Source organism: Indicator indicator, chromosome 4 (genome assembly GCF_027791375.1).
Source record: "Indicator indicator isolate 239-I01 chromosome 4, UM_Iind_1.1, whole genome shotgun sequence".
NCBI classification, from domain to species: domain Eukaryota; kingdom Metazoa; phylum Chordata; class Aves; order Piciformes; family Indicatoridae; genus Indicator; species Indicator indicator.
Window position 1 is genome coordinate 46,696,463 of NC_072013.1, and position 141,282 is coordinate 46,837,744.

The 141,282-nt window shown below is 50.5% G+C and overlaps 4 protein-coding genes across 5 annotated transcripts in view; 1 reads left to right on the top strand and 3 right to left on the bottom strand.

Moving 5' to 3' along the window:
- Window positions 1-17,309: 17,309 nt before the first annotated feature.
- On the bottom strand, window positions 17,310-18,654 carry ISCA2 (iron-sulfur cluster assembly 2). Its single transcript, XM_054400616.1, is given in 6 exon segments — window positions 17,310-17,583; window positions 17,585-17,610; window positions 17,706-17,814; window positions 18,004-18,119; window positions 18,253-18,418; window positions 18,605-18,654. Coding segments are annotated over 6 exon segments (594 nt in total). The 3' UTR covers window positions 17,310-17,456.
- Window positions 18,655-25,575: 6,921 nt separating this feature from the next.
- NPC2 (NPC intracellular cholesterol transporter 2) lies at window positions 25,576-27,632 on the top strand. Its single transcript, XM_054400265.1, has 4 exons — window positions 25,576-25,688; window positions 25,773-25,880; window positions 26,123-26,295; window positions 26,909-27,632. Exons 1-4 carry the CDS (start codon window positions 25,604-25,606, stop codon window positions 26,993-26,995), a joined length of 453 nt encoding a protein of 150 aa, XP_054256240.1. The 5' UTR covers window positions 25,576-25,603; the 3' UTR covers window positions 26,996-27,632.
- A 1,429-nt stretch (window positions 27,633-29,061) lies between these two features.
- LTBP2 (latent transforming growth factor beta binding protein 2) lies at window positions 29,062-107,178 on the bottom strand. The gene is made up of 35 exons (XM_054400709.1): window positions 106,936-107,178; window positions 106,561-106,728; window positions 105,960-106,498; window positions 97,078-97,148; window positions 90,955-91,198; window positions 70,015-70,196; window positions 67,808-67,978; window positions 66,061-66,261; window positions 65,456-65,724; window positions 63,773-63,875; window positions 54,850-54,924; window positions 49,788-49,910; window positions 49,140-49,304; window positions 48,077-48,307; window positions 45,775-45,867; window positions 44,651-44,776; window positions 44,353-44,481; window positions 43,881-44,000; window positions 42,821-42,940; window positions 42,493-42,615; window positions 41,860-41,985; window positions 39,379-39,501; window positions 38,939-39,064; window positions 38,719-38,841; window positions 38,358-38,489; window positions 37,040-37,165; window positions 36,121-36,264; window positions 35,717-35,908; window positions 35,489-35,569; window positions 34,769-34,897; window positions 34,380-34,520; window positions 34,026-34,193; window positions 33,246-33,521; window positions 32,887-33,036; window positions 29,062-29,228 (listed from the first exon to the last, which is right to left on the bottom strand). The coding sequence occupies exons 1-35, from the start codon at window positions 107,176-107,178 to the stop codon at window positions 29,062-29,064; spliced, it is 5,700 nt and encodes a 1,899-aa protein (XP_054256684.1).
- A 26,628-nt stretch (window positions 107,179-133,806) lies between these two features.
- AREL1 (apoptosis resistant E3 ubiquitin protein ligase 1) overlaps window positions 133,807-141,282 on the bottom strand; it is a 17,466-nt gene continuing 9,990 nt past the window's right edge. For both annotated transcript variants that reach the window (XM_054400064.1, XM_054400063.1), the window contains 10 exons: window positions 140,789-140,910; window positions 139,003-139,078; window positions 138,514-138,623; window positions 137,008-137,187; window positions 136,699-136,824; window positions 136,370-136,499; window positions 136,224-136,282; window positions 135,944-136,033; window positions 134,772-134,947; window positions 133,807-134,592 (listed from right to left, as the gene is read on the bottom strand). In XM_054400064.1, the coding sequence (XP_054256039.1) occupies window positions 134,490-134,592; window positions 134,772-134,947; window positions 135,944-136,033; window positions 136,224-136,282; window positions 136,370-136,499; window positions 136,699-136,824; window positions 137,008-137,187; window positions 138,514-138,623; window positions 139,003-139,078; window positions 140,789-140,910 (1,172 nt within the window). In that variant the 3' untranslated portion in view covers window positions 133,807-134,489. The remainder of the gene's footprint in view (window positions 134,593-134,771; window positions 134,948-135,943; window positions 136,034-136,223; window positions 136,283-136,369; window positions 136,500-136,698; window positions 136,825-137,007; window positions 137,188-138,513; window positions 138,624-139,002; window positions 139,079-140,788; window positions 140,911-141,282) is intronic.

Consider the following 141,282-nt stretch of genomic DNA (forward strand, 5'->3'; position numbering starts at 1 on the left):
TGGTGTGGAGCTGAGTTGTCACAGAATTACAGAATCAGCCAGGTTGGAAGAGACCTCCAAGATTATCAAGTCCAACTGATCACTCAACCCTAACTAATCAACTAGACCATGGCACTAAGTGCCTCATGCAGGCTTTTCTTAAACACCTCCAAGGATGCTGACCCCACCACCTCCCTGGGAAGCCCATTCCAATGGGCAATCTCTCTTTCTGTGAGGAACTTCTTTCTAAGATCAAGCCTAAACTTCCCCCTGCACAGCTTGAGACTGTGTCCTCTTGTTCTGCTGCTGGTTGCCTGGGAGAAGACACCAACCCCCACCTGGCAACAAGCACCCTTTAGGTAGTTGCAGACAGCAATAAGGTTTCCCCTGAGCCTCCTCTTCTCCAGGCTAAACACCCCCAGCTCCCTCAGCCTCTCCTCATAGGGCTGTGCTCCAGACCTCTCCTGCCTTATTTCAGAGAGCAAAGACACTGGGTTTCCCCCAAAACCTTTCACACAAACTCAGCTGGAAAGGAAAGACTCCATGCCTCACTCAAAATCAGGAATTCAGAAGATTAGAGGACAAAAACACCCCAGTCAGCTGCTATTTCTATCAATTAGATAGAGATCAACTTTTCTGCCCTAAGTGAGCAGGCTTTGCTTTTCTTCCTCTGCTAATGCAGAAGCCTGCAAATTCCTGCCAGTAAGGAGCTTCCTAATTAACTGGTGACTGTATGCATGTTAACTGCTGCAATGCATTCAATTATTTCACACTTTTTATTGTCATGATTAAAAGGCTGAAGAAGAATTTATCTGTCATCTCATAAATCCAAGATGCAATGTGACACACACCAGAGCTGTCTGTGACCAGGCCAGCTTTTCTGATCCTCCCTCACACTTAAACCACACCATTTCTGACCTGCAAGGGATAAGGAAGGGGAAAAGTGGGATGGTTGCCTTGCAGGGAATGGAGAAATGCTGGAGCTGGGTGATCCAGGTATCAGATGATGTTGGATGGGGCTCAGTTCTGACCCAGGATGAGAAAGTCTTCATTGCCATCGTCTTTTGCTGTCTCTGTTGGGTTGGCTCTCACGATCTCAGCTCAGTACTCATTAGAGGTGCTCCCCAGGCTGAGCATAGGCCATCCCACTGGAGGTGGATGGGTCTCCTCTGGACAGGCCTTCAAGGACAGCTCTGCTAGCTGACCAGCATTTGACGGAGAACTTGTTATCTCCACTTTGTGAGTGCGGAGCACCCGCAGACTGCTGTGCCCCTGCTCTGGGTCAAAGGGAGAGGACACTCTGCAGCCATGGTGGAGATTCCTGGACATGACCTTGGTGAGCAGAAGTCCTGCCTGCCAGTCTGACCCCCCCCAGCACCCCTATGTGGGCAATGAGAACATGTGCTTTGGCGTGTTTTTATCTGGTTCTGTGCAAGGTGCTGGGCTGAGGTGCCTGCCAGGGCAGGGGGCCCCTCTACTATGACACTGCTGACTGTAGGAGTTCCTTCAGCTGGCTCCACCAGCCCCCTCACTCACTGGAAAAAAAATTATATGGATTGAAGTGCAGCACTCTTTTAGTTAATAGATAAGAAATTTCCTATCTGCCCTGATTTCAGGGCCAAGAGATATGAGCTCACTCCAGAGCCAGCAGTGGAGGCAATTTCATTTCACTTCTGCTGACTGAGGAAGAAGTTTGAGGGGCTGAGCACTGCTGCAATTTGCTGCATTAATGTCATGGCAGCAGGAACCTCCCTGCTCCAGCAGGCACAAGCTCATCCAGGAAGGCATCATGCCCCAGAGAGCCTTATGCAGTGCACAAGCACAGCTGGCTGGCATCTGGCACAGTATGGGGGCTCGGGGTAGTGTAAGAAGTTCATCCTCCCACTCAGCACCTGGAGGGCAAGGCCATCCTGAGCCCTCACTGCCTGTGCTGGTGGTACCTGTCACCTCCTCACCTCTGTTCCATCATCACGAGTACAAAACACCCAGATTGTTAAAGAAAACCAGTCCAGTTGAAGTCATCATGGCACTCGGGTCTGCTTGGCTGTCACCCTGCGTGGGTGTAGCACCACTGTGGCATCCCAGCGTGACAAAGGGTTGTCACTACAGGTATTGCCTTAATCCTTCAGGACCGAGGTCCCCACTGGTCCTCCTGCTTTCTGTCTGTCTTGCTGCCACGGGACCATGCAAAAGGGGCTGTGTCACAGCATAGCCAGCTCTTGCAGCTGGGGTGGGGCACAAACCCATGCTACAGCAGGGACATGTGTGCATGAGCATCTGTCCTCAGCAGTGGTGGGGGGTACCCAGTAAGTCCAGGTACTCACCAAGGCAGGCTGAACGTTCCTCCTCTGCCAAAGAGGCTGGCTGGGGAAGAAAGAAGAGGTACCAGCAGTCCCAGAAGCTGCTCAAACAGGGAAAATGTGGGCAGCTCTCCAACTCAGCAACCAGAGCTGGAGCAGGTGAGTGTGCAGGTATGAAGAAGTGGCATAAAAAGGAGGACCCTTGGCTGTGCTTCGACTGAAATCAGTAAAGTTATTAATTGCCACCAGCATAATGAGCCAGAGCAGGATGCTATGCTGTGCTGAGGGAAATGGCATCTGAGGTTGAGGCAGAAAAGTCTGGAGAAGATAAAAATGACAGCAGGCATCAAGTTGCTCCTTGAACACAAGGTCCTCAGTGTGCAAAAAGCCAGGAGGCAGGGGAGGAAGAGACATGTGGGGCACTGAGGACTGGGCCACTGGTTTCCTGATGTCACAGACACTTGGCACACAGACAGTGCTGTCAGCACTCATAAATTCATTCCTGAGCTTGTGGCATTTGACAGCCCTCCTTGGGGTGCAGCATCCACAGGTGTGTTTCCTTTGAGCTGCACATAGAAATTGTTTTCCTGTATCTTCATCTTTCCCAAGTAAGAAACATTTCCAGCCTCTCAAAGTGTAAGCTGGGACTGTGCCACTAGGGGACATTGGCAGTGCTGCATGCTGCCATAGTGGGCAATCCTCATGAAGGAAATGGCAGCAGTTTGGCTGAAGTGCCACATCCTGGGGATCCAGGAGCATCTGCAATGTGGCCAGCAACACGCAGCAAAGAGCAGCTGGTTCACAGGGTGTTGTTTCCAGCAGGTGAAATGGCTAAAAACATCACCAGTCCCTAATGGATCCACAAAATGGAAGAGGCTGAGCATCCTCTGCACACTTAGAGGCTTTTGGGGAGTTGCATGTCCCCTCAGACAACTGTGTGCAAGGCGTAAGGCAGAGATGAAGAGAGTGCAATGTAGTGACAAACGTCCTCCTGCCATCAGCCAGGACCAGATGCCAGTACTCATGGGCGGAAGCTGGGGAGATTTCACCTCTCGTACAAAACTGACGTTGAGTTTTTAAATCAATAGCCTCACCTTCTAAAACGTTCCAGAAGAGCCTGTAACGATTTTTAATCTATTCCAAATGTCAGAACAAACAGCACTTTCTTCTGAAAGGCTTTGCAAGGCAGCAACATTACAAGCCAGGTGGGCAGCGAGTGCAGCTGCTTTGCCTCTCCATGCCTCTGCTCCAGCTTACACAGCTGCCGTGGCACCTCATACTCATCCATAGTTCTTGGCTGCTGCAAGAAGCCTTAGTCCAAGCTGCAGGCAGAAGCCAGCTTTATTTCTTGGGCTATTTTCTATTAAAACAGGAATAACTACAGAGAGAAGAGCTCTGTGACCCGGGGTGAAGCTTTATCACTATCTCTTGCTGCTGTGTGTGGCTTAGGTTGGATCAGCCAGGCCCTGCAGGATGTTTTGCACCCCTCAGAATGGAAGGAAGTTAACCCTGAAGCCTGCTTTGACTTAAGAAAAACATCCCCAGCAGCTGTCAGGGCTGAGAGTTCCTCAAGGCACGCATCATGCTCCCACTGCCTTCCCACAGCCACTGGATTGGGAGTGCTGGTGTCAAGTCTGTTGCAGTGAGCTGAGGCATTCCCTGGAGCAAGCTGCTTCAGAGGAGATGCTTTCAGCAGTCCTCCATTCCCTCTGGGGATTTGCAGACAGCTTGAGCCACATCTGCTGCTTGCTTTTTTCTCTCTTACCTTTGCAGATGCATTTTCCTCATACTTCCTACACCAAGCTCCTCCTTCCCTCCTTCAGGCTGACAGGAGCAGAAGTGGTGAAGATGGGAAAATGCTGAATTCATGGAAATAGGTCAGAGACTGTTGGGTGTCCAAGTGTGCCAGAACAGGTTTTTGGGATGAGCAAATGTTAAGCTAGTTCAGCCATGAAATGGTGCAAAGGGTCCTGACCAGCACTGCCTTTGGTCACCTTCTGCCTTCAAGGACATACCTTGCAAGGGTCTGCTTTATTCAACTCAAACCAAGCCCAGACAGCCCAGCACTGCCTGGCAAGGGCAGTTGTGAAATCCACCCCCCCAGCACGTGCCATTAGCCTCTCTAAACTGCCAGGGCTTGGAGTGGGAATCTGGGAGAGAGGTGTAGGCAGATGAAGCCATACTGCAGCTGGTGCCCAGCACAGAGGTGCTGCATGAGACCAGAGGCTGCACTGTAAGTGGCAATTTCCTCTTGCCATCTAATCTCTGAATTAGAGATGAAAAGCATGTATGCTTCTCAGCAGGCCAGGCACTGATACAGGATCCTGTGACTGTGCCTGCTCCTCTCTCTGATCAGCAAATCATGCATTCAGGCTCTCCAAGAATCCCCTTTCAGGAACATGATTATGCTGGCAGCCTCCATGTTCCTCTTCCCTGTGCTGCACAAGCCATTGAAGGATGACTCTGCCTTATTTATAGTTCCTTTCCTCACCACCATGAGATAGAAATGTTCAGGGCCCTAGTTTTCATCCCTGCAGCAGCTCTTGCAGCTTGAGTCAAAGGCAGGAGCAGGAACACGGATCCCTTGGGTTGGTGTCACCCTTCCCACCGCGTACAGAGAGCTGCTGGCAGGAGCCTGGTCAGGGTGAACTCCTAAAGCAGTCATGGGGAGCTGCCCTGGGTGTGGCCAGGACCTTCCCAGCCTGCACAGAACATCCCTGGGCAGCTTCACTCTCCAGGTAGCTCTCTGGGCTCTGCCCAGCACTGCCACACTTCAAACACCTGGGTTGTGCCCAGGAGCATACGAAACATTTTTGGCACATGCCAAGCTTGCCTCAAAATGCAGTTTTCAGGATGCCAAAATTTTCAGTCACATTTGTTAGCAAGTTTTGTCTGAAAATGTAGGGGATAATTTTTTCCTGAAAATGTCAAAACATTTTGTTTAGATATTTTCTAAATGAAGTAGCTTGGCTTGCTTTCAATGTGGCAGCTCCATCTCAAAGCTACACCTAGCTTTTGAAAGTATTAAGAAAAAAAAGCTAAATAACTACGAAATAAAATTTGACATTTTTATTTTCTGAAAGTGGCCCCTGAGTTTTCCATTTGGTTAGAATGGAGTAGGTCTCCTCCTCCTTCCTGTGTGGGAAGGGATGGGGATGGTTATCAGCTGATGAAATCCGCTCTCTCCATGATACTGAGGGTACAGGGAGCACTCCTGGAGCTCTCCTTCTCTTCTCACTGGGGCAGTGCCTTGGATACCTGTACTCCATCATCTAAGCCCTCCCTCCCTGGGGTTTAACTCCAGTGTCCCATTCCCCCATCTTGGGAATAAAAATGCTGCTTTCAAGGCTGCCTGTGCCTCTCCAGCCTCTCCAACATGTTTTCCATTAAAGCCAGAGATTAATTTCTGACTTAACTGACTGACAATGTGCCAAGAGGGAAAATGGAGCAGGCTGTGGGAGAAAGAGATGAAGTCTGCAGGAGGAGAAGACACAGAACAAGGGTAGCAGTGAGTCAGTATTGGTAGCCTCCCACGCAGGGCAGGGTGTGTGTGAGGCTGGCTCTGGGATGCACACAAGTTCCAAAACCTGCCCTGCAGAGGCCCTGGGGCTACACATTCCCATCACCTGCTTGTGCCTGGGGGTGAACTGGGTCACTCTGAGTGCTGCTACCTTCATGAGGAGCATAAGAAGCAACAGGATGCTCCTTTTCTCCTCCCACTCCACCACTGGCCCAGGATAGGGAGAGACCTTAGTTTTCCTCTATTGGCTTCCCATGCAGCTGGCACCAGTTATTGCTATGGAAACCTGGGGATGTGGAGCAGGGGGATGATGCCTGGTCAGAAGGCCTCCACAGCTGGAAGGGGTCCTGCAGGAGGAGGTGTGATAAGGCAAAGCTGGGCACCTCTGCCTGGGTAAGCCTAGGGCCAAGCCCCTGCATGGAGGCTGAGGATGAGCGCTGACTTGCCCTCCCCATCCCACTGACACTCCAGGGTGTCAGGGAATGAGGTGATAGTTATTGCCTAGAGAGGATCCTGTGCTTTTCCCCTCTCTCTCTCTCTCCCTCTGTGTGCATCATTTGTGACAGGAGCTTGCAACAGCAAAGCACCTCCTTTGCCAGCTGGGGACTTTTGCCAGATCTCAGCTCTGTCAGACTTTCTTCCCCCAGTGATGTACAGAGGTTTTTCTTATATTTGCAGCTCAAAGGCTCTTCTGTTTCACTTTCTTCTGAGGACTATCAAAGTGTTTGCAGACTTTTTTTCTTTCTCTGTCTCCTTTTTTTTTTTTTTTTAATATTTAATAGCCTTGAAGAAGGGTCCCAGCACAAGCCAGAGGCTCTCATCAGGCATGGGCTCTGTCTCCATCTATGAGCTGCAAAAAGGCAGCAGAGAAAGTCTCTCAATTAGTGAGCTGGCTGCCCAAGCCCCAGCAAAAGGGCATGAACATCCATCTGGGATACCAAAATGAGCTTCTCACGGCAGTACCTCCCTTGGCTAGGCACACAGGTCTCCTGGAAGCCCCATGAAACTCTGAGGAAACGTAACATCTTTATTCTGCAAAAAGACCAAATCAGCTTTATCTACCCTAGGTATATTTGCAGCCCTCTTTCCTCTCTCTTAGTTGTTAATGCAGGCAGACTCCTGCTGCTGATAGTGCTCTTATCTTGATATTACAGATCATGAGCTGACATGAGCAAAGGCTGGGAGCAAGCCAGCAATGTTAAAGTGAGGTTATCTGTACAGGCAGTCTCTGAAGCAGGGCAACAACACAACCTGTACTGGAATCTTCAGCCAGAAACGTATCAGAGAGGCACATGCACAGGGAGTATTAGGCTTTTAAGTATGTCCAGGTTATGTTTCCTCCCTCTCTTCCCTACCTCTCTTTTCCCTGGGGTAAGTTCATAAAGAGAAAATCTTTTCCAGTGCTGCTGGTTCTGCCTGTGAGGCACATGGGAAGCTGCTTGGGACCAAAATCCCCAGCTCTGCTGTAAAATGGACCCCTTGAGAGCCTGCCATCCCAAGGTACCACTTCAGCTGCACAGACCTAAGCTGGGGAGAGGAGGCTGGTGCTCAGATCAGACCTAAGAGGCTTTAGTAAGGCAGCAGCTGACTCATCAGGCGGCCTGAGGCAGGGAAGAAGCCGGAGCAAACCCAAGGGACAGATAAGTGCTGCCTGGAATCCCTCACCAGGGAGAGGTGCAGTGCCCCTCACACCAGTTTGGGAAAGGAGGGAAGCAGAAAGGGAGCTGCACCTGCACTTGGCATCACATTCTTGTTCAGAGAGGTGGGTGTAGTTTTGACTTGTCCCCACGTCCTGATTTTCATGTGACAACCTGTACAGGGAGGTTCAAAAGAAAGGAGGGAGATGTAGAAAATGCTTCTCGCCTGAGCTGGGTTTAGTTGAACTATAATTAACGACTGCAGCTCTCCTAAGAAAGATCCCAGCTGCCTTGCTCTGCAGCCTGCTCTATCAATTTTGCTCTCACGCAACTGACACGCACCAAAACCCATTCCTGTGAGGCAGGGGATGAGCAGGTATAAATCACATGCATCTGGAAAACAGGAGCAGGAGGGGAGGGGGCAACAGCAGCACAGATTCCAAAGGAAGCGACACAAAGCACACCCCTGGAGGATGTGATCGGGTTCCCCAGGGCCAGAAGCTTGCAGCATCATGTGTAGTGAGCCTTTCACACCTGAGCATGAGGTGAGGAGTTCAGGCAGTCAGTGAGACCTCTCTGTGCACAGCATAGCACATGCTGTGCAAGGTACACCCTCATCTTGTCTGGAGATAAATAACTCTCTCAATAAGCTGTCCTCTCAAGGCTGAGAGCCCTGGGGCTGCTTAGTCTGAGAAGAGAAGACTGAGGGGGAATTGACAAATATCTGAGGGCTGGGTGTCAAGAGGGAGGGGACAGGCTCTGCTCAGTTGCACCCTGTGATAGGACAAGGGGGAATGGATAGAAACTACAGCACAGGAGGTTCCACCTCAACATGAGGAGGAACTTCTGCTCTCTGAGGGTCACAGAGCACTGGAACAGGCTGCCCAGAGAGGTTGTGGAGTTTCCTTCTCTGGAGACTTTCAAGACCCATCTGGATATGTTCCTGAGTGATCTGTGTTCCTGTGTGATCTATGGTCCTGCTCTGGCAGGGGGGATGGACTTGATCTTCAACCCCTCCCAACCCCTAACATCCTGTGATCCTGTGAACTACTTTGTATTTGGCCCAACTGCCCTTTTCCACCCTGAGCCCATCTTGAGGAAGCCCTCCCAACCTAGCATGGACTGAGAGGACATCAACTAGCCATGCCAAGTATATTGAAGAGCACCCTTCAAGCAGTAGAATTCTCTTCCTTGACTCTTTACAACATGAGGCATCACCAATCTGCAGAACTAGCTCCTGCTCCTAAGCATGGTACACACAGCTCGAGTCTCTGTGTGCACCCTTGCTTTTCAGACCTGCTGACTTCTCTCCAGGACAGCAGGGCCCTTGAAAAGCAGGTCATTTTCCAGTCCTTTGGCAGTCCTCTGGTTTTCATCCCTGAAACTCTGGCACTATCTGGCTTCTGAAGGGACCCCTCCCCAGGCTGTGACCATCCAAAGTGCAGCCAGCACAAGGCAGAGTGAGTCAGTGGCACCCCTCATGACCATATCTCAGCAGGCACAGGGACACACTCTGCTCAGCCCAGGCATCCCCTTGGCCTAACTGCCTCCTCTCTGTTCCTCCATCCTGCTCACTCCCTTCACCAATTCTTATCTTCTCAGAGGCTCCCAGCTCTCATCAGGTCACTTCTTAGGATACCTGGACAGCTGTGAGTGACCTTCTGACAGCCACATCTGTACACAAAACTCTGCTTCTGTGGAACAGCTGGGGGAGGCTCAACAAGTACCTCCTGTTGCCTCCCACCTCTGCGCATCCCTCTGGGCTAATTTCCCTTTCTCCCATACCAGCCTGTTTTTCACTCTCTCACAGTGCCAGAGCTCCATTTGATTTGCAGACACAATTTTCTCCCATGTAGTTCAGCTCTACCCTGTGAATTGGCTCTTCACTGATACGTTTTTGCTTAGCTACAAGAGGATTAAGTAACTTCTTTCACCACGGCAGTCCTATTTCTGTTCTGTGTCTGTTATCTGGGAACATAGGACAGTGGCAGCAGGGGGAAGCATTTTAAGAGGCTGAGGGAATCTGCCATGCAGCCTCACTGCTTCCCTGCTCTCCACTCAGCTTTTGCAGGTGCTGGGAGATGAAGTTCTGCTAACAATAGCCTCACCCCACTATTTCTGCCTTTGTCACCAAAGGCAGCTGCTGAATTCTCTTTTTCCAAATGCTATTAGCTCTTCCCTGAAAAGTTTCTATATTTAACACAAATCTTCTAGGTCTGAAGTTTGTGGCAGGGCTGTGTGTGTAGACAGGGAGATGAAGGGAAGCCTGCAATGTAGCCTGCCAGATACACTGGCCAAAGCATGGCCACTCCTGCCTGGACACAGTGCAGGATGCTGGCAAGGAGATTTGACTCTGTATGCCAAAGAGAAGTTGAACAAGGGGCTGTACTGCTTCCTCAGTCAATGCTTGCTCAGCTGCTCTGCAACGAGGGGAAGAGCCTAAAGCCATTGGGGCTGTGCAGCTCTGTGAGACACAGCAGCAAGACTATGACTAAGCCTTCAGGCAAACCTCCACTTTCTAGCCCATGGCAGAAGACAGTCAACCTGCACAACAGGAAGAGTCCAGGTTATCCCTGCTCTCAGACTGCCATGCAACAGGTCAGCTCCCCACGGCAGCCAGAGGGCAGCCACTGCTTTGTTCATGGGGAACATGCAGCAAACTTTCCTCTGTACCCACTACTGTGGCACCCTATGGAGCCAAGCCAGCCTGTTCCACCAGCAGCACATCCTCCAGCAAGCTTCCACCCATGCAAATCATGCAGAGTTTGTCCCAGTGCCCAGCACCTTAGCTCAGGGTGAAGGTCCCCACACCTCAGAGACCACTCTCAGTGTCTTCTAAGCAATAGCTCACAACCAAACCCTGGCAATGCATCCAGGCAGTAATTCTTACAGGAAAAAATCTTGCAAGGTCAGCAATGTACAGGACCCTCTGGTCTCTGTTCTCCCTTTGATGAGACAAAGCCAGCCCAGGCTGTGACAGCTCTTTGTCACATGAAGAGTTGTGCTCTTCTGCCTCCATGCTAACTCATGAGCTTCATCATCCTCTGCTTCAGCACCTGCAAAAGGTTAGTGGGGCAGATGTGGAAAGAGAGGTCTACCACATCCTCTCCACAGATGACTATTGCATCAGGCTAGAACAGTGCAAGACACAAGCTTTTCCCCTCAGTAACCAAGATTAGATCATGAATAAGAGGAATTAGCTAAAGGTCAAGCCAGCTAGAACAAGAATAATGAATGCTAGCTCAAGGAACAGCTGTGTGCAATTGTTCAAAGTACAGCAGATTCTGTCCTTTTTTTGACTCAGTGGTTAGAGGAGGCAGAGATGTTTAGAAGTGGCCATGAGCACTTCTGGCCAGGGAGCTGCAAGACCCATCATAGAGCAAACACCTGGGTTTTCTGCCCTGCATCCCCTGAGGCACACACAAAACATTAAAACATCGGCTTTGATCCCTAACTCTGATGGGTATGACCTCCTGGAGCAGCCTGTGCTGCTCCCCCTTGCAAGAAGGTCCCTCAGTCCTGAGGTTAATGTGATGTGCCCTGGTGCTTCTAGTCCCAGCACACAAAGGCTTGATCTCAGAATCTTAGACCTCCTAATTAACCCCTGGCCCTTTAGACCAAAAGGAGCTGGGACATGCTGACCTTTGGAACCCAGTGGAAAGTTCAATTAACTTCAAGGGCCTTTTCTGGGAGCCTTAGTTGAGGAAACAAAGAGCTGAGAGAAGTGCTGGAACATTGTCATCAAATTGTTCTGAATGCCTCTATTTTTAGAAGGGTGAAGGAGAGAAGGAGATGAAGACAATGCCTCAGAGCCCCAGTGCACAGGCTGGCAGCAGTAGTCGCAGGCCCCTCTCGGCCTCATGCCGGAGCCAGAGGAGGAGAGGGAATGGGTGATGATGGCACTGGGTAGCATCTTTCCCTTTTTTTTTAATTTTAGGAGATGAAGTCCCATTTTCACCACCCAACCCCCATGGTCAGAAAATGAGACCCACAGATAGAGCTGAAGATAATGGCAGGTTGCCATGGAAATGTGCATTTAGTCTCACCGTTTCCATGGCAACTGAAAGTCATACTATTCTGCTCCTCTGAAGGATGCCAAAGGTAAATGAGCACTGATTAAAACAGGGGCACAAACTTGGGCTCTAATCAACCACAAAGACTAGGGCCATAAACTCTTATTGCTCAAGCAGGAAATATTAAAAGCTGTACAAGTGCTGGGAAGGCCAGAGGCAGGAAGCACTACACATAAACCGCTCCCCACAGGGCAAGGAATCACAGCCTTGGAGTAATGGCCCATCTCACTGGCATTCAGCTGCCTCACCACACAGTTTCTGTCCAGAGCTGGAGGTTAAACCCAGCCCACATCCATGATCTACTGAGTTTGCAGGTACCTGCACAGATTCAAGCCAGCTGCAGCCTAAACCTGGAAGCCACAGAGCAAACATATCCCTCTGTGGTAGTTTTAGGCTCCACCTAGAAAATTTTCCACAGATCTTGAACAGAAAATGGTAGAATGTAAATGAATCACTATTGGATGTGAAAGAGAAAATGAAGATAAGGTCTTAATAATCCATTTGGCCTGGTTACCAACATGAAGTTAGATTTGTAAACTAACTTGCTCTCTTTTCACTTCCTTCGCTCTGGCAGAGTCAAGCTAGCTTTTAGCTTTTATTTAGCTGTTGCTCACCTTGGCTATGTTGCTTTGTTTTGGCTAAGTAGTAACAAACCACTCTCTGCTCTTTCTCTTGTCCCATGTACAAGAGGGGGGGGAGAGGGAGGAGAGAAGCTGTTGGTAGCCCCCTGGTTTTGTCTGGGCGGTTCTTGTGTTTATAAATTGTATGCATAGGTAAATATTGTACATTTTCTATATATTCATTGCATTCCATATGCCTGGGTTGTAGTTTTGCTTGTAAATACAGCTTCATTTGCTTTCAGCTGAGCTGGTCTGGCAATTTCATGTTGGGGGGAAATTTCAACCCACCACATCCTCAAAACCCAGCAAGATGCAAACTGCACTATTAATTCTACACCTAGCTCCTAACGGTATCCAAGGATCCATCCTCTTTAAGAAAAAATTAAACAAAAGGCAATAAAAATATTATCCCAGTGGAAGAGTTTGATCAGGTACAGGTGGCTACAGTTTATTCTCAGCAGTGCTCAGACTCCTTGAGTCGAGGTTCTTTCTCCAGGTTGGCTAAGTCATAACACACCATCAAGCCAGGTCTTGCCAGTCTTTCTGGCAGCTATGGCCCCTTCCAGAGGAGCGTGGTGAACACTGGGTGAGAGCTTTGGCTGGTGTGCAGGAAAACAGGGCAAAGAGAACAAAGAATCAAAATGGTGCACAGTCCTACCACAGCCTTTGCTAATGAGCCTGACTGCTGCGTTTGCTAGCAGAGACAGCGTGCAGCTCAGTCCCTCAAGCATGTGCTGTAGCTGTTCATCCTGGAAATGAGGCACACTTGCTCTCAATTCCATAAACTCCCCTTGCCAGACCTAGATAATGGTGTGAAGAGTGGGGTTTATGCCACTCTATTTTTTCCCTTCCAGCTGTCAGCAGACGTTCAAAACCCTGACAAGTCTGAAGACAGGCCTTGAAACAAAAGCATTTGCCTTCACAATGTGGGACACAGACAACAGAAAGCTTCTTTCACGCACTCCTGCCTTCCTGTTATTGCCTCCTCCACTGTCAGTGATTCCTTTCCCCTAGGTACTGGATTCAGGCAAGCCCTATGTCAGTGAGGAATTACACTACTGTGTGTGGGAAGCAGAAGCCCCAGTGGGTGTCATCCAGGGAGGTACTGGCTCCTCATCCCTAGATGCCTTCCTGGCTCATCTAACAGCTCTGTACAGACATACAATTTCACAAGGGAGGGGACTGAGCTTAGTGAAACTTTGCAGGTGAAAATTTGGGGAGTGACAGGGCTGGCTCTTGGTCTTATCAGAGTCACTCACCCTTAAATGTTTTGTAACACCACAGAGAAGCCCAACAAGGTGAGCAAAACATTCTCATGTATATCCCTGAACCATGAGAAAAGGGACATGACAAAAAAAAAAAAAAAAAGCCATTTCTCTACCACTGCCTGGCTGCAAACCTGGAAGAGGGACTCACAGTTAATAGGCAAGGGTAGCTATCTACTTTGAAGAACAAGAGACAAGAGTCATAGGCTGAAGATATGCTGGCCATCTATTAAGGAGCCTCTGCAGAGCTCCAACAAGCCCTCCAAGTGAGGATTTTGCTTCCATCCTTTCCTACCCACCTGTCAGTGACACTGATGATTGTGCCCTTTTCCCTTGAAGTTTCATCTTAACATGGGTTTCCATAAATATCTTTCTTGATTCCTTGTCAGGTGGGTGAACTGAGAGAAACCTCCTTCTCCATGTGGGAGCAGAGAACGATTTTCCACTGCAGTTTCTCATTTGCCATGAAGTGAAGGCGGCATCTCCCGCTCTGCACTGCTGATTTTTCACAGTGGTTCAGTACAAGGGCTCCCACTAATGCCCACATCACAGACCACTCACAGGCATGCCTTGGCAGGCCCTCACAGCCCAGGCAGAACTGAATTCTCTGTATAATCCTCTGCACCCTTCTCTTGGCACCAGTGCCTTGCCCCACAGCATACAACGTGGTGCCATCTTTGCCCCTTAAGGCTATTCAGTGTACAAACATTGACAAGTGTAGCTGATTTTTTTTCCCTTCTGTAAGAGCCTGGATCCAAACTCTTCTGCCTACATAGCCAAAATTCAGCAAGGTTACCTTCAATCCATGCTGCTAACAAAACCCATGCTGCTGCTGACTTCCTAACTGGGACAGAAGTTTTCCATTTCTGATGTACTGACAGACTTGAAGATTCAAGTGGACTCTGGAAGTGACAGACAGCTCTTTGCATCCATTCCCAACTGGGAAATAGTGGAAGACTAGTAGCTGTGGCCAGTAAGTTAGATTGGCTCCCAAGAAGTGGGGCAGGAAGGCCAAGAGCCAAGTACACAGCTGGCACTTTTCCAGCTCCTAGCAGTTTCTCTGATCTAGGGACCTGCTGCAATACCAGATGAACTCCAGCCAGTCTCCAAAACAGACAGCTGCAAATAAGCTTTTGCTCTTTGCCTAGGTCCTGCATTGAGCAGATCCAACCTCATCCCACACAGAGGTGTAAATGCCTGTGTTATGTCCAGTGCAATTCCCAAGGAGTAAGGGGTCCACCTAGTGCAGTCAGAGCAGTACTGCCAAAACAGCAGACAGGGCAAGCCACACATGCAAGCTTCCCTTGTCAGACCAGCAACACTGCTGGTGGGGACCCAAAACCTCACAGAATCATAGAATGGTCCAGGCTGGAAGGGACCTCCAAAGGTCATCCAGTCCAACCTCCCCTCAGTCAGCAGGGACATCCCCAACTAGATCAGGCTGCCCAGGGCCTCATCAAGTCTCACCTTGAGTATCTCCAGGGAAGGAGCCTCAACCACCTTCCTACACAACCTGTTCCAGTGTTCCAGCACCCTCATAGTGAAGAACTTCTTCCTGATATCCAATCTAAATCTGCCCTTCTCTAGTTTGAAGCCATTGCCCCTTGTCCTGTCACCACAGGCTCTTGCAGTCTCTCTCCATCCTTCCTGTAGGCTCCCTTCATGTACTGTAAGGCTGCTATCAGGTCTCCCCAGAGCCTCCTCTTCCCCTGGCTGAACACCCCCAGCTCCCTCAGCCTTTCCTTGCAGCCGAGGTGCTCCAACCCCCTGATCATTTTCGTGGCCCTCCTCCAGACCTTCTCGATCAAGTCCATGTCCTTCCTGTATTCATCCCCTGTATAGTCCCTGTGAGGGGGCAGCAGATTCTCAGGAAGGGGTGGCACTCCGCACTGAGAGCACCCAGTTGATTTACTTCAGAGTAAGAGTAGAGTGAGTAGACTGAGTTCCTCAATGTGAGGAAGAACTTTGCTGTAAGGGTCACAGAGCACTGGAACAGGCTCCCCAGAGAGGCTGTAGAGTCTCCTTCTCTGGAGACTTTCAAGACCCATCTGGATGTGTTCCTGTGCAACCTACACTAGATTCTATGGTCCTGCTCTGACAGGAGGGTTGGACTCAAAGATCTCCAGAGGTCCCTTCCAACCCCTAACACCCTGTGGTCCTGTAAGCGAAGGCAGGTGGAATTTGGTCAGGTCGAACAGCCACGTCTAGGAAGCACAGAAATCTGAGATGAAGGCTGCATGGTTCCAGGGGCTGAAGGCAGGCTGTTAGCTTAGTGGGGAAAGCCTTGGTAGCTGCTGGTTTGCTACCTCCCCAGCATTACTGCTGCACTTTTATTTCCCATGTAAATCCCAGAAGATACCTGACCAAGGTCAGACTGTGAAATGGATCGAGAACAGACCCGCACTTCTCAGTTCTGTAAGCAATTCCTCCCACCAATTTTCATTGTTCAGTTATCCCAGCTGAAAGAAACTGAGTTTATCTAATCTCTTCCATCTACACCAGCTTTTAGGTCTATACGCTTTTTCAAAAGCAGCTCTGGCTGGCATTACATTCAAGACCTGGGAGCATAAGGGTAGGGCCAAAACATCCTGCAGGGGTTTAAACAAGTCTTTTAATCACATCCTTTTACATCCCTTTACAAAATGGGAGAGCACTACATCTAGCTCCATCTGATAGCAACATAACTAGGTAGGATTTGTTCACTGCAGGGAACTGGAATGGACATGGGCTAAACCAAAAGGGCTGCTGCTCCAAATCCTGTCCATTTTCCCCATGTGACAAAGTCCAAGCAGACCACATTTGAACTCCTGTGCCAACTAAAGATGAAACTAGAAGTAGCTGGCTATCAACTCTCTAAGCACTAGAGACCAACAGGCAAATCAGTGCTGTACACATGCACTGCTGATTTAGAAAGGCATCTGAGAGGCTTAAAATCAAAAATGCCTGTGGCAGGGAGTGTTACAAAGCTCATGGTTTACCATAAGCAGTTTCCTTGAGACCAAAGCCTTGTAGTGTTCCCACACTCACATGAAAGACTGGAGTCATAGGCAGTTTGGTTATGATCAGAGAAAATACAAGAGGGAGCAAAAATAGCTTCCCCGTCTCTTTGACCTAGAAGCAGGTGAATCATTGACTTAAAAGACACTAAGTGGCAGACAAAAAACCTGCAGAAAATAACTAGTCAAAATGATGTTTTTCTGGAAATTTCTAGATTTTCCCATTCTATGGATGCTTCAGAAATGAAAGGAACTATTTCACTCTTTCATCAAACCAGGCACAAAATACAGACTAAATAGCAAAGCAACTTAGGGAAAAGATTCTCAGACAACTAAGTCCAAAGGACTTGGGCACCGTTAAGTAGTACTCCAGATCCTCCTCTTCTTGCATCACCTGCTGGCAAGGGAAGACAGCAGACACACTATGAAACCCGAGAGTTTGTACGACCTAAAATTCCAAGACAGGTTTAAAACAGCCAAAAATAGCACTGGGGGATGGAGGGATGTGTATTTTGGTTTTGTATACATACACATAGATACACGAGACTTTTAAAATAAAAAAAATAAGTTATTCATTCTTCCTACCTCAATTTTTAAGCTTCACTTACCTTGAAAAAGTTAAAAACTTTTACCCCAGGTACTGACACAAAACCACTGTACCTTCCTGGGACCAAAAGAAGCCTGCTGTGTAAGAAAACAGTGAAGTATCTGGAAAAGCCACTGTAAGTTTGGGGAGTAGAGACGCAGCAACACTATAAGGTATATGGGAGAGGGGCTCTGAGGCCATTTAGCTAAAAGACGAGAGACAGGCAACAGTAGCTATAAAGAACCCAGATCCTGCCCACATGGGAATGCAAAAGCAGTAACCAGTCAGCTTCAGAGAGCTTTTTAGTATGATCTTTTAACAAACACACTCACACACATACACATATGTACAGTCATCTCTTGCAGAGACAAGCAGTGAAGTGGTTCCACATTCAGAACTGGGCAGGCAACTCAGCAGCACCTGGCTGATGGTTCACAGGGTGCTAAAGATGCTCCTATGTGCAAAGGCCCATGTGTTTGCTCAAGGCTGCTTCATGTTTCTGAAGGAGATAGGCTCAGTGCAGGCACACACAGAGCTGGAGTCATGTAACAGCTGTGTTACAGGGTAAGGGTGATGACAGGGAGCAGATGGGGAAAGAAATAAAAGCCCTCTGAAGACTGTCAGGAAACATCGTCTGGCAGCATCCATCCATAGGAAGTCCAGTCAGACCTTGACAGAGAAGGAAGTCCCACATGAGCAGCCCTTCTCTGCCTGGGGGTTGCTCACCACCTGGAAGGAGCTGCGGATCAGCTCCTGGCTGAAGTCCACCATGGAACCTTTCACAAAGGCCAGGCTGTCCACATCCACAACCACACGGGCACCACCTTGTTCAAATACCCTGCAGAAAAGGAGCATATTTAGCCATTAACTGTGCTGCAGACCCAACAGAGAAGCACACCTTAAGCACTTTCTTTATCTCACAGGCTTCTTCCCCTCAGTGCGAGACGCCACCATGTAACGCACAACCTCCTGGTCACTTTTGTAAAGAAAGTCACACTTGACCATTACTATGCCCCTTTGCCCTTACCTATCATCAGGATTGATAACTGTGTCCAAGGAAAACTTGTACTGGAATCCAGAGCAGCCACCTCCTTCCACCTGCAGCCTGAGAAACTCTGAGCCTTCTGTGATCTCCAGAAGCCTCTGCAAAGAATAAAGATTTGCTAAACAAACGGACAAACACTCAAACGTCTCCCCTACGTGCCCAAGGCAGGCCAGGCAGCCGGGGAATGCCTCCCAGAGCAATTCCCCCAGAGCTGCCTCCTGGGGCTCCTACCTTCACACAGCTCTCGCTAAGGAAGACCTGTCCCTCACCAGGGTCGCTCTCCGTCGGGCCCGGCTGGGAGGACGACGTCCACCTCTGCGGTCCGCCAACTCCGCAGGCAAGACCCGGCGGAGGCCTCGGCAGTGCTCGGCCTCGGCACAGCGGAGCTGGACACCAACTGCCTCAGCGCGAAAAGGAAAGACAGAGGGGGCTCAGAAGAGTCCCCACCATGTCTCCGCGGGCAGGCAGCCCGAACCGACCCAGCCTTAGGTCCGCCACACCCCACCTCACACCGGAGACACCCGACACACACACACCCCCCGCAAGGGGCCAGTATGACCCAGGAGGCCCCGCAGACCGCTACCTGCTCTGACCGCCCAGCGCCAACCTCCACCAGCCCCTCAGCGCCGCCATACTGCGCTCAGCGCCGCGCCCCGCCCCCGCCCGCTCATTGGCTGCCTGCCGCTGCCGCTTCCGGCCAGAGCCGCTATGGTGGAAGTGCTGAGCCCGCCGTGGCTGCCGGGCTCTGCGTCCTCCTTTGTGTGTCCTCGGGCTGGCGAGCCCCCGCGCCGGAGCTCGGCCGCTGGCCCGGTAACGCTGACAAAGCCGCCGGAGTACGAAGCGGCCGTTCGTCCTCGGGGGTGTTTGCTTTCATAAGCCGCGATGCTCACGGAGAGAGATAAACAACAATAAGGAGTAATAAATAGTGCGGCGGTCTCCAGCAGCGCGTTTGTCCTGGAATTAGCCGTGAGGGTTGTTTATCAGAGCCCAGACACCCTGAGAGGGATCAAGATACTGTTGATGAGAATCCTGATTTGGGACTACACTGTCACAGGGCTGTTAAGCAAGCAGAGGAGCAAACGGGGCCCAGCTGAAGAGGTTTTAGAGCCTTTTGCCTCATCCTGGCTTTTCTGGTTTGCTCTCCTGATGGCACTGAGGTGGAAGGTATCTGTACAAATGAAGATGCTGCTAGACAAATTGAGATAACAAAGAAAAGGACCAGACTAGGAATCTCAACAATTCAACCTTATCTCTATTACATGCAAATAGCGAAAAGCCTCTGCTAGTGACTCACCAGGAGTCTTACATAAATCAGCAGGGTGTCCTCCAAAGATAGCAGAAATTGGATGTGGCCTGAACTTAGGAACTTTCAGAACAGAGCACAGGCTTAATGGGCTACTGAATATTAACTTTCACCTAGAGAAGTGAAGAACCTAATTTTAATGAACGTGGGATGTATGATCATAGAATCATAGAACTGTTGAGGTTGAAAGAGACCTTTGAGATCATCAAATCCAACTGCTCACCCAGAGTTTGCAATCCCACCAATACCACTAAACAATGTCTCTCAGAACCACATACACATCTTTTAAATACCTCCAGGGATGGTGACTCCACCACCTCTCTGGATGGCCTGTTCCAGTGTTTGATAACCCTTTTTTTTCTTAACAGCCAACTTGAACCTCCCATGGCACAACTTGAGGCCATTTCCTCTGCCCTGTCACTTGCTGCACTTGAGAAGAGACCATCCCCTACCTTGCTCCAACCTCCTCTGAGGCAGTTGTAGAAGGCGATGAGGTCTCCCCTCAGCCTCCTCTTCTGAAGACTAAAGAAACCAAGTTCCTCAAGTCATTCCTCATAAGACTTGCATTCAAAGCCCTTCACCAGTTTATTTGCTCTTCTTTGGACACACTCCAGCACCTTGATGTACTTCCTGCAGTGAGGTGCCCAAACCTCGAGATGTGGCCTCACCAGTGCCGAGTGCTGGCGCACAATCACTTCCCTACTCCTGCTATCTACACTATTCCTGATACAAGCCAGGATGCCTTGGCCGCCTTGGCCACCTGAGCACACTGCTGGCTCACATTCAGCCGGCTGTCAATCAACATCCGCCGCCAGCAGCTCCGCAGCCGCTCTTCTCCAAGCCTTGTGCTCCGCAGGGGTGTATACATGTAAGGAAGAAACATACAGTAGGCGGAGCGGGAAGTCTGTACATTCCGAGTACCTCAGCCAATGAGGAAAGGAAGAGGGATATTTGCGTCTGGGAATTTAGAATAAAAAGAGACTTCATCCTCCAGCAATTTGAGAGACACCCGCACCCCCCCCCCCACCCCTCCCGAGGGATTCTGCCCGGGGGATTTTTCCTTTATTTGAATTAAAGTTTCACAGGACTCCTCTGTCTCCATTGTGAACATCAACCTGCAGCGATGGGGTAGTCTCCTTACGTCTGCTTAATCAGGCCAGGGCTCAGCTCAGAAATCGCTGCAGAGCCAAGGGCTTGCCTTTGCCTTACGGCCCTTGCACCGTGGTCGCACACTCAGCCGCCCGCACCCCGCACATCCCTCCGGTCCTCGCTCCCCGCCTTCCGCGGCAGGGCCCCACGGAACCGGGCACGCCCGGCGGCCCCCCCGGTAGCCGTCTGGGTCACACTTCCTTGGTGGTTTCACCTCCTCCTGATCATCTGACCTCCAACAGTGGTCTGGCCTGTCCACAATTAAAATGCACCCACAATTAAATAATTCTTTATCACTTTCTTTCTCATGTGATGCTGGGGGAGGAAACCTGTTCATCACCTTGAGTCATGCCTGTGGAGAGTCACCCAGTGAGAGGGTGGAGGAAAACCAGTCATCCCAGCACGAGTGGGTGCTTTAAAGTCAGGGCACCTCGGAACCCTGAGGAACAGCTGAGGGAACTGCAGTTGTTTAGTCGGGAGAAGAGGAAGCTGAGGGGAAACCTTATTGCTCTCTACAACTCCCTGAAAGAAGGCTGGAATGAGGTGGGGATCTCTCCAGTATCAAGTGATGAGTGGAAATGGCCTGAAATTGCACCAAGGGAGGTTTAGATTGGGTATGAGGAAAAATTTCTTTCCTGCAAGAGTGGTCAGGCATTGGAAGAGTCTGGTCAGGGAGGTGGAGTCACCATCCCCTGAAGTGGTCCAGAAATGTATGGACATAGCACTTCGGGACATAGTTTAGTGGCTGTGGTGGTGTTAGGATGATAGTTGGACTAGATGATCTTAGAGGTCTTTTCCAACCAAAGCAATTGTATGACACTTTGCTTTCTCACCTTCCCACTCCAAGTAATGTGATGCTCTTGCAGCCATGTGCTTTTGCTTTTTTTTTCCTTTTTCCTGCTCTGATGTTAAAAAAAGACTGCTTTGAGTTGTTTGCTTTTGCTTGCTTTTGGTTTAACTCTTAACAATGTTAGGATAAAGCCAGCAAAGTTATCACAGGCAAAGACTCAGAGGGGATGATGTTAATGCAGGTACCTGCAATGGTTGATGAATGCTCATCAGGCATGTTGGAACATTTCATACTTTAAAAAAAAAAATAATAATCATTTAGGGGTGTTTCTCCAGTTATTATCAATGTAGCATCCCAAAAGCAGACAACCACACAGCTGATGACACCAAGCTGTGTGGTGCAGCAGACAGGCTGGAGGGAAGGGATGCCATCCAGAGGGACCTTGACAGGCTGGAGAGGTGAGCACAAGCCAACCTCATGAGGTTCCACAAGACCAAGTGCAAGGTCCTGCATCTGGGTGGAGGCAATCCCAAGCACAAATCCAGGCTGGGCAGGGACTGGCTGGAAAGCAGCCCTGAGGAGAGGGACTAGGGGGTGCTGGTGGATGAGAAGCTCAACATGAGCTGTCAATGTGCACTTGCAGCCCAGAAAGCCAACCAGAGCCTGGGCTGCATCAGGAGAAGTGTGGCCAGCAGGGCCAGGGAGGTGATTCTGCCCCTCTACTCAGCTCTGGTGAGACCCCACCTGGAGTACTGTGTCCAGTTCTGGAGCCCCTATTACAAGAGGGATATGGACATGCTGGAAGGTGTCCAGAGAAGGGCCACCAGGATGATCAGAGGGCTGGAGCACCTCTCCTGTGAGGAGAGACTGAAAGAGTTGGGGCTGTTCAGTCTGGAGAAGAGAAGGCTCTGAGGTGACCTTATTGTGGCCTTCCAGTATCTGAAGGGGGCCTACAAGAAAGCTGGGGAGGGACTTTTTAGGCTATCAGGTAGTGATAGGACTAGGGGGGATGGAATAAAACTGGAAGTGGGAAGATTCAGACTGGACGTGAGGAAGAAATTCTTCCCCATGAGAGTGGTGAGAGCCTGGAATGGGTTGTCCAGGGAGGTGGTTGGGGCCCCATCCTTGGAGGTGTTTAAGGCCAGGCTGGATGAGGCTCTGAGCAGCCTGATGTAGTGTGAGGTGTCCCTGCCCATGGCAGGGGGGTTGGAACTAGATGATCCTTGTGGTCCCTTCCAACCCTGACTGATTCTATGATTCTATGATTCTAACTTTGGAGGAGCAAGTCAAGAACTAAGACAAAAGGCAAGGGATCATGCCTGCTTTCCATATGGCAGTGGCTTTCCTTCTCCTGCAGGGTGTGTTAGACCAATTCTTGTGAACACTTTTTGTGGAATGGATATAGGCCCTAAAACCAGACACTCTTACTTTCTAATTGCCTTAATTTTTACCAGTGTTAAGTGTCATAAGAGTGACAAGTACCTCCAAAGTAGTTCGGAATGTTGCTCAGATGTTTTCTGTAGAGTGGAAGAAGGAGAAAGAGGCTAGCTGGCCTTACTCAGAGTTAATGTACTTTAATTAATAATCCACTAAGCTGAGGAGTGACTCAGGTGCTGGAGACAAAATTTTCAAGTTACTAGGAGCAGTGGATGTAACTAAGGAGAACAGCAACATCTTCACAGCTCTTTCTTATCACTGTTTTTTTTCTCCTTCTGCCAGCTATGTGGCATGGTGGTGGTTTTCTCACCCAGAGTTATGGTCTAGGTTTTCTTTCTTCCTTCCTGGGCTGTGATTTTGTTGGTGATCTCGTTCCTGATAGCTTGATGCAATCTGTTTTTAGGTTTGGTTGTGTTTTGTTTTCCATTTCTTATTCTGGTCTGTGTTGTCTGGGTTTGGGGAGTTCCTTTAGCTCTCTTCAAGCACACTGTATTGAAGAGATTTATCTGGGAGCTGAATTCTCTGGATATTTTGCTCTCTTCTCTTCTGCAGTGTGTATGCTCAAACTGTCTTGTATCTGTTCTGGTGGAAAACTGAGCTTGTTTCTGTGCTTCAGAATAATAAAACCTCTGGTGTGGCATTGAACGCAGGAGTAGACAGTGATGCATTTTGATGTGAATTCTGATGATCTGTAGCAAAAGGAGCATGTTCTGGCTGAAAGAACAGCAAAATTGATTAGTCTCTGTATTTGAATTTTCTTCTGTGTTCATTGCCTCTGTAGTGCCTGCAGGCACAGTTGTTTACCAAGATGCAAGTGCAGTGCTATTAGAGGAATTTAGATTCATCAGGTGTAGCTAGCTCAGAAAGTGGAACCTTAGAATTTGTTTTTTTCTCATGTAATAGAGTTGGTTGGACGACAGAAATAAAGAACTTGAATATCATCCTTGCCAGAAAGAATTTATCTGCACCTCAGCACAAGCTCCCTGTGATGCTGATAATCTGGGAGAAGCCCTGTCTGCAAAATTATGAGACCAGCCTAACGCTGAATTGAGTGTTTCTGAAGTATTTTGGTGAAGTATTGAGCTCCAAGGTGACCTGGAGGTCCACATCTTGTATCAGATGCTGAAATGGACAAGTGTCTAAAAGCAAGGTCTGCTTGGCCTCTGATGTTTGTGCTGCCCTGGAGAGTCTAAACTTCAGTGCTGTTACTGCAAAACCAGCATGATGGTAATATGTGATACCAGCTAAAAACCTTGGGCAGAAGGTTTCTGCTTCTTTCTTGTGTAAAAGCCTTACAAACTTATACTTAATAGGCTTTTCATTAATCCAGTTCCTGGGAAGAACAGATGTGTTCATTCTCTTTCTAGATTCAGTGAGTTTTAGTTCAAAGCCTACGTGCAGAGTTGTGTGTCTGTAGTCACTGCCACTGCAAAAGCATCTGCAAAGCAAATACATCTCGTGAGCTGTCTCACAGGGAGACATCTTGATTTAATGTATTGTGGAATTTGCTCCCAAGCATGACACTGCTCATCCTGTGACTGCATGATGGTAGTTTATGGTGTTGCTTTGACCCCACAGCACTCCTGCTTCCCTCTCTCAGACAGGAGGCCTTGTTTATCATCTGTAAGACTCAAAGGATGAGGGGAAGCCTTTCCAATGGCACAAGTTCCCATATGCAAGAAAGAAGCTTTATCTGGGGCAGTTATGAAATGTGCTAGCTGGGCTTAAATATACAGCTTAGTCTCAGCAGGGTCTTTTGTTTTGGTTTGGTTTTATCTGGCTGCTGTAAGCACCCTGTTCTGCTTGCTTGAGGTCTCTGAAAACCAAATGCTTATAAAGACTCTTTAAAAAAAAAAAAAGCCCCACTCCCTTTTGTGAAGGAAGGAATCTGGCTGCTTCTAAAGAGCTAAGAACTGCTCAGCAGTCCTGCTGCCCTGCTAACATGCCTGAGGTTCTGGTGTGACAGCCTTTGTGGAGAGCTAGTGCAACGCATGGGGGGGTTCACCTCCAAGTCACTTGGCAGTGCAGCTGAGGCTGAGTAGGCAGACACCTTACTGGGACAGAGGTCTGAAGGGGGGAAGCTGCATCAGCTCTGCTGCCTTCCCACTGAGTCAGCATTCCCGTGCCTTTCTCTGGTGTGTTTCTGACTGGCCCCAGTATGGGTAACAATTGCTACTATGTAAGGTTGGTGAAAAGCTGCAAACTTTAGCTTGGGCTTTTTTTTTTTTCACCATTCTGTGGTTTGTCTCAGCATCCACAGCACAAAGCTGGGAGTCTGATGTTTCCCACGTGTGAGAAGCGGGACTAACTGGTATGTGCTCTGTGAAAGGCAGCAACCACACCAGTTAATTAGTAGCTGGAACTCAAGTTACACAGACAATTTTCGACATGTAGAGCACGAGTTATGCAATAAGAAAGGAGTAAGGCCACAGGCTGGTCTACGACGCCAGCTTCTCGATTTTTATGTTTTCCCCCTCAGCACATGTAGTGAAAGCCCTCCCCAGGCGACCCCGCTGGCTGTGCGTTGGCACGTCCTCCAGCTGCTTCCCTTCGGCACCCAATGTGCCAGCATAGCCCAGGAGCAGGGATTTAGGCTGCCTGTCCCAGCACTGTATGCCTGCTTCTGCACCGGAGGGCTCACGGCAGTGTGCGCGCTGCCCTGCTCCAGGCTGCTGCCTTGCCCTCGGCCACCGCGGCGGGGGCGGCAGAGCACCGGGAGCCTCAGGAAGCTCCCAGCTGTCCGCTGTGCCCGCCCGGGCAGCCGGCACCGCCCCTGGCCGAGCCCCCGCCCCCGGCCCGCCCCCGAGGCGGGGCGTACCCCGGCTGAGCGGCGGGCGGGGTTGCTTGGCTCATGTGACGCCGCGGGAGCCGCTGCTGTTGCTGTTTTCGGTTCTGCTGCCGTCATGGTGCCGTCTCTGCTCACCCTGTTCCTGGTGCTGGGCGCCGCCGCTACTGCCCTGGCCGAACCCCTCCGCTTCGTCGACTGCGGTGAGTAGCGCTGGCCCCGGTGCGGCGGGAGGCGGAAGGGTCGGCAGGCGGAGAAGGCCCGGTAAGCTCGGCTCTTCCTTGCAGGTTCCATAGACGGCAGCATTCAAGAGGTGAACGTGACCCCCTGCCCCACGCAGCCGTGTCTGCTTCACAAGGGGACCACCTACAGCATCAACGTCACCTTTGCCAGCAGTAAGCATCGCTTCCCGGCTAGGGTGCCAGGGGGGTGCGTTGGGGAAAATGATCCCCTCTGTGACTCGCTGTTCGGACAGGAGCGGGGAAGGGTGGCTGGAGCGGGGTCTGGGTGGGAAGAGGTGGCAGGGGAGGAAGAGTGGCCTTCAGTAGTGTTGTTGCAACCTCCGGGATTGGTAGAGGGGAGGTTGGAAGGCTGAAACGTGTTCTGCATGCTGCACTCACTTATCTATGTCCTGCAGAGATCGAGAGCCAGGGAAGCAAAGCAAAGGTGTATGGTGAGATGCTGCACGTGGATGTACCCTTTCCCATTCCTGAACCTGATGGATGCAAGTCCGGGATCCAGTGCCCCATTCAGAAGGGCCATTCCTACAGCTACCTGAATAAACTTCCTGTGAAGAGCGAGTATCCCAGTGTAAGTAAGCAGGCAGCTGGTCTGCTCCTCAGAGCTACTGCCCTACCTGGGAAAGTTCCACCACCTGCTTTTAAGGAAGGTCACTTTGTCCTGTAGTGGTGGGAAAGATCTTAGAAGAATCCTCAGACTATCTGGTTGTACTTCTGCTATGAGCATTATTGTATTTCAAGTTCCCACTTTGGGACAGACCCCGCAGAGGAAGCAAGCTGGCTACAGCTGGTTAGAAGTAGTTTCAGCTGTCAAGTATTCTCCTGTACTATGCCTCCTTGAAGAGCCTGCTGCATTCACCCATATGCTCCCAAACGGGGGGTGCTTAGGTCCAGGGTGCAGTTCCGCTGGGAGGCTGCAGGATGTTACCTCTCTCTGCTTATTTGGAGAGTGAGTATCTGAGTGCAGTCACCTATCTTGAACCATCCACCCATGGAAGACACTCTAGGATCCATGGATCTCTGTGGTCCTCCTACTGCAGTGGTGGCAGTGCCCAGCTCTCTTCTGTTTGCACAGAGCTCCCAGGACCTCCTCACTCCACCCAAGTGATAACTGCCCTTCCTGTGTCCTTGCCTTAAAGTTTCCTGAACACTCTCATTTCACTCTGCTCTTTTGTCTCTTTCAGATTAAACTGATTGTGAAGTGGGAGCTTGTGGATGACCAAGACCAGATGCTATTCTGCTGGAAAATACCAGTGCAGATCACCAGCTGAGGAGCCCTGCTGTTAGCAGGGCTTAGGGAGGGGAAAAAACAAAACGACACAGGCCAAATTTTTTTATCTAATAAGTATTTCTGTTTCCTTCAGAGCTCTTCAGCCTCTGAGCAGCCAGTACTGTGTTCCTAAAAGGTCGACCAGGGGCAGAGGGGCTCTCACCCTCTTTTAGAACCCCATGGGCTATTCTCCCAGCAGCTGAATGTGGAGCAGTGTCTGCCACAGGACTGACTGACTATCATCCTCTAGCCACTCTGCAGAGGTGCTTTAGCTATTTGAAATGGAGTTGTCTATCCTCATAAAGGAATTTCTGTGATGCACCTTGCTGGTGTCTGAACTGCTACCTTGTAATCCTTCAGTGCCTTTTAGATTGCTGACTGTGTCCACCCTCCTGCATTTCCACTCTGTCGCAACTGGAATGTCCCTTGGCACCTGTGTTCACCATTTGGGCAGCTGAAGTAGAGGAGACTTTCCCTGAGTTGGCAGCCTGCTCTGTCCTGGGCCCCTGTTTGAGCCAGCAGGACTGCAGCTGGGAAAATGTCTTTTTGTGGATGCAAAGCCAAAGGGCGTTTGACATTTCTGCAGGGATGATTCTTTCTCTAACCAATGGTTTGCACTACTACTAAATGGGAGCTGCTGGGAGCTCCTAAACCTCTTTTTATAACTTTCCTTTTAATAAAGGCTAGAAAAATATTCTGCTTGTCTTGTCTTCTGTGAGTGGATAGAAGAAGGAGGAAAAGCAGAGTGGCTAGGCATCTTCCAGTTGGTGTTGGGCTGGTCTTGCTTCTCAGATGGAGGGCATGGATGGAGGTGGTATTCTGGCTTGAGCCTGGGTGACCTGCAAGCAGCCAAGAGTGTCCAGCTGGCAATGTCTGACTCTGCTCCTGTTCTGCTGCTCCTGTGCTGGCCTGAAATTATGCGAAGGCTACCTAAGGAGGTGGTGGTGTAGGGCATTGTCTTGCTTGCTGCAGCCTTTTTTGTAAGGCCTTTTTAGTGAGGGCTTTGGGGGTGGAAAAGCAGCTCCTGGGCCTGCCCCAGGGCTCTTGCCAATTGCAGAAAACTACACCCACTCACGCTGAAAGTGCAGCCCCCTTGTGTGTCAGCAAGGCAACTGCTGTAGTGGGTAAGGGGTTAGAGGTGAGTTCCTGCAGCTAGTACTGGGCTGGGGAGATAAGCAAGTATTTGGCCCAAAAGATCTCTGCTCAGAAGCCAGGAGGTTGGGTGCCAGCATGAGAGGAGTAAGAATTGGCTTATGAGAGTGGAGGTTTGACCCACAGGGAGTGTGGGGCTCTGGTACTCCTTGGCAGAGGCAACAAGCACAGTTCTGAGCAGCCCCAGTGTCTTGAGCCACATGGGCCCAAAATAAATGTTTTATTTAACAACATGAGAGAAGTCTCCAGTAGACTTGGTTTGAAACAACAAAAAACCCACCACATCTCCATCAACTTTACAGAAAGGAAGCTGGACTTGCTCCCCCTTCCCCCTGCTCAGCCAGCATGGGACACAAAGGCTAAGGGATGCACCTGGGCTGGCAGCAGGGAGAGCTGGCCCTGGGGCCTCTCCCCCATGCCCCAAGGTTAGGCAGCAGCTTTAGAAAGCTGGGGCTGACCCCCCTCCTCAAAGTCCTGGCCTGAGGGCTGGATGCTTCATGAGGAGTGGGGCCAGCACCCGCAGTGTGGGTGAGGCTTGTCACTAGGTCAGTGCAGCAGTGGTGGGGAGATGAAGCCCCTTCCTTGGCAGAGCGAAGGGGGAGTCTGGGGCTGCGTGGCAAGGGAAGGCATCCCGTGAGCCTCTACAGCATGGGGCAATGTGACGGATGCTGGAGGCCAGAGTGGGCTCTGCTGTGGTAGGAGCAGGGGCTGGCAGGGCAGAAGGGGATGCAGAGGCTGGGAGCTCAGCCCTGGACTGTAGGAAGGGGTGGCGGGGATGTTGTGCGCTTCGGAGGGGAAGGAGCAAAGAGCCTCGAAGCACCCGCAGCCCCGAGGGGCCTCCTCTGTGCTCCCAGGTCCCGGGTGCCAGAGCCATGTGGCTGGAGGGGAGCATCCCTCACCCTTGCTTCCGTAGAGCTATGCTGCCGCTGGGCTCTGGGCTGTCTGGGGCACACACTGGTGGGCCTGGGCCAGGGCCACATAGCCTGGCAAGCAGCGGCAGCGGTAGGAGCCCTCTGTGTTCTCACAGGTGCCACCCCGGCACAGGGGTTCAGGGCTGCCCACCTCCTCACACTCGTTGATGTCTGCAAGGAGAAGGACAGAGGTGAGCTGACAGCACAGCGAGCAGTCACAACCCACAGCCAACATCTCCTGCCATCTCCCCAGCTCTCTTCTATAGGTTCCCCATGCACTCCCCCCACACCTCCAGCATGCCCACCATCACCCCACCAGCCTCCCAGACCCTTCAGCACACCCACAGAGGCTCCTTAGTCCCAGGGGAGACATCCCCAGCATCCAGCATCCCCCAGCACAGGAGGGAGCCCCTCCACCCCAGCATGTACACCAGATAAGGTGCTCCTCCATGCTTTGCAGCTGGTGATGCCCCTGAGTTAGCAGTTTCTTGCTAATAAGCTGTGGTAGCATAAGATCTGGGAGAAAGGCTGTCTCCAGCCTTGGAAAAGCCCTTTCCTGATCTGACAAGGCCGAGGAGGCAGATGATGGTGGCCCTGAGAGGACAGTTATCACCTCCAGGACCAGAACACAGAGGGACCTCGCATTGTGCAAACAAGGGCTTGTTTTATTAACCTGCAAACTGTGCCAAAGGGCTCACTTGGCTGGCTTGCTGCTGGGCTAGAGCTTATGTGCAAGCCCCACAGCAGCTGCCTCACTGCAACAAGTCTGCTCTGCTAAATGCACTTCCCTGCACAACCTGCTGGAGCTGCTCAAACTTGTGGTAGGGCCCCCAGCTGGGCAGAGCATTCCTGTGCACCCCAGAGCCCTTGTTTGCACCCACAGTAACTCCACAGTCCAAATCCTCACCTGACAAGGCAGGTCCAAGCCTTATGACCACAAACTCCTGCCTCACTCCTCACTGCAGATCAGCAGGGAGTGGGAAGCAGCTGATGTGTTGAGTTGGCCACCCAAGAGAATGAAGTTCCCCACAGTGACTGACAGACCCCAGGAGTCAGGAGCTCCCCCACCTGAGGGATCTGGAGTTATGCTTAGCACAGAAGTAGGCCATCTGGCAAAGAAAGGGAAGTGCAACCCCAGGGAAGGAAGCTGAAAGGAAAATCTCCAAGTGCAGCGGAGCAATGCACAGCAGCCACGGAAGGAAGAAGGAACAAGATGATAGAACCTGAGGAACAACAGCCTTCATCATAGACAGCCAAAGCAAACGCTGAGTGGGCACTGCAGACTTGGGCCAAACCTCAGGACCAGAACATTGCCATGAACAGGATAGGCTTGTTCAGAAACCCAAGGAGGAGACATTAGGCAGTACATCAAGGGAGATGTACTCTGCAACGTGGAAAGTGCAGGGAGGCAGCTTTGCTGGAGGTTTCAAGGAAAGGTAGAAGCATAAACAATAGGCAGGCTGATCTGACTGTGGACCACCAAATCAAGGAAAGTAAACCAAGGCTGCTTTAGTCCAGAGGTACCCAGAAGCAGTACAGTGGTGCTAGCCATATGCATCTAGCCCTGGAGCCTGCCTGCTCAGGCAGGGGTGCTGGAGTGAGTGCAGAGGAGGCAACGAAGCTGGTGAAGGACCTGGAGAATAAATCTTATGAGGAGCGACTGAGGGAGCTGGGGCTGTTCAGTTTGGAAAAGAGGAGGCTGAGGGGAGACCTTGTTGCTCTCTACAACTACCTGAAAGGATGTTGTAGAGAGGCTGGTGCTGGTCTTTTCTCACACGTAATTAGTGATAGAACGAGAGGGAATGGCCTCAAGCTGTGACTGGGTAGGTTTAGACTGGGCATTAGGAAAAAATTCTTCACATCAAGAATGGTCAAGGAATTGGAATGTGCTGCCCAGGGAGGTGGTTAAGTCACCAACCCTGGGTGTGTTTAAAGGTGGTTTGGATGTGGGGTTTGAGGATACGGTTTAGGGGTGAACCTTATAGAGTAGGGTTATTGGTTGGACTTGGTGATCTTGAGGGTCTTCTCCAACCTGAATGTTTCTATGATTCTGGGTGTGTGACAGTGAGCCTGACCTCTGGGGCAAAGGCAAGATATCCTCAACTATCCTCAACTGGGGAGTCCTCTAAAGGTCTAGTCAGCAAGGCAAAAACACAGGGGTGACTATGGAACTGCAGAGAAAAAAAATCAAGACCAGCTCCAGTGTAAAATGAGTGCTAGGACAGGCAACAAGCCTTGTTGGTAGGAAAGACAACAAGCAAAGGCTCCATAAATATGTTAGCAGGAAACAATGGGGAACGTCAGCCTGGTCCTTATCTGCGGGGGAAACAAAAGCCAGCCAAGCTGGCTGCAGCAGCTAATGCAGGCTTTGTTCCAGCCATCACAAAAATGCTTGTGGTGACCAGACAGGGTACAGACCATATTTGAAATGTTTAAACGAGGGTGCAGGAGAACACAGAGGGAAGGGCTGTGATGGAGAGGTTCAGCAATCAGATAGATAAAGTATTTACATCCACATTGCTAGAGGCCTGCTGCAACTCATCTTCACATGTTAATGCTTCTGCAGTTCCTGGAAGGTTGGCAATTCTGAGATGGAGGATAAAGGAGGTCTCAGAGACCCAATGAAAGGTAAATCTGCTATCTTCAAAACCAGAGACTGGAGGGTCCAGAATTACAAACTGCTCACTCCCATTCCCTTAAACAGATTAGGTTTGTGACTGATTAGGTCATAAACCCTCCAAAGGATATCAGGGTCATTACGTTGCTGGTGCAGATCTGTTAAGGCCTGATTATGTTAAGCCAATCTGGTTCCCTTTGCTGACCTGATAACTGGTCTGTCAGATAACAGAGAAGCAGTGGATATGATGTGCCTTGACCATGGTGAGGATTTCAACATGTTCTCACATGACATAATCAAACAAACTGAGAAAATATGGTCTAGATGAAACTGTGGCGATTGCACAATGAGCTAGCTACAAAGCTGCACTCCAAAGACAATTAGCAATACCTGCCTGTTACAATAAAAGCCATTTAAAACATAGCCTGCAGGGGCTGTCCTGACCCATTCTCCACTCAAATATTGTCATTAAGGTGGATGAAGGAAGAATCTCCATGCTTATAAAATGTGTGTGATGCCAGCACTTTTCAGGGTTCAGACTTGTTCTGATCAAACAGAGAAGCTGTCCAAAATCAACCAGATAAATTCACCGAAGGCAAATGCAAATGCACTGTGTACAAGGAAAGGGAAACAGTGCACAAATACAGAAGGAGAAGTAACAGCTCAGGCAGCATCTGGGGAGGCAGAGACTATGAAGAATCTGCATGATTCTGTCATGCAGTAAGGAATCTATGAGCTGGCGTAAGTGCTGTGCCTAAGGAAAAAGAGGGTCTTCATCTGCCCTGTTGAGTGCCCAGGGGAGCTGCACTGTGAAAACGAAGGAGACGTGGCACAGGGATGTAGAGGAAATGCAGAGAGGGTGGAAAATGAGGAATTTCACCTGGGCAGTGGTGAGTGCAGAGGAATTTTATCAGGGATAGAGTAACACTGGCCGGTGATGCCCAAGAACGTTATGCAAATATGGGAGCAATCTGCTGCTCCCTGTGATGCACTGAGGTGCCCTGATCTAGCTGTAAGCAGAAACCTCCAGGAAGGCCCTCCCAGCCCTAAGGGAAGGAAGCACCAGGAAGAGCGGGGACCACTCCGGCAGCTGTCCCGGCCAGCACCGCCAGAGAGCGGCAGCCGCCAAGGGACAGACGCGGAGCCCAGGCTTCCCGCACACCCCAGTCACAGCCCCGAGGCTGACCCCGGCCAGTGCCGTCCGCCACTCACCCACGCAGGCCATGCGGGTCATGTCCAGCTGGAAGCCGTCAAAGCAGTCGCAGGTGTAGCCCTCCCGGACGCGGACACACCTCCCGTTCTCACAGCCGTTGAGGATCCCACACTCCTCAGCCTGCAGCCCCTCAAAGCCCTCGTAGAGGCCTGGAGGGTGGCAAGGTGGTGTCAGTGCAGGGCGAGGCTCCACCCAGCTGCGGGGGATCACCGCGGGGTGATCGTGCTGGTGAGCCCACGACTGACTCAGAGCAGCCAGGAGCAGAGCTTGCTCCAAGCCTGGGGCACTCTGTCTGGGATGGGCGTTCCCATGGCCACAGGCAGGGTGGGAAAGCAACTCTGTGTTTCCCAGGACTCACCAGTTTGGCTGGGCAGGTAGCGGGGCACAGACCGCCCTGGGCCATGATGGACAGGGCTGCCACGAAACTCGCTGTTGTATTCCCTCCGAGGGAAACCAGCATCGGGGTTTCCATACTCAGACTCCAAGTAGTTGTAGTAGGGGCCCATATCAGGGCTGGGAAAGCCATAGTGCGGGTCTTCCAGGCCCGGTGCATACTCATATCTAGGTCTTTCTTGGAGCTCAGCCCCTCTCTCACTGTCTTCACTGGCCCCATTACAGAGGAAAGCAAAATCAGCTGCAAGTGGTAAGAGAAAAGGATGGCTCAGCAGCTTGGCTGGAGAGGTAGATCTGCAATGGCTGGAGAGGGTGTATCCACACCAGGCTAGTAGAGACAGGTCTGTGTTCATTGAGCTCCAAAGACATGGCTCTGTAATTTGCTGATGGGACCCTGTCTTCAAGAAGACTTGCTCCTATCTGGGGCCAGCAAGTCCTTAAGGAGCAAGAATCACAATTCCCAGTGTGCTCCCATCCCAGGCTGCAACCACCTCAACTCTCATAAGCTAAGCAGGAGAAGCAGGATGGACAGAGCAATAATCCCCTCAAACAGCTGGGATTCATTGCAAGCCAGTTTCAGGTACATTCCATCCACTGGTATAGCTCATCCCTGGAGAAGTGGGAAGTTCACCCAGTCCTTGGGCTGGCTTTGGAAATGCAGACTTCAAGAGAAACCCTCACGGCAGTCATATGCAGCTGACCCTGCACAACATCACCAGCAGCAGCCCAGCCCATTCCCACTCACCAGAGGACCTGTGAGGGCAGAGTGCACAGCTCTGGCCCCAGGCTTCACCGAGCCGGCAGCAACACTCGGTGTATGTGGTCTGCTCGCCATGCAGCAGGTCCTGGCAGATGTAGTCAGCAACAGTCTGCCAGCAGACGTCCAGATGGATTTCATACTCTTCCAAGGCATCTGTGAGTGACACAAGCAATGCATGCTGTGAAAATCATCCAGGAGAATGTCACCCCACCGTGCTCTGAAAGGGACAACCATGTGCCCCAGCTCCTGATCCCCAACCCACTGTTCTGTCCCAGGGGACCCAGATACGGGGTGGGTTGTGTGGGGTGAAGGTGCGCTGCAGTTGGGGCTTGGGCTCACCTGCCCTGCTGGAGAGATTAACACACCGGTTGCCGGTGGCATCCAGCACGAGAGGGAGGCTGCAGAAGCAGTGGTAGGAGCCGTCCGTGTTCAGACACTCACCGTTGATGCAGTACACTTCATTCTGACACTCATCCTGGTCTGTGCATGCACAAGGACACAGCAACATTTCAGTTTGGCAGATATGGGCGATATGACCCTTTTGCTGCCCAGATGGGGACCTCAGGGGCTCCTGCCACCTCTGCTTTCATTCCCCAGGAGGGTCCCAGGAAGCCTGTTTCCCAGACCTGGCCCTGTAGCATGGACAGCAAGGACAACTTTGGGTGCAGCAGCACAGCTGTCCCTCTATGAGCCTGCTGGGTGCCTGCTGCTCTTTGAAGCCATCTTACCAACACACTCAAGCCTGCTGGAGTCATAGTAGTAGCCTGTACGACAGAAGCATTTGTAGCCTGGCACTGTGTTCACACACTGTCCGTTGCGGCAGAACTCGGAGCCAAATATCTCACACTCGTCCATGTCTGAGAGAGGGATGGAGGAAAGGAGAGAGTACCTCAGGGAGCATAGCCATGAAAACAACATGAGCTGGGCGCTGTACCCTGCAGAGAGCTGGCACGGCACCTTGGTCTGGACCACTGGCATGTACCTGAGCCCCTTCTATTTCCCACCACCCCACACCTGGAAGCAGTGGGAAGCACACAGAGGCAGGGCAGGAGAAGGGATGACAGGGATGACACTTTCACAAATAGGAAATTCATGTGTGTTTCTGGAAGATCAAGAACACAACCCCCTGTGTCAAAGACTGAGTCAACTGGCCACTGGGAGATCTGATCAGTGACTGGAAGGGTTGTGTCTTACTGGAACCCACCCCTGGTTCGAAATGTGCATCGGAGATTTGCACCAAGAAAGAACCACTGCCAGCATTAAGAAAGGAGTGGAGGAAGGAGCACTTCCAGTTAGGTGATACTGGCAATCTGGGATTCCTTTGGATGGAGGAAAGCAGCCCCACCACAGTTCCAGGGAGATAGTTATGTGGATCCATTTGCATGCAGGACTTTGCACAGCGCCCTCCTTCTTCCCCTGAGAGAAATAAGGGAAAATGCTGCTAGTACCTGTGAAAGAGACTTTTCCTGAGAGCAGATCTTCCTGGGGAATGTAGCCCTTCCCAAGAGGGCAGATCTCTTGGTACTCCACTGGCCAGGAGGAAGATGCCAATGTGAAGAATGCCAGGAGGAAGATGCCAGTGTGTGATGGGAAGAAAAGGAATAGCTCGTTAGTGGAACGAAGGTGGAGCTGGCAGGCAGAGCACACTTGCCTGGTGTGGTAGGCCAGAGTCCTACCTGTGCCTGGGACAGGGCAAGGGTAAGTCTCACAGTTGTCACCCCAGGCTGCCCCCACAGTACAGCAGCACTCCTCCCTGGTGATGTTCTTGGCCAGGACGCTGTCACACAGGCGAACGTCGCTGATGTGGTAGTAGCATTGCTTGCGCTCTGCGCTGTCAGAGAGGTGAGCTGTGTGTGTCTCAGGGCCCTCTAGAAGACAGCAGAGCAGGGACGGGATGGGGTCCTCAGCACCCCACACCTAGGAGGGCACCCCATCACCAGCAGCACGGCCTTCCCAGGTCCCTGCTGTCAGGCTCCTCAGCTCTCCCTAGACAAAAGCTCGCCCATGCCTGTGTGGGTTTGTGGAGCCTTGGCAGCCCCTCTAGCTGCTCTCCATGCTCCTGTTCTAGCTGCCTACTCACCCATAGCTGCTCGGGGCTGGCACCGCCCTGCCTCTGTGTCATACTCCTCTTGGTCACTGGGGCAGAGGCACAGGAAGGATCCCTCCACGTTCTCGCAAAGTGCAGTCCCACACACGGCAACCATCATTTCGCACTCATTCACATCTGCAAAGCAAGGGGCAGCAGTGGGCAGTGGGTGTCCTGCCTCTGCATAGGCAGCCTGTGCATGGTCTGCTGCATGGAGTCACCCTTCAGCAGGGATATGGAAGGTGCTAGGGACAAGCTGAGAGCTGTTCACACCTTCAACAGAAGTCTGGCAAGAATTTCCTGCCCTGCTCTAGGTGGATTCAAGGAACCTGAATTCTAGCTTGCAGTGTCATGGAGCCACAGGATGATCCAGGTTTGAATGGACCACTGGAAGTCTCTTGTCCAACCCTGTCCTTCGAGCAGGGTGAGTTACGAAATCACACTAGGCTGCTCAGGGCTTTGTCTATTTGGGTCTTTAAAACCTCCAAGGATGGTGACTGCACAACCATCTCGGGCATCTGTTCCACTCTCTGCCTGTCTTCATGGTGAAAACATTCTTCCTTATATTACACCTTACCTGTTCTCTCCAGGCACCCATTAAGGTACCTCTCTAGCACCTTCAGTGCCTCTAACCCCCAAGCACCTCCTTTCCACCTGCACAGAGGAGGACTTCATGTTCACTGGAAACTGCTCACTTTTTCATAAAGCCTTGCTCCCTTGCAGTCCCAAGGATGTGCTGTGCTAAGGGAAGGCGGTTTGTCTCCATGAGCTGCCCTGTCCATATCTGGTATTCTCCATGCAGGGATACAGTCCCTGTCCATGTTCTGGAAGCCATCACACAGCAGGGACAGCAGCCTGACATCCATCAATGGCTGTCCCTCACTGACTGGCAGAGTGACCACGGGAGACTCACCAACGCAGAGGTGCCCGGAGGGGGAGCTCTCATAGCCACGGTCACAGAGGCAGCGGAAGGAGCCCTCTGAGTTCTCACAGAAGCCATGGCTCCCACACAGCGTCTCATTGGCACACTCATCTATGTCTGCAGCAGAGAGTAGAGCAGGAATTGCCCTAGACCCCACCTCTTCCAGTGGACTCCCCCTGCCCAGGCCGTTGTGCTCTGACCTGGGAATGCGGCAGGCATTCACTTAATGTGAGAGACTGGGTCTGGCTGCCCCCCCCCACTCCCCTGCTATGAGTAGGCCTATTAAGAGAAGTTTCTTGCAACATGCAAAGCTGCAAAGAGACCGTGTGGATAGAGCAACAGGAGCAGAGTGGGAATGGGAAATGGACAGGAAGCATGGGGGCTGGCAGGGGCTGGCAGGGCGAGGAGGGTAGCACAGATCCCTGCAGAGTGCAAAGGAACACAGAAACTTATAGGCTCACACTGGCAGGAAATACAAGGGTGCAACTGAATTGTGTGGTGCAAGTGCAGGCACACTTAGGATGGTACTCTCCTGACCCCTTTTTTCTTGATTTAGTCCTTCTGCAACTGCTATAGCGACAGGGAATAATCTCTGCCTTGCCCAAGCCCATTGAGGTTGGACAGTCACATCTGAGTTCTCTCTCTGTAGAAGGCAGGTTTACAGCCCTGTTGTCTACATCCTGCTCCTCTCCTACTGCTACACTCAAGTGATTTCCCTGAAACAGCCAGAGTAGCTGCATGCCCACAGCTCACTTCTCCTAAGGACAGCAACAGCTCCACATTTGAGTCCTAGCACAGGCCTGAGCTCAGCACCTGGTAGCAGCCCCTCCTTGCTGAAGCCTACCCTGAGCTGAGGGGAGCCCCCAGAATTGCAGAAATCCCTTTGCTCTTTCCTCTTTGCTAGATCCTGAACTACAAGCCCAGACTCCATAGCCTAGCATACAGTGGTACCAGCAGCCTTTCACCTCACCCAGCCCTGCCAGGCAGGCAACAGGCATAGGCAGCAGCCCCAGCAAGCACAGCTTACAAGGGAGCTGTGGTCCAGCCCCAAACCTGGAATGGCTGTAACCTGCCCAGGACTCTCCCCAAGCGGAAAGCAGCACAATGCATGTCTGTTCCAGATGCCAGGAAGAGAGAAGTCTAGACACAAGCAGGCAGCTCAGCCAAGAAAACAAACTCTCAGCATTATCTGCCTCTCCACCAGCTACACATTTCCTCCTCCTTCTCCCCCACAGTCCTGGCAGAGATATCCCACAGCTACCCTGTCCCTGCCAGAAGGAGGGACAGGAACACCCGGGGCTGTACTCACCAATGCAGTCCCCCAGCGGGGTCCAGTGGAAGCCGGGCTGGCAGCCCATGATACAGCGGTAGGAGCCCAGGCTGTTCTGGCACCGCCATGTGCCACAGATGGCATCCCCATATTCTCTACACTCATCCACATCTGCAGGGAGGAGGGCAAGGGGATGAGGATGGGGAGACAGGGATCCTGCTTGCTCACTGCAGCACACCTGAGGCAAGTTCAGCTGGCCACAGGCCCTGAGCCATTGCTAGTCTTTCTTACAAGTCATCAGCAATTTTGGGTGTTGGGAGCAGAACTGCCCTCCCTCCTGCACTGGTTGTATCCATCCCCCCAGATCAGGGTGCTGATCTCCCCAGAGATGAGCTCTCACCCACGCAGTCATCAGTCTCCTGGGAGTGTTTGAACCCATTTTCGCACAGACACCTGTAGGAGCCCTCTGTGTTCAGGCACTGCCCTTGCAAGCACCGGGACTTGTCTGCACATTCATCCACATCTGCGAAATCAGGCCACAGCTGTCAGCTTGGGTCTCACAGCAGTGAAGGAAGCAGAGGGCAGGACCTGAGGTATGGCCCTGCCTTCCTCCGTCTCACCTTGGCAGCTGACTCCGCCGGCTGTGTTTGAGAAGCCAGGAGCACAGATGCAGAAGTAGGATCCATGGCTGTTAAGGCACTCGCCATTGGGGCTGCAGGTCTCACTGTTCAGGCATTCATTCACATCTGCAGAGGGAGCAGAGTCACGGCCAAGCACCCAGCCCTGGGCAACATCCTCTCACCAAAGCCACATGGATTTCCTCTCCCCACTCTCCTACAGGCAGTCCTTGCAGGACTCCTGGCTCCTGTTTTTCTCACCATGGAGACAGAGATCTTCCCTGTCAGTGGTGACCCTGCATTTGGCTACAACCTTATGGATATGCCATGCATGATGGCATTATCTGCTTTGGCACTGGCACCCTCCCTGCTGAGAAAGAAGGGGGATCCCTACGAAGGCTGTAAGTCCTGGACCCAGAGGGCTGCAGGGATGGGGTTCATACCTTCACACACGGTACCATTGATGAGCTTGAAGCCAGCCTGGCAGTGGCACTCATAGGAGCCCAGGGTGTTCCTGCACTCTCCTCCCAGGCACTGAACAGCAGGGTCCTCACATTCATCTATATCTGCCAAGCAGAAGGGCACAGCACAGAGTGAGGCTCTAGCTCTTGCCGCTGCTGGAGAAGATCCCCATCCAGAGAAGCTATCACCAAGATGCTGGCCTGCAGGGTGGGTTTGAATTGCCCTCCCAGATTATCCTGTCACAGATAAATGAGGACAGAGACTCCCCGTTACTGGGGTGTGATGAGTCAGCCCAAATGCTTCACTCCCCTCCAGCACAGGGACCAGGTTAAACTGGATCTTAGCAGTCCAGTAACAGGACCAGAGGCAATGGGCACAAACTGGAACACAGGAGGTCCTGTCTGAACATCAGGAAACATTTTTTTTACTGTGAGGGTTACTGACCACTGGCTCAGGCTGCCCAGAGAGGTTGTGGAGTCTACCTCTTTGGAGATACTCAAACTGCATTTGGACATGGTCCTGGGTAACCAACTCTAGGTGGCCCTGCTTGAGCACAGGGTTGGACAACATGACCTCCAGAGGCCCCTTCCAACCTCAGCCATTCTGTGAGCACAGGGATATGCCTAACCCCAGAGTCCAGCCCCAGCAGAGCTCTGCACTGGCTACTACAGCTACGAAGAGGCCAGTGCAGAGCCACAGCTGGTGAGAAAACCTCAGGAGCAAACCTCAGGAAAGCAACCCAGCACCAGCCATACCTTCTGTAGCTCTGCCTTCCTGCCCACCAGTCCTGCCTACAGGCAAAGATGGCCAGGGACCTATATCAGCTCTTACCCAGCTGTAGAGCTTCCCACAAACCCTCTCTCACCCAGCTCCCCCAGGCACTCACCAGAGGTTGCTAGCACACTGAGAAATTGCAGAGGAGAGAGGGGTACCTTCCTCTTAATGGGGCCAGCAGACTGCTGTTGCCTGCAGGCCCATGGGGTAGGAGGATGCTGCTAGCCAGAAGGATGGGCCAGGATTCCCAGCTGTTTAAGTCTCAAAGGGTTACAAAGCAGCAATATTCTTGAATCCTTCTGCAGATGAACCATAACCTATTTAATTATCACAGAACTATCATGAAGCCCTTCTCATTTTTCAAATGTGAAATCCAGATCCAGAGACAAGGCCACCAGCCAAGGCAGGGAAGAACATGCCATCCTGCCATTGGGTCAGTGTGACCCAAACACTATCAAGCCCTGATAAGGCACCCTTGTGACACAGCTGGGCTGAGGTAGCTATAAGGGACTCTTGGGAAAAGGGGAGGGCAGATGGAAGGGATGGAACCCAAAAGCCAAGTGGAAAATCAGCTTATTTCACAATGGCTTTCTTAGAGCAGAACAGAGGGAGGAAAAGTCTCCCTTTCCTCTCCTATTGGAGGCCTCCATGCAGGGAGTTCTTCTGAGAGTCATTCAAAGGCTAAGGTCTTCTGTTTGCCAGCTATGTGCAGGTTACAGAGCTCTGCAGTGCTCCACAGAGAAATGCATAGCACACAGGCAATCTTTAAACAGATATCTTTGCCAGCTCCACTCTCTCCCTTCCCTTGCCACAAACAGGGAAGTTGTATCAAGCCATTTCAAGTCCAGGAAGTCCTCTGGGGGTAGCCAGCAGGGAGGGAGTTTGCCTGCACTGTGGCAGATGGCTGTAAGGCAGGGACAGAGCACTGCCACATCTCAGCAATATAACCAACACAGATTGCTGCTGGTGTTAACTCTCTGGAACACATAACTGGCACAGCACAGCCCTTGAACTAACCTTTACTTTTTAAACACATCCAAGTTACATTAGGGTCTGGGGAAAGATGATGAAATCTGGGTGCACATAGTCCTCACAGGGCTGTGGACCCAAGGTTCTTCCCTCTGTTGAGTACCTGCATTTGGGACAACGCAGGTACTCATTGCTTTCAGGCACAAAGTTCTGAACTGAACCACACATAACCCCTCTCAGCCAAAGTTTCCAGGCCTCCTGTGCTCCTCTGGCCTTTGTCAGCATCCCCCAAGTCATCATTAGTCTATGAGTCTTGGAGCACTGGAAAAGGCTGCCCAGAGAGGTTGTGGAGTCTCCTTCTCTGGAGACTTTCAAAACTCACCTGGATGCATTCCTGTGCAGACTACCCTAGGTGATCCTGCTTTGGCAGGGGGTTGGACATGATGATCTCTGGAGGTCTCTTCCAACCTCTAATGTTCTGTGATACTGTGAGTCTGTGAGTCTCAGCAATGAGTCTGTCTCCCCCCATCCCTTCATAAGATTGCCTTCCTACTGCCCTAGGTGACATCCGCTTGCAGCCCTGCCAAGGTCATCAAGCTAAAAACCTGGAGAAGGATACCGAGGCTAAAGGATTCCCCAGGCCCCACCAATAGCCCAGTGGCAGTGTCTCTTCCCTCATTCCCCCAGCACTCGGTTCTCTGTCCCCGGGAAGGCCATACCTTCACATGTGCTGCCCGCTCTGGAGACGGCGTAGCCGGTGTCACAAGCCATGCAGGAGTAGGAGCCCTCGGTGTTAAGGCAGAGTCCAGAGGGACAGGCAGCCTGGGCTGCACACTCATTGATGTCTGCATAAGCACAGGAGGGAGAGTGGGATGAATGGAAAGGATGTGGAATCACCATGACCACAGGCAAATGTGTAGATAGAACCATCAGGGGAGGGACTTTTTACAATATGAGGTAGTGACAGGACTAGGGGGAATGGAATAAAGCTGGAAGTGGGGAGATTCAGACTGGACGTGAGGAAGAAGTTCTGCATCATGAGAGTGGTGAGAGCCTGGAATGGGTTATCCAGGGAGGTGGTCAAGGCCCCATCCCTGGAGGTGTTTAAGGCCAGGCTGGATGAGGCTCTGGCCAGCCTGATGTAGTGTGAGGTGTCCCTGCCCATGGCAGGGGGGTTGGAACTAGATGATCCTTGTGGTCCCTTCCAACCCTGACTGATTCTATAATTCTACAATTCTATGAACATGGTGGCCAAGACTCAGACAGAGCCAAGCACTCAGGAAAAGGCTAGAGAAACTTCTGGACTGAGTGCATTACACTTAAGAGTGTATGGATCTACAGCTCCCCAGTACCTTGGCAACTCTTCCCATCAGGTGCCACCTCGTAGCCCCGGTAGCAGGAACAGCGGAAGGAGCCGTCCAGGTTGATGCACCGTCCGTGAGCACAAGTCCCCTCTGCAAGGCACTCATCCACGTCTGTGTGACACAGCAGAGGGCAACATGGCATGGGAGGGTGCTCAGGGCCCGCTACCCAAGCCACAAGAGTGCTGTGCCCTGGCCACTCAGGCCACCTGCCCATGGGAGGTGGGTGGTGTTAAGCCCCTGTTCCATTTGAGGCTTGAAGGGAGCAGTGCTGCAGGGGGGGCAAGGGTGCTGCCCAGAGGCAGCCTGAGCTCCTCACCAATACATCTCCCGTTCCTGGGCTGGTAGCCATCGCCACAGCTGACACACTTGTAGGATCCCAGTGTATTGACACAATTCCCGCTGCGGCAAGGGCTGGAAACCACACACTCATTGACATCTGCCAAGAAATACACTCCTGTTAGGCTCCCAAAGATGAATGCTGCAGCCTTCTCTTCTACAGGATGTCCCCTTGGGCTGGATCCTCAGAATCCCCCTCTGGGGGACAGCAATGCCCGAGATGAGGTAAGACAAGCTTGCCAGGGCTTGGAAAAGACTTCTTATAGTCTCACTTAGCCCTCAGGATCCTACACCCACACCCAAGGGCTGACATAATCCAGCAGTGAAAATCACTACTGCAGGATGTTGCCAAGGCCAGGAATGTGCACAGGCGAAGAAAGGGATCAGAGAACATCTGTGCAGGGCTGTTTCATCAAGGACTTTCATAACGAATATTAGGATGCAGCCTCCAGCTCAGGAAGTCCTTAAGAAAGCGCTTTCTGGAGGCTCTGTGGGGGCAGCACCATTCTGTGCATGCCCTCTTTCCCATAATGCCTCCTAAAATAGCCTCCCACTCTCTGTTGGAGATGAGCTACTGAGAAAGGGGGATCTTTGATCAGGCACACCTTATGTTCACAAGGTCAAATGCTCTGAAGGGCCCAGGTCATGCCATGTGACTGGGAATGTTGTGGGGACAGGTGGCCTGAGTCTCTGCAGCCTGCTCTCCCTGCAGGCCACTTGCTAGCACAAGGGTCTGGTTACAGTAAAGGTGGCATGAAAATGGACAGGCATCTCCTGCTATAATGGGAAGCTGGTTGCAGAGGACATCCCTGGGGAGGTGGCAGAGTACCTTGGGAGAACTCCTCTCTCTACCCAGGAAAGCCTGTCCTTCCTGCAGGCAGAGGAGAGGACAAGCAGCCCTCAGGGTGGGCACAGGGCAGACAAACATGGGGGTCCTTCCTCACTTCCAGGAGGAGACATATAGTAGTGAGGAAAAAAGGTGTTCAGCCTGGTACAAAGTGGGTTGGAGGGGCAGGGCAAGAGCAAGTAGCAAGCTTCACCTTCGCACTGTCCTCTGGGACCCATGACAAAGCCCTCCTTGCATTCACAGTGGTAGGAACCCGGGCTGTTGATGCATCGTTGTCCTCGGCAGGCAGAGGGCTGCTCACATTCGTCTCGATCTGGCAGCAGACAGGGAGACAGTCCTGAAGTCTTCCCTCTCTAGTGTGGGCAAGGCTGGGTGCGAAGAGAGGAGCAGGCTCCCAGAAGACCCATGCTGGGGGGTCTCCTCCATCCCCAATCTGTCCTAGCACCCCCTTGCCATGAAGCAGTGACCAGGGTTGGCACCATATGCTCCTGCCCAGATGATTACAAGCTAGGTCCTGTCCCTGAGCAAGTGGGAGAGGGTGATGCCCATGGATCAGGGAGGGAGGGTATGCAGGTGTGTGTGCACATACATCAGAGTACGCGAGGGCAGGAGACTGGGGAGACTCTGGGGAGGTAGCAGCCCCATGCAAGGCAAACACCACTTACCCTCACAGCTCTGCTTGCCCTCTGAGACAGCCAGGGTGTACCCAGAGTAGCAGAGGCATGAATAGGAACCCACACTGTTGATGCAGTGACCTTTGCCAGCACAAGGATCTTTCAAGCACTCATCTTCATCTGTGCCCAGGCAAGGAAAGAAGACAGGCATTCACCACCTGCAGGTGCCTGCTAGCCCCCTGCCAGCCCCACAGTGCAGCAGGTGGGCAGGGGCCTAGCAAAGATGCCAGAAAACCTTCTCCCAGGAGCCTGTAAGACCAAATAGTCGACAGAGCAGGTGCTAACCTACCGATGCAGCGGTGGCGGTTACTGTCCAATGTGTAGCCAGGGTGGCACACACAGCTGTATCCCTCTGGGGTGAGCACACAAGCACCAGCTCCACAGGAGAGGGGTGAAGAAGCACAGCTGCTGACCCCTGGCAGGGCAGAACACAGGGTTAGGGGCACCACTGAAAGGGTGCACAGTGTAGTATCTGCCTTGTGTCTCCAGCACCATGCTGAAGAGGCTGGAGACACAGCCTTCTCAGAGAGCGATGCTGAGCCTGCTCCTCTGCATCTTCAGGCAGGGTGAACTCACAAGGCTACAGGGAGACATGGCAGACTGCCACCTCCTCTGACCTGAGCTCAGCTGGGATGCTGCCCCAAGCCCCTGCACTGCTCATTTGTGCTCCAGCCCCATAAAAGTGTGGTGATGAAGCCTGCTAACTCGGAGAAGGGCTGGCAGCAGAACCTGGCACCTGTGAGGGGGCTCCTTTTGGGGTGACAGCAGTTACCCCCCCCAACACCGCCCTCCTAAGTGGGGTGTAGGCAGCAATGGGAGGGCAAGAGGGCACCACACCCCCCTCGGCACTGGGCCGGCCGAGGGAGGCCAGCCCAACCCCAAACAAAAGGCTATTGAGGAAGATGCATTCCTCAGCAAGGTGCCCCCGCCAGGCCTGCTCCCCAAGGTGCTCCAGCCCCGCGGCGGAGGGCAGGGGCTGCGCTCCCAGACACTTAAGCAACCCTGGAACAAGAGGGCCCTTGTTTCCGGCGCAGTAAACAAGCCGCCCCGGGAGCCACATGCCTCCCCTTGTGCTGCCCTTCCCCATGAGTCAGCTCCTGCTGCGGGGGGCACAGGGCCAAAGCCACTGCCGTGGCCGCCTCATCCCCCGCGTCCGCAGCCGCCGCCTCGCCGGGCGGGTGAGCGGCAGGCAGGGAGGGAGGGAGCCGGGATGCCGAGCGCGATTCGGGATTGCTCTCACACAGCCCCAGCGCCGGTTGGCTTTGCCTGGCTGGCAGCAGATGGGCACCTGGGTGGGACAATGCCTCAGAGTGGCAGGTAAGGGACTTGAAGGGAGAGAGCCTCTGGGCGGAGCTTAGGGCATATTTTCTCCATAGTGCCAGGCAAGAGGGAAATCCCCAAGAGCAGCCACACCTGAGCCCTGTGCCGGCATCTGTGTTGGAGCAGCAGCATCCCAGGTGATGATGGGACCAGGACGGGGGGGACCATGCCGAGACTCCTCTTCCTCTGATAAGGAAGAAGAGGAGAGGTGAGATCCAGCCCCCAGCCCCAGGCAGAGGTGCCTGCCCAAGGCTTACCTGTGCTGGGTGTACCTGTATCCACAGCCCCGAGAGAGAATATGGAAAGGGGCTGCAGGGTGGAACATACTCCTCCACCTCGTTGGAAACCCATCACCTCCTCACATCCTTACAGCCCCATATCAGCCACCCTAGGGTGGCAGGAGTCCCAAGTCAACCTGCAGCCAGCCCAGCCAGAAGCCCATCCTTTCCAGTGCTGGGGGCTACTGTGCAGAGGAGGCAGCTCCTCCCTCTCCCCCCTCCTTGCTTCCCTGTCCTCTTCCCCACGACTGCCCTGCCCTCCTGCCAGCCAGGTGCTTACCTCTGTGTATGGCATGTTCTGCAGTGGCATCAGCACCCTGAAGGACAGAAACATAGGATTGCCTCTATGCATGTTCATGTAGCTGGGATGCAGCACCCCTGAGGTATTTTCCCACCCACCTCCTGGCTCCTCTTGTTTCCCAGGGCACCATCCTGGTTGGAGAAGCTGCCATGACTGGGTGCAGTTAGCAGGGCCACTCTGTCCTGAGCACATAGTCCTGAGCAAAACACAGCTTCTGGCCATGTCTGGGGGTCTGCCCACAGAGAGACCACAGCAGTACACTATGGAGGTGACACCCAAAGGCACTGCTACAGGGCAGACATCTCTGCAAGGTGTCTGGGAAGGGCATGTGGGCACAGTAAATACTTCCACTGACAACAGCAGTTCTGGAGTGCTGAGGACAGCCACTGCTTCCACCTGTCTCAAGACTGCTATTCCTGCCCCACCTGCTTCAGTGGAGCTTCTTCTGCACTCATGCCAGTATGAGGAGCCCTGCTGGGCTTGACCATGACACTGGGCTCTGTGAGAAGAGCACTCTCCAAGCTGACTGCAGCAGTTCCTCTTCCCCTGCTGCCCATCAGCCTAGATCCAGGCCAGGCTGCCAGCAGGGAGCGAGAGCCCACACTTCAGCCAGCTCCAGCCTCCACCTGGGTTGCTACCTCAGCCCCAGCAAACACCAGTTGAAGGTGACACTGCCCATGAACTAGTGCAGCAGAATCACAGAATCAGCCAGGTTGGAAGAGACCTCCAAGATCATCAAGTCCAACTGATCACTCAACCCTAACTAATCAACTAGACCATGGCACTAAGTGCTTCATCCAGGCTTTTCTTAAACACCTCCAGGGATGGTGACCCCACCACCTCCTTGGACAGCCCAGGGAGAAGACACCAACCCCCACCAGGCTACAACCACCTTTCAAGTAGTTGTAGACAGCAATAAGGTCTCCCCTGAGCCTCCTCTTCTTCAGGGTCCTTCTCCAGAGTCCTTAGCTCCTGTTGGTTTGAGCTAATGGCCTCTCAGCAAGGGCTGAGCAGGCACATGACACATGACCTCCAGGCAGGGCAATTTGGTCAGGGTGATGGGGTTTGCAGTTTGTACACTGTTCCCTCCAGCAGCAGCTATTTGCTTTCTTTAATGCTCGCTCTGACCACATTTCTCTCACCTCCCTGTCACCTTTTTTTATGACAACCCCCTTCCAGCCCATCAAGCTACTACGGATACACCCAGCTGTAGCAAGACAAACCTTACCCACCTGTGCAGCAGGAGAAACTGCACCTGGAAAGTGAAACAGTGCATGGTGAGTAAAGACAAGGCAGGCAGGCAATCTCCTTAAACCCTTGCTGCCCTAGCTTCACCCCACCTCTAAGACACTGCCACTCAGTCCCTCACAATCCTTCTCAAGAGCTTGTTCCCAAACCCAACACATCTGGACTCCTCTCCTGGCACTGTGCAGGCCTCAGGAGCTTTGGCTCCAGCAGGTGCTGGTATGAGGAGTTGGTCCCACTTGCCTCCAGATGGGCTGGAGGGAATAAAGTACCAGGGCTGCTATGCAGACCTTAGGTCCTAGTGGAGGCAGCCTGGCCAGCCAGTACCACCTGTAAAGATGCAGTGACAGGAGCCTGAAACATTCAACCTCCTCTCCAAAGCCTTGAAGATGTGATGTCTCATGCTCCAGGAACATTAGTAGGGCTGAAGAACACCTTGCATGTTCATACAGATGTAGAGAACTCTTATGAGATAGAAGTCCATCCACGGGGGCATGGCAGGACCCGGGAATTTGCCCACCCATGCTAGGGGCCCAGGTGGAGCAGCTTTAAACAGTAAATCCCACACTACCCTCTGCAGTCGAGGTGCCAGGATGTGGGAATGCCTCCAGGACGCTCCCATGCAAGCTGTCCTGCAGTTGCTGTCTCCTTGCTGCCCAGTGCAGTGTCCAGTTGCTGCTCGACCCTTGCTCTTCCAATCTGAAGGGCAGCTCTTCTGCCTCTGCCTTCCTCATAGACAAGCGGATATCAGCACTGGAGTAGGTGTAGCCATGTCCTGCTGGGCAAATCTCCTTGAAGGCTTCTGCGAGGGAAAATCAATCCAAGCTTTAGAGGGCAGAGGTGGGAAGGAAGGGGTTGGTGTAGGTATCACCTGACTTAGCACACCCAGGCATGAGGGTGGGACAAGTGGAAGAAAGGAATGAAGATGCAGAGGCGTGTACGTGAATGCAGGTACCAGTTTCTCCCATCCTATCACTTTCTGGAGATTTTTAAGGGTTAAATCCTTACAGAAACACATCTAGGCTGCAGTGGGTGGATGCTTTGAGCAGAAGAAATCTGCTGACAGGGCAGGCTTGGGTTTCTAGCAGGCACTGGATGGTACTCCAAGACACCAAAAATGAAATCCCTCCCCTGGATCAGTATTGCTAGGAAGGGCTCATGCCACAGGAAGGTCCAAGCTGAGCAAGAGAGCAGATAAAAGTGGACACCTGGTATCTTGGTACTGAACACTTTGTATGTCACTCAAGATGCTCTGCACAAACCACCTGCTATTTTTTCCTAGTCCTGAGGATTTCAGTGCTTTCCCCTCCAGTCTAACTCATGATGAGATATGCTGAACATCCTCATCTGGCTTTCATCCCAGACGATGTGTGAGAGACAAAAGGGCTGTCGACCAAAGCCAGGCATAGACAGGGTTGTACTCTCCCTCTGGTACAAAGTGGTTTCCCATCAGGAATTTCTCTATCTTCCCAGTATTACCCAGGCCTGCTTCCTGGGCTGCTGTACCCATCTCACAGGCTGGCAATTGCACCACTCAGCTCTGGGTGCTGCAGCCTTCTGTACGGCAGCAAGTTCAGGCAAGCCTAAAGCCCACTCTAATGAGAGCAGGCAAGGCTGAAGTGTGCACATCTCACCTGAGCCAGGCATGGGGCACTCCTCGCAGTTCTTCCCCCAGCCCTTGCCAACACGGCTGCAGCAGCAGATCTGCTGGGTGATGTGGTGGGAGAGGGGGAAGGAGCACACCCCCCCGGCTGCAGAGCGGTAGCACAGGCCCTGCTCCATCGACACCGCTTTGTCCGCTGAAACACAACGGCAGGGTCAGTGCTAGAGCTCAGCCTCTACACTCTCCAAAAAGAGAACGAGGGACACTCAGCTCCTCCCTCCCCCTCGAGCCTGTCTCTGCCCGTGCCTCCCAGCCTGGCCCAAGGGTTGCCCCATCCTCTCCCCAGAATACCACCAGCCTTGAGCCACTGGGCCATCCATCCCCCACAGGCAAATCCGGTTGCTGTGGGAGCTCTCCCAACCCAGGAGGTAGTGTCCTCTGCTGTTGCACTGCAGGCATATCCCCTCCCGGCTCCATGGGGGCCATGAGATGTTCATGAAGAAGAACAATGCATGTAGGGGTATGAGGCATGAGGACCTGTTCTACACACAAGTGTAGGACAGTGTTACCCAACTGCACTTGCAAGAGGTGCAAAGCACACTGCAGCCTCCGCTCAGCTGTGGGCTGAGGATCAGGCTCAGGCCCTTTCCCAGACTGAGGAGTTCCCTGGAACACTTACAGATGCAATGGCTGCGGGATGGGTCCATCATGGTGCCAGGCTTGCAGGTGCAGCGGAAGCTGCCACGGGTGTTCACACACTCAGCATCTTTGCACAAGCCCTGCATTAAGCACTCATTGATATCTGTGGACGAGAGAGAGCCTGGTGAGATGTGCAGGAGCTGAGGGTGAACTGAACCACATACCCAGGGCCTCCCATTCTGGTGCTGCAGACTGAGGAGTCTCAGCCGGGCAGATTCTGCACCAAGCAGCACAGTGGGGACCTCTGCATTGACAGCAGTCACACATCTGTGGCACAGAGCTTGTTTGCTGCAGCTGCAGGGATGGCTCATGAATGACTGCTCTGCTTCACAGTCCTGACGGAAAACAGATGTGGCCCTTACAGTAAAGCCACTCTGGTAGGGTCATGCTTAAAGCCATCGTGGTTGTGGTCTGCAAGCCTAGACTAGTGAGTCCTGTCCTTTCACTTGATCCCTGGTCCTGCTTTTACAGAACTATTGTCCACAGAGAATGCTGAGAAACTCAGCGCCAGCACACAGGGAGCGCTGATCCCCTGTAGAGGCAGAGGGATGGTGGGCCAGGCTGTGGCTCACTGCTGTAGTGTCTTCTTCTAGGAACAGGCTGAACAAGCATTAAGTTGCCAAGTTCAAGCCCTGCCTCAAGCTTTGCCTTTGTCCAGTCTTCAGGAAGGAAGCTGGGCTTATCCCAGGGAAACAGTCAGGCTCACCCATTTGGCCTGCAGTAAAGCTTTTCCTACAGCACCATGTGGGACCATATGAGCTAAGCTGAAGAAAACAGGGATTTGTAAAAGGTACATTGGGGGGGGGGCTGAGGGCAGCTTTCATAGTGGAGAGTGAAGAGGAAGCCCTCCTCACAGATTTATGTAGCTTTATATCTTCACTAAAGAGCTTTGCCCAGAAAAGTCAGCATGCTGCTGAAATGTGCTGTGTCAGGAGGCACAAGTAATGCAGGAAGAGCTGGATGGGAGCACGGAGTGGCAGGAGTGTGATGAACCTCAGCACCACCCCTGGACAAATCACAGGAATATATACCACAGCTAAGAGGTAGGAGCAGGCAGACAGAGGGACCTGGGCACACTCACTGCTCATAGGACAGCTGTGAGCTACCAAGACCAAGAAATGTAAACATGATGACATGATGCTCGGTAGCATTATGCCAAACACTTTCCAAAGACACAGGGCAGTCCCAATGCCAGTGCACAAGGCTCTGGTGAGACCTCAGGTGTCCTAAAGAGCACCCAGTGGTGCCCTAAAGACTGTCTCAAGATGAAAGGGGTACAGAGATGGGCTGCTGGGACACTCAGAAGAATGGAGATCCTGACAGAGCCTGACTGAGAGCAGTAGGCTCAGGAAGAGCTTTCCCAGCATCCTCTTATTCCTCAGCATGTGCAGTTTGTTGGAAGCAGGAGCAGGAGTGTCAGACAGCCAGCTATGACAGCTGGAGTTCAGACTTAATGACCTGAGATGTCATCCCCAGTCCTGTGCTGTTTAACTCCCCCATTCACCCCATGAGCTGCCCCATAGATAGTTGAGACCAGGCCACGACGTTCAGTCAGTTGGATACTTACACTTCAGGCATATGCAGCAGGCCTGGGGGGAGCAGGGTTTGTCTGTCTAATGCAATGGTTTCCTGCTCTGTACTGAGCACAGGGCAGAGTTCATGAGAACAGCCAGTGGCCAGCTTCCAAATATGCTGGGAACCCCACTCCGAGAAGAGGCCTGGGCTCTCTGGAGGAGCCCCGAGGCTCATTCCTGTCACTACCCGGCACGGCTGGAGCGCTGTCATTCCGACACAGCAACTGGACAAAGTGCTTGGCCTCCACGAGAGATCGAAAGGATTAGAATAATGAGAGCACAAAACAAACAAGCACCAGGGGCTGGGCTTTAGGAGCTTAATTTAAACCAGGGCCATGATCCTCTGTTAGTCCAGCCACCTCCGTTCCACTTGCACCCACAGTGGAAATTCCCATGGGGGACAGAAACTGGCAGGCACGCTCAGGGCCACGCAACCCTACCCCCCGCAGCATGCCAGGGACAAGAGGCTAGCCCACGAGAAGGGGCCCCAGGGACCACAAACTGAGATCCATATGCTCTCTCAGCTGCTTCCTCCTACCCCACACAAGCCTGCTGGTGCTCCTCAGAAATCACAGAATCACAGAATGTTAGGGGCTGGAAGGGACCTCGAAAGATCATCCAAGTCCAACCCCCCTGCCTGAGCAGGATCACCTAGAGCAGGTCACACAGAAACTCATCCAGGCAGGTCTTGAATATCTCCAGAGAGGGAGACTCCACAACTTCCTTGGGCAGCCTGTTCCAGAGTTCTGTCACCCTCACAGTGAAATAACTCTTCCTCCTGTTTCCATGGAATTTCCTATACCTCACCAATGCCCCTTGTCCTGTCATTGGGCATCACCGAGCAAGGCTTGGCTCCATCCTCTTGGCACTCACCCTTTATGTATTTATAAACATGAATGAGGTCACCCCTTAGTGTCCTCTTCTCCAAGCTGAAGAGTCCCAGCTCCTTCAGCCTCTCCTCATAAGGAAGATGTTCCACTCCCTTAATCATTTTCATGGCTCTGTGCTAGACGTTCTCAAGCAGTTCCCTGTCCTTCAACTGAGGGGCCCAGAACTGGACACAATATTCCAGATGTGGCCTCACCAGGGCAGAGTAGAGAGGGAAGAGAACCTAGCTTTGCTGGGTCAGGCAGACTGTGGTGGAAAGGTGCAGGTCCTGGTGCTTGGTGAGCTGAAAGGACCTGAGTCAGCACCAGACATCATGTATGGACTCCAAGGATAGATGGTGCTGGTGTTTGTCCTTGTAGCCTTGTTCCTGCTCAACGGATGCAGCAAGAAAAGGAAAGGAGCTCTTGCAGAGATGATGCATTTGTTCCTCTGCTGAAAGGCACCAAAGGCAGGCTCACAGGACTTAAAGTGATATCCGTCACTGCCTATGCAGCAACTTCACAGTCCTGGCACCGAAATCTTTCTGTACATACTGAACAGAGGAAAGTAGGCTTCTGCCAGGGCCCTACTCCAGTCACTCTACAAACCCAGAACTCAGCTCCTCTCCTACAGCTAATGGCTTCAGGAACCATCAGCCCTCATCAAGCCCTTTGATTCCTCTCCTACTTGGACTGGTAAGAGAAGGCCCCATGTAGCCTCTCTCATAGTCTATTGGCCAAATTGCTTACTGTGGACCCTGAAGTGAGGTGCTGGGCTTCCTGACACATCCCACTGCAACAGCAGAGATAGAAGGAGTGTCTACAGAGCAGTACTTCTCCAGCACATCTTACAAAGGAACATGCAAAGACACAAATCTCTGTTTTATGCTTTTTCTTGTGCAAAAAGATCTTCCTAGCTGACTCCACATTGCCACCTCCCTCTGCTCCTCTGAGCTTCTCCCTGCTGCAGGGGGGATGCAGCAGAGGTCTCTCCTTGCTGACATGAGTCCCTCCAGCTGTTCTGTTCCTCTGACTCCTATTTGATGTCTCTGGTTAGCTCCTCATACTCATAGTCATCTGTGGCTGCATAAGGGATGAGATCTGAGCACCAAGGAGGATAGATGCCATTGCGTTGTTAAAGCTCTCCCCCAGGACAACATGGGGGAGGTTGAATCATTAATTAAGTAAGGATGGTGGAAAGTCCCAGCTAAAAGAGATGAGTCATTGGATTGCCAGCCTTGGGTTTGAATTGCTGGGGCCCAGGCTCCCTGCTGCATCTTCAAGATGACACCTCTCAGCTTATCATGAATCATGAGAAGGGAACCACAAAATTCCACTTCAGTCACATCACAAAAAAACCACAAGTGCTGTGGATCCAAGAGATGCCAAATAAGCATGGACTGGAGGGAAAAGCAGAGATGACACCTTCCTCATATAGAACTGAGGGACTGAGAAGCTGGACATGAGCAGGCAGTGTGCGCTTGCAGCCCAGAAGGCCAATCACATCCTGGACTGCATCAAAAGAGGCATTGACAAGCAGATCCAGAGAGGTAATTCTGCCACTTTACTCTGGTGAGACCTCACGTGGAGTACTGTGTGCAGGTCTGGAGACCTCAACACAGGAAGGACATGGACCTGATGGAGAGGGTCCAGAGGAGGGCCACGAAAATGATCAGGGGGTTGGAACACCTCTGCTACGAGGACAGACTTGAGGGAGCTGGGGGTGTTCAGCGTGGAGAAGAGGAGGCTCTGGGGAGACCTGATAGCAGCCTTGCAGTACCTGAGGGGGGTCTATAGGAAGGATGGAGAGAGACTGTTTACAAGGGCCTGTGGTGACAGGACAAGGGGCAATGGCTTCAAACTAGAGAAGGGCAGATTTAGACTGGATATCAGGAAGAAGTTCTTCACTATGAGGGTGCTGGAACACTGGAACAGGTTGTATAGGAAGGTGATTGAGGATCCTTCCCTGGAGATACTCAAGGTGAGACTTGATGAGGCCCTGGGCAGCCTGATCTAGTTGGGGATGTCCCTGCTGACTGAGGGGAGGTCGGACTGCATGACTTTTGGAGGTCCCTTCCGGCCTGGACCATTCTATGATTCTGCGACTGCAGGAATGAGAAAGGGCTAGACCCCAGCAGCTCGGGGCAGGCAGGGCAGCCTGGCAGCATGCACAAGTGACATGCTCAGAGGAATCACTTCCTGGCACTCTTCCACCTGTAAATAAACAACTGAACAAGCCGACGACCTTCCCAAATGTTTTCAAGCAACAGAATTTCTGTTGCTTTAGACTACAGGAGAAGTGGTTTTGCACTCCCTTAGCAGAGCTGCAACACAGGTCCTTTTAGTGGGTTAGCAGGACTTTAGAGAGGACTTCTCCAGTGCTAGCCCAGCTGTGTGCTGGCTGTGTTTAGCAGCTGAGTCATGCAGAGCAGTGTCACCTGGTTTTCTTTCACTCTTAATTCAAGCACAGAGATTCTTAGAAGTTGTGCTCTTTGCAGATCCGTGTTAGGGAGTCAGACAATTGTATTTCACTTGTATAGATAATTACCTCTCTGACAGTGGATGTGGGAAGGAGAGAGAGGTATGAAAGCAGCATCCTTACCTTGGCAGTGGCTCCGGTTCAGCCTCTTGTATCCCTGGGGACACTCCACCTGTCCATTCTCAATCACAGGGTGTGCTGGGAAGAAAGTAAACTATGTGGGACATCGGCAGTAGAGAAAGCCACCAGTGTCCCACCGTCTCTCTGCCCTCCTTGCAGAGGGGAAAGGGTCCCTAGGTCTGCCTCTGATGGCAGGGGGAAAGGTGGGAACAGCCACATTTCCCAAACAGTGTCTTCTGCTGCTTGGCAAGTGCCAACCCGGTGACTCAGAGGTGCCACATGTGCTTCATACCTGACATGGTGTCACCATGGCTCCTTCCAGGCCAGCTTGGACCGCCAGGTGGCACGGGACAAGGGGGATTAGAGTGAAAGTTAAAACAGAGGTCCTTGACAAGATGCTGAAAAGTCAGCTCAGGGCTTGTTTATTACATTTCCCCCCTGTCCCAATCACTCTCATCACAGAAAATTTCAATAAAAGAGTTTGGTGGGGTTTAAAGGCAACTAAATGGTGGCCCATAAATTCCAAGGAGGTCAAATTCAGGCACCCAAGGAACAAGGGGAAAGGAATCCAGGAGGTGACAAGTTGGGATGTGAGCAAGCATGGGGTGAGGTAGGAAGAAGGGTGCTCTGTCTAAGGATGGGATTTTCCCAGGGTGGGGTTTCTCTTTAATTTTCTGGACCATACACTTGGAAACATAATGTGCATGTAAGAGCTAAATGACTATCTTGTCGTATTCCCACCACTCAAATTCCTCCTGCCTGGCATCAGTAGCTCACACCTGGGTGTCATATGTGGAAAGCCCTCCATATCAGCAGCCAGATCAAGGATCTGGCAGATTCCTAATGTGTGTGGCAGCTTTGGAGAACACTGAGACCATCCTTGCAGTAGGAAAAGAGACTGCAAAGGTCAAGAACACAAAAAACACTGCATGTAGAGAACAGGCTCATCCATAACTCTTTCACCTGGACACTTTGACCTGATAATGCAGTTTAAAGCCATTCTAAAAAACTTCTTGAAAGGCAAAAGTTAGGGTCCAGCCTCCTAGGATAAAGGTGCTTGGGAAATAAAAGCTGGGAGAACAAATCCTTCACCAACCTGTACCAGGAAGGACAATATAAAGTTTCTCCAGGTATATTACAGAATCACAGAATCAACCAGGTTGGAAGAGACCTCCAAGATCGTCAAGTCCAACCAATCACCCGACCCTAACTAATCAATTAGACCATAGCACTAAGTGCCTCATCCAGTCTTTTCTTAAACACCTCCAGGGACACTGACCCCACCACCTCCCTGGGCAGGCCATTCCAATGGGCAATCACTCCTTCTGTGAGGAACTTCTTTCTTAGATCAAGCCTAAGCTGAATGAAGCTACAAGGGTTTCTGAGCACAGAGAGATCCTCAGTGGCTGGATGAATGACTAAGACAAAAAAAAATCTATTTGCCTCCTTCAGTCATGAACTGTAAGCAAGATTTTTTTACAAACACCTGGGTGGTAGAGGTGAGGGGTTGCTGGTGATGCTGGGAATTGCCCAGATTGCCCAGATGCTGGGAATTTCCAACCTCCTGGGATGGGAAAAAACCTCTGGCTCATGGACTCCAGGCTCAGCACCTTGGTGGAATCCCAGGTCCTGCCAGACTGCAGCCTGTGATCTTGGGGCTGCTGACAGGCATTAGCTGTGCTTGGAAGCATCTGTCAGCCTCAGCACAACGTGATAACAGAGGCTTGAAGGCAGCAGTACGGTCATGTGCAAGCCCTGCAATGGGGAAGCAAGCATGCTGGAGATCAAACGGCGATGATGTGTCACAGCGCTGCTGCTGCCTCTCTGAAAAGCCTTTGCAGAGAAACAGACCCTGCAGCATCCCTTCACCAGATGTTGCTGGGGAAAGGGCATGGCAGAAAATACCAGTGGTGGGGGTAAATATGCAGGTCTCATGCCACTTCAGCATCTGCAGCTCATTACTGCAGCAAATCACTCATGAGGCTGTGGAGAAATGTCTTATTTTTGCAAAGGAACATGAATTCCCTTCAAGGAATAGTAAAGTAACATGAGTGGATCTTGCTATACCAAGGGGAACAAAGTTTCCAAAGTACTTGATGGAGGCTGCTTTCCTTCTGCCAGGACCTGGCCACAGGTGAAGACAACATGTGCCTGCAGGATGTAAGCTATTAACTCTCAGTATTGTACTTGGTTACTTGAGCAGGGGACCATTTTCTCCCGAGTTCTACTGTTGCCAAACTACAGCAGAGATGGACAAATGCCCCTGAAAGACCAGTTTAGGACACCCAAGTTTCCTGCAAAGGGGATCAGGATCCACTCCTCTCCCATGTAGCTGGAAGGAGTGGGAGACTGGCTTTGGAGACTTTTCCTCTAGAACCCACCAAAGGGAAAAAGATGGTCTGATAATCAGAGCATATATATCTGTCAGCATCCAAAACTGGAAGGGTACTTCATGGAGAAGAAGCTTTATCCAAGGGCCCTGGCTCCCCAAACACTGTCTGAAGATGGGACGAAGAAGCTCAGGTGGTAGCCACAAGTGCCTGAGTGAGGCAAGGTTTGTAGGGTGAGATAATGCATTGCATCGGGCCAGCCAATATCACTCTGTTAAAAGAGGAAGAGGCAAGCCTGCAGTTAGATGAGAAGTGATCAAATGCTTGGCTGCTCAAAGCTAGCCCATTTATTTAACTCTTTCCATTTATCACATAGAAGGCATTATCTCTCTGAGAAACCTTGCCTTGCTGAACTCACTATCAGGACTCACAGACATTTCTGGAGACCCTGAATCAGCTCCACAGAAGAATCTCCACTCCAGCTGAATGCTGGGCATCTTCCCATGCCTGCAGTAGGCACAGAATATGGAGTCAGGAAGGTGGCTGTGGTGCCCTTGCTTGCACTTTGGAGACGAAATGATCCAGAGTCCAGAGTCTTGTGGCATCTGGAGTGGTGGACTCAGTCAAACTTCAGTCTGGTTTAGTGTGAAGCAGAAAAGATTGCAGAGATGACCTCAGTTGCAGAACTTGTTGGCAGAAGTGCCGAGCAGCTCGAACCCCACAGCAGCCTCCAGAGACCAAACGTAGCGGAGGTGTCAGACCAAGAAGTAGGCAAGGCTGTGGCTGTGGCCATAAGCTGTGCGCCCAGGCAAAATGGACAAGAGGGAAGGGACACAAATCCTTCAGTCCACATCTGTCATGACTGCTCTCCTCTCCTCTGGGTGGTCTGTGACAGGCAGCAAGACTTTCTGCAGTGCCCCAACAAAGGCTACAGTAGCAGGGGCGGGGAAGGCATCCACCTGTGCTGATGTGCAATACAAAACTAAGCTTTTCTGCTTTACCCATGGCCAATAATGAGCTTCAAGGAGAGAAAGATGCTTCAAGGAAAAAAACCCTTTGGTAATTACTGTTGGCCTTTGGGGTCATTTTAACAGGGAGAACCTCATTTCACTCCCACACTGGCTCCCAGATACCTCTGTAACTAAAAACCACTTTTGCAACACTGTGCTGCTAAGTGCTGAATCACAGAATCACAGAAACATCCAGGTTGGAAAAGACCCTCAGGATCACCAAGTCCAACTGATTACTCTACAAGGTTCACCCCTAAACCATATCCCCAAACACCACATCCAAACCACCTTTAAACACATCCAGGGTTGATGACTCAACCACCTCCCTGGGCAGCACATTCCCATGCCTGACCACTCTTGATGTGAAAAACTTCTTCCTAATGCCCAGTCTAAACCTACACAGTTGTAGCTTGAGTCCATTGCCTCTTATTCTAAGAGACTAAAAGGTTGACATTAATGATGGGTAAAACAAATACTCTGCAGAACAAGGCAGTTCTGCAAACACTGCACTTCCACAGCTTAGGCTTTCTGCTGTACTGCTACAGCCTTGCAGAGGTTTCAACTTCTTTCACCACCTCGAGCCCTTCTTTGCTGTCCTGGACAGAATCCCTGTGGCACATGGTGTTACGGTAGCAGAAGCAGCCCCCTCTGTAGCCTCCTTCCCGTATTTCCAGTTTTTTTTTTTTATTTCCTGTATCTTCCCCGGTCTGATCGCAGCAAGAGCAGAGCAGGGGGTTGATTTTCCAAGGGGCGTTTTAGTGCCTGCAGGCTCAGCACAGGCAGGGGAGAGCGCAGCTTACAGGGCTCTCTGCTGGGCGTTCCTGATGACGCCGCCTCCCTGGGTGAGCTGCCACCCCGCTCGCAGTGGGAGGTCTGTTTGGGGAATGCTGCGGACGCCAAGCCAGACATTACAAGATCCAACTTTCCAGTGAAATTCAAACTTTTCTCTAGGACAAAAAAAAAAAAAACAACAAAAAAACCCCACACCACCAAAAACCCCTTGAAAAAACACAGGGAGTGGGAATAAAATCAAAACAATAGCCTTCAAAGACTAGTTTCTTAATGCACCCAGGCACATAGCTGGAGGACAGAAAGCACCCTCTGACTGCAGCCTGAGATAAGGGACAAGGGGCACTGAAAAACACCAGGATTTGGAAAACAGAGGTTTACTGCTGCACCTACCCACACAGAAAGGTGAGACTTCTAGCTTTCAAGCAGTACCAGAAATGATTTCCATCACTGGTATGGGCTTCCGGAAGCTGCTCCTGTGGGTTGCAGAGGTGTGAAGTCTCTGGGACAGGGAGGAGATAGAAGAGGAAGAACTCTTCTGCTACAAGTTTCCTTTATCCCCATGTGCCTAAAGAGAACCAAGGCTTCAAGGAAACCAGTGTCCACGTCCACACCCACCCTGGGGTCTCTGTCCACCTACAGCTTGAGCCTTGTTGGTTTTAGTTTCCATAGACCATCTCTTGACCTTGTTCCAGCATGTTCTTCTCCACAGACCACTGCATGCCCCAAAACAGTACATGGTCTGGCAGGTAATCAGGAGTAGTTCTGGCTGGCAGTGGGCCTGCTGCTAGCCCCACATCCTGAGTTTGCCACAGTACATTACTTCAGCACAGCTTTCTCACCAGAACTGCTCAAATACCCTGCCAGTCCTTGCACTTCCTCCCAGGCACATCCAAGTGTCTCTACTTCAGCTACTTCCTCAGCCTCTAATTCCCTTTTCCTACTATCATCTTTCTCCAAGTTTAACTTCTAGCTCCCATATGTTCCTACTTCTCTGTTCTGGCCTTTCAGTGTGTGCTCCACTGCTTCCTCCAAGTAAAGAACCAGGATTTCCTTGGACATTCCCTTCTGATTTATCCTATCTTGCAGTGCAGAGCATTTCATCCAGCCATCTCCAGCTGGAGCTGAAGGACTGTGGTCACACAACAGCATGCAGGTGTCCTACCACTTTCCAGAATACTGCCTCTGGCTCCTGTCTTTCACACAGAATTAACCAGGTTGGAAAACACCTTCGAGATCATCAAGTCTAACCTATCACCCAAACCAAATCAACTAAACCATGGCACTAAGTTCCTCATCCAGTCTTATTTTAAACACTTCCAGAGATGGTGACTCCACCACCTCCCTGGGCAGCCCATTCCAATGACCGATCACTCTTTCTGTGAAGAATTTCTAACATCCAACCTAAACCTCCCCTGGTGCAGCTTGAGACTGTGTCCTCTCGTTCTGTCACTGGTTGCCTAGGAGAAGAGACCAACCAACACCTGGCTATGGCCTCCCTTCAGGTAGTTGTAGAGAGCAATAAGGTCTTTTTCATGGGTTGGGTGACAGTCTTTATTCCAGCAACTCATGGAGCAAGCTCTCAACTCTCCCCTTTTTCCCAGGGCTGTCTCTGATATATCCTGGGCACCCCATCTTCAGTTCTCACTTGCTTGAGCAACAGTGAACTCACAGCAACTTCTGCTATAGCCTGCTTGAATACCCATTTCTGTCCCCACTTCTCTGAAGGGGCCTAACAATACACACCCTCCCAGCAGCAAACCAGACAGCCAAAAGAGCCTAAGAAAACCTCTGAGACTAATGTAACAGCCACTGTAGAAAGTCCTGTCCAGGTCAACCCCACCCTTACCTTAATTCCGAATTCATCTTTTAGCATGGTCTCCTTAGCATGCAGACAAAGCATTCAAGTGCCTTGGCTTTCCTGATGCTGGGCAAGACACTTGAAATAGCAGGGACTGGTCATGGCAGGTTCACTCAGACAGATGCCTGCCTCCAATTCTTCTTCTCTGATGTCTTTCCGCACACAAACACGTCCCAAACATGAAAGCTGCAGTCGATGGAGACATCCGGACATATCCAGACTCTACTAACAATCAGTGTCTCGGGCAGACAGTCAATCCAAACAAGTTCTCCATTTGTCTAGCTCTTGCCTGGCTGCACTTCTGTACATTTGTAACTGTTTACACTGAACTAGCTTCTGCCATTTCTGTCTCTGGTTGCTGGAATTGCATTCCTAATGCTGTCAAGTCTGCTCTGGTGCACGCCTCCCTGGGACGCACGAGCGGCAAGGAGTTTTCTTTGAGGACCAGGCTGCCAAGAAGAATGCTGGAAACGTCCCCTGGACATGTTATCTCTGTGCACGAGACACCAGGTCACTGAACCACAGCCCAGGGACTTGGAGTGAGCACAACACTGGCCAGCAAGACAAGGAGACAGAAAGAATGTGCGTGGTAGGCATGAATGACGCAGAGCGATGCCTTCACACTGGACAGGCATGGACCCAGGAGCCCTGGCAGAGGAGGCATGGAGTGATGAGAGGTCATAGAGCTTGATGACTCTGTTGGGCATTAAGATTATGGAGAAAGGACTGTTTCCCTGACTTTACTCTGGCCTGAGATTTCTTGTGTGTGAAGGCAGCATGCCAGAGAAAAGCATGCCAGCCACCTGGGCTTCCCACTCCACAATAACCAAGCCTCCATCAAATGTCTGCCTTTTGGCTTCCTTCACTTGCACTGTGTGGTCTCCTGCACGTGGGGCTGGCTATGGGGCAGTCAGTCAGAGGTAGCCAAAGGAGGAAGATGCTTGCACACAATTAAAGAGGCTGAAAACGGCCCCTTTGACTGGTCTGAGCTCCTGCCAAAAGCAACAAGAGCTGTTTGGTCTCCAAAGGGGATCTTTATCACCAAAGCCAGAGGGGCTGAGAATGGCTTTTTCTTGTGGCACAGGAAGATAGGAGGCCCACGGGGATACATTTTTTCATATCCCCATGGAATTAATGTGGGAAAAAAGCCAGAGGAGCGTCTGTCCACTCAATGAACACCAGCAGTGACAACCTCCCTCAAGTTTCAGAGGCTGCTAGGACACAGGGCATGTGCTGAGCTATGGAAGTGGGACCTGCTGGCAGCAAGGAGGCATTTATGAAGTGCATTTGCTCCACTGGCTGGCTGACTGCAAGGAGCACATGGGATTATTTCCTGCCTGTTTTCATGTCTTGGAAGCCTGTGATTAGAGATACATTTTGAAACCTGAAGACCTAAGTACAGCAGATCAAATCACTGCTGCAGCTCTGGCCACTGAGTGATACCTAGCATCCTGGCTAGAAAAAGGAGGTGCAGAGATTTTGCAGCCATCCACATCTTAACTGAAGTGGTAAGCAGCCACTTCCTAATGAGTGGACTGCAGAGAGACAGGGTGAGAAACAGGGAGACTGCTGTGGGATGGAGAGGAGAAAGCTGTAACAGGGGATGCAAAGGTCAGGGAGAAAGAGGAGGGGGCAGAGGCCTGTGTGGAGCATTTCCTTGTTTGTGCTGAACCTGAAAACCCTGTGGTGGTCACCTCTATATCTCATGTGCCCAAGGCTTCCATGGGACTGGCACATGGACTAGGGTAGACAAGCAGCATCATGGCCTGGGGCCACAGCAGAGCCATGCAGAAAGGGAAGAGGACAACAGTCAGAGCTCCCCATTTCTGTGCTGGATTCCAGGATGCTGATAGCCTCGTCTGTGATTGTGAGGAATTTGGCTCCAGCTGTCCCTACCCCTGGCTAAGGAGGAACCAAATCAAGGGAGGGAGTATGCAAGTGCAAGTGAGTGGGACAGCCTCTGGGCAGAGCTAGAAAGCACCAACACCACACATGCTTGCATGAAACCTGCCACCTTGGACACCTCTGCCCTGCTCATGGGTCAAAGTCTCCCGGACCATGTGGTCTGATTACTTCAGTCCTTAGAGCCAATGAAGGCATGTGAATGAGCACTGAGGCAGTGATGACAGGGGGCAGGTAGAGGAGAAGTGAACAGCTCCCCACCAGCACTGCACTGGACATGTGTGCTTTGCCCTGCACCAGACCCACTCAGCACCAGCTGCCAGAGCCACTGTGCTTGTGGGGCTGCCTCCCCCAGCCAGGAGTCCTTCAGCATGGCTTCTCCACCACAAGATGGGATGGGGATACAGTACATAGGTCCATGCCAGTCATGAAGCACCCCGATAAAACAGCCAAGGGATCCCCATCTCCTACTAGATCAGTCCATTCAGCTCCCATGTGCAGCAGAAAGAGAGCTGGATGCCTGTGCCTCTGGAAAGGACCCTGGGTGTGCTCCTGCCAATTGTTTGATGTAGTGTTATTTCCAGAACCCCTGCCAAGCTCGTGTTGGACCCAGAGCAAGCCTGTAACTTTATAGGTCTCAGGCTGCAGCCTCCTCCATTGACCTAGGACTGCACCTCCTAAAACAACGGTCACTCTTTTCCTGTTTTGCCCTCCAAGCATGGTGGGAACCACCAGTCACACCAGGGTTTTGCAGGGGCAGTTTAGGGAGAAAGTGCTGAACCTGGAACCAGCACTCAAACTCAAACCCATGCTGCTCCCTGCTGCATGGGCTGAGGTGGTGGTCATCACGGCCCTGTGCACCATTCTCAGGCACACTGTGCATTCCTGAGGGCCTTGGGCAAAGGAGAGCCATATAACAGGGGACCTGTTGCTCTGCTTCATGCCTCCTTGGCCATGTGGGGCAGCCCAACCATTTTTGCATGCCAAGGGTGCAGGACATTTCGTGCACAGTCCCAGGAGGCAACAGTACTCACTTGGCCGGGGTGGGCAGGCCAGGCACCGGTCCGCACCCCAGAAGAGCCCCACGCTGCCACAGCAGTCCTCCAGCTTGGTCAGCCCTGGCAGGGGATTGGTACACTGCAGAGAGAGAACCAGAGGATCAGGCTTCCATTGGAATGGGTGAGGATGAACTCCTGTCCACTGTGGCCATTTGGCACAATAGAGGCAGAGCCAGCATGGGGGATAACAGTTGGGGTCACAGGCTGGCACAGCCCTCTCAGCACAGCTCCCCACTGGGCTGTGATTTAAGATGGTAAACAGTCGTGCAGAGAGAAAACCAAGCGATTCCCTTGACTGGACCCCTCAGAGGGGAAAGGGACGTCAAACAGAACAGGAGATGAACTAGAGATGGTATCACCCAGCAAAGCCCTGGGATCAGCCCCATGCCTTGCTGATTAGCCAGCAAAATGGGTGCACCACTCCAGCCCTGCAGGGAGCTTGCGATCAGGACTTTTCTCTGCTCAATGAGTCCCTCTCTCCTGCATCCCTCGCCCCCCTGGCAAGGCCCTCTGGATTACAGGCTTCCCTGATCGAGTGGAGCTGCTGGGCCCACAGGCCAGAGCTGGCCCCCATCCAGGCACATGTGGCCGCCTGCCCAGTGCTCACATACCAATGGGCTTGGCTGCGGCTGAGTAGGAAGAGGTAATTCTGCCCAGGGGGCTCCTCACCCTCTTCTGGGCATGGCATTGCCCTGGCTGGGAGAGGTGCAAGCACAGCAAGGCTACCTTTGATGGCACCCTCACCCCCACAGAGTATCTTCCACACACAGCCTCTCTGGGCATCTGTGAGCATCTCTGCGCATCATCATCTGCTGCCAGCACCAGAGAGCTGCTGCTTCCCCACGGAGCAGCTGGGGTTTTCCAGCCCCAGGCTCTGATCTGATTTATTTTTACACTAGGGAATGGCTGAGAATGTATCCCACTAGAAACAGCTTGGATGTGAGCTACTAAAGGGTGGGATGGGAACTGGGAGCAGCCCCTCAGAAGGGCTGGGGAGTAGTGGAGAGAGGGAGTAGGGAAGAGGGTGCTGAGTCCCAGCTGCCCAGACAGAGGGTCTCACTGAGTGCAGGCTGCTCTGGGGCAGCTCACAGGTGTTCCTGTGGGTGCCAAAAGCCTCCGATGCTTTTCCAGTGAGACAAGAGAAACATATGGGGAAAGACAAAATAAGAAAATGATGATGGCTGTGGGACAGTGGTGAGAAAGCCTCGCGTGTGCGTTTGCTTCCCAAGCCCCGACCAAGCTGCCCAGGACAGCATAGTTCCATGGAAATCCGACTTTCATTTATCGTCTGAGAGGGAAAGGAATTTTCCTATGTTTTATACGTTTCCTACAATAATCTCAGAGCATGCCTGTAAATGTTGCTATAAATAGGGCACCCTTCTTAAACGAGGCTGTGTGTGAAAGCCATTAAGTCTGGGCTGTGCTGCCCCAGGGCACATCTTGGTCAGGGCAAGGCAGCAAGGTCACCACCCTGTCAGGCCAAAATAAGGAGCTGTTTTCCCAAGTACTGACACACTGCTGCTTGTGCCCATGGCACCTGGGTGATGCCCACACTGATGGTGAACAGCTTCACACAACGACAGTCTCCTGTTGCCCCATATGCCAATGCAACCGAAATGAATCTAAACAGACTCCAGTGCTTGACGGGTGACCCCTTACCTGCCCATGGAGAGCCTCCCGAAAGCACCTCCCCAGCAGCCCAGGGGCTCTCTGCTGCTGCTGGCCGCTCTCTGTGGCAATGCTGTTGCCATTCCCATGGGCATAGGCGTACCAGGGTGAGGTGGCCAGCTGAGGCACCAGGGCAGCCTCCACACTGTTCTCCTCTGACACCTCTACATCACCTCGTACTCTGGCCACCTGGTGAATCTGTACGGTGGCTTCTGGAGGATGGTTGATGTGGACATTCACCAAGGAAGGGTTTAGGGAAGCTGGAAGATGAGTTTATATCACAGTTGTGACAATCTGGCAACAATATGGGACCCAGAGAGCATCTTGTCACAAGGGAGAAAAGGTGGACTGATCCCACCAGGAAATTTAGAGGAAGATTGCATCTAAGAGTAAATACTTCTCTGGCCCAGCAACAGGACAAAAAAAATCCCCAACAAGCCAAGCCCTTCATAAACTAGGGGAAGCACTTCTCTAACAGCTTGGCCTGAAAAGGCAAGCATAAGGAGGTAGTAGCCTCCTTGGGCCTATTAGTGAAGATCTGAAGAGCATCCCATTAGGACAACAATGTAGGGTCTCGAGCCACTGGTGACACTCACCCAGCTGGTTGGACAAGGGCAGGGTATAGGTGGAGTGCCTCACGGAGCCACCAGCTGGGGTCTTTGGGGCTCTCCTTCCTTGCTTCTTTTCCAGAGAAGGAGCTGGCAAGTGGCAAAACTTCCCCGTGGAGTTGGAGGGGCACCAGCACTCGTCCCGGCCCACACAGCGCCCTCCGTTCAAGCAGGGGATCTGGCAGAAGTCTGCAAGGCAAAGTAAGGTCTGCTTAGCAAAGAAGCAGACACTGCCTCTTGCCAAGGGCAGCTGGGGAAGGACAGGCAGCTGGATCTGGGCCAGTACTACCCCCACAGCACCGAAGGACCAGGCCCAGCACCAGGATGGAGTCACTATTTGCAGCCTGGAGGCAGCCTGCAGTTCTTTCTGTATGCCACCATCTTCCCCAAGCTCTGCTCAGAACTGGAGTCACGGGTTGAAAATGATCAGCTCTCCCTTGAGATCTGGGATCAGAGCCCACCTGGGGCACCCATGTGGGGCAGTCCCCCCAGGGCCAAGATGGTGATGCTGGCACAGCAAAATCCCTCTGAGGAGGGCAAGAGCTATGGCAGCTGCATGTCACTGAGCCAGCACAGTTCCTTCTCTTCTGCTTTGCCCTCTCTCAACTTGGCAGGGTTTTTGCTCCCAGCCAAGAGAACTAAGTGGAGAGGCAGAAGGAGAGAACGGGCAGAGAGCCACATCCTCAGAGCCTGTCTCCCAGCCAGCCCTGGCTCTGCTAGCAGCTCAAGTGGAAGAAGTGCAGAGTGGGACTAAAGAACCAGGAGCAATTCATTTGCTCAGGCTTGGAAAAAGCATTCACAGATGAAACCACAGTCACATCTTTTCTGGCCTCATCAGGTACTTGGAGCAACCTAGAGCATTTCTCAGCATGAGTGACACTCAGGCAAAGCATGGGATTTCCTAAGAGATCATCGTGACTCATCTCAGTGTGAGATGAGATGCTGCTGCTGCACATTCTTGGATGGCTTGTCAAGTTCATCCCAAAGCATGAGCTCCAAGTTCATTTGCTCAAGCCCAGCAACCAGTTTTGCAGGGAGGAGACCCACCTTTGGGCAGGGATCTAGACAGGAATTCCTGTGAACCCCGTTATCAGTTGGTGTCCACTACAGCCAGACTTTGAACCCTCTTAGTGTTAGAAGAATTTGAGAGTTATAGAGGCTTGCAGAGGACAAGTCTCTCTAGGCCCTGAGGACTCCCACCAATGGCCTCCAAGGTGGTATGCCCACCTCACAGCCGAGTGTCCCAGTGACTTGATAAGCAAACCCAGCAGCTCTGAAAGGCAAGCAGAGGTTTCTGCAGCCTTGTTTATAAGAACAGCTTGCAACCTGCAGCCAGCTCTCCTGGCTGCCACGTGAGCGAAAGGAGAGAACAGGAGGAAATAAGATGATGGAAGTCAGCCCCAAGACAGGATGCCAATGAAAGCAGTGAGCTGGCTCCAAGAAGGAGGGGGTGGCGAGGCTTGGCTGCAGGCCTGACTCCAACACACGCATCCCCTCTACCTGGGGTGGGATGGAAACAGAAGCTGCTCGCCCAGGACAGAGAACAATGAGGCAAGGTCTGTCCTCCTCCCCCAGAGACAGAGGTGGAGTAAGCCCCAAAGACCTGAGGAGACATCTTCCAAAGCACTGAGAGAGGCCTGTAGCAGTGCAAGTCCTCAGTCTGGAGAAGCAGGAAGGGGAGGAGGAAGAGTGTAGGGGAGCAGGCAAGATGAGCTGAGAGCCCTGGGATGCTCACAGATGCGGAAGCCAGACTTGGGATCATGGTCATGCCCTCCTTGGCTGTAGAGCGTGGTGGTGTCTCCTTTCTCGCAGCTGTTGTAGCAGCGTCCACTTCGGCAGGTCTGTTTGCAGATGGTGGGTGTGAAGACAATTTTTATCTTCCTAATCTTCTCTGTCAGGTTGGCCCCTATGAAAGAAAAAGAAGGTGCTAAGTGGGAACAACATCTCCAAGCCAGGGGGGCAGTAATTCTCAGCTCAAGCTCCAAGTATTCCCAGAGCAAGGAGCAGTCTGTTTACCTCCCCAGGGTAGAGTCCAATGGCGTGAGATTTAGCACGTCCAAGTGCTGGGTGCTGCACTTTGGCCACAGCATCCCCATGCAGCACTACAGGCTGGGGTCAGAGTGGCTGGAGAGCAGCCAGGCAGAAAGGGACCTGGGGGTACTGGTTGACAGCAGCTGAACATGAGCCAGCAGTGTGCCCAAGTGGCCAAGAAGGCCAATGGCATCCTGGCCTGCATCAGGAATAGTGTGGCCAGCAGGAGCAGGGAGGTCATTGTACCCCTGTACACAGCACTGGTTAGGCCACACCTTGAGTACTGTGTCCAGTTCTGGGCCCCTCAATTCAAGAAAGATGTTGAGATGCTTGAATGTGTCCAGAGAATGGCAACAAAGCTGGTGATGGGTCTGGAGCACAGCCCTGTAAGGAGAGGCTGAGGGAGCTGGGGGTGTTTAGCCTGGAGGAGAGTCAGGGGAGACCTTATTGCTGTCTGCAACTACCTGAAGGGAGGTTGTAATCAGGTGGGGCTTGGTCTCTTCTCCCAGGCCACCAGCAACAGAACAAGAGGATACATTCTCAGGCTGCTCAGGGGGAAGTTTAGGCTTGATCTTAGAAAGAAGTTGATCACAGAAAGAGAGATTGCCCATTGGAATGGACTGCCCAGGGAGGTGGTGGGGTCAGCATCCCCGGAAGTGCTTAAGAAAAGACTGGATTAGGCACTTAGTGCCATGGGCTAGTTGATTAGTTAGGGTTGGGTGATCAGTTGGACTTGATGATCTTGGAGGTCTCTTCCAACCTGGTCAATTTCTGTGATTCTGTGACTCTTCTTGCCCCTTGCTCACTCCAGCCTGTCCTCTGCTCCACCATCAGTAACAGTTTGTCAGCATATGAAAAATGGTAAGCAGCATGCTCTGCCTGCCCAGCTGGAGCACCTAAATCCCTCTGAAGTGACACACACACACACTAATTCCAGTATAAAGGGTGTTTTCCTGCTTTAGACAATATTCTTTATGCAGCCATGGCAGTAGCTGGTAAGACTGGCTGCCCTTAAACCAGTTGAAGGCCTTCCACATGAATATTCATGCTGGTATCCATCAAAGAGTGCATCAGGGCTTGAAAATCCAGTGTCTTCCTACGAGTGTTCAATGGCCTCCTGCAGTTACCTGTGGTCCCCTCCTAGTTCCTCCCTATCCTCACATTAGATATGGGGAGAAATTGCACTCAGAGCTCTTGGAGGCTTGTAGAAAATGCACAACAGACAGAACTATTGTGTAACCATGAACCAGTTGTCTTGACACCAGAGCCCTCCATCCCTGCCCACCAAGACAGCTGCTTCTGTGGGTGCTCCTCTTTCTGTGCCAGGAGCAGCAGTTGCATCTCAGGCCACTTTCAGATTACAGCTTCAATCAGGCTCACTGCTGACATGTCAAGCAGTGATTCTTTGGGGAATCATGGCTTCAGAGGGAGGAAAGCTGCAGGAGACATCTTGCATCTGCCCTAGCTGGGGAGGCACTGAGGCTCAGCAACTGCACATCCCATCAGCCTGGTCTGATCACTGCTTGTGTCAGAAGCACCAAGGGGACAGCCAAAGGCAAGAACTAGATTCTGGTTGCACAATCTGATCTCAAGGGCTGCTCAGACCAAGGACGAAGCTGGGAGACATCATTTCTACAGACTAAGACAACCCCCTTTCAGGGCAGCATGCTGGGGTGATGTTCAACTCCTCTGGGAGGCATTTGTCACATCACCCCTGCTGTCAGCATTTTGCTCCCTCAACCTGTCCTCCTTCAGCAGGGTCTTTTTCTTTCTCAAGTCCAGCAATGCCCATGCTGACCTTCCCTTTACATCCTACCCAGGATGCAGTGCCAAGAGTTCAGGTTTCCTTAGACCTTTCCCAAAACACCCCAGCAAGAAGCCCCAAAAGAGCGAAAGCCCTGGAGACCTTACCCCTTGTAGCTAAAGTGTGCTCCTGGGAAACCACACGTGGCCCAGGGCTGCTCTGCTCATGTCCATTCCCATTGGGGAGTGCATTAGAGATGAGTTGGCCATTGGTGGCTGGGTAGCGCCGGACAGTTCGTGATGGCCCTGTGTTCTGGGGGGAAACAGGAGAGCCAATTCTGCTCTGAGTGCTGTGGAAGAAAAAAAAAAAAAGAAGTCACACTCCTCACAATTAACTGCTGACCCAGAGTGCCTGTCCACCAGGATGCCCTGCAGCAACCCTCACTGCTGAGCTGCCTGAGCCTCCACCTAGGCACAGAGTTCTGCCTACCTGAGCAGGGTCCAACTCCTCACCTGCTTTCAGTCATCACAAGGGCACTATTTCACTCTAGGGACCATACCCCATGCCCTGAGTCTTGCAGGGCATAGTACTCACCCAGATACCCTCCCCATACCATCTCATCAGAGACGCCCCACTGCCTTGAAGAACCTCTACCTGTCCATCAGGCTCAAGGGCTGCTCCTTTTCCCATCACACCCTTACCCCAGCAAATATAAGCAGCTCCACATACACTTGTTCTTATGGTGGGAACTTTCTTAGGAGCTGCCTTCCCAGGCCCCAGACAAGCACCATGAAAGCAGCAAAGCAGTCAAAAGAGAAGCCAGGGCAAGCAAATAAGCAAAATTTGGTCCATGAATCACAAATAAGAGAAAATGACCAAGAACTCAACCCTGTAAGTGCAGTTACAGCTTTCTGCAGTAACTTCATTTATGGCTTTTGGTGTTTTCTGGGAATTAAACATGGAGAAGCCATCCAGCTCACAAGGTCACACTTCTTATGCTTTTTTATAAAGCCATGCAGACTGCTAAGCAGAGCACTTTGCATTAACCCAGCAAAACAGCACATCTTCCTCCACTACACTTGCTCCCATTCCTTTTTACTGACCGGCAGCACCAAGCTTCCAATAGGATGCTCTGTGCTTACCAGCAAATGTCTCTCTCACTCTTGCCTGCACCGCCTGCAAGAAAAAAGGTACACCAGGGGCCAAAATATTTTGGCTTCCCATATGCCCCTTGAGTGTCTTTGAAACTCCCAGCCTTGAATTCCTTTGCAACCTCACTGAAACACTGGCAGGTCTTCTGCATACCCTATCCAACACCTCCAGGCTAGCTCTGTCCCACCAAAGTGTCCAGAGAGGTCTGTCCCATTTTATGTTTTTATTTTTTTTCCATTTTCCCTGTCATAACCAGCACCGCGGAGGTGTTACAGCGTCTACAAGAAACTCAGATATCTAAATCAAACAGGCCTGGATGATCCAATGAGAGTTGGCTGACAGCAGCTCTGGCTCACTGACATTTCTGGCTTGGATTAGCTTGGAATAAGGGTAAGATATGGGGAGATGGAAAGCGAGGTAATGCCGTGCTGGTATTTGAACAGTGCAATACACAAGGTAACTGTCAGCCCTGAACAAAAGAATGGAAAAGATGATGCACAGGTCAATTAATTGGGAACTGACAGCAAGAAATAGAGAAGTGGAGTCACAAAATCAATCACCGAATCACAGAATGTTAGGGGCTGGAAGGGACCTCAAGAGATCATCCAGTCCACCCCCCTGCCAGAGCAGGATCACCTGTACCAGACTGGAACTCATCCAGGTGGGTCCTGAATATCTCCAGAGAGGGAGACTCCACGACCCCCTGGGCAGCCTGTTCCAGTGTTCTGTCACTCTCACAGTGAAATATTTCTTCCTCCTGTTTTCATGGAACTTCCTATGCCTCAACTTCCACCCATTTGCCCCGTGTCCTGTCAAATCAATGGGGTCTGTGGAGAAGCACTCTTGTCAAAGGAGTCCTTTCTCTTAATTGAATGTAATTACATACGTGCACAGTGACAGGCTGAGAGCCCACGCTATTCTGATACAAAAATAAACACAGCAGTACAAACGTCAATCAGGCACATGTGAAATGAATAACAAACTGGCTGGGTGACAGAACACAAGAAGCAGTTGTCACTGGGGAGGGAATCAGATGGGTTCCAGGGTGATCGGTACAAGAGCTGGCACGGTTCAAGGATTTCATCTGGAAATAAATGTTATTATTATTTCAAAATAAACACAAGATCAACATTGATAAGGTCTGCTGCTGACACAAACATTTGCAGTGTGGTGTATCGTGATGAGAACAGAGCAATCACTCAGAGCCTTTTGGAGCACTGTGGTGGGCAAATCCATCCAAGCAAGAGGGGACTTTTAACAGAGCCAAATGCAGAACTACACTCCTAGGAAGAAGGAACGCAGGCAGCAGTTGCAGATAGGAGACAATCCAGGAAAACAGCCATTCTGTAAAGATTTTGAGGGTAATGGCAATCAATTAAATATCAGCTGTCATACATTGCCCTCAATGACATCACAGCAGTGAAACTCTGCAAGAACAGGAGGTATTTTTGCCTCCCTACACATCTAGTCTAGTTGAGAGGCATCCCTGCCCATGGCAGGGAGGTTGCAGTAGATGATCTCTAAAGTCCCTTCCAGCCTAAGCCATTCTGTGATTCTATGTGTGTCCAGCAGGTCTAGGGAGGTTCTTCTCCCCCTCTACACTGCCCTGGTGAGACCACACCTGGAATACTGTGTCCAATTTTGGGCTCCCCAGTTCAAGAGAGACAGAGACCTGCTGGAGAGAATCCAACGGAGAGCCACGAGGATGATTAGGGGACTTGAGCACCTCCCCTATGAGGAGAGACTGAGATCCCTGGGACTATTTAGTCTTGGGAAGACAGAGAGGGGATCAGATCAATGTCTATAAATATCTGAAGGGTGGGTTTCAAGTGGAGGGGGCCAAGCTCTTTTCAGTGGTGCACAGTAATAAGACAAGGAACAATGGAAACAAACTTGAACATAGAAGATTTCACCTCAACATGAGGAGAAACTTCTTTCCAGTGAGGGTGACAGAGCACTGGAGCAGTCTGCCCAGGGGGGTTGTGGAGTCTCCTTCTCTGGAGACTTTCAAACCCCACCTGGATGCATTCCTTCACAGACTACATTAAGTGATCCTGCTCTGGCAGGGGGGTTGGATCTGATGATCTATGGAGGTCCCTTCCAACCTCTAATGTTCTATGACTCTATCATCATCATTATAGCAGGGTGTATATATACATATATATATATATATATACACGTTATATATGTGATATGTTAAAATATCACATCTAGCTCTCATGTGAAATATGCCACATCTACTGAGGACCATTTAAAAAAAGGAGAGGATACAGGGAAAAAAAAATTACAAAAACAATCTGAGGCCTGGTGAAAATGCCTTTCTGAAAGAAACCTGAAGTACTCAATCTTGTCAGTTTAGCAAAACAAAAAGAGAAGATGAAGAGGTGCTCTGATTACAAGGCACAGATTTCTCCACCAAAACAAAAGAGCAGGTGTAAAGAGCCTTGTAATCTAAGCAAGAAAGGCAAACCATGAAACAACATCTGCAAAGCCAAGCAAAGGGTTCCCTGCTAGCAATCACGCCCACACACAGCAGCGTAGCTGTTTTCCTTCTGCACAAAAACACCTCTGTAGTGGATACAGCTCCTGAGAACAGCGCTTCAGGAGAGCAAAAGTGTGCTGCTGGGAGACAGCACTGGAACAATGCAAATGCAGCTCAATAAAGATGCATAATCTCTGCTGTCCTGGAGGTGATTTTAGGTTATCTATTGATGGCTTCTGGCCTTGAGCTGCAGGAATCCACAAGAATGAAGGGTTTTATCCCCGAGACAGAAGTCCCCAGTCAGGATACTCATTACCTAATTGCTTTCAACGCAGGAAAATCTTGGAAATGAGGGCTCAGCTGCTGAGAGGGGACATAAACAAGAGTCCTGCTGCAGTGCAGCAGAATTACACTCCCAGGAAGAAGGAATGCAGGCAGCAGTTGCAGATAGGAGACAGTCCTGGGAAACAGCAATCCTGTAAAGCTTTTGAGGGTAATGGCAATCAATTAAATATCAGCTGTCAGTACAACTTGTGTTGCTGGGCAGACAGCTTTGCAGGCTGAAGGTTGATATGCTGTTTGGCTACATGTCATTGAGGAACAGAGAGAGCAAATGGGATTGGTCAAAGAACACAGATGGATAACAAAACTATCACCTGCTGATAGAATTACTTGTTAAAATCTACATCTAGACTGAGATGAGAACAGCAAACAGTGCTTGCTTTTCCTTAATCAGCAATGGTAATCAGAGTCATTAGAGAGAAGTGAACTTTCAGTCTACTTCAGTCCCTACCAGCCTCTTTCAGAAGCTCTCCTGAGATTCTGTAGCGTACCACTTACCCCTGGTGGCTATAGGGGCCTGGCATGACTGGCCCACACATTTCTGAGCTACTAATTCAGCCTTGCTGCCAGCAGAGGAACTTCTAGTGCCTGTTAGCTACTGCTTTATTATTTGGTGTACTACTGCCAATTTTTTTTAGTGACAAAAAAATCTGTATGGAGCTCTAAAGAGGCTAGAGGTCTGTTGAGGGCTAAACCAGAGTTAGGTGAGAACTAGGAAGCCCTGGAAGCTCAGGCACATATGTTCTCTGATCTCTGATGAGAGACTCCAAGCACACTCCTACAGGTGGATGTCACTGGAGTTCCAAGGTCTTTTACTGTATAGATAGAAGCATCCCAAGGAAAAGAAGTGAGAGTTCCCCAGACCAGCAACATTAGTTATCCTAGTGTTGGTCACTTGAGGGCAATTTCAGCCCTGAGCTCTGAAGAGTCAGCAGGTGAAGGTTACTGGTGGCATAAGACAGGGAAATGCCAGCTCTTGTACTTGAAAATGCTCCTATCTACACTTAAGGAATGGAGCATGCTATGAGCAAGTAGCAGAGCTTGACTGGGTGCTGCACATTGCCTGTCCGCAGGAGTTCCATCCCTTGGCTCTAAGGCCAACTCCTGTCATTCCCAGGATTTTGTTAAAACAATTAGACTTTGTTAAAAAACAAAACAAAACAAAACCCCAACATATGAAGGGCTTGAAATAAAAGAATCATTAACATTTCAGCTACAAAGAGAAGTGGATTATATGTGCTTACTGAGAGGGGCAGTGCCAACTTCACAAAGGAAAAACAGGAGGAGCATTACTCCATGGCTTGCAACACTTGAGAAAAAGCCATCCTACTGGGATCCTGTTGGCAAAGCATTCCAGTGTGTGTCACAGCAGGGGGAGGCAGATTTGCTTTGAATTAATTTGTTTATTTGGTTCTATTCTAGGCGGATGAGCTGTGGGATTTGATGACTGAGCTGAGTAACACCATCCTACCCCAGGCCACAGAAATCAATGGCAAAAGGCAGCTTTCCATCTCAGTTTGTCAGTCCAAATCCCTGCTTAATTAACACCAAGTGGCTGGCTGATGGTCAGGGAACAGAAAACAGAGCTACTCCCCTCCAAACCTTCAGTGAGTCCACGCTGCACGGAGAGGAACTGGCTTGCTTCAAGGGTCTTGGGAAATGAACCTGATCTCACCACACCAGTACAGACCTGGCCTGCAACCCCTAAGCATTTGATGGATCTTAATGTATTTCTGGAGCTTGTTCATTTCCCAGGGATCTGCACTGCCACAAGTTTTCCTGTTGGTGTGGCTGTCCTAGAGTAAGAGTGAGAACAGGAAACAGATGGAATGGCTCCAGATCAGCTTGTGCTAGCACTCACCATAGAATCATAGAATTGTTAGGGTTGGAAGGGACCTCAAGGATCATCTAGTTCCAACCCCACTGCCATGGGCAGGGACACTTCACACTAGATCAGGTTGCTCAGAGCCTCATCCAGAGCCAACCATGCCTCAACCCGTACAGGGAAGAAGCACTGAAGAGGCAGAGGAGGCTGACACCTCAAGCACTATGTTCCAGGACACTTCAAAGCCTAGGGCTTCACATTCAATCAGTCTTACAACCTTCCTCAGCACAGTATTACTCACTTCCACTTTTCCCGCCAGGCACATGGCCAGCACAGATCACTGCAGAGAGACAGTGGTCTCTTCCTTTATAGGGGACCGTCTGCCAAGCAGCTGGTTTCCCTGCTCTTCATCATTCAGAGCTGCTGACACTTTTCCCCAAGTCAGGCACAGTCTCCAGGGCAGAAAGAGCTTGCAGGCTGCTTGGACACCTCTCCTGTGGTGCCCACCTCTGCGGTGTCCAGCAGCAGCAGCAGCAGCTCAGGGGAAAACAGAGAGAGGCACACAGGGAAGGTAGAGAGAGCAGAGTTCTCTGCCCAGGAGCATGGAAGTGTGTCACCAGCACATGGAAAGCTTCACTCCTATAGATATTAGGTACTAACCAAAATCAAAAGACATTCAGGATGGGAGGGAGCTGTGCAGACACTGACCTGCATCTGCAACAGTTCAAAACTAACCACCAGGCACTCGTAGCTTCCCTCCTCTGAGATGCAGGTCTCCCTGCTTTATGGACTCCCCATGAAGCCCCTAAGGACACATGCCAGGAGTCTGAGGGAGACCTGGTGCTACACATCTACACATGCTACACAGCTACACATTCTAGTGCTACACATCCCTGCAGGACCCATACAGCACCTGCACAACACATGACACCCAGCAAGGGACCTGCACCTCTTTCTGTGTATAAACGCTTTATTTTACATACGTTTTGTTACTAGGTACACTCTGCTCTACATTTACTTTAGAGACAGCAGGTTAGAGAAGGTATAAAAATGTTGTATTCCTCAGACATGATGGCCCTCCTGCCCAGTTCCAGATGAACCTGCAAGGTGCCTGTTTTTCCCTGCCCAGAGGAGATGAGTGGCATCTCTGTGAGCTGGCAGGCTCCTGACAACAACATAGATGAACATGAAAACTGCTCTTTTCTGAATCAATCACTTTGTTTTGTTTTGTTTTGTTTTGTTTTGTTTTGTTTTGTTTTCTAAAGCCTGCAACTTCAAGACTAGTTACCAGGAATCACAATAACAAAGTCTAAATCACCAAGACCACAGGGTTCTGAAAACAATACTGGGTTTCTAACCCCCTGCATATAGAAGGTATTTTTCAATTTCTGATCACTCTTCATGATCACAGTTCTTTGGGTAAATAAAAGCCATAGGGGATCCAGGTGAGTATACATCTGTGGCACCTCTTAGTGATCTAACACCAGCCATGCTCCTTGGGGCCAGAGGCAAAGGTGGCAACCTCTTCAAAGCACTTCCCTCTCCTCAGTGGCAACACCTCAGTCTTTCCTGGATTTAGCTTCTGTCGGCCCCTCTTCATCCAGCTGTTGACTTTGGCCAAATCAGTGGTGAGCTGGGAAATGGTGAGGCTTGTGTTTGCATAAAGGAAATGTGGAGTCAAGTGCCACAGGAGCATTGCTGGCTTTTCATCCAGCCTGCCTCATGCTGTTCCCAGCCAAAGCCTGACTGACCATAGCAGGGTGGAAGGCCTGAGGCACTGTGGAGAGAGTGAATAGTGGACAGTGCAGTCAGCAGGGAGGGGTGCTAACGCCAGACAAGGCAAGGGCTAGCCAGAATGGAAAGTCACTCTTCCAGCTGGAAACAAATCTGTGCCCTGCTGAACATCAGGGAGAGATAATAACGACCACAGAGGGCAACAACAAAGTAGGACAGTACTGGCCAAAAAAAAAGCTGAATGTAAGCAGGCCTTGGAGAATGAAACACATTCCCAGGGTCCAGAAACCCCCAACCCAGGGCCAAAACTCAACAAATACAACCAGCCTGCAGCCTGGGATAAAGCTGCTGCCTCCAGGCACACAATAGAGGCAGCATGCCACCCATGGGGCAGGGAGCACGGTCCCACACAGGGGAGCTGCTGCAGTATTGGTAAGTACCTACCCCAGCTCCCTGAGCCTTCAGCCTGCATGCATGGCTCCAAGGAGAGAGGGCCCAGCGAGGATGGGGGCTGAGTCATGCTCAGACCCTGCTAGCCAGCCAGGCCAACAGGCAGGTTCTCCCCTGGCTTTGAGATGCTGAACAATACACTCGGCGTCTGTCTTGTCTGTTTGCCTGTCCCTTTGGCTAGATGTCCTCTCCACGTGGGGCCATGGGGACCAAAATCAGTGATTCAGTTTCCCCTTTGTAATGCTCAGCAGTTGCTGGTTTTCCACTGAAGCATCACAAAAGAATGGGCAGTCTCCACACCAGCATCTGTGTCTACAGGGGGAGAGAGAAGCAGCCAGCCTTGGAAAGCAGCAAATTGACCACAGACCAGAAACTTCCCCTTTCTTGGACTCTGAACAGGTTCCTCAGCAGGCAGACGGGATTCATGGCTCAGTTTGCAGACCCTGGAGCACAGGAGAGGCACTGCTTAGAGAGCACTCAAGTTTATTATCAATTAGCTCACAAACATGCTGAAAAGAAGACAGCTCTGTTAGGACTCAGGGAAGAGGGGGAATACCACACCATACAAGGCACCTGACTTCAAGCCCACTCACATTACATCCATAAATCCTGGCTCAGTGTATTATCACACAAGCAGCAGAGACAGCTCTGAAACCTGCCTGCTTCACACTTGCCACTGTCCCTCCTTTGGCATCCTTCAGCCCTGGTATACTTCATGCAAGTGAGGTATACACCAAAGTCCAAACTCTGCTCTCCAGGGTTTGGTGGAGGGCAAGGGAAGCTCTCCTGCCCAGGAGAAGCAGCCACCAGCCTACACCAGGCAGGAGACCTTCCTCGCAGACCCAAGCGGGACCTGTGCACCAGGAAGGCCACAGCATGACCATCCGGATGCCTTCGTGCCTGATTCACAGTCCCCTACAGATCTCACGCCAGACAGGACACCAGATATAGGCACCTGGACCATCATGGGCACATCAAGGCAGGCGGCAAACTTACTGCTTGCCACAACAGATCTCAGCTGCCAAGGTGTTCCCCTCCTATGTTCAGGTGAAACCTTGCAGTGCCATAGGCACAGCTCACACAGGTCAGGTCACTGAGCAAGCAGGGAGTCATCCAATTCCTCCCATCCTTGTGAGATGTCAAATGCTTCTCTGGACACAGGTGCCACTGACAACACCCTTTGCCTTGGGCCTAGAAAGCACTGCCAAGTGGGACTGCATGGGCAGGAGCATGTGTGTCAGGCTTCCTGCTCCACACACACTCAAGGCCTGCTGGCACATGCCCAGGAGCCGCATCGGTCCAGCACCCCACACACCACCACTTGCCTCACCACAGCTAGCAAAGGGATGTCATGGAGCCTACATGGCTCTTGTTTTAGGCTCTCTCCTGTGCCATCTTGCAGGGGTAGCTCCAGCTTCCTGTTCCACTCGATGTATGTGCCAGTGGCTGCCCAAGATTTCCCTGGATCTCTCACTGCAGACTGAAGCAAAAGACGTGCCAAGTCCACAAGGCAGGTTACCAGGTGTTTGTCCTATGCCACCAAGCTCAGTTCCTCCACTACCACCCTGGCATCTTCCTTCCTCTGGCTCCCAAAGCAGTGCCAGTGTTGTAGAGCCACCTGAGCTGGTTTCCAGCCCACCGTGTAGTGCATGAGAACAAAGAGGGACAAGTCGGGTGGTGAACTCTATTTTTATCTGCTCAGGAGTTGCCAGACACTGCATGTGAACTCCTCCAAGCACACAGAAGGCTAACAGGTTTCTGGGGGTCTAATTTACTCCTTAGCCAAACTGGCTGTTCACACATCTCTGCACAGCTCTCTGCTGATGTTAAATGCCCTTCCCTTGCCATCTGTGCCACACATGCCACCTGTCGCTCTGTGAGTGTTCTTCTCTGCTCTCGTGTATTAAGAAGTGAGCAACTGACTCCCTGGAAGAAGTCTAGCTCTTCAAGCATGGGAACAGCACAGCACAGTGAGATGGAAGAAACATCCTCTGTGCAATGGCACAGCACCAGGCTGTCACCAGGAGCAGCAGATCATGCCCCTGACTGGATCCATCAGACCTTAGTGCTGACCCCAAAATTGCCAGAACCGTGATTTCCAGATACCAAGTGTGAGGAAGAGCTGTTTGCAATCTGCCTGTCTCTGAGGTGAAGTGTGGGCCAGTGCAGCCTGCAACTGCTCTGAAGTTCCAGTGGAGCCAGCAGAGGAACTAGGCCAGGCTACTCGATTACAAATGCCAAATCTAGGCCAAGCCCTTCACACTCTATAGACTATAACAGGGATGTGGGGGGAAAGGGAGGCCATGCAAGCTGCCACTCCTCTGGCAGAACCACCCAGCCTGGCCTGTGGTGTTTGTTGTGAGTTGCAGTCAAGACAGATGGCTGTGCAGCCCTCCTCTCCCCAGCTGAGCCCCAAACTATTTTGGGCTGAAGTGGTGGGAAAGTTGCTCCAGCTGGCTCCCCAGCCTGCATGCAGAAGTCACTGTTCAGCAGCATGATCAAAGGGCAAGGCACTGCTGCCAGATACAGTCACACAGCTGCTCTCACCTTGGTGAAAAGAGACCCATACAGCAGTGTCCTAACAGCTGCTGTCACATGAAGGTCTCCATCAGTACCACCACCTTACTGAAGACATCACTCCATAGCAACAGTTTATGCACCATTACAAAGTCAGGCATAAGATGCTGGCAGAGTTGTGGAGCTGGGTTGTCCACTGTGCAACATGATCATCCCACAATGGAGATCCAGTCACCACCACCAGCCTCAGCAAAGCCTCCACTGCCCCTCTCCTCTTCCCTGTGCTCTCCAGTACAGTTAGCAGCAGAGTCCTGCCTGCAGGACAAGCACCTGTATAGAGGGTAGAGGCATGCAAGAGGAGAGGACAACATTCAGGTTGCCCAGGGAGGTGGTTCAGGTTCCATCTCTGGAGATACTCAAAGTGAGGTTTGACAGGGCTCTGGGCAACCTGATCTAGTTGAGGATGCCCCTGCTGACTGCAGAGGGGCTTGGCCTGGTCTCTTCTCACAGGTAATTAGTGATAGAAGAGGGAATGGCCTCAAGCTACAACTGGGTAGGTTTAGACTGCACATTAGGAAAAATTTTTCACATCAAGAGTGGTCAGGCATTGGAATGTGCTGCCCAGGGAGGTGGTTGAGTCACCAACCCTGGATGTATTTAGAGGAGGTTTGAATGTGGTGCTTGGGGATATGGTTTAGGGGTGAACCTTGTAGAGTAGGATTATCAGTTGGACTTGGTGATCCTGAGGGTCTTTTCCAACCTGGATGTTTCTGTAATTCTGTGACGAGATGACCTTTGGAGGTCCCTTCCAACCCAGACCATTCTATGATTCTATGAACATATTAATCTGCCATTGTCCCCATAAACATATGGAGATCTCCACCCCAAAAGGCCCTCTGTCTCCACAAGACACAACAACTGTGAGCTGAGGACCCAGTCCCCACCTAGTGAAACTTACTGCAGAGGCATCAAGTGGACCCTGCTGGCTGCGAAGAGGTCACTTGTCTCCCCTGTAGGGCAGGGAGAAAACAGCACTCTTGAGTTTCCTTTCCATCTTGTTGACTAGCAACAGTCACCCCCCTCCACAAGGCTGCCAACTTCAAAGCCCCGAAAAAACACTTCAGCCTATTCATCGTCATGCCCACATGCACCCTGGGGAGTGAGGGGAGCCACCTGCCTGCCCCCTACTTTAGATGGGACGTGGAGAGGGCAGGCAAGGCCTCTGTAACACCAGGCATGCAAGTGGGGTGAAGAGGAGATGTGTGCAGTCTCTCATCTGGAGACAGGGAGGCTTTTCATCTACAGCAGGAGATGCTGGGGCCTCTCTTATTCATCCTGGGAGCACTGTGGATCTAAGACATTTTAAGCTAAAATAATGGTTGAACACCCAACAGGATACCTTGGCCTTTGGATCTATCAGCTTGATGTAGTTAGGTCTCCTCACATCCGTCCATCCCCAGCCACACATGGGATTTCCTCACCTGCAGCACTCAAGACATGAGAGCTCTGTTAGGATGTGGCAATTTGCTGCCCACTGTCAAAGTCTCAGCCCTGCTGGGGAGCAGAGAATGAGCATCCTGGTGATTTTTATTCTGTACTGTTCTGCACTGGCTCCAATCCCTCTAGTTGTTCACTAGCCAGAAGACTAAAGCCTGGCTGAGGATCAGGAGTGCTCCTGCCTACATATGCATGATGCTTGGTGGTAAAGTGCTTCCAGGGGTACCATGAACACGAATCTGCTCTCACACCTTTTCCACATGGCCTTCAGTATCCACACCAAGTACCAACGGGAGGGAGGAGCAGGTTTCCCCAGTGGGAAGGGATCCAGGGCAGGTGGAAAGGCTGCATCTGCCTAAGCAGTGCCTGGGATCCAGCTCCTCAGCAGCATAGCTCCAAGGTGACGGAGAAGGCAAAGCTCCAGTGTTATTACCAACCTGTCATTACATCCCTGAAGAAGTTTGGCACTTTGCTGTTGTAGAAAGTGTCATAGCTGAAAAATTAGCATGGTGACCCTGCCAAGGCTACAGGCAACTTAATACACCGTGTCTGCCCCCTCCAGATAGCCTCAGCCTCCAAGTATGCTCCCCATCTTCCAAGGCCAGTGTTTGGCTCAGTTTTGCAGATGTGGGTCTGTTAACCATTCCCCTCAGCTCCCTCCCTCCTTTTGTAGTGCTCAGAATTCCTTCCAATTTGTCAAGATTTTTTCTGGCAATAAAGAGTACCTTGCCTCAGTGCAGGACGCCAGGGTATACAGGAAAAACACCCCTGCGACTCAGGGCTTTGGCCTCTGAAGTCCTGAGCACCACTGGTCTCTAGCATACAGCCACACCACAACACTCTCTGCAGCCTAATTTGATGTTCACTCCTAACTCTGCAAAATCTCAGCCTTTCCTTATTCCAGATTTCTTCCTCCCATGGAGGATTTTTTTTCCCCTTCAGCTGTAAAAGATAGTATTTTTCCAGCCTGAACCACTTCTTAACTCCTGCCTATATGTTCTGTTTCTGCAAGCCCCTGAAGACCAGGCAAGTGAGACAAAAATGGGATGGAGCTGTGTACCAGTCCCATCCAGCACCGAGGACTCACAGCAGCATTTCTCAGGATTCTTCTGAAGAAAAGAGAGGATAATGAGCAGTTCAGGAGGGTCAGGGATCTACTCAAGAGAGTCCAACAGAGAGCTACCAGGATGATTGAGGGACTGGAGCACTGCCCTATGAGAGAGGCTGAGAGCCCTGGGGCTTTTTAGTCTGGAGAAGAGAAGACTGAGAGGAGATTTGATAAATGTCTATAAATATCTGAGGGCTGAGTGTGAAGAGGGAGGGGATAGGCTCTTCTCCATAGCACCCTGAAATAGGACAAGGGGTAATGGATAGAAACTACAGCACAGGAGGTTCCACCTCAACATGAGGAGGAACTTCTTCACTGTGAGGGTCACAGAGCACTGGAACAGGCTGCCCAGAGAGGTTGTGGAGTCTCCTTCTCTGGAGACTTTCAAGACCCATCTGGATGTGTTCCTGTGTGACCTGTGCTAGATTCCATGGTCCTGCTCCGGCAGGGGGTTTGGACTCAATGATCTTGGGAGGACCCTTCCAAACCCTAACACCCTGTGATCCTGTGATTTTATATGGAGACTCCTATATCTCCTTTCCAAACACTTGTTGTACCACCTGATCTTCAGTTCATCCCTTGTGTCCTTCCAGCACTTGGTGACTCTTGGAAAACACTCAAAACCAAAGAGAACAATTTTGATTTTGCTGAAGTACCAGCTTAAACCAAGGAAAGCAGCATACAGTCAGGTATGAAAAACTGCAGCATAATCCATATACACAAGGGAGTTGAAAGCAAGGTGGGTGACAATCCTAATTCAGGCATTAGGAGAAAACCCTCCAGCCCATGGTCATGCTGCCTTAGCACTCTTTTAACATCTTTCAAGAGTTCAGTTTAAGAGAGACAGAGACCTGCTGGACAGAATCCAATGAAGAGCCATGAGGATGATTAGGGGACTTGAGTCCCCTATGAAGAGAGACTGAGAGCCCTGGGGCTGTTTAGTCTTGAGAAGAGAAGGCTGAGAGGAGATTTGATCAATGTCTATAAATATCTGAAGGGTGGGTGTCAAGTGGAGGGGGCCAGGCTCTTTTTGGTGGTGCACAGTAATAAGAAAAGGAACAACGGAAACAAACTTGAACATAGAAGGTTTTACCTCAACATGAGGAGAAACTTCTTTCCAGTGAGGGTGACAGAGCACTGGAACAGGCTGCCCAGGGGGGTTGTGGAGTCTCCTTCTCTGGAGGCTTTCAAATCCCACCTGGATGCATTCCTGTGCTCACTACCCTAGGTGATCCTGCTCTGGCAAGGGGGGGTTGCACTTGATGATCTCTAGAGATCCCTTCCAACCTCTAATGTTCTGTGATTCTTTTTTATACAACTGCTACATAAATTTTATTGTCATAAAGTACAAAAAAAAGATATAACTATAGTATATAAAATAAGCTACACACTGGATTTGCTGTACTACCTCACCTACCACATGTACAATGCATTTATCCTGCCCCTGCTCTCTTGAGTGTAGTCACAGACTAAGCTGACAGTAGCAGTGTTTTCCATTCAGTTAGAAAAAAGTGCATTTGAACATTTTCTCCCAGAGCCTAGAGACTAAGAAGGTGCAGAAGAACCAGGCCTACTGTAAAGACCATATTTGGAGTTTAAAAGGAGCCTGGAAAGCTCGCTATCCTCCTGCTGCTCTGAAGCCTGTGCAACCCCCTAGAAAGTAAATACATAAACACTTAAACCAGAATGGTGCAAACAGCATTAAAACAGTAGAAAGTTAGAGCAACTCTGTCTGATGCCAGGCTAGAGAAGCTGTATTATGGAACTGAAAAAGAGAAGTATTTTTAAACAAGAAGAATGACATGTACACTTCTCTTGGGTAGCTTGAGTTTTTTAATTTAGGCATCCCACCCAGCTTGCCACGGGCTTTCAACTATGTCAAGCAGGAGAGAAGGGCTGGGATCTAGAGATTATGGAGATCTCACCGCCCTTAGTGGAATCTCTTTTCACGTATTCCTACATGGACTGGCACCAGCTTTTTTTGTTTCAAATTTTTAATGAGGTCTCTGATACCTACTGAAAGTTGGCTCTGGATCAATTTTACATTCATAAATGCTCAGTCACCTTGTGAAAACTATATTGCCAAAGGGAAGCACCTTAAAAAGCTACAATTAGGGCTTTTTTATGCATTAGGAAAATACGCTATTCAAGTAATAAGCATAAAAATGCCACAGTGGCAGAAGACAAGGCTGGCACCAGTGATTTAACCCAGGAAGTCAATGTCACACACTACTGATCTCCCACCCCAAGCAAAGCAGGAAACCTGCCACAGCCCATGCCATGGAGATGCACTTACACAGAGGGTGCTTTTCAGCTAGGGTCAGCTTTTATTTTCTCTGCTATTTAGGTGCTGATAAATTATAACCCATTTTTGATAAATGTAAAATGAGTGACAGTCATAAGTGAACAGAACAGCACAATGTGCATTCAGTAGATATGTGGCTTTCTCATAAAGGTGGAAAGCTCAGAGCTGGCAAGACAGGAGGCCTCAGATCCTGCTTTAGCAATTAAGACAAATCTGTCCTTGCAGCAGGATCTTTAAAAAACAAGTGGTCTTGCAGTGAGCTTTTGTTTTATCTGCTAGTTCTCAATGACAACAAGCTAACCACGCTGATTTTGCCGAGCCACAGTTCTCAATGGCATGTTTTGAGTGGGCACCACAGGGTGGAGAGCTTTACATACACCCACAGGCTCCACTCTCCTCTGCAAGGGACCATGCTAGACATTTGGCTCCCACCAGAACAGTGGAGAAGGTTTCAGCCAATTTTTAAAAGAGGAGAAATACACTGTCCCCATTCAGCAACCTCTCCTGCACACTCAAGATCCTGCCTTCTGCTTGCTCCCTGCTGGTCTCATCCTTTGCTTCCAGGAGACAAAACAGAGATTCTGGCAGAGCCTCTCTGATGGCATGAGGCTCCTCATATCCCCAGGCCATGAGCACTTGCCACAACTCCTCAAGGACTGCACATAGCCTTTCCTCTCATCAGGCAAGGAGGAGGAGCACTCTTTCAGGGTGCTCAAAAGAGGCTCTGAGACCAGGAGTCAAGCGTTGCAGGCATGTTACAACTCAACCTTCTTCCTTTTCCATCTTGAAAACAGGCAACTCCTAGCAACTGCCTTGCCTAAACAGAGCCCTCTCAGAGGAAGCACCCTGCCCTCAAGAGCTTAGCTGCATTAAGCTGTCTGCACAGTGTCTCAGCACCTTATACCACAGTTGAGTCCTTTTCCTTTGCCTGGATTGCTGGGAAAATGCTTTGCAGGTCCCAGTCATTTCCTCTTTCTCTGTAAAGAGGAGGGATGCCTTGCTTCCTAGTCAGTCCTCATCCTGCACACAAATCCCATTTGGGCAGCATGGTTCCTTGTGTAGATGCTGGTTAGATTTATGCCTGGCACTCCTGCAGGAGGGACCTTCTCAGGTGGCAGCAGCAGAACCCTCCTTGCATGCTGTCCAGAGGAAGCTTGCTGTCCATCTTGACAGTGAGGGGCAGGAGTGCAAGCCCTTTCCACTCCCTGCTAAATAAACAGGAATTAATCTGATACTCCAGCCTTAGGAAAACAAAGCTGTTTCCATTTAGCTGGGCTTCTGGGCTGAGGTGCCGCTCCACCCGCACAATCATCCGTCAGGGCTTTGCTTCTCTGGGCAGGGATTCAGGCTGAGATCAAGAAGAGGGAGGATTTGCAGCTAGTTCTCACTGGGAGGGCCTCTAACACCCCCAGGATTTTGCTCTCCAGAGCACTCCCTTCCAAGCAGCACAGCAGGGGGGCCTCTTGGCTTCCTCAGCAGTTAACAAGTCCCCACAGGCTCCATCAGATGCCTGACTCTGAACCTCCGCTGAGTCATGACCTGCTGAAGGGACTTGGGAAGTGGTACTCATTGCTCAGCCTGTATTTTAAGGGATGAAAGCTTGAGCATCACCAGCTCCGGTGTCAGCAAAATAAACCCAGAGCTGCCCTCCTCCTAGCTGTGTTTTCCCCTGAGCAAGCGTTGAGCTGTTCTTTAGTCCCAGGAAGAAAAGATAATGTGCACCACATAGGCAAGCCAAGGATGCAGTGATTCTTCCTTTGTACATCTCCAAACAGAGGCACTTACGGCTACCTGTAACACTGCAGCACTGACACTTGCGCTCAGCACAACCTTCAGGCTGATGCCCATGTCCACATCTTCCCAGGAGCTGTCACTTCCTACCAAGGTTGAGTGCAGAAGACTGACAGTAATTGTCACAGCTGTGCTTCCTGGGCTCTGCTGGAGGGAAGCCACAGATGGCATCATTGCTTCTGAGTGTGAGCTCTGGAGTGCCTGAGCATGTGTAGCAGAAAAAGGAGCATGAAATGACGCAGCTGTTTGGTCATGCTCTTCACCATGGCTTTAGAAGCTCCTCCAGGCGCCACAAAATTTTCTACCTCCAGACCAGGCTACTCTCCACAGTGAAGGGGCAGTCATTAAAAAGGATCAAGTTCAATTGGCTGAAGATAAGAAATCATTTTAAAGCAGACCCTCCACTCAGGCAAGTCAGGAATATTTTGGACCAGGCAGGTCCTGTACAATCCAGGAGGCTGCTCCCCTAACTCCATGCAAAGACTCAATTCAGAACACATTGAAACCAAAAGCAATCCCATCTCTGCCTAGAGATCAGGTCTCTGGGGAGGATTCATGCGTTTTGTTGCATGTTTATACAGCACTGTTCTAGTGCATGACTTCAGACCTTCTGACTGCTACTTCCATACAAACACAAATAAACTCAGTATGTGCTCAAGTAAACAAAAGGAGAAAGCAAATTCAGTCATGTGAGGATTGCTGGAATGTGTCCAGAGAAGGGCCACGAGGATGATCAGAGGGCTGGAGCACCTCTCCTGTGAGGACAGGCTGAGGGAGTTGGGGCTGTTCAGTCTGGAGAAGAGAAGGCTCTGAGGAGACCTTATTGTGGCCTTCCAGTATTTGAAGGGGGCTACAAGAAAGCTGGGGAGAGACTTTTTAGGATGTCAGGGATTGATAGGACTAGGGGGAAGGGATCCAAGCTAGAGGAAGAAATTCTTCACCATGAGGGTGGTGAGACACTGGAACAGGTTGCCCAGAGAGGTGGTAGAAGCCCCATCCCTGGAGGTTTTTAACGCCAGGCTGGATGTAGCTCTGGGCAACCTGATGTAGTGTGAGGTGTCCCTGCCCATGGCAGGGGGGTTGGAACTAGATGATCCTTGAGGTCCCTTCCAACCCTGACAATTCTGTGATTCTGTGATATTCTGTCCTGGCACAGCAAGAGAAGGTTTAGAAGTCTGTAAGCTCTAACTCTCACACAACTCCTCTGTTAGCAATGAAACTGTTCAGCAAGGTTGGGGGCTGGTTGTTTGTCCTGGATCTCACAATCTTCTCACAGCCACCAGCATGGAAACACCAGTGTCCTCCACCCACTGAGCCACTCAAGAACTTCCTCTACCTCTTCCTTTATTGACACATCAGACAAGCGAGCCAGCTGCTATGGGACTGACTAGAAAGAGTCAGTGTCCCACCGGCACTACCCATTCTTATCCAGGAGGAGATCAAGGACTGGAAAAATCCCAGCTCTTCCTCTCAGACTTGACAGTGAACTGAACTCCAGTGAAGATAACCCCGAGTTTACACTGCCTAAGAACCAATATTCATATTTGCAAACATGAGTAAGATCTACCTAAGCTCTGGGAAGGCCAATATGCTTCTGTCTTTTGCTGTTACAGCCCAACTGTTAGGCAAAAGCTTGATGCAGAGGCCTTCAGTGCTCGCACAAAAATAGATGATGTAAGTGCAAGAAGCAGGCTCCAAGTTCAGACAAGTCTGAGAGCATGGTTTCATGACACAAACAACCAACCTAAAAAGTGGATTCCCCAAAAAGGAGAGCCCACCATGACTTCCTTCCCTCCAATGCTTGGCTTGCAGCTCTGTCTAGTTCTTCTAGTCATGCATCATCTTTCAATAATCCAATTTAGCCAGCTGAAGTGGCAGAAAATTATTCTTAATGGTGCTGTGCTAATTTTTTACTGGTTTATTGAACTGGGCCAGATGAGGTCTAACATCAGTGCTCAGGGAGCTGTGGGAGGGCATGGCCAAGTGCAGTGGCAGTAAAAGCGTGCCATCAGCTGCAGATATTCATTCTTACAGGCTCCACAGCTAGCCTAGAAGTTGGCAGGGTGAAGGAGACACTCAAAAATATTTGGGAAACCACCCAGCTAATGCCAGCAAGGCTTTTAGGTCATGCCAGTTGCACACAATATATTACACGGTCCATGGACAAATCCTAAGTGCCTGAGTTGTACAGAGAAACACCCAGGGACTGAAGGGAGGTGCTTCAATGCAGCTCAGTGAAACACCCAGGGACTGAAGGGAGGTGCTTCCATGCAGCTCAGTGCAGGGTGCAGGAAGCCCCACACCTGCCTGCAAAGCAGGGCTGCTCCAGACTGCCTGCGCAGAAAAGGCAGCAGCCTGTACAGCATCCAGAGGGGCGGTGAGAGTTCCCTCTCTGAGACATGCACAGCAGCCTCTGCAAATCCTTGAGTACAGCTCTAGAAGACAGTGGTGGACATATCCTGCAGTCCTACCTTCAGCCATTGCAAAGGCTGAATGATAAATGCCCTCACTGAAGCATGGAATAAGGTGATGTCCTATGGCCTGCATGAGGAGAGAAGGAGGAAAGGCATGGCATGGTCCTTAATGGAGTCCTATTTCCTTGGGACAGAGCCAGAGGATTTAAGGTACAGCAGGCAGCTGAGCATTCAGCGATCCCAGCTCAGCGACTGCTAGACGCTGTGTCTGACTGTCTGGACGGGAATGCTCTGCCAGTGCCTGCAAGCCCCCTGTCCTCTGTGCAGAGCCTGAGGTCATGTTCCTTACAGGGAAAGCCTTCAACAGGTGCTGTGTCTCCAAAGGCACTGCTCTCCCCCCCCTTTAGTCCCTCCAAACAGAGTGGTGGCACGGAGGGGTAGGAGGAGGTCATCCCCGCGGGGAAGCTCGTCAGCAATGACCAGGATGGCAGGCACGTGCGAGGGCTGCGTGCTTGTTCGGGCACCAAGCCTTTCTTGAGGCAATGATGACAGGGGCTTGGCCACCTCTCCCTGCCAGCATCACTTCTGCATTGCCTCAATTTGGTTCCCATCAAATAGCCTTTCATCTGGGCACCAAGATAGGCTGGCTTCAGTGAACTACTCAGCCAATTTCTCATAAGTCATTTGAGCCCCTCCAAAACTGTAGATGCCTGAGACTAAGTGTCCAGAAATGTCTTCAGCTCATACACTGCCTCTGCTTTAGAAGTGACAGAAAGGGAACAGCTACTTTAGGAGCAGCAGGCATGTTAAAAACAACCTGCAGGAATACAGAAAAACAAAGGCTGCCCTCTCCTCAGGCAGCTCTAAGTGATCCTGACAGAGAAAGTCAAAATAGCTCAGAGAAGAAAAGGTGCATCTTTCCTCTGTACCTGCAGGCCCCTGCCTGGGTACCAAAATGACCCACAGGACAGTAAGATGACACAGAAACATGGAACAAGTGGCTCAATAACAGCTAGAAGATGCCAGGAGAAACCTCTGAGTATCATTACTTTGCTCATACCAGCACTTTAATAGCACGTCTCGGATCTATGTACTCTTTGTGGGTACCACCTGGACATATTGCTCTAAACACATTCTGTTGGGAAAGACATTGAAGACCCAATCCTCCACCCTTTCTGCTGCTACCACAAAGGCCATTCAACTGGACAGGAGCCAACTGCTGAGCTTCACAGTCCTCCTTCCCCACAGGACCATCAGTAGCCTTGTGCCTAATGTGTTGCTTGTGTCTGGGAACCATGACACAATGCTGGGGGCAAACAGAGTCCCTTGGAGAGAACGCAGGATCTGACCCCTTAAGTCAGCTCCTACAGAGCAAGGAGGAGGTACCACCTGGAGGCCAAGCGCACGGTCTCATGAAGCGGAGGCCATGGCCCACCTAAGCTGCCTGTGCCTTTCTGGGAGCATCCTGTCGGGAGGCAGGTTTGACTTACCCAGCTGGGACGTGCCGTGGGACGGGTGCCTGAGCCGCTTGCAGGGAGACGTCTCGCCCTGCCATGCCGCTCCTCCTGCGCAGGGAGCTCTGGGCAGGCCGGAAGGCAGCTGCAGCACCCAGCGGGTGGTACTCCTGCTCGGGAACAACTTCTTCGCACCGGGAGCCCTGGAAGCCCGAGCGACAGGTACAGACCTGGGGGCGGCTGCAGGAGCCCTTGTTCTGGCACGGTGGGTTGCAGACAGCTGGGGAGACACAGAAGAGCAGTTAGCGGACACAGGGCTTAGCCCCACTGTTGTGGCACCTGGCTGGGGCAGCACAACCAGGGTGATCTAATCTCTTCATTGCAGGTGACCTTCAAAGTCTAGGTGCTAATGTTGGCCTGGAATGTGATGTCGTCTCCATCAGAGACTTGCTTCTGTTCCCACATCTCTTCATGAGTTTCTGAAGGGCTCTTCTCAACACTCATCTCAGAAAGCTCTGAAATGAGCAGCATGGACTGCAGGGTGCACATGGCCTCTAGCACTGCCCAGAACACTCTGGGCAGGAATAGGGCTTCAGTCCCAAAGTAAGGGATTGCACGTTACCTCTAGTCCATTCTGGGGTCTGATTTGCACAGTCCTCCCCTGCCTGTCCCATTCAGAGCTTTTCAGCTCTCCCTCCTCAGCTGAATTTGGAGTCACTGCTCTCAAATTCCTCCGCAGCTATGGGGACTTACAGTTCATTAACTCCATGCCCAAATCACCCTCTGCCCTATGTGTTTTCCTAATTAGAGCACATCAGCTTCAGCTTGCACCTCGGTAGGAAAGTGCTATTACTTATACGCCCAGACTCTAACACTTCCCAGGTTAACAGATGCCAAATTGAGTTCACAGCCCAGCCGGGACACCACCGCTCATTCAGGTAGGACCAGCTTCACTATTCTGAGCAAGAGTGATTGGAAAGGCACTGGAAAACAATGTTGTCCTTCAAAGAAGGAAAGGGCTGGCTGGTTGAAGGGTAATAAAACCTCACTGGGCAACACAAGGTGGACATTCACCTCCAGCCATGTGAGAACCCTGTGGATGGGTTGAAACATGCAGCCACTACTTCTGCTGAGGGCTTCCTCCCCAGAACTGTGCCAGGGAGGCTACAGGAGCATCTGACATCCCACCACCTTCACACACAGCTGCTGGGCTTTTACAAGGGCATCCCTCCCTCTCTGGATCTGCTCTCCATCCCAGTGAGATCCAAGCACACCTATGAGAAACACTACTTCTGAGTAATAAACGAAGAGAGAGCTGTAGCCTTGTGTGCCATCCACACATCATCCCACTGTCACCAAGTAAGGGAAGTCCTAGCGCTGACTCTGAGGTCCTCTCACAGCAGTGTAGCCCCCATTATCCTCCCCTCACCCCAAAACTGGACTGCCATCAGCTTTTTCTAACTAGATCACATATATGTTGGCTGAAATGTTTCATTTGACCTTTATTGCCATGTTAGCACTCAGAAAGAGAGGGCAATATCAATGAAAAGATGTACTCAAGTCAGGCAGGGCTGTACAGGTTAAAGCCAAAGGTTTTCAAGCAATTCCCCAGTAATATAAATCAGCCACCACTGCAGACTCTGGAACAGAGACAAGGTCCTAGTCAGGCAGGAACTAACCACCTCTGGGAACTCTGGCACTCCAAAAGTTCTAATTTATAATACAAAACTCAGCTGTGATTTAAACAGGCTGCCAGTCCCTACTGTTATCTCCCAATAAATGCCTGTTTTAACAAATAGCACCAGACCAGGAAGCCTGCCATTGTAAACAACCACTTCATGTGCTGAAATACTGCAGAGCTGTGACACCAGGACCTGGGATCACAGCAGTTCTCACAGCCTTTCCCACTAACAATGTTCATAGTCACATTAGACTGTGGCACTTCAGTAGCAAAGTGGTGAAAACTGAGAAGGCACTCTAAAAAAATACCTAAAGCAGCTCATATAGGGAAGAGGAAGAAGGGAACAAGATTAATCTTCTGGTGCCTTCATGCAAGGTGGGTGGGGAGCTGCCCTAGTTGGACTATTTCGGGCCTACGATGAATCCCTTCCCAGTTGCCTTTGCAGACTCAGGAAGAACTTAAAAGAGGTTTAAAAAGTTTTCACTCAGTCCAGCTATGCAAAGTAGGGAGAGCAGATGGTTCAGTGGAAGTACTGCCAGTGCCAAGAGTGTGAAATTACCAGTCAGGCACCCAAACCCATAAAACTGGAAGAAGAAACAAGATGGTAAAAAAATTACAATTTAAATATATATATATATATATATATATATATACACTTAAATATAAATATAAATATATATATAAAATTATATGTACTTTTTCTCTTTGTTTTCTGGTTTCTGAGTCCAGGGGTTACTCTGAGATGTCTCTCCTCAGATGTGGGGGCTATAAACAATTTCTGTTAAGATCACTGCCAGTCATTTCTTCTCACTATAGTCTCATTTCATCACCTGCTTCAGGAGCTGGGGCTTTAAGGAAAGCCAAAACAGTTATCTGAAAACTCTTAAAAAAAGGATGAGATTTACAAGACTGCTGAGGCATCATTAGTAGCAATGCTGGTTTGCATCTAGCTCTCACAGATCAAGTTTGGTACTGACTAGTCTTCAGTGCATGAATTAAGTCCTCTCTGCAAGGTCATCCTGAAGGGATGACTGCAGCATATCTGACCACCTACCTAGGCCAGGCAGGCAGGACTGTGAGAGGTTAAGGCCACTGAGTCCAGCCTCCCATCACTTCACAGGAACACTCAGCCCAGGACTGAGCAATGACATTGCAATGTGACATTCAGTTACTGTGTCCCTGCTGTTCTACACATGTTCTAGGTCTAGGAAAGTGGTGTAGATCTTCACTGTAAGCAGCTCCTTCTCAGCCCCAGTTAAATGTGGGGGAACCTGTCCATCCAGATAGGTGTCCACAGGAAAACTGGGAAAATGCCAAAGGACTCATACCACTGGGGTGATTTAGTTCACTTTCTCATGGAAAAATTTGCTTGCTGATGCAGAGCAGTTATGTAACCTCAGTTCTAAATTAAAGCTGTTAGCACACTCAGAAGGCAGGGACAATTGAACACAAGGGAGAGATCTGTGCAGGCTGACAGGCAGGGAGATCAACAGCAATGCAGGAACAGAGAGGGAAAACAGAACTTCAATGAAAAACAGTCTGGGCTCAAAACTCCAGTGTTAGCACACTCAGAAGGCAGGGACAATTGAACACAAGGGAAAGAGCTGTGCAGGCTGACAGATAGGCAGTGCAGTAACAGAGAGGGCAAACAGAACTTCAGTGAAAAACAGGCTGGGCTCAACCCCCCCCTAGAGTCACTATACAGAAGAAAGACATAAAAAAGGAGAGAGCATGTGAACGTCATCTCCTGCAGAGGTGGAAAAGCCCCAGGTGCTAATGTGACTGTCTGAAGACACCCTGTGAAACCACTGCAGAGCCAGCAACTGAGGCTGGAACCCTCTGCCTTCATCCAGTATCTTAACTGGAAAAAAACACCTATACAAGATTAGAAAGTGTGTGGATTTATTTAGTCCTTCCCAACATGCTAATTAAAAATGTTTATTTTCAACTTTGAAATATCCATGTCAGAAAAAGGCTCACCCTGCATTGCCAGCCCAGGTTGCTATCTTGGGAAGCAGCAAAGAACCATAGTGAGTAATGCTGATGAAAATGAAGGTTGATGAACTAATATCAGGAGGCTGAGCAAAAGGATTCCCTTGCTCTTAAGCAGAGGGGAAAGAATGATGAGCTACCAGGCGTCAGCTAAGTTACAATAAGTGCACACTATAGCCCCTGCAGCCCCCAGAATATGGGCTGTGCAACGGGGCTTCTGGACAGCTTGTGTGGACAGGTTTCTGCACTATCAAGTCCAGGACAAAAAGGCCTGAGTCTCACCCCAGGATGACATTAAGCAGACAGGATATTGGATGAACTCCTTGGGCCCAAGTTCAGGTGTAGATTGTGACTCCTAATGTCCCCTCCTCTGTGAAAACCCTGGGAGCCCCACAGGATGCCCTATACAGTCTGCTGTGATGACCTGGCAGCATGTGGGTAGAAACCAAGCCAATTGCAAGTGGGCAAGATCACGCTCCTAAACTCCCTTAGCTCACTTCCACTTTCCAAGGAAACATCTGTGTCCTGAGGTGAGGGATTTCTCTTTTTCATCTTCCCAGTCACAGACTCTAAAAATTCATTATACTTTGGTGCTCAAATCTGGAACAAACCAAAACGCTAGAGACACCTGCCCATGACTTGCGTTCAGCTAAACAGAGAGATGCTGCAAGAGGAAAGTCCCTGGAGCTGCAAGAGGAAAATCCCTGGAAAAGCATGGGCGGAGAAGGAAGAAATCACCATGCTTAGTAGGTGATAGGAAATGGATTGTGACAACAATCTGGCCTATCCTCTCTCCTGTACCCAGGGACAAATTCATTAAAAACAAAGTTCTGCCCAAGATTGGAATGCCAATGTCTTCCCTGGTTCATCACACTAAGAGACTCCCTCTGGCTGCATTTCTACCCTGCTAACTTCCCTGATATGCCCCACATCAAAGACTAGGGGATCAGACATTAAACAACATTACTGGGATGGGCTGTCCAACTTGCCTTGGCAGCTCTAAAAACGTTTAGCTCGGCTGAACGTCTCCAGCAGCTTCAACTCCAGCAGAAAAGCCCAGTGAGGGAGGTGGGATCAAAATGATGTTTACACATCACCAGTCTCCACCTAAATCCTGAGTGAGATTTACCATCCAGTTTCAGGGGAGACACTGTCAGGCCAGCCTATGTTTACAGGGTGGTTTTAATGAATCCTTGGGAAGCAGGGCCCAGCACCTGAGCAGTCACTAGACAGCCTGTGTGGCTGCAAGCCCAGATCTACTGCTCCTACGAAAATCCCTAATGAGAGAAAGATGCTGCCATGGCTGGCCCTACGCTCTGTTTAGAGACACTGTCTGGCAGCACAGGACGCTCTCTACCGTTTGGCTTCTGTCTGCAGGGGAGAGGGGGAGAAGGGAGGTGAGTCAGCCTTTGGCCCCTTGCTCCCAAACACTGATTGCTAATGCAATTATCCCAGCGCAGCCAAGGCGCAGCGAGATCCCGAGGCAAACAAAGCTGAGCCTCTTTCCCTGCTAAACATCTGGGCAGCTGCTGCCACTTGAGTGAAGGCAGATGCTCCTGGCTATTTTGGGCAGGATGTTCCTGTCCAGAATGCCTGAGCGCTGCCTGCAGGCAGCCTCTCGCCTCGCTGGGAGCAGGCAGGTGCCTGGGGCAGGCAGTCCCCTGGGGAAGGCCCATGGGTGGCTGGGTGGTGTAAATCCACTGCTTAGGAACAAGAATCGTGGCTGTGGTTGCAAACCTATTGCGGATGGAGATGACATTGCAGCTGCCTCTGGCATTCATTGCACTGGTGCCTGTCCAAACCCCTTCCCTTCCAGTGCTGATGCCCAAAATGATCTCAGCCCACAGGGCTGTGGCAGGGCCCTCTGAAGGAGCAGGGCCCTTGTTAACCCTTCCGTGGGCAGGCAGGAGAGCCCTGGCCAGTTTCCACACTGCAGCAGTGCCCTGCAGCCCCCCGCTGTTTTATACATGCCACATGCTGCACCACACTCCAAGCCCCACCTGTCCCAGCCACAGTGCCAACTCCATTAATTGCTTTCCTTAATAGCACTTGGATAATTGGCAGCCATGATTTCCCCTTCAGCATCAGCAATGCTCACCCACGTGAGCACAGCCCCAACCTGCTGATTCACACCTGCTGGAACTTTCACAGACCTGCCTTTTGCTCCAAGCAGGATGATGAGAGCTGGCATAAATATGCTGTTGCAATGCCCTGCCCCAAGAAGACCCTGCTTGGGGTGGCCACTAAGAACAGTAGTAAAGTAAAGCTGTATTTATTCATTGTGCTCAGACTTTGCCAGCAGGCAGAGGGAGCTGACCTGCAGACCTGCAGCCCCGCAGCCCCAGGAGGAGGCTGCAGTGCTGCCTCTAGGCACCCCACAGTCTGTCTCCTGCCCTGGCACAGTGCAGGGGACATGTGCAGGGTCACTTGAGCACATTTTAGGGGTGCACCACAAGACCTGCATAGGCTGAGACTGTCATACTCACGTTTGATGCAGTGGTTTGTGCCGGGAGCTGTGGTCCATCCTGGGCAACACTGCCTGCCGCAGGCATTTGGCCTAAGCAGAGAGACAAAGCAGCATGGTTAGGAGAAGGGGAAGCCGAGGTCTCTCTGCAGCCAGTACTTCTGAGTCACCCGTAAAATTATTTCCTGCAGCATCTGATATTTCCTTCCAGATGGACCAGCAGCTGAGATCAAAACCAATGGGACAAGGGCTGAGTTGTTTAAGTGCTTGGAAAAGAAACCCCCAAGGACTATGTGAATGCTGCAGTGTGAGCCATCCCTCAGGGAGTATCTCCTTTTTGAACTGGTGTTATGTTGGGTTCCTGGCACAGCACTCAGAGGAACAATTTTCCTCCTGAGAGCAATTGAAGGCCAGCAGTCTGTGATCATTAAAGATCTCATGGCACTCCATGGTACTGGGGTGCAAATCAGGCCTGATTCCAGCTTTGGTCGTAGCATCCCGCCTCCGCAAATGTCCTGAGCTGCTTCAGCTGAAGACAAAACTTCATTCTCCACCTAACTGCTACTGCCTGTTGCTGTTCATTGCTCAAACCTATCCTGGGAGGGACAGCATCAGCTGCTCTCTGCCTTGCTCTCCCTTGGTGAGTACCCCTGTTCCACATCTGTTATTTGCCTTTGGCACAGTGGCCCCTCGGGCTTGGGACTCTCTGGTGCTGTGGAATTTGTGTCTACCTGACCTGCACGGTGCTATTGCTAACCACAGAATGCTCAAATAATTTCCATGGTTGTTAATTGCAGCACTTTGCCACAGCAACCTTTTGGCAGCCTTTACATAAATGACATCCTCCTCATGCCACCCCATATCACAGAATCACAGAAACATTCAGGTTGGAAAAGACTCTCACGATCACCAAGTCCAACCAATAACCCTACTCTACAAGGTTCACCCCTAAACCATATCCCTAAGCATCACATCCAAACCACCTTTAAACACACCCAGGGTTGGGGACTCAACCACCTCCCTGGGCAGCACATTCCAATGCCTGACCACTCTTGATGTGAAAATTTTTTTTCCTAATGCCCAGTCTAAATCTACCCAGTTGTAGCTTGAGGCCATTCCCTCTCGTTCTATCACTAATTACGTGTGAGAAAAGACCAGCACCAGCCTCTCTACAACATCCTTTCAGGTAGCTGTAGAGAGCAACAAGGTCTCCCCTCAGCCTCCTCTTTTCCAAACTGAACAGCCCCAGCTCCCTCAGTCGCTCCTCATAAGATTTATTCTCCAGGTCCTTCACCAGCTTCGTTGCCCTCCTCTGCACTTGCTCCAGCAGCACACACTGCCAACTTATATAGCTACTGGAGAAAGTGCTGTGCCTCCAAGAGGCGCTTTGCAATGCCCAAGCAGGCAGCTAATCCCTCTTCCTCGGGTCATATCTCATATTTACATGTTTGTATTGAGAAAGAATAACAAGCTGCAGGTCGCTTTCCAAGACTATTTACTCAGCATGGAGGGAAGGTTTTGGGAATTAAGTAATTTTTGCATACCTAGGTAGATGGGTGAGCACAGTCATCAAAAGATAAAAAGTTATAACCAGGCAGCCTGAAAGCTCTGGAAAGCCTCTGGAAATGAAATGGGGAATATGGTTTATTTCCAGCACTTGACAAGGTAATCAGAGCTGCTGACAGAATTTACAGGAACCATGGAAACATGCACATTTCTCTTCTGCATTGACTTTAACACGAACACAGGAAGGGTCAGAAGATGATCCTGCTCCGAACCAGCATCTACACAACATGAGAGGGTCCAAAAAGTGCCAGAGCTCAAGCTGTGGGGCTCACGTTTTAGGAGAGCCAAAGACAATGGGTAGCAGGTGTGCCAAGGATTGTTCTGGTGCTCATGAATGAAGCTGCCTGTAGAGATTCAGTTGCTCCACATGGGAAGGGGAAGTGGTCTGAGAAACCACATCATTTGTAAAGCGTTAGCCAGCCCTTCAGGATCAACATTTTATTAACTTGGGTAGCTTTCTATAAGGAGAAAGCACTTAAAATTCCTAGGTGTGACTTTCTACAAACAGAAGCCAAATTCTTGCATCCATTCACATCTGCTCTGGCTGGGCTGAAACACTGATTTTCAGCTTTTTGTCTGTCAACCCAAAGAGATCTATAGGGTGCTTCTTTAAGGCATCCCCAGAAAGTATCCAAGGAAAGCAAACTTTACTTACTGCATAAGAGCCCATGAAAGGCCTTAAACTTTTTTAGTATGTCCAGATCAGCAAAGAGAGAAAACCACTGAGCTAGAACAGGTCTTTAGGTAATTAAGGTCTGCTCAGAAACTCCACTCCAAGCAGCAGCAGCATAAGTATCTTTGCTTGAACTGTTACAGACCTCATTCTTCCCTTGGCACAGCTGAAGCACACCTTGCACGTCTCATTCAGCCAGCCTGTGCAAAAGCAAAGCCTTTGTCCTTTCTCACCTCAACTTACATAATCAGACATTGTTTCTTGTAGGCAAAGTAACTACCATTTCTAGAGAATCCCTTGTAGCCTTAAATAACAGTCCTAGTTCTTCATGGGATTAACGTTCAAGTTTTATCTACATCTCTCACATGCACTGGAGAGAGCATGCTGCCAGCCACTCTCAATGCCAACAGCAAGCCAGAGGCTGTAGAAAGAAAGGCATGAGGCTAAAACAGAGGCCCAAGACTGAGCAGACAAGATCACTCTTGAAGGCGCGAAACCTTTGCTGGGTTCAGCACAAACATCTCTTTAACAGAGTCACTTGGCATTACTGCCAGCTCCAGACTCGAGTTGCTAGCTCTAGGTGATGGGAGATGCTAGCTCTAGGTGATGGGAGATGCTAGCACGGGTGATGGTCCTCAAGGGAGGACAGCCCAGCATGTGCAGAGGGGACCAACCAGGCAGGGATTCCCTCAGAGGCGGAAGCAGAGGGAATGTCCCTTCCTTCCATAAACTCCTAGAAGAGAATAGGGGCAGAGATAGAGGCAGAGAGGACCTCCAGAATGGGAAGTGAGCATCTGGGAATAGCAACATATAGGTAGCAATGGAGGGTAGAGAAGGACCACAACTATTTCCTGATGAAAGCCCAGCAAGTGGGACCTCACAGAGAATGGGGCCCCCAAGAGTATCAGCAGTGGTAAAAAAGCTGTGGGAGCTTTGCTGCATTGGACTCAGTTCTGAGCACGTCTGATTCTACTTAAAGCCTTTAGTTGACTTTTGCATGGCTTGAACACCATGTGGTTTTCACTGCCTCACAAAGAATTCAGAGTGTATCCTGGAAGCTTTAAGGAGCACAGCATGTTTACAGCGTGGAGGGACGCTGCTCAAGACAGTGGTGGCTCCCAGCTGTGTTTGTCCTGCTGCATGTGCTATCACTAACACTTTGGGCAAAGAGGTTGGCTTCAGGCATGAGCCACCTGTGGGGCAGGTCGAGCCCTGAGCCTTTCCATCCAGCACTGCTTCTGGAGAACAAAACAAGTGGCTGAGTCAAGTCTGGTATCACCATTCTAGGGTGGGCTTCTGGGGAGCTACCTGTACACACTGAGCAGCCCTTGATCACCTCTCATTGCAGAGGGGACAGGGGCTTCCAAAGCAGCAGGCAGAACTGCCCAGCAAGGGGAACTGATAGGTGCCATGATGCACTATGCCCCTGGCAGACTTAACAACGACATGAAACAAAGCTATGCTCAGAACTTGGAAGCACTCAGCAACTATGCAAGGCTGAGCACCCAGACTGCCTTATGCTTACCCACCCCTTGAAACTGGAAGCAGGGAGAGAGGAACAGGACTCTTGTCCTCATCCTGGGCAGCCTGGGGTGGAAAGGATCAGAGGATGGATGGGCACATAGAGGGGTTGGAAGCTCTCTCTGGTGGAAAAAAGCTCAAACAACTCCAGATCACAGCAGAACAGAAGAATGTCCTCACATATGTCTCCCAAGCTGAAGTCCCACTGAGCATTCACACTAGGGCATGCCATAGGGGGATGTCCCATTCCCAGACCTGCCACTGATACCTAAACAAGGTTTGGGCAAACTATCTGTTTTTCCTATCTCTGTCTCCTTACCCATTTTACCTTCTCAAGGGCCAGGTCAGTTAACACACATCTTTCCTAGGAAATGAAACATTGTTAGGGATATTTCCAGGCACTTGGACTTGATTGCCTGTAACATTAGAATGCTGCAGGGCTCATGGCCTTCTTAGCACCTTCCAAAATAGTTCCCAGTCCAGGTCAGATTGAAGCAACAAGAGACCATTTGCAACAGACAGTTTCCACTTTTTGGAGAGAAAGGGGTTTGAAAACTTAGACAGCTGAATAGCCACCATGCCAGAGAAAGGCCTGAGGCATAGCTCACTAGTGCAGACATGGGCCTTTGGGTTTGCCTTCCTGGCAAAATGCAGACTGAGGCACTGTATTCACATCTTGGCCCCTGCCTCGAGTGCCAGATACACCCTGAGGTCTCCAAACAGCACAGACAGCAGTAAGGAACTACCAACCAAGCTTGCTTCTCACTCTACAGCTAGCATGAATCATCTGTGCCCAGGTATAGTCCTCAGCACATTTTGAGTGTTTGCTGTACAGGAGGTGTGAGGCACTACTCACTAACCTGCACCTTTTCTGGGACAGACATGTCCCTGACACCAGCTCACAGAGCTGAAGTCAGTGGCGTGAAGTCTCCCTGCACTGAATGCTGTTCATGGCCCTGACTGAATGCACTGACACAACCTGCAACTCGGGCAAAGGAGCTGCGCAAGCCAGTCCTTCATCACCTGCTTTGCTGCTGCAGCAGCCAGAGGCCAGCATCAACATCAGGTTGCCCGCTGTGCAAAGTGCTACCCAGGATGAGAAAAGCCTGTAAGATCTTGCAGTGCAATCTGAAAGCAGAGCCAAGCAACTGCAGCAAGCACAAGAGGGAAGGAAAAACTAGAAAACAGTAGTAAGATCATGGCTTCATATAGTTTCAGCATGTGCACAGCCTCAGCCTCAGTGATGATGACATACTGTTTCCAAAGCATTCAGTAGAACCCTTTTTTTTTTCACTATTTATTTTAACAGTAACATACACATCATCTTTTAACTTCACGCAGCACTCTGTGCTGCCAGATACACTGACTCCATTCAGGTCATTTATAGCATCTTCACAGAAAGCCAAAGGGACCATTAGATCATCAGGTCTGCCTTTCTTCTGCAGGACAGTGAACTTCATCCAAATGCATATGAAATACTTGCAGTCAGACCCAAGGAAGAAAGTTAGCAAAAGGCTGCTGGCATTGGTGAGCCACTGAAAATCCTCTGCCAAGTCCACATCAGCATTAACTGCCTCTGCTCCTGAGTGGTGCTATACGCTGCAGTGTATCCCACAAAGCCTGGGTAAGGTAGGACTATGCAGCCACAAACGGTGTCACAACAGCAGTTAAACAACAACTGGGGTACAGAATGCACAAAAAGAAAATGGGAGGCAGAAGGAGAAAGTGTGGGACTCCCAGCCTGTTACCTGGGGAGCCACACATCCCCTCAAAATTGTCCAGGCGTGCACCAGAAGTAGAGACTTCCCCAGGCTACCCATCTTCCTTTGATTTTGTGTACATCACCTGAGGATCACAGGATCACAGGATGTTAGGGGTTGGAAAGGACCTCTGAAGATCATCAAGTCCAACCCCCCTGCCGGAGCAGGACCATAGAATCTAACAGAGGTCGCACAGGAACACATCCAGATGGGTCTCCAGAGAAGGAGACTCCACAACCTCTCTGAGCATCCCATTCCAGTGCTCTGCAACCCTCACAGTGCAGAAGTTCCTCTTCATGTTGAGGTGGAACCTCCTGTGCTGTAGTTTCTATCCATTCCCCCTTGTCCTATCACAGGGTGCTATGGAGAACAGCCTGTCCCCTCCCTCTTGACACTCAGCCCTCAGATAGTTATAAACATTTAGTAAATCCCCTCTCATTCTTCTCTTCTTCAGACTAAAAAGCCCCAGGGCTCTCAGCCTCTCCTCATAGGGCAGTGCTCCAGTCCCTTAATCATCCTGGTAGCTCTCTATTGGACTCTCTCCTGTATCAGGCAGAGGCATGAGAGGAGTCACATCCAGAGGCACATAGAGGTGGATGGAGATGCCTACAGTGTCCCTACAGCAGGACTGGCCAGCCCAAATTAGAGATGTGTCCAGCTCATGAGCACTGCCTTAGCTGGCATGCATCAGGGCTTGAGAGTTCCCAACCCCACAACATGCAGGAGGAAAACCTTTCCAGCCACAGGGGAACAGGGAAACAGGCAGGTTAAGCAGAGCACAGGAAAGCAGAGACTTTTCTGGGGATGGATTGTTTTCCTCACTCAGTGTTAGAAGGCAGTAATTTTCTGCCTTCTTTTCTGTGGTGCCAGAAATCACCTCACAATGAGCCTCCAGGAGAAAATACTGAAATGCCAGGTCTCACAAAACTTGCAGTTGGATGCATTCATATTAAAGTGTGAGTAAATGCCACCTGCAACATGATCATATATAAGTAGGGTGGCAGACACATTCAAACAGTCCCCAGGAAAGAAACTCAATTTGGGGCATGCCTCTATCAAACAAAACAAGAAAATATTTATTCAGAAAAGGACAGAGTTGCTAATAAATGAGTTTTCAACCAGAGGACTGTGCAAGGTCCCTGGAGGTACCCAGCAGAGAACCCTGACTGGGGAATCAGGAAAGGCAGCCCATGCAACAGTTCAGACTTTAAGCCAAAGTAACTGTATAAATAAATAGTGCCAGGGTTTTGTGGAGCCTGCAAAGCTACCTGAGTAGGGGAAAATGAAGGTTGTCACATTAGAAAGTAGTAGGAGTTCAGTGTAAATAGCAGAACAGAAAATATCCAATCTGGCAAAAAAATGAAACATCATGAAATGAAGTTTTTTAGGGGCCCAGAGTTTCCTGGATGGAAATGTGTCCGGTGCAGTAAGGGGCGTAAGAAGATGGATGAGGTGGAAGGATGGAGTCTCACCGAATGGCTGGAGGCAGCAGCTAGCTTTCCATGAGGACTAACACCATGTGGTTACTCATGGACAGTTATTACAGCTAGGCTTTCTCATAAACTCCAATCACAGTAGGTCACAGAGAACTTTAAAAAGTGCCAATTTGGACACCAGAAGAGATGGAACACTACTGCAAGTCATTATATGCACTTTCCAGCGTTCAAGTTCTTGGGGATCAGAGCAAGCCCTGTATCCCCAGCCCTCATCTTCCAGGGAAGCACAGAGAGAGAGAGAGCAGCATAGCCTATGTGGGGCACATGGCACCAAGTCACAGCTCTTCCTTTCTCTAAGCTTGGTGGCAACAGCACTCTCCAATACCCCAGGAAGCCAAACCTAGCTGATAACAGGTTGCACTGGACCAACCTTCCCCATTTACACTCTTGATTAAGGGATGAAAGAAAGCTACTAGCAAAGAGGTTCAGCACTCTTCTAAGACAGCATGTTCACCTGCTCCTAATAACAGCATAGGCCAGCTGTTGTCACTGGATGCAGCTGCAGCCTGAAAACTCAGTGGAAACTACACAAGGTAGTCACTGAAAAGAAACAGGGTACACCTCAGATGACTCAGACCCAAATGAACTGCCACATGATCCCAAAACAATGCTTACAACACCCTGACTGTAGAAAAGGTAAAATCCTTCCGAGCCCAAAAAGGCCAAACCCAACCGAGCAGGACTGGATTTTCCCACAACTCTTGCTCTGAGTGGCTGACAAACCAAGGCTAATGAACTGGATAAGTCAAAATATGCTCAGCACCTACTTGCCATTGACTAGCTGTCAGTGATAAATACTTATTATGCATGAAACATAATCAAAGAAGAGAAAGTTTGGTGCTTCTGGGGATTTGTTGAAGGAACGTACACAGAGTGCCAAAGGAAACATCTGTCTTTAAATTTTGCAAGGAGGAGAGTATCGGAGAGATTGAGCTGCTTTCTGTATGCTAGTGAAGCTCCATACCTGATGTCAGCAGAAGGCATTTCTGCCCATGTCAGAGGGCAGGAAGCCCAGAGCCTGCCCCCAGTATCCCAATGTGAGGGATCACATGGAGACTGGGCATATGTTGCCACACGAGTTGGTCAAACTGCCTGTGTGATGGCTTTGTAGCCCTTCCCAGCTGGCAGAGGAGCTCATCACAAGGAACACCAGAAATGGGGAGCCAAAGAGGGGTCCCAGAACTGAAGGGTACCTCAGCACTGCACCAGAGATCCCGCTTGCAGGCTCCCTCATAGCAGAGCAGCTGGCTTTGCCATATGATCTCTCGTCCACCTCCACAGAGCTGCAGCCAGAGACTGGAGTTGGAAGCAGCCCTGCCAGGCAAGTCATAGGAAGCCTCCCCCGGCTGAGCCAGCTGAAGCCATGGGAAGCAGCCGCTCAGAGCGCTTACAAGGGGCCCAATATGGGAGGAAGGAACCAAGAGGCCAAGGTACCTGCAGCAACAGTGGCAGCAACCCAGCTCCGTCCCACAAAGCCAAGCCAGCCCTTCCCGCCTCTCCCACCGCCGCGCCTCACGGGCGGATGGATACACACGCACAGGGTGGGGCCTCGCGACCGCCCGCAGCACGTGCGGGACAGGCGCGCGGCACGAGAGCACGCACCGGGACGGCTCCCGCCGCGCCGCTGGGGCCCGGGACGGCGCCGGGAGGGAGGCCCAGACCCTCCGTACACCGCCCCCGGCACTGCCCCAGCGCAGGCTGAGCGGCGTCCCGCAGGAACGAGAAGGGAGCTGCGGCGGAATGCGCCAAGATACAGCACAGGGCCCTGGACGAGACTCGGACCTGGGAGTTCGCCTGCGGATCCCCGGTGCCGGGACCACCGGCGCCGGGACCACCGGCGCTCACACTATGCACCCCCCAGCATGATCTCCCCGACCGCAGCACTTACCCTGACATCCTCCCTCTGCCGCTTGGCTCATTCGCTCGAGGCACGACCCGGGCTTTCAGCCCGCTGCCCTGCCGCTGGCGAGAAGAGTCCAGCCTGCTCCTGTGCCCTGGGCCGGACCCGATCCCGGCATCGCTCCCTTGGCCCCGGGACAAGGGCAGTCCGCGGTCGGGACGCTGCCTCTGGCCATCGCTGCCGCTCGAGCTCCCCGCGGCGCCCGCTGAGCTGCGGTCCACGTGGAGGGCGGCGGGGAGGGGCTGTGCCGGCGAGGGGTGTCCGGGTGTTGCGGGCAGGCTGTGCGCCGTGCTTGCAGCCCCCCGGCTCCGCGGCCGCGCCGCCCCCCAGCTCCCCAGCTCCACCCTGGCCGCGGAATCCGGCCGACAACGGGCGAAGCCCAGGAAAACGGCAAAGGTGAGTGGGAGAAGGCTGGCGGCGCCCCGCATGGTGTTAGCCGGCGGCGAGAGTCGATGCGGGCTGCGCGGAGCGTTCAGCGCCCGGCCGTCATCATCCGGCGGCACGGGACAGCGGAGATCGCCGGCTCTCTGCCCTCCGGAGGCTCACCGCCCCATCCTGTGCCGGCGCTCCGCCGGGACCTGCCGCCTACCAGGGCTGGGGACGCAGGCAGCAGGGCAGGGACTGCTGAGCGGCCCCCGCAGGAGGAGGAAGAGAAGGAGGAAGGCGGCCAGCCCCGCTCGTCGGGCTGCCAGCGAGCTCCCGCACTCTTGCAGACAGCTCCGAGCACCTTCGCGCCTGCCTCTGGCACTGGCAGCGCCTGGAGGGGACTAAGGGTTTTATTTTTGGAAACCTCCCCCTTTTGTGTCTTTTTGATGCTGACATCCCCCCTCTCCAGAGGACACGGCTCGGCCCCCCTCCTTAGGAGAGGAGACATTCCAGTAACACCCACTTTGGCAAAGGGAAACAAACTACAACAGAGAAGCCTTAACCCCTGCTTGGCCGGGGAGACCCGCCCGCTGCTTGCTGGGCAGCCGACGTTCAGCTCCCGGAGTCCGCCTTGCCGCCCGGCCTGCAGCGAAACTCCGGCTCCCGCGCAGTTGGAAGCGCTCGGGCATGATGAAGTAGCTCCGTGTGCAGTGCACGGAGCAGGAGACACGGGTGCCGGAGGAATACACCGCTGCCCCCCAGCATCTGGGTAGTTCTGGAGCTGCATCTGCACCGCTAGCCCTCCAGCTGCCCCTGATTGCATCTCACAGGAGAAAGGCATGGCAACGGGAAGAGCTTGATTTGCCATTCCACCCGGGCTACAGACCTCTCAGATTCCCTCAAATCCAACTCGGGGTTTTAAACTCTTCATTGTACAGGTCCAAATTAGGAAAGGACCTACCTAAAAGCTTCAGGTCCTTCAGCCTTGAGAGATCTTTCAGGAGACATACTCTTCCAGCTTAGAGTAAATGTCCATCCCTCCCACACTCTGTCTCTGTGTGGTCACTCGGAGGTCGAGGATGTCTTGAAATGACTGTTTTATATGCATTGAGAAAGACAGAGACCAGGAGGATGGAGAAGAGGGCCACAAATCCCATTTCAGCCACACACTATAGCTTGGCCTTGTCCTCTGCCACATCTCTACTGTCTGCTGCCCTTGGTCATCTCAGGTAGGGAGCAAATCCTTCCAGAGGACTGCAGGCTCTATCCCAGCCCAGCAACATGGTATATTTGGGCCCACAGCAGTGTCTGTGAGTTTGGTGGGTGGCTAAACACCTCTCACCGTCCCTGTGTGCAAGGAGACAGAGGTGCTCACAGGAAGGAGATGTACACTGGTGCGCGTCCCTGATCCTGTGGGCAGTACCCCTTATCAACTCATGTTCATTGTGCAAGCTTGAGCAGACAAAAGGTGCACTTCCCTTGACATCCAAACCCAGAGCAGCATCTGGATGCCTGTGAGAGAACAGGAGGAACCCTGCATGCACACAGCAATCCTTTGGGTGCATTTTCATGTCTTGCAGCCCGTGGAGTAGGGGCTTCTTCAGCCAGATGCTGCAGCTCCAGGTTTAAAAGGCACATGACCATATCGGCCTGTGAATTTATCTAATTTATTTTGTTGCTTTTCATGCAGGGGGTGGCTGCAACATAGAGCACTGGCCTTCCTCCCATGCTCACTACTCTCCCAGCCCCTTTTGCACCCTGTTCCACGGTCAGCCCTCTCCCACTGCCAGCCCTCTCCTTCTAGGCTCTCATGCTGTAGGTGCTGCCTCCCCTGGCCCTCACCAAGCCATCTGCTTCCCAAAGCTTTGTGACAGAAGAGTCTAGCTCCCCCACCGCCTCCTCTTCAACCTCCAACAGTTGTACACTTGAGGCTTCTCCCATTTGAAATCAGTAGCTCTTGCTCCTTTCTTCCCTTGACTTTTGGCCCCTCTTGGACCACAACCACCCCCTCCTTGGAATGGGAGTGCTGCTACCTGCCCTCTGGGGTGCAGGGGAGCCAAGAAAGGAGCACAGGGAATGACTCTTACAAAATACACACTGGGTCTGAAGCAGAGGAGGACCCCAGCATCCCCTCCAGCTGTGGTCTTGAAAGCAAGGGAGAGGGGAGTTAACTTGGCAGGTGAGCAAGTGTGACCTGAGTGACAGGGCTGAGTGGCTTTGGGCTTTGACCTTGGTGCTGGCAGCTGGCTTATGGGGCAGGATCTTCAGAGGAAATACCAGCCAGTTGTTCTGGCACTTCCTGGGATGCCATCAGCTCACCCACCCATCACACCAAGGCAGAGCCATGGTTTGGGCAGGAGCTTGCATGGCCCTGGATGCTGTGAGCAGTGCTGTGGCTCATTTCTTTGTTCTGAGGAAGAGGAATGTCCTTTCCATCCTCACCTAATTACTTTCTTATGCAGCCATGGAAAGAATACTTGTGCCTAAACCTGACACAAGAAAATTTTCAAGGCCATAAACAAAGCAGCCAAGAGGCTGAGCAGTGCTCAAAGCTAGAGCAGGCAACCCTGCAGCAGGGTTGTTTGGGGCACAAGTCTCCTTGGGCCTCGAGGTGCTGGGTCACCCTCGGGGAAAAAAAGGAGGCTGATGACATCCCCACGTGACCACACCAACACAGGAGTCTGCACTCAGGCCTTTATGGTGGTGCAACTGCAGGAGCCTGTGCCTCCCTAGCAGAGCCAGGAAATGAGATGTCCAAGTCCAATGAAGCCGTCAGTGGCCAACTGGTACCTCTCACAGCCACTCTTGGCTGTGGTGGAGCCTAGCCCAGGAAGCTGATATTCTTTTTCAAATCACCTTCCCTCCATGTTTACAGTAACGCCCTGCCAGAGCTGGACACCAAGCTCCTTCCAGCCTCACACACTCAAACACTCCTTTGCTTTTGCAGGTGCCATTTGATCCCACATAAGCATTGTAGTACAGCAGGGGCCAGCTGAGGCCAGCGAGCCCTGGGGCTGTCTGGAGCAAGGGGCTGCAGGAACAGGTGCCTGGAGATGGGCATGTGCCTGCACAGTGCAGGTGTTTGATATGCAGGTGCTCAGGAACAGGTTTGCTGCCTCCCAGCCTTGTGGCTCGTTTCATATTTGGCCATCCCTGAAAACAAACCCACTGGAGAAGAAGCATGGGGCATGTAGGGAGTCATAGCATGGGTTGGGCTTCAGCATGCCACTCAGTGGGGGCTCAGCAGGCAAGCATGAAATGCCTCATTTCTCAGGCACTTGCACAAGCAGAGCCTGGGCATTCAGACTGCTTGTTAGCAAGATCAAACCCACAGCTGGGAAGAGAGATGACCAACAGAGAGGATGGGGCAGCAAGCTTGCAAGGAGGGTTTGACAGTCTGGCCCTCATCATGGGGAAGCACAGGGCTCCTGTGTGTGGGTAAGATGCAAACGGGCAGTTCAATGTGCTTTTTGCCACCTTCATTTCCACATGAGCTGCTAGGCAGCAGAGATGGCACCAGAGGAGAGGCTGAGGGCAGACACAGCTGTGGAACCTCTCCAAGTCTATGCTTTCCAGGGACAGACCACCAAGGTGAAGGAGGCAGACCTGGGAGCCAGCAGACAGCAAGGGGCTCATCACACTCTACAGAGAAGAGGACCAAGGGTGGACTGTGCTGATAGCATGGCCCTTCTCACCTGCCACAACTACAACAGAGAAAGAAAGTATGCTTAGGCACTTGAAGATGGAAGCCATGGGGCCAGAGGTAGAGAAGTCAAGGTGGGCTGTGCCCTTGGAGAGATGAACATGGATGACATCTCTTCAAGCCCTCTCGAAGAATACAGAGAAGGGGCTTTACATGATTGTGCTGATGGGGGTCCCTCTGCACTCAGGCCCCTCAAGCCTTCATTCCTCTACCCATCGGGTCCACATCAGCTCTGCATGATGCCCTTTGTGGGGTAGCACCTGGAAGCCACACTTAAAGGGCCAGTTGGGCTCCAGATGTAGCTCCTGGCACTGTATCCCTTAGATTAATTAGCCCCTTTTCTTCCTCTTCAGAAGGGTTCACAACCCACATATGCTTCTTCCTCTGCTGTGAGCAGACCCCTAACATGCTGCAGATGGGACACATTCCGCAGATTCAGGAGCTGCCTTCAGCTCCCACAGAGGAAGAAGGAGCACTTCCTTGCTGGGGGCTGAAGGGGAGCACTGTAAGATTGGCCACCCCCACAGGCTTAAAATTATCAGATTGCAGAGTCAGTCACAGCTTCTCTGAAGAGAGCCATCTCATACGAGGAATGGGGATATGGCAGCCCTTGGGAGCTGGAAAGAGAACTTTGACATAGCAGTGCAGAGACCTCTGGGGAGGACCTCTGTAACCATGGATATCAGAGAAGCAGGAAAAGCAGCTTCTGAATTTGCAAATACAGCCAGCAAATCATCCATGAACAGCATTTCCACCCCTTGCCTTTGCCATGAGATGCACACAGCTCAGCACACTCATGCTCAATGGCACCTGGAGAATCATAGAATCAGTCAGGGTTGGAAGGGACCACAAGGATCATCTAGTTCCAACCCCCCTGCCATGGGCAGGGACACCTCACACTACATCAGGCTGCTCAGAGCCTCATCCAGCCTGGCCTTAAACACCTCCAGGGATGGGGCTTCAACCACCTCCTTGGACAACCCATTCCAGGGTCTCACCACTCTCATGGTGAAGAACTTCTTTCTCATGTCCAGTCTGAATCTCCCCACTTCCAGCTTTATTCCATTCCCCCTAGTCCTATCACTCCCTGACATCCTAAAAAGTCCCTCCCCAGCTTTCTTGTAGCCCCCTTCAGATACTGGAAGGCCACAAGAAGGTCACCTCAGAGCCTTCTCTTCTCCAGACTGAACAGCCCCAACTCTTTTCAGTCAGTCCTCACAGGAGAGGTGCTCCAGCTCTCTGATCATCCTGGTGGCCCTTCTCTGGACACCTTCCAGCATGTCCATATTCCTCTTGTGATAGGGGCTCCAGAAGGAGGTGTTCCCACTGGACAGATGAGCTGCTCCAGCCAGAGACGCAGCCTGGCCCTCCAGCCACCTCCACCCACTCTTGGAGTGTCCCTCAGAGTCCTGGGGGGTACATCCTAGCCTCTCCTTGTGACAAGGCTGCCAGCAGGCAGCCAAGAACCATGTAAGCAACAGTTTATTGTCAGAAAATAGGAAAGAAACCATACAGCAGGTTTGCTGGCATTGTTGTTCCTTCTGCTTTAATTTAACCAGGAGCATTTCTGAGATGGAAAAGGGAGGCACAGACCAGCTGCATAGTTGTCCCACCACTGGACTCCTTGGTTTTGCTGTTGTCTAAACATGTCTGTGCCTTTCTGAGGGCTGAAACCATGCACTGGAACAGGCTACAACAGGAGACAAAAACATGCTGCTAGGAAGAAGAAACCTGGAGAGCAGGACCAGATGGTAGAACCCAAGGGACAGGAGTGCAGAGTGAGGCAGAGAGGAGGTTGCTGTGGGCTACTGCTGCAGAAGGGCTCTGGTGGGTTTGGCTTCAGAGCACAGCTGGTTCCTTATTTATCCATCACACTATTTCAAGCCCCTTCAGCAACTCTTCAAGAGAAAAAAAGGAAAAAGCAAAACTCAGCTCGGATGTGGCTCATGCAGAGCCACAGCAGCTCAGGGGTACCTGTCCATTTATAATTAATGAAGTCCTGTTTGCAATGATTGGACTGCAATCTCCCCTTTCCCCAGGAGGCTGGTCTAACCTCTCTGCTGCTTCAATACCTGGGGCAAAGAGAGGGGGCCTGGAAACCAGGAAAGCCTGAGTGTCCCTGAGGAGCACAGAGGCTGCTCTGACCAGGAAACCCGTCCTGCACTCCCTGCAGGAGCAAGCCTGCTCAGGACATCAGCCTAACAGGGGGTTTCAACTGGAGCACTCATTAGTCAGCTGTCCTCACTAAGGCAGGGGAGGAAAGAAAAGAAGGAAGCAGAACCTCTTACTATTTTTAAGGGCTGTGGTCCACAGAGAGGGAATGTTCCCTGACGTGTTCAGAGCACTGCTGAGAGGAGTGTGGAAAAGGCCCCAATAGTGTGAATTTCCATAACCCTGTCTTACTCCTTTCACTGGGGTCTTAACACCAGGAGGCTCTTTCTGAGGCAGCCATCAGACATCATCTTATCACAGACTGGAAGGGAACAGAGAAGTGGGAACAGTTGCTTGAGGATACAGAGGGAGCACAGGGTGCTCTTCTCAGTGGAATGTCTCCCTTCCTGGTGTCTGGTACCACTTTACAGGCAGCACTTCCTAAGGAGCCCTTGACCTGGAGAAAAGAAAAAAGAAGACAGATCCAAGCAAGATGACCAAACAGCAATGACAGAATAAACCAAGCAATCCCCAGACTCTGCTGATGAAGCTGTTCCTGAGAAATTGCTCCTGCACTGCACTTCTGTCAAAGGCACCAGATTTCCCTTGCATTATCTTAAACAACAAAAAGACCAGGGGGAAAAAAAATGACCTGAATTAAGCTTTGAATTCTACTGAGTGTTTAGGATTAAATTTGTTTCCTGCTTCTGATTCCAAAGCAATCTTCCTAAAAAGTAACAATTCTCATAACCTTGAAATTGTCATTCCTTCCTTAAGACCCTCACTTTGGCTGGCCAGGGCGTGGGAAACACGGACTGGAAGTCCTTCAGGCCATCAGCTTTGCATATCAGAGGAAAACTGATGATAGCCACATAGATCCCAAGATGGGAATGACAGTGGGGCTGACATTATGTCTGTATTTACTCTGCCATCCTGAAATTACAGGCTTGCTTTCCATCACAGGATTTTAGGTGCTTTCCTATGGATTTGGGCACTGGAATGGCTGCATGAGCAGTGATCTCAGCTCATTACAATGCAGTGATTTCAAGTGGATGTTTAATAGCTTATTAATAAGGGAATCTTAGGGAACTGCAAAAATTGGCAATTATTAGGTGGCCTGTGCTAAAGCTAAAGTAGTCAGTCATCAAGCAAGAGACTAGTTCATTGACACTTTACAGCCCCATTGGGTAATTATTTGATTAGGCTGAGTACCCAATTTCCCAGCTATGACTTCATAGGCTGGGAATCCATCTCTTTCATGACATCACAGCTCCAGAAGTCTCTCTAACCAGTTGCCATGCTGACTCTGCTGTCACCCACTCTACACATCGATGTGGTGCACAGCCTTAAGAAAAAGCCCAGACCCTTACAGGAAATAAGAATAATGAGGAATGAAAGTTTAACAAGGAGATAAACACTGGGCAACTTGCAGAGAACATGAGCCAAGTCCCTTTCCATGTCATACCACATCAAGTGCTTGGGGTGGGGAAGCATCCACTTCCCACCCAGAGAGGGATTATGCCAGGCACAGAACAAAAATCCCTAAGAGGATTACAAAGGTGACACTGATGATTTTCCTGCCTCTCCCAAAACTGGGCTTGGCAGTCAGGGCAGAATCAAGGACAACATAAGCCTGCCCTCTCTGTTGATGATTACCTCTCCCTCTGTGCAGAGCTCTGGCATGCACATTCAGGCCATGCCTCTGTCTTCCCTTCCCCTCTCTCATCCTGGCTGAGCAGGCAAGGCAGCCTCTCACAGCTTAAGTTCATAGCAGTACCAACAGCCCAGATGGTGGCCAGCACTCCGAGGCTGGCAAGCTCTGATGGCAGGTGGCCAAGAAGGCAGCAGGCACTGTGAAGGCAGGAGAGACTCCCTCCTTCCTCCCTCCTGGAGCCTGACCCTGTGCATTCCTGACACAAGGCAAGCATATCCTGGAAGGTGGCAGGGCTGAAGGAGGTGGGAAGCTCCCTGTGTCTCTGGGGACAGCAGCAGCAAAGCAGGGAAAGTATGGGCACAAGCCAGGAGTGCAATCTAGGAGCAGCTGAAAATGAAGCAACAGCACTAGCTTGCCTTATGCCCACAAGAAGGGACAAGGGCATGCTGGACAAAGAATGGCCAGGGCCACCCCAGGTGCAGGGAGAAAGTGATGTCTGTGGGAGCCCCTTTCAATACTACTTTGGTCTTTTGTTCTGTGAAAGGATGGGACAGACACAGCCTTTGGCTTTCCTCAGTGCTATTCAAGTGCCTGAGTTACCCCTGCCTTGCTGCCTACTTTCAGCAAAGGCAGTTGCCCTTACGGCACAAGTTACCTACATTGTGTCTTTCAGTCAGGCTCCGTTTCCCTGCAAGCTTGACTGCTACTGTGGGGGCTCTGGAAGGTATGAACATGACTGAGAAAGCCTTTAGGCAATACAAATCACCCAGCAGTACAGTGAAGCTAAAAGCCTTTGAGAGCAAGTTTGGAAGGACAGAGTCATAGTCCATCAGCATGGTTCTCACATCTGAGCCTGTGCCACCATGCATATCTAAGGCATTCCCACCATCCACAGGCTTCCTGCCAGTATGTATCCAGGGCTGGCTACCCTCCCTAAACCAGAGGGTTGGTGCCCACCTCTCTGGCAGCCCACTGCTTCTACCAGTGCTTCCACTGGGACTACACTTCTCCCCAGCACAGTTTTCAGAAACCAGATCCAGGTCCAGTGGCAGGACACCATCCCCACCCTAGAGGGACACTGACTTTTCAGACCAAAGCCACATGTGGTTTGGCACAAGGAATCAGCTGCCCCATTTTGGTTTCCCCAGCAATGCTGGCAGGAGCTGCTGTGACCTACAGTGATTCCCAAACCACAGAGCTGCTGGAGAGATCAAGGCAAACCACAGAAAATACCGCAGTGGCTGTTGATCAGCTCTAATCCTATGTTTACTTACCAGAACAGATCCAGCCAAGGCTAGTGGTCCCCAAGGATGCATTCATGCTGCCCATATAACCAGGACAGCCTCTTTTGAGGCAGCTGAGTGCTGCTAAGCAGAGGCTGGAAGTTGAAGGATATTCTGGCTTGCCCCTTTCTTTCCCTTGCAGTCTGACTCCAGATTGCCCTGAACTACGTCTAGCCTACAGCTCTCTGCCTTACCTGTCCCTGCCCCAATAGCCATATCCTATATGGCACCAGCCCCTTGGCCCCTGCTCAGCTCAAGCCTCCAGCTGGATTTGAGACCACTGCTAGAAACATTATAGCACACCTGTTCTTCAGATGAGGGTTCACAGCCAAGGCTAGCACATCTGGATTGTAAAACAGACATTTGGAAGTTTATCAACATGTTCCCAAACAGTCTAGGTATGGCAGAGACTCTGTCTCGATGCTTTAGTGGAGGAAGCAGCTGGGCTGGAAGGATGGTTTGGTGCCCTTCTCACGCCCCATGCAAGCTGGGCCAAGCCCCACAGGCAACCACGCCCCAGAAACCGAACTGCCTCTTCCTGGCACTAGAGGTCCAGGAAGCCGAGTTAGCGAGGCTCTAAGAGGGAAATGGGGAAGTTAAATCCAGCCCTTCCTACCCTAGAAGCTGCTGACACAGCTGCACCAAGCCCAGACCTCAGCCAAACATCTCCCCGAAACGCTGCCTGCTCTCAGAAAATCGTTTGGGAATCTGCACGGTGTGCACGGGGTGGAGGAGGTGGGGTGGGGAAATAACTGACTCCATCAGCTCAGTCCTGTGTGAAGCTCAGCTGCCAACAGCCTCCAGGGCGTTTGCTCTCAGCAAAGTCCTCAGCAGCAGCAGCATGAAGCTGCCACTAATGGGTTTGTCAGCACCGAGCAGATCTAAAGAAGGGCTTGCTGCCCTGAGTTGTTTCAAGTCCACAGCACCTCTCAGCATATTAGTTTCTCACATGTGCAGCTCTCACACCAATGCTAACAACAGCCCTCCCATGCAAGCATTCACTAACATACTGCTCTCTTGCCAGCCATTCCTCACCAACAGAAACACAGCTGACGCTTTGGGGTGTGAGTGATACAGAAGCACAGAAGAGAGGCAGAAGACCTGTGTAAAGCTGATGAAGCAGGAGGTAGCTTTGCCCCCAGCATGCAGGAGACCTTTGGAAACAGGGTGGTGGCTGCTTCCCACAAGGTCTTCAGGTGGACTAGGTCTGAGTTCACATCCTTCTCCTGATAGTAAAGCAAGGAGATGCTAGATATAGATGTGCTCTTCAGAACTACAGATGTCCTCCAGAATGAGGACCCCACATTCTAACCCTGCAACAGCCTAGCTGGCCACTGGCAGGGTCTCCTCTCATCTGCTTCCATTTTGCTAGTCCGCCTGCAGGTGAAGGCAACATTTCTGCCCTGCAGTACTGAGTGCCATGCTATGCTGTCATCACCCCTGAAGGATAGACACTCTTCTAACTCAGTGGCAGAGCACTGCACAAATAGCTGAAGACCTGACAAAAGCGGCACAAAAGGGTACACTTCCTTCAAGCTGGATCACTCTCTTAAATTCTCTGCAATGCAGTAGACTATAAATTCATTTATACCTGTTTTAGAGCCCTTTGGAGGCCTGGGCAGACCTAGCTTCTTTCACCATCTCCACCTGAGTGAATCTCTTCCCTCTCTAACCCACATGCTCTCAGTAGCTCTTTAGAGGCACTAATTCAAAGTGGCTCTGAGCTCAGAGCACTTCAGCAGAGGAGGCTGGGGAGACACAAGGGTATGAAGGTGTAACACCAAACCTTCAAATGCTGTACCTGCAGTGATGACCATGCAAATGCATTTCCACACAGCTTTCACTTGGCCTGATCCCTGTTTCAAAAATCTGGTGCTAGGGCTGCAGGGCTCCCATAAAATCCTGGAAATAAGAGCAACCTGGCTTAGGCAAAGATACAGAATAACACTGGCATGGAAAGGCCTGACAGCTTCTAAAGGGAGCCTATGGCTATGGAGTTGTGGCGCTGATGCTGGGACCAGCTCTGATGCAAGCTTCTTCTGTGATTTCAGATAAAGCGTCTAGCTCCAGCACTCAGGTACAAAGTGGAAAAGAGACCACCCCACGTGCCCACATCCCTTGCTGAGCCTTCTGGCACTGGAGTGAGCCGCATTACATAGAACAAAGGGCATACTGTAATGGAAAGCATCTGAATTAATGTGAGAGCTGTAGACATGCCACTGCTCAGGGAAAACAAGCACGGTTAGCTGCACCTACCACGTGCTGCAGCCAAGTTTGCTCCATGGGACATGGAGAACCTGCAAAGATGCTGGCAGTGAGAGGTACTGCAAGACATGACAGAGGAGAACAGGTTGGAAAACAAAAGGGGATTCAAAGCATCATTTGGATCTTGGTGAGAAATTTCCCCCTTGTATCTGGATGTGCCACTGGGCCCATCTGCCCAGTCCATCCAGACAGTGTATTACTGACAGAGGAGGCAATGGAGCTTTGCATTTTTCAGTAAATTGAGCTGGTCACCTCTAAGCTTTCAGGTCACTGGGTTTGTTGTCTTTTCCTCTGCCTTGGAGCATAAATCTGACCCCCACCCCAGGCCCTCTCCCTCTGAAACAGGCAGGTCCTGCTCAAGACAGCCAGCGCTTTGTTCAGTGGCTAAGCCAACACTTCCTCCCGGGGGAGAGCATAACTCTGCAGAGGCAAAGGTCAAGTGTGCTCTTCCCAAAGCTGAAGATTTGCCTTTGCCGGTTAATCCAGGCTGAGATCTCACAGCTGGCACACAGCTTCTCCCAAGGCCAGGAGCAGTCTTTGCAGGCAGAAGAAGGAGTGCACCTAGAGCACAGATACAAGGGAAGAGAGCAAACATACGCCCTTCACCACAGGCTGTCTAGGCACCATCAGGGAGGAAGCTAGGAAAAACAAATCTCCAACTGAAACTTTATCACTAATTTGTGAAATAACCCTGCATTCACCCTTTCAGGCCAAGCATCAGACAGCCAAGTGGTGCCAAACTTCCACATAGTTTTACATGTGGAAGTTACAAGCTTCTCTTTTTAGGCAGAAGCAGAAACAAGCCAGCTTCCCCACTGCAGTGCCTGGACACAGAAGCTCAGATGGCTTCTGAAAACACTCTGTAGCACCCACGAATGCTCTGCAGAGCTCATCCAAAACCATGCAAGGAGAAGCATGGACAAGGGAGTGGTGAAGGACCCCACCACACTGGTTTCACAGTGGAGGTAAGGAGCAACTAGGCTCCTATTGTCCTCACCTCAGCCAGCCATGAGCCTCATGGCCATAGCCAAGCAAGCAAGCAGTCCCAGCAGTGGAAAACATCCTTTGGTGCTGTCTCACACTATTACAGACTGATTAAGGTGGGATGGGACCTCTGGCGATAGTTCCATCCAGCCTCCTGCGCAAGACAAGATGCTCAGGGCTGTGTCCAGTTGGGTTTTTCAACTCCTCTGAGGATGGAGGCTCTGCAGCCCCCATGAGTGGCTTGTTCCAGCATAGTTCACTGATCTGACCTCTAAAACAAGTGGCCATTGGCCATCTTTGCTGCAATTAGTTGGGTCACTACCAGAGGAGCTGGGGGTGCCTCTTTTGTCGATATGACACTCATGGACACACACTTTGGGTGTGCTCTTGGCTGCACCTCCTGGCAGTATCACAGTGTCACAGTACATTAGAGGTCAGAAGGGACCTCCAGAGATCACAGGGTGCAACCCCCCTGCCAGAGTAGGATCACCTAGGGTAGTCCACACAGGAATGCATCCAGGTGGATTTTGAAAGTCTCCAGACTTTCCACAGTCTGGGCAGCCTGTTCCAGTGCTCTGTCAGCCTCACTGTAAAGAAGTTTCTCCTCATGTTGAGGTGAAATCTTCTATGTTCAAGTTTGAACCCATTGTTCTTTGTTTCATCACTGTGAACCACTGAAAAGAGCCTGGCCCCCTCCACTTGACACCCACCCCTCAGATATTGATAGATATTGATGAGATCCCCTCTCAGTCTTCTCAAGACTAAACAGCCCCAGGGCTCTCAGTCTCTTTTCACAGGGGAGATGCCCAAGTCCCCTAATCATCCTCATGGCTCTCCATTGTATTCTCTCCAGCAGGTCTCTGTCTCTCTTGAACTGGGGAGCCCAAAACTGGACACAGTATTCCAGGTGTGGTCTCACCAGGACAGAGTAGAGTGGGAGAAGAACCTCCCTAGACCTGCTGGACACACTTTTCTTGATGCACCCCAGGATCCCATTGGCTCTCTTGGCCACAAGAGCACATTGTTGTCCCATGGAGAACTGCTGTCCACTAGGACTCCGAGCTCTTTCTCTGTGGAGCTGCTTTCTAGCAGGGCAGCCCCTAACCTGTTCTGGTGCCTGCTGTTTTTCCTCCCCAGATGCAGCACCCTGCACTTGTCCTTATTGAACTTCACAAGGTTTGCCTGCACCCAGCTCTCCAGCCTGTCCAGATCTTTCAGTAGTCCCCAAGGGGCTTCCTCAGCCCCCAAGTTACATGGTTGTGTTCAAGAGGCTGAGCCCAGAGCACAAGGGAGGTGTCCCCCTCACTCGCACTGACCACACAAACACAACAACAATGGATCCAGCCCTTGATATTTCACTTCATTTATTGCTTTCTGTTCCAGGTGAATGAAGAAGCATGGAGGGGGCAGCAGGGGACATCATTTGGCAGGAAGACTTTCTTCTTGCCTCTGAGATTGAGGAGGACTTACCCTACAACTCCTCTATACACACCAGACTCCCCCACGGTCACCCCCCCACCATCCAGTCCTGCAGTCTGTGCAGAGCCCTGGCCCCCGAGCCTCTTTCTACAGCTCTGTGTCATTTTACCTCCTGGCGCTTTTCTGCTTCTCATTATCTCTGCAGAGCTGATGACACTTAGACATTTCATCTCCCTGGAGGCTTTTTATGGTGCTTTAAGCCTGATTTATGCAAGATGGTCCTGGCTGTCCTGATCACCCACACTCACCTCTGGCTTGTTAACACGCTGGCCAGCCAAGGACCTTTCCCCTCCCACCGGCAGATCTAAACCAGGCTGAACCTCTGCACCCACTGGAGTTAAAGCCTTGGCAGCTTTCTCTCTCCCTTTCCCTCTCGTTCATCAGTGGCCATTAATCACAGCAGCCTCTTTTCATGGGGGACCTACCTCCACAGATGCAGAGCTGCCCCTGCAGCTGCCAGTGTAAATCCCAGGGGCAGGTGCTGAACCAGGGCAAACCCAATTAACAGTCATTGGCTAATACTACTAATAACCTTAGCTTGATCATTAACCCCAGCTGCTCAGACACCATCACCAGCTCAGGGTCCCTTCTCAGCTCAGTGGGATGGTTCTGGCGGGGAAGGCAGCCTCTTCCCTAGCCTCACATTTCCTGCTTTTGCTAGAAACCAGTTCAGAAACACAACATTTTGGGATCTAAACAGCTCTTAACACTGCCTGTCCCCAGGGGCAGTTCCAGATCCAAGGTACAGCTACACCACATGTATGTCTGTTTGCAACACCTCATTGGAGGAATTAAAGAGTGACAATGATACTGTACTCGGGACACGATGACAACTGCCTCCATCTAGCCAAACAAGACTGAGGCCAAGGCTGGTCCAGCCTACTAAATGGTGCTAGAGCTTCAGGCTGGGCATGCTACCAAACATTACAGCAGAGCCCCTCAACACGGCCCCTAGACATCTTTGCATTTGCAGGCCTGGCGACCTTTCCAAGCTTCTTTCCACCATCCTGCTATTTCTTTTCAGGTTGTTTCTTGCTCCTTGTCCATGCTGCCTGCACAAGCTGTTTTGCAGGAGGAAGGGTCATCTCTTGTAAGCTGTCTGCATTGTACTTCATGCAAGGTGAGGTGAACTGCCTCTGCAAGGCAAACCTTGCCCCTCTGTGTTGTACTTGGAGACATCTGTCCCCTGTGGGAAGTGTCTGTCCTCTGTCCAAATCAATCACTGCCGTCACCAGGAGAGGAAGGGTGGCAATGCTATACCCTGGATACGCAGCACATTCCCTCTGAGACCTTTGCAGCACCCGTGTCCAGCCAGGCCCGCCAGGGAGGAGGAGGACTGAACAAGGGCAGCTGGACAGGAGCCCTGCGAGCCAGCCAGGCCTCCACATACCAGCCACAGAATTTGCATCTGAAGCTGGTAACAAATGAGGTGAAGGAAAAGTCTGGAATGGGGACCAAGTCTGGTCGTGGTTTGAGTGCTGGCTCCTGAGCAGCTGGTGCAGCCTGGCAGGCAACACACAACTCAGCTGTCCCTAACACCCTTGCAGAGCTGAAACTTCCTCCAGCATGGGCCAAGCATGCCATTCCACCTCCTTAACTCCTGCAGTCTGGTAAAATTACAGGTAAGCAAAGGACCCTCTGCGCCCTTCCCAAAGCAGGCTTTATGCATCCAGGGTGCAAAGAGGGGTGGCGTCAAGACAGCAGCTGCCCAAAGTGGTTTTCAGTGATGGACTATAGCTAAAGATTCCCCTGCCTTGCTCCTCCAAAGTCACAGACCCCCATATCCCAACAACATCTCATCTAGAACATAAGTGTTCCTCAATTCTTGCTGTGCTGTGAGCTCCCCTCATAAGAAGGGTGTCCCTTCCTGTGCTGCTAGCAGAGCTAGAGCAGGCTCTCTTTTCACTGGATGCCATCCAGAGCTTCCACTGAGGTCCAGAAAAAGGAGCAGAAGATGCTCTGAAGGGTGGGAGAAGGGACACAGAGGCCAAGACCTGGGTGTTAGGTGACACAGCGTGAACCCAGTACCTGTGGGTGCTGGGGTGAGAGGTATAGTGGGGTCAAACCTTTCTATCACTACAGCTTTTGAGATTTCCCTTTTTCCATCTGTCTTCCCCACCATCTGCTGAGGCGGCTGCAAGGGAGAGAAGGCTTGCAAGGGTCACTCTTGGGCCAAAGCAGATGGAAAGGACCTGCTGCAGAGATGGGCCAGACAGCTGCAACGTGCCCCTCAGACCCGCCTGACAGTTCACTGGATCACCCAGTGCACAGAGAGAACCAGTGCCGAAATTGCTGGCTTACAGCTGCACATACCACCCTGGAGGCTCTCTTGCAATGACGAAGGGCATGCAGCTGGACAAAGGAGTGCATTAACAAGCTGCTTAAAGTCCTCCATCGGAGGCCTGAGCAAACAGATGGTGCCAGGAGCTGATCTCTCCCCCTCTCCTGGGGATCATCAGAAACCAGGGTTTTCAAGGTACTCTCTGAGGAAGAGAACCAGCAACACCTTTGTTTGCTACACAGAGCTCCAAAGCTTTCTCCTTCCCCTGCACCTTTGAACCTGCTCCAGATTTCTCAGCCCTGCAGGCCTCCAAACATGGCCTGCTGTGGACCTAATTAACTCCCTTGTTCATTTATGGTCTTTTGTCACTAAAGCAAGTAATTGGTGCACAGAGGCGGCAGATCCTCGTGTGTGCTCACATGGACCTGACTGCTCTTTTTGGTCTGCTGGGGAAGCCCTCTCCTACTTGCCAAGGGTGCCTGCAGTCCCTGTCTGCACCCAGCTACTTTGGGACCATCTGCAGAGAGGACACTGTCTCCTTAGCTCCCTCAGTACCTTTGCAGCCATCAGAAGACATCAGAGTCTTCAAAGGGCATGGCCTCTTTGAATTAAAGCAAGAAAGTTTGGTTGGACCATGGATTGTACCCTAAACCTGTCTCAGTTGCTAGTACTGAGACACCCCTCAGGGTTTCTCCTCACTCCCTTTTGTTTGCCTATTTGCTCATGCACACACACATGCCCAGGAGCCCCCAGCTCAGCAGGCAGCTGCAGACATCAGAGGCCTGGCAGTGATGCTGCCATATTAATTTCTTCCCCCATTGGTACTCACTCAGATGTGCACACAGCTGCATGGATGCAAGGACTTGGCCCAACTGCTTTTTTTACATGCCCACCCCACTGTGTTCCCTCTTACCCCTGGCACCCCAAGGATGGAGAACAGAGAGTGGCAAGACTCTTTCATAGTGGGTGTCTGTCTAGGCAGGTTTATCCCAGGGCTCTTGGACCAAACAGGCAGCTCCTCAGCCTTTGGAAACCTCCCTTGCCTCTCTATGGTTGGGGGAAGGGATGCCAATGAACATGTTTGTGCTGTTCTTCTTAATAGGGTGTTGTGTAACACAGAGACAAGTGACTACACCGGGGACCCCAGCTGAGAACAGAGACTTTAATCTTGCTGCCCAGGGAAAACTTGGAGAAAATGCTCACATCTGTTCTCTTGCATTAGGCTCATGGCTCAGAGGCTGACAGCTGACCCTGGCTGCTCATGATGCCAAGGTATGGCTCCTGCCAAACAGTGCCAGGGTAAATTACAATGACTGATTAGAAAGACAAAAGGCAGACAGAGAAAAGTGGGGAAGGAGTTCTCCCGGTGCAAGTTTCTAGAGAAGGGAAAAAGACCAAGCCAGAGTGCACCAGGGCACTTTGCCTGCTGCCCTGCCACACTGGTAAACAGCAGAGAAGGAGTGATAGTGGAAGATAATAGGGCAGAGAATGACCTGCAGGAACAGGGATAAAGGTGAGGAGGCAGAGAAGGCACCACAGTTGCATCATGAGGGTCAGCAAGGACAGGCTTCAGAAGACAACCGTCTTCCTCATCTTCTATCTACAGGCAGGGATGACTGCATGAGAAGAGATGTGGCAGATGCTGGCCTTGCAGAGCAGAGCACATTCTCCCTGACATGAGTCTGCCAGAATGTGTAAGAAGAGAAGTATGGGGCTCCCTGATGCAAGCACAGCAACACAGCTCCCGTCCGGGCTCAGGCTTTGTCATCACCGCACATCCAACCAACAGCTCAGGAGTATAAAGTTAGCTATCCAGGAACAGAACAACACTATCAAAATTTGGCCAAGAGCAGACATCTAGATGTTCTGGAATGTCAAATAATTCTCACCATGTTTGGTGGGGCTCTACATTGATAGACCCACCAGAAACATGGTAGCTGCTGCACTAGCACTACAGGGCACAAGAGAGAACCCTTTCTTTGTGCAGCCCCTCTGAACCCTGAAATCACAGCAGGATGTTGAGGGTCGGAGAGGGTTTCTGGAAAGCTGTTAATCCCCAGTTCTGTGAAGGACCTGCCTGTTACTTTTTCAAGTATTAGACTGACCCAACCCTAATTAGCATTACCTCTATGACAAGAATAAAGCAGATTCTGCCTTCCTCTTTCGGCCTCAGGCCACCAGTTTCCAAGTACTCCTTTAGGTCATCATCCTGTAGAGGACAGTTGCTAGCTTCAAGAGAAGCAGGAAGAAAGCTCCTTTTATCCTCTTGTCCCTCACAGGAAGGCTTTGGCCCTGAAGCAAGAAGGTTTGTTTGCTTTAAATCTTATTTAACCATGGATGTTTTCATTGCCCACGTCCGTGTCACACTTTTATCCACACTTAGGAGGACAGGGAGGAAAGCTCTTGCTTTCCCCAGTCCTTCTGTGTAACAGAAGCTTTGATTCAGCCATGTGCTTGTTGCCTTTCAATCCCTCCTGGCTGTCACTGTGACCTTGTTTGACAAGACAGAGGGATCAAGAGGAGCTGTGTGTTTCCTCAGCACCCTTCAGCCTTTTATAAGCTTCTACTCGAACACCACAACCTCTTATCAGATTCTGATCCTCTATCCATCTCCGTGGGCTACCTCTTTACACAATCCTAAACCTGCAGTGCTGAATGGAGCACTCAAGGAATGGGGATCCTGCTGATAAATGCAGACAGAGAGAGGTCTTCTGATCCATGTGCGTTCTGCACTAGAATTTAAAGATGTCTCTGGGGTCCAGCAGCACCAATTCTGTGACTCTACCAAATTCCTCCTCTCTGCTGTTGCTGTTTGAGCTGATGCCTTTCCCTCTGCTCCTCATACTGCTGAAGAATAGATCCCTCAAGGTCGGAGCCTCAGGTCTGAGCTGGCTCAGCAGCAGCCAGTGCGTTACACCTCACCAGTATGTTTGATGTGGCTCCTCTGAAACCATGCCACTTTGCGCTTACATTGCAGCTCATCCTTGCTCAGCAGGAACCAGAGGTGCTGAGGCACAGCAGAGCTAGCACCCAGAGCCCCTTCCAAAAGGGTGCTGACACTACTAACCACAGAATTAGTTGGGCCAAGCCACCTCTATTCCAAAACAACCTAATGCAGAGAGCGCCCAAAGCAGGCAATACCTGTGCAGGAACCATTTCAGGACAGCTCCCTCGAGGCTGAATACAGGGTTTTTTCTCCTTCTGTCCCTGGAGCTGCTGCACTGCTGTAGTCACCTACTGCAACTCATCCAAGCTCACATCAACTTCCACTACCTCACACTCTCTGAAAGGGCTAGTGGTGCCTGCACTTAATAAAAAAGTCCACTTTGTCATAACGAGCCCTAAAAAGAAGAGAACGTCAGCCTCTCTCTGCACATCAGCTCAGTTCTGCTTTTCTGGTCGCTGTGCTGAACCTCCCTCACCCCTCCCAAAGCGATGAGTAATCTGTCTCTCAAGGCCTGAGAGAACACATCTAATCTGGTTAGTGTAACTGCTGTTGCTCGTTCACATTAAGCACGTTATTCCTCCTAAGCTATTTGTCCCGAGTCCCCCGAGAGAGTGCTGCAGATTAATCGTACACATGTAAATCCAATTTCCTCTCGTGCATTGTCAATGCGGTGCCTGCTGGAAAACAAAAGCCCGAAGGGGAGCTATGCAGGAGGGACTTAAGCAGAAGAAGGAAACGCTTCCTGGATACTCAGTTCCTAGATGCTCCAGTTTGGGGATGAGAAGCACAGCAAGAATCTGGCAGCCAACTCGTTTGCTAGACTAAGAGGTCTGCCGATCGGAAAAACAAACAAAAAAGTGCCTCCCGGATAACAGCAACCCCAACTGCAGGGTTTCAAGGTTGCTGAACTTGACCACTCTTGAACCAGACCAGCTCAAGCTGACTGTCGGTCCCCCTCTGGTGGCCAACCAACTCCAGCCACCTTCTGGCAGCAGGACTGGGCTGTCACAGTGCTAGCTGACCCTGCACCGAGGCACCTTAAGCATGCCAGCGACCAGCATCACCTCCACCATCATCGAGCCCGGGGCAACGTGGCTCTGCCCAGAGGACTGTCAGGCAGCACAGCTTCAAAGCACAGTGATGAGGCAGGGAGCATGGCAGACCTGGCCATCATGACTGATGTCGTTAAAATCTTCTAAAAAGAAAAAGGTTTGTTACCAGAACAGGCAGCATCTGCCCAGTCCCTCCAACTTGACAGCCCTAGGGCTTGACAGCCCGGGCCCTCAATTTTTAATGGCATTACTGTGTAGCACTAGGAGCCCCCATCTTGAAACAGGGCCCCATTGTGCCAGGATCTATAGAAAATCTGGACACAGAGAGACTGTGGTCTCTTTGGGATGGGGAATGAGATGGAGAAAAAGGGCAGAAGATGAACAGGAAGAGAGCAAGCAGAAGGGAACAGGACAACACTGATCAGCATAAGACACAGCAGTCAGTGAGATATTCTCAAAGGGGGAGGACACACAGCACAAAGACAACAGTCTTGCTCGACAAGGCAACTATTTTTGCACTGTAATTTTTAGTTTCAACAAGTGCTACCAGTGTTGTTCCCAGTGTAAAAGAATTTAGGAGAGGGAAAGCTGCATACCACTGCTGACTGCTGTGGTCACAGACAAGAAGGAGCTGCCAGTTTTCCCTAAGTGGGAGGCTGAGTCTGCTGCACAACAGCAGTAAAAGCCTCTGCAAATCTGAGCTAGCTTCTACACAGCAAACCAGTTCTCCAGACAAAACTGAAACCCCTGGAGCTGGTTTCCTCATCTTCCAAGAGGACTGTAGAGAATTGTATTTCCTTGTGTTTCTTCACCCACTGCCATAAGCAGCACTATGTCATCTCGAGGCTTCAGCTACTGAAGCACAAGAGAGCCCCAAGCAGCTGTTCCTTCTGGTAAGAAAGGAGATTTCTAAGACTACTCAGAAAATTTTCTAAGTTTATAAGCCTCCAGAACTGTTATCATAAATCCTTAAATTAATGGGTGGGTATAAGCCAACACACTTCCTCCAGCATATCAGAGAATTCCTTCAAGAGGGAGAGAAGAATTTGGTTTTGGCTGCTGCAGTCACAACCACCCAAGCTCACTCCGGTCTTCACGTGCCTCAGAGAAAACTCTGGAGCAGCCTTAGGTCAGTTCCAGTTTCTCTACCTCTTATGGCACAAGAGCTCTGCTTTCTTCCTCTGTACTCATTGCAGCTTTATACCAAGGCTAAGAGGCTTGTCTCTCAGCCTCACTCCCTACTTCCAAGCCCATATGCAATTGCCCCTGCCTCAACATACTTTGTAGCATGCCATCATCCCTGCAGAGGGGTAGCTGGAATAAGCTGACTGGGAACTTTGGGTGATCTTCAGCTATACCTGTTTCATTTTTACTGGAGGGGAAAAGAAAAAAAAAAAGAAGAAGAAGGAAAAAAAAAGCTCTAGCAAATTATGCCTAAGAATGAAGACATTCATGCAGTAACACCTCCTGCCTACAATCAAATTCAATGCTCTGGAAAGCAGAGATTAGGGTTTCTCACTCATTCAGTGAAAAGGAAAAAAAATCAAAAAATAAGGAGAGATTTTAAGAGGAAGATTCAAAAATCTCAGATTCTGTGTCATACAGCTGATGCCACAACAGGCTGAGGTTCTAGTGGGCTTTGCTGTTTCCTGTAATTGTTTTCTTTTTACAGCTTCCATAAATGGCACGTTCAAACTCTTTTTGTTGTCATGTGTCAGGTCAGTCGGACACAAGGTGGCTGCAGAACAGCCAAAACCATACAAAAGAGTAATTCACTGTGGGAACCAGGAGTTACAGCCTGGTTCAACTGACCAACTCAGCCATAATGCTATGAAAGCAAGAAGAGGAAAGGCTGAGGCAGCTGGATCTCTTTAGCTTGGAGAAGAGCAGACTGAGAGGTGACCTCATTAATGTTCACAAATATGTGAAGAGCAAGTGTCAGGAGGAGGGAGCCAGGCTCTGCTCAGTGATGTCCAATGATAGGACAAGGGGCAACGGGTGCAAGCGGGAGCATAGGAGGTTCCACGTGAACATAAGGAAAAACTTTTTCACTGTGAGGGTGATGGAGCACTGGAACTGGCAGCCCAGAGAGGTTGTGGAGTCTCCTCCTCTGGAGACATTCAAAACCTGCCTTGACACATTCCTGTGTGACCTGATCTAGGTGATCCTGCTCTGGCAGTGGGGTTGAACTGAGTGATATTTGGAGGTCCCTTCCAACCCCTAACATTCTGTAATTCTGTGATGAGATCTTATCCACATTAAGCATCATTTCCCCATTTTGTCATTCAGGTAGCTGAAGAAATGCCTTCTCTGTAGTTTTAAAGTTGACACAAACAGGAAGTTAAGCAGAGGAACTGAATGCATAAAAATCCCATTTCTCAAGCAGCTCATCTTGACACATCTCAGGTCAAGTGGCTGTGTATGGAATTAAGGATGCTAAGACATCAGACAACAACAACTTTCTATTGCTGGAGGCACAAGCTGGGGCATTCAGGATTCCAGCATGAAGGGCATGGGCATGATTTTTCTCCCAGCCCCACATTCATGCTAGGTGCCAGAATAAATGAGGGCTGAATCCCTTGCCAAGACATCACAAGAAAATGATGTGATGGTTTGGACCTGGTCTAGGGGTGATCAGGATGAAGAGATTGTGGGACATCCAGATGATATTGTCCATCCTGGAAGGAGAGGCAGAAACTTTAGAGTCTACTTCATGCTAAAGTAATTCAGCATGCTGAGTGCTCTCCTTCCTATCCAGATAGAGTTTCTGAAAGCTCCAGCCTCCATTTGGCCCCTTTCCCATGAGCAATACTGGTCACACCACGTCAAGACATGTCCACATGGTTTACTGTGAATCATTTTCCTCATGCCAGGTTCACAGACAAAGTCACTCACCCTTTAGTGTCCTCACTTCCAGCAGCTCAGGACCTCTGTGAGTTCTAGGGGACACTGGAACTTCAGTTTCTGGGTCCTCTTAACACTTACCAGTTTTATCTAACCTGTCTTATCCCAGTGCAGCATAAGACAACTTTGTTCCCACAAAGAGCTTCTAAATAATACTGTGACCCAGCACAATGCTACAAAGTCAATCCCTGAGCTCTCTCTCTTTAACTAGTGCTCACGGCTTGAAAGCCAAAATCAAAGCTAGATGATGGTTTCATGATACTTGAGAGTAACTGAGAGGGGATTTGATAACTGTTTATAACTATCTGAGGGCTGGCTGTCAAGAGGGAGGGGACAGGCTCTGCTCAATTGTACCCTGTGATAGGACAAGGGGGAATGGATAGAAGCTACAGCACAGGAGGTTCCACCTCAACATGAGGAGGAACTTCTGCTCTCTGAGGGTCACAGAGCACTGGAACAGGCTGCCCAGAGAGGTTGTGGAGTCTCCTTCTCTGAAGACTTTCAAGCCCCATCTGGATGCATTCCTGTGTGACCTGTGCTAGATTCTATGGTCCTGCTCTGGCAGGGGGGTTGGACTCAATGATCTTGGGAGGACCCTTCCAGCCCCTAGCATTCTGTTTCCTGTTTCCTCTTCACAGCAGGAAGGCTGGGGAGGGACGGTTTAGAAGGGCTTGTAGCAATAGACGAGGGGCAGTGGTTTCAAACTAGAGCAGGGTAGGTTCAGTTTGGAAATTAGGAGGAAGCTCTTCACAGTGAGGGTGGTAAAATACTGGAACGGGTTGCCCAGAGAGGTGTTGGAGGGCCCATACCAGGAGACGTTCAAGATCATACTTGATGGGGCCTTGAGCAACCTGTTTTAGTTGCTGCCCCTGCTGACTGCAGTAGTGTTGGACAAGATGACCTTCAAGGGTCCCTTCCAACCCGATGCATTCTGTGATTCTGTAACTGCCTTGTTACTTGGTGGGACACACAGAGCCAGGCAATGCTATGCTACCTGAAGATGGGCTAAATCTTTGCACAGCCCAGAAACACTGTTTCGTTGTTTTACAGGCAGCAATGCTACGGACACTGAATCATGGTACAGAATCTCTCGTTTTAAAATTATGATTTTAATCCTTAAGCTAGAAAGAAAAACCAGTAATAAATTGAATGCTTTGTCAGAGCTGGGAGCAGCTCAAGCTCAGACAAATTGGACGTAGTCCCTGAAGGCAACAAGCTGTCAACTTACTACTCTGTTAGCAGACACTTTCAGGTACATTGTTTTGACCCTGTGACATTACAGAATCACAGAATCAACCAGGTTGGACGAGACCTCCCAGATCATCAAGTCAACCAATCACCCAACCCTAACTAATCAACTAGACCATGGCACAAAGTGCCTCATCCAGGCTTTTCTTAACCACCTCCAGGGACATCGACCCCACCACCTCCCTGGGAAGCCCATTCCAATGGGCAATCTCTCTTTCTGGGAAGAACTTCTTTCTAAGATCAAGCCTAAACTTCCCCCTGCACAGCTTGAGACTGTGTCCTCTTGTTCTGTTGCTGGTTGCTTGGGAGAAGAGACCAACCCCCACCTGGCTACAACCTCCCTTCAGGTAGTTGTAGACAGCAATGAGGTCTCCCCTGAGCTTCCTCTTCTCCAGGCTAAACACCCCCAGCTCCCTCAGCTGCTCCTCACAGGGTTGTGCTCCAGACCCCTCACCAGCTTTGCTGCCCTTTTCTGGACATGTTTGAGCAACTCAACATCTTTCTTGAATTGAGGGGCCCAGAACTGGACACAGTATTCAAGGTGTGGCCTAACCAGTGCTGAGTACAGGGGCAGAATGACTTCCCTAGTCACACTATGATGCCGTTAGCCTTCTTGGCCACCTGGGCACACAGCTGGCTCATGTTCAGCCTACTGTCAAGCAGTACCCTACTTTGTACAACTTTAAGAAACACAAAGGACTCAAACACCCTCCTCTCCTGACCTCATCTAATCCTCTTGACAGTACAGCAAAGAGCAAGCAGTACAAATATCTGCAGCTCAGAGTCAGGTAATACACAACCAGATGAAGAAGTACTTGCTTTATTAATTTACATAAAACAGTCCTTAAAATACCTTCTGGCATTACCAGCTGACTCAGCTCATTTTCCAGCCTACTGAAGAGTGGCCTCACAGTAGCCTGCAAGCCCCAGCCCAGAGTCCTACCTCTTCCCACAAGAGGCTCACGGGTCCTGAAAGGCTGCAGGTGGAGAGCTGTCCTCTCTTCCCTACGGCAGTCCTCAGCAAGACACCTGAAGACCTGGAGGGGCTGCTTGCCCACGGATAGCATTAATAAGTTTGATTCCCTCAGTACGGCCCCAAAAGAGCACTGAGCTGAGAAGGCAGTGGTTTTAAAATATTTTATTTATTATACAAACTATTTACAAAAAAAAAAAAAAAAAATCGGCTACTACAACCACAGGCTTCCAACTTTTGGCTGATCTCTGCCAGAAATTCACCAGAGATAACTAGGATTTGATCTGTATCATCCAAAGCTCCTGGTTTTTAAAAGCATGCAACATGGCCTGCTGGTGCAGGCTGAAGCCAGGCCCTTTGCACCTCGAAGCAGCTTCAGGAAATGGAACCTGTCAGAGATGATAACCAGGATCCTAAAGATTTCTACAGAAGGGCCTCTAGTAAGTGGGCATAAATAAAGGGTAGAAAGAAAAGTTAACAAGCCTCTGCCAGAAGTAACACACAGTATTGGTGACCAAAGCACATCCCCATCGCCATTGCTAGCGTTCAGGGCAGCATAAAAAGTGACTGTACTGGGAAAGGGCATAAAGCCAGAGACAAATTCAGAAACACTGGGATGGACCTCAGGTACATGGGACCAGCTAGGGGCCTGTGGAAACAATGGGGATGGGTTTAGTTGACTAAGAGCACCCATCATAGTTCTCACTGCACTTGTGTTAAAGAAGAAAGTCCTTGGCATCTGCACAGCTGCTGGGAAGCATGGGGTGCTGTCTGCAATGCAATGAGAAGCATTTAGGAGCTCTTTCCAGCAGAGGAAGACTGCCCAATGTCCAGCTACTTCATCCTCAGAATTAAAAAGTCCAGTTCAAGAGAAGAAGGGAGAAGATTCCTGAGGAAGATATCACTGGTAGAGTTGGCCCATAGCTACAAGGCTGAAAATATCCTCACCAGGTGAGATTTCAAGACAAGGCTGCAATTTGGAACAGCACCAAACTATGCCTCCCAACAAACAGGAGTTTAGCTGAGCACTGCCACCTCCTCTCAGTCCCTGGAAAAAGCAGTTAAGTGGTGGCATGGAGAAAACAAGAACTCTAACTCTACTGACCATGGAAGCTATCTGCAGTGTGAATATAATGGAACCATATTCTCCACTCAAAGGAGGTCAGGACCTTGCAGAATGGAGCCTGCACTAAAAAAGGGAGTACAGCCACTACTGAAGTGATCTATCAGAGTGCAACAGTGGCAACTCTCAAGCTGGCAGCCTACCAGCACCTCGGTGCCAGCGAGGGAATGAAATCACAAGGCAAAGAAATCCCCCTGAGTAGTCTCAATGCTTAGCTAGCTGCTTTTTGGCACCAAAATGGCTTGTTTTCTTCTGTACACACTCAGCCCAGAATGGCTAAGATGCTCCCTTAAAAACATTTTGTAGATGTAGAATGTTTTCTCTAAATTTCCAGTCAATCCAACTAAGCTATCTGAGAAAAGCACAGAGTTACCCATACTGTGCAGAAGTCTGCCTGGATCAGCTTGAGGGCAGCAGAAGGGGACTAAAGAGGATGATGCAACTTTTTATCTAAAATGGTGTTCCAAAATTAGCTCAGGGATGCCAGTCTGAGACTCCATTCTGGAAGAAATCCAGCAATTCCACAATCCAATGAAAACTTATATTGCAGGTAGTAGCAATTCAGGTTACTCACTTGTGTCCTGCATGCTTTTGAATCCCGACCTAAACTATCCAGGGGACTGTTGAGAAATTATGAGATCTTGAGTTTTGTTTCACTGAAGAACTCATCAAGATTCCAAAATTTCCCTTCCCTTTATTTCCCAGTAAAGGGCTGAATGGGCTGCTAGCAACAACACACCCCAACCATAAGCTTACTTCTCGTGCTAGTCTGCCACTCCTCTCCCCAAAAGTCAGACAATGCTGAGTGCAGGCTGCTGAGTGATCACTTGAATGAAGTTCTAGTTAACATTTTTTGCTGGGGAGCCAGCAGCACTGAATGGAACCGGAGGAAAGGAGAGCTGAAGAAAGAAGGTAGGAAGATTGAGAGGACTGAAAGCCAGCTGCTCTCCAGGCACCAGCACCCCTCTGGAAACTCTGTCTGAAATGCACTAGAGAAAGAGAAACCTCAGGCTGCTGCATGATAGAGGTAGAATCCAAGACTCTGGGGTGGAGGTACCGTGTTCTGCCCAGTACCATCACCCAACAACAAACACAAGCCCAGTGCACACTCTAGTTGCTTACTGACCTGTCACTGTTACTACATAACTTAATGTACCCTGACGGTGAATGTGGGATAGGCATTGGTGCTCAGCATTGAGGGAATCACACTTGTGCCCATACTCTCTCTCCTGAGGAAAGGAAAAGAAGGCGAGGGCATGGGACAGCTTCCTGTGCAACATCAACTGTCTGAAACATTCAATGGAGCAGAAACTCCTCTTCCAGTTCTTTTGCAGAGGCTCATTAACAGCCACTGCTGGACAAGGACGCTTCTGCTGCTGGACCCTGGTGGAGGTAGTACAGGATCACTGCCAGGGCCAGCACTTGTGCTCCGAAGAGACTGTTCTCCCCTTTGGGTTACTTCCTACAGTGGATACTACCCATTTTTCTCTGTGGCACAAGCAACAGCAGCATCCAGAGCAAGATGGGAGAAGGAGAACCAGAAACCCTTCTGGGTCAGGTGCTGAAAGGATGAACAACCCTATACTCTCCAAGAGTCAGAGTTAGATGAGCTATTGGGGAAGCATCACTGGGGGAGTTGAGCCAAGACATGGAAAGTTACCAAGGCCTCCTGCAAGCCAGGTTTCCAGCAAAGCTCCATGCTGGTTTCCCCTCTTCCTCCCAGAGAGCTACGATAAAGGCAGCTCAGCAAATCTCCTGCATCTCACTTTAACTTCTGCTTATGAACTTCGTCTTACCACAGAAGGATGGGTATACAGGGTGCATGGAAATCAAGTGCAATATCTCCTTGATGCATGTACCGCAGTCCTTTTACTGCTTCACACTGAACCAAAGGGAGAATGAGAGAAAGGGAAAAGATGAGCTCTTGATGACACATCTGGGATGCAGAAAGGCCACGTGACATCTTCTGGATGACAAATTCCTTTACATGGAGTCTTTGCTCTGCCTCCATTCCCTGTGTGAAGGGAAGGAGAAAAAGCAGAGGACTGCACCTGGGTCCTGCCACGAAGCGCCAGGAGGATAAGTGGTCTCCTGGAAAGGGGAAATCACAGCATGCCAAAGCCCTCGCAACCCTCGCTGATAGCTAGCTGCAGCATCTTGTGCACTTCCTCATAGGAATCATAAGTAGGGAGGCACAGCTGGTTAAAACTGCAAAACAAAAGAAAAATTCCATTCAGACTAGATCTGAGAGGATCATCCTCATCAGCTGCTTGTAGATGGGTTGACATCACACACATTACATGTCATAAACTCTTGTTCACCACAACCAGCTAATGGCATTCCCATAAATCACACTGCAGGAAGTCCTACCACCCCACGATACTTACCAAGTGTGGGCTGTCGGCAAAGTGCTGTGAGTTGGAGCTGCAATGATCTGGAAAGATGGACAAAGTGCAGCAAACCCTCCTGGGGGCAGTTGGGAGGAACCAGTTGTGAACTGTAAGAGCCTGGCCAGCTCTTCCTGCGTGAAACTGGAGACCACGGTCCAAAACCACCTCATAACCTGTTAGGAAACAGTGGAGATACAGCCAGGTCAGGCAAGCATATCAAATAAACATATAAGCAAGCTGTAAGAAGATCAGTCAACTGCCCTTGCAATCAAGTGTTCTACTAATAGCCAGACTTATTTTCTTTTTGTTTTACCAGGGTGACACAGAGATGCTAGTATTAGATACTTTCTATTATCAGTTAAGAGATACCCCATGCTACTACCTCCCACCAGTCCTTTCTTTTAAGGCAGAAAGGCTTCTGTTCTCCCCACAGAGATTTTATTTTTAGAAATACTTGCAATAGGCACTGAGGTAGGTTTACAATGCAGAAGCTTGTTTGCTTCTTGCACTATGCTGATCTTTTGATTTTTCACATCCTCTGGTACTTCTGCAGGAAGGTGGAACCAGCCTCTTGTTTACAGCTAGGAACTTGTGCTCCCAATCTCTTTTCATCTTGGGTGCTGTGGCAGCTTACATTCTATTTCTAAATGAAGCTGCTACTATTCCTATACCCATCAGGAAAGACAGGGAGGAATGTGAACAATTACAAGGTACAAATTTAGGCAAGCACATCAATAATCTTTAGGCAAGCACATCAACAGCACTGAATTCCAAACACTCCACGTAGGCTGCAATCACAATCTCAAACATCCCTTAGAGACAAATACATCATCATGAATGTCTTCAGCAGCAATGATTCCCACCAACTCCTCCTGATTCCCTACTAAACTGTTCTTAATTAGTGCTTTGTTGGATTTCCTTAAAAAGGCTTCTGCTGCTGATTTTTACCTGCCTGATTAAGCATCATCTCTAGTCAGTCAGGCTGAAGGATCTCTCTAGGGAGAAACATTATTTCATAATGTGTGCAGTCCTACCCCTGACCCCTAAAACGTTTAGTTTGTCCTTATGGAAGCCTAATTTCCAACCAAAAAGTCTGTTCCCAGTTTAGGCTGTCTTCTGCTGTAGTTGGCCATTTCCATCAAGCAGGAAGGAGAAACCCTTTCACCTACCTTCTCACGGAAGTGCCAAGATCCTCCTACGACTACAGCATGTGCCTTGAAGTCACAGACACTGATATCTCCAGTACCACACATAAGCAACTGAAAGGCAAGAGACTGTAGTCAGAAAGTCAGGAGCCCAGGAAACAAGGTCACAGCTACTGTGCAAACTACAATCATTTAAAATGCTTAGAGAAGAAGTATTTTGGCTTTATTCCGGATGCAGAAAGCATTTGATTTGTCAGAGAGGAAGGGAGGTAGGGGTAGAGATGCTTAGGGAGGCAGCAATTACCTCAAGCTCATTTTCATCAAAAATAGCCAAGAGGTTTTCAGGAACTAACTCATTAAGACCTGGAAGAAAAGAGGAGAGAAGAGCAGCAAGTGCTATGCCCCTGGGACATAAAGGCAGAGAGGAGATGGGAGCAGACAACTTGTTACCTTTCAGGAAGTGATCCACCTCCTCTCTAACTTGATTGGCCAGCCTGTACTGCGCAAGCAGATTGAGATACAAGATTTTGTTTTCATTGGTTACTGGTATTTGAGCCCCTCCTGCCACCAGTTCCACCACCTGAAAACAAGAGAACACTCCATGTGAGTGTGACCAGCAGCATTCCCCAAACCTCAGCTCCTAATCAGAATAAACCCAAAGCAAAGAGCTATTGTCCAGAGTAAGCTCAATTTTCTGGGACAGATAGCAGATTTCTCAGCCTCCCCAGCTACAGGCAAAAGGGATTAAACTTTTCCACTTTCAGGAACTGCCCCCTCACCTTCTCCAGCTGTCCTGTTTTGCTGTACTTCTCTTCAGCAAAGACCAGATCCATCTCACTCACATCATTGTTCAGTATGAAACAAACTTTGGATTTATAGAATTCTGGGTCATCTGTTTCAAAATACTGTGTGAAAGAAAAAGAAGACAGGGACGTGGGAGGGAAGAAAAAAAAAAAAAAAACAAAAAACAACAAAACCCCAAACCCTCCATACACTGCTAACCAGGACTCTGGATCTGTTTCTACTACACCAAGATTCAACCTTTCCCCAGACCAAGAGAGGCCTCAGACAAGGCTGGTAGGCGTCACCTTGTAATGCATACGAAGTCCAATGATCTGAGCCAGGAAGGATCGGGTGAAGCGAGCTCGCACCAGCTGTTTGTAAGCACCTCCCAGGGATGACTCATAAAGGCATTTTCCTACCAGGCGGCCTGCAAACTCGTACACTTTGAGTCGCAAGTACGTGGGACGCCCTGGATTTGGATGCACCTGTGAAGAGGAAGCAAGAGGAAATGTCCAAGTACCAGCCAAGACCAGCACAAGTATTGGAGCCCCTATTACAAGAAGGATCTGGACATGCTGGAACAGGTCCACCAGGATGATCAGAGGGCTGGAGCTCCTCTCCTATGAGAACAGGCTGAGAGAGTTGGGGCTGTTCAGTCTGGAGAATAGAAGGCTCTGAGGAGACCTTATTGTGGCCTTCCAGTATCTAAAGGGGACCTACAAGAAAGCTGGTGAGGGACTTTTTAGGGTGTCAGGTAATGATAAGACTAGGTGGAATGGAACAAAACTAGAAATGGGTAGATTCAGATTGGATGTTAAGAAAAAATTCTTCGCCATGAGGGTGGTGAGACTCTGGAACAGGTTGCCCAGGGAGGTGGTAGAAGCCTCATCCCTGGAGCATTTTAAGGCCAGGCTGGGTGTGGCTCTGAGCAACCTGATCTAGTGTGAAGTGTCCCTGCCCATGGCAGGGGGGTTGGAACTGGATGATCCTTGAGGTCTCTTCCAACCCTAACAATTCTATGATATTGTGATTCTAAGTAACAAGTATGGGACCACTTCAAGTCACTGCATCCTTCACACTGCCCCAGGAGCTTTAGTGTAATATCCTCAATGCCAAGCAATAGAAATAAAATGCCTGAGCCTGACTAGGAAGAATACAGAATGCTTCATATGCTGCAAGAAACCAGAAACAGATACTGAAACATTCAGGACCAAAAAAACTTCTAAACACTGCGATGCCACCCTCTCTTGCTCAGAAACCTGTTCCTCTCTGCTGACTGGTCACCCTCTGCTGTACATCCAGCCAGTCCTGTGACACTTCAATGGCTTAAGACACTTCAATGGCTTAAGCTGGGGAATGACTTTTTAGGCTATCAGGTAGTGACAGGACTAGGGGGAATGGAATAAAGCTGGAAGTGGGGAGATTCAGACTGGACGCGAGGAAGAAGTTCTTCCCCATGAGAGTGGTGAAAGCCTGGAATGGGTTGCCCAGGGAGGTGGATGAGGCCCCATTCCTGGAGGTGTTTAAGGCCAGGCTGGATGAGGCTCTGAGCAGCCTGATGTAGTGTGAGGTGTCCCTGCCCATGGCAGGGGGGTTGGAACTAGATGATCCTTGTGGTCCCTTCCAACCCTGACTGATTCTATAATTAAGTAAAGCTTTCAGATAGGTGCTGGATGGAAGTGACTGTGCAAGCAAGACAGAGAATGGGTAAGGTTGTAGACCACTTGACAGCAGCAGCAGCTGCATTATTCAACCATCAGTATGTCAATGCCCACGTTTCTGTGCATTCAGCACAGGAACTGCAGACTCACCAAGGCCTGGTTGTTATCACTAAAGCGTGTAAAGAGCTGACTTGTGGTATCAAATAACGCCTTACAGATGAGCTCAAACCACTCTCGGCGTGGACCTCCCCAGTCCAGAGCTACAAGATAAAACAAGTTTGGTCATGCATGGGTCACCAGTCCAGGAGTTTCATCCATGCTGCTTAGTATTACCTGATGTGAGAGCTCGCTGCATTGAACAGCTCCATGGCAAAAAAGCAGTAGACAGGGATTCCAGAACTCTAGGTTCTGCTCCCAAACCCAGTCTTAATATTTTTAATTTGAACCTCAGGTCCATATGTAAAATAGGGATAGAGTAGCACCAGTGGGATAATTCACTAACATCTGTGAGAAAGTGGAAGGGCTGGAAAGCCACAAAAGGATAGACATACTACAGGAAACTGGAATTAATGACTAAAAACTATTCTGCCATCATAGTCCTTTCATTTCTTCCTCAAATATATTCACAGGATAACTCACCTTCTTCATCCTGAAAAATCACTTCAAAGTTTTTGCTCCAGTCAGAAACAGAAAAATTTCGTGTTGCTTTAAAAGACTGCAAAAAAAGAAAAAAAAAGAAAAAAACAAGAAAAGAAAAGAAAAAAGAAAATAGCAAGAGCCATTACTGCCTGGCATCCTGTATCCAATAGGCAATCTTGCACATGGGCAATTTAAGCAACACAAAATCAAAAAAACAGCCTGGTACTCTAAAGCATAGAAATGAGAATTAGGAACCCCTAAGGTCTAATTCTTATTTGTCCAAAGCCACAGAAGCCAATTCTTCATTTTCTATTGAGGCACATTATCCATTCATTTTATCTTAGCACAGATATATCCCTCTCAAGGCTGCAGTATTGTTTAAGGTATTAAAATGCCTGTGGGAAGGAGCAATTTCTGTAAAGCACTGCCAGCCCACGAGCTAGATTTCAAAAAGGAACATTTCAGAGAGCATTGAAAAATAGCTTGAAGGGTTCACCGAGTTCATACTTAAAGCAAGTCACGACACAAAAAAAGTAACAAAACATTTCAAATGTCTAGAACTTCCTGTGTCCTGATTCTGGATTGTAGTTAAAGACAATTTTAAAAGTTACCAGTGTGACTGAGATCTGCTGGGTAACTTTGGCTTAGCTTATCTTCAAATAGGTTAGAGCATCACATGAATCACACCTCTGGTCACACTCATTGTGCCCATCAACCCTGGACACTAAAGCTTACACTGATTGTTATTATTATTATGGCACTTAATTTGTCTTACTAGGTTGTTACACCAGTGCTAATGACAGTGCAGGAGTTTCCAAAATAGCAGGAAAAAGTGGTGACAGAAATAATATTTTGAAGTGATTTTGTAGCAAACTATTCACTGAATCTCATTAACACTGCAAGCTGAGCCGTGCAGAAAATATTCCAAAACACAATTTACTGAGTGCAAACCAAGGAAAATCCCAGACACTCCTGCTTTCCCCAGAAATGTTCTTTTCCATCTTTATATAACATTACAAGACAACATGGGGAAACATAAGTCAGAATAACTGCCTGCCCTGTATACACAGCACTTGGAACGTCAGTTAAGAGCTTTATTATATGAATGACTTTTTCTTAAGTCTGATTTTGGAAATACATCATCTTAGGTCAGCATCAGTGAGGACTTAACTCAAGGACTCCACAAACTATTTTATCATCATACTGAACCACTACTAGAAACCTGTTCATGCAAGAGTTTCATGCATGTAGGTCAGTAAAGCTTATCTCACTGAATGGCTCTGTACCAGAAAAATAGTAGGTAAAGGCTCAGGAGCTCTAGAGGTTCTGCTCTAACATCTGGACAGGCTCTTTCTGGGCCTCAGGTTCCAATATATCCAGTGGGGACAGAACAGCACCAGCAGATTTCCTGCTTTTACAGGCTCTGCATGCATTTACCCTAGACATTTCTCAGGGCTTGACTTACTCTGTGACAAGTTCCTTAAAAATTTATCAGAAATTAATTTTCCCGATTACTTAACAAATTGATCTGATTTCACTGGCTGCAGAGAAGGAACAGAGCATCCCACACAACACCAAACCTGAACTCAGAGGAGCTACCTTGATATTTCTTTTTTTTGAACTTTTCCCCATCTCAACCTGTCTGCTGCCTTGACACAGAAGAACTAATCACGTTTAGCATGATTTCCCTAGCACATGCCAGCATGGATTTCTTTAGACACCAAGCAGAAAACCCCAAAAGGATGAAGGAAGCATTTGTCTTGGCCCAAGTGAGCCATACACTCACCGACTCCAGCAGACAGTGACGGCTGACCTTCAGTGTGACCTTGGAATGAGGCCTTTTCATATGCACCTGACGCAGCTCTCGCTGAAAGAAGTTCACTTTGTCCTGGAAGGTCTCTGAACCTCCTGAGAACAGTAACAAACTGAGTCAGACCTCAGCTGTCAACATCTCAAACATCTAGAAGGCATTTCTGAGACTAACTGCACAGGCCAACTTTACAGCCCAGGGATGAGTTTATGACAGCAAACTTTGGAGACAGAACTCTAAAGAAGGTTTGCAGTTGGTCTTGCTGATACTCAGATACTTACAGATGCACTTTCAAAGAGCCTGGCAGAGAAGTTAAACAGCTGGCATGATGAAATACATTCTCTGGAAGCACCAATAGGAACAGAACATGAGGCTCCAGAAATCAAGAGTTCTCTTCTAAGGCCATTCAAAACTGGTAGTCTTCATTCCCCAGGGAAACTAGCAGACTCAAGTGCTAACCTTCTGACTAC

Coding starts and splice junctions, on each gene's coding strand:
- NPC2 (XM_054400265.1), top strand. CDS start 25,604: ATGGTGCCGTCTCTGCTCACCCTGTTCCTGGTGCTGGGCGCCGCCGCT. Junction 25,881..26,122: donor CAACGTCACCTTTGCCAGCA/GTAAGCATCGCT, acceptor TATGTCCTGCAG/AGATCGAGAGCCAGGGAAGC. Junction 26,296..26,908: donor TGAAGAGCGAGTATCCCAGT/GTAAGTAAGCAG, acceptor TGTCTCTTTCAG/ATTAAACTGATTGTGAAGTG.
- LTBP2 (XM_054400709.1), bottom strand. CDS start 107,178: ATGCCTTTCTCCTGTGAGATGCAATCAGGGGCAGCTGGAGGGCTAGCG. Junction 106,499..106,560: donor TGCCTGCGTCCCCAGCCCTG/GTAGGCGGCAGG, acceptor TCCGGAGGGCAG/AGAGCCGGCGATCTCCGCTG. Junction 48,308..49,139: donor GTGCCCCATGCCTGGCTCAG/GTGAGATGTGCA, acceptor TTTCCCTCGCAG/AAGCCTTCAAGGAGATTTGC.